The 123,258-nt window shown below is 41.3% G+C and overlaps 1 protein-coding gene across 2 annotated transcripts; it reads left to right on the top strand.

Annotated features, from left to right (window-relative positions):
- Positions 1 to 1,696: 1,696 nt before the first annotated feature.
- kiaa0930 lies at positions 1,697 to 104,828 on the top strand. 2 transcript variants are annotated; one of them, XM_063058094.1, is made up of 11 exons: positions 1,697 to 2,076; positions 53,621 to 53,769; positions 64,158 to 64,262; positions 66,070 to 66,147; positions 68,105 to 68,206; positions 72,612 to 72,752; positions 76,718 to 76,912; positions 78,737 to 78,769; positions 86,852 to 87,026; positions 95,065 to 95,220; positions 98,217 to 104,828. In XM_063058094.1, the coding sequence occupies exons 1-11, from the start codon at positions 1,944 to 1,946 to the stop codon at positions 98,255 to 98,257; spliced, it is 1,308 nt and encodes a 435-aa protein (XP_062914164.1). In that variant the 5' UTR covers positions 1,697 to 1,943; the 3' UTR covers positions 98,258 to 104,828. The 2 variants fall into 2 exon arrangements, with proteins under 2 accessions (XP_062914164.1, XP_062914165.1); XM_063058095.1 differs by lacking the exon at positions 78,737 to 78,769 and having other exon boundaries at positions 1,700 to 2,076; positions 98,217 to 104,827.
- Positions 104,829 to 123,258: the final 18,430 nt, after the last annotated feature.

Below are 123,258 nucleotides of genomic sequence, written 5' to 3' on the forward strand. Positions count from 1 at the left end.
GCTTTGCCTTACTTCTGTAGATTCTGTGTCCATCTCCTGAATTAAATACAAATGCAAAAAACTCACTTAAGATCTCCCCCATCTCTTTTGGCTCCACAAATAGATAACCATTCTGATTTTTCAGAGGAACAATTTTGTCCCTTGCAACCCTTTTGCTCTTAACATATCTGTAGAATACTTTAGGAGTATCCTTCACCTTGTCTGCTGGAGCAACCTCATGCCTTCTTCTATACCTTCTGATTTCTTTCTTAAATGTTCTCTTGCATTCCTTATACTCCATAAGTACCTCATTTATTCCTACCTACTCATACCTGCTATGCACCTCCTTTTTTTCTTAACCAGGGCCTCAATATCTCTTGGAAAACAAGACTGCCTAATCCTGTTTTATCTTTATCTTTTACTCTGACAGACACATACAAGCTTTGTATTCTTAAAATTTCTCTTTTGAAGTACTTCCACTTACCAAGTTCATCGTTGCCAGAAAACAGCCAGTCCCAATCCACACTTGCCAGCTCCTTTCTGATGCCATCAAAATAGGCCTTTCTCAAATTTAAAATTTCAACCTGCTGACAAGACCTATCCTTTTCCGTATTTACTTTGAAATGAATGGTATTATGATCACTAGATGCAAAGTGTTCTCCTACAATACACATACTTATGTCACCTGCCCTATCTTACTTACTAAAAAGCAGGTCAAACACACCCCCCCCCCCCCCGCTCTCTCGTTGGGATTTCTATGTGTCGATTAAGGACATTTTCCTAAACACATTTGACAAACTCTATCCCATCTAGTCCTTTTAAAGTATGGGAATCCCAGTCGATTTGTGGAAAGTTCAGATCACCTCCTATAACCACCTTATGTTTCTTGCAACAGTCTGCGATCTCTCCACAAATTTGTTCCTCTAAATCTTGCGACTGCGATAGCCCCATTAACGAGGTCATACTTTTCGTGTTCCTCAGTTCCATTCATAAAGCCTCACTAGACGAGTTACCTCGTCTGTCCTGATTGAGCACTGCCGGGACATTTTCCCCGACTAGTAACGCTATCCTCATGCCAAATCGATAGGGCTTTTCTTCATGCATGTAAAATGTAAGTAAATATGGAAATTAATCTGGTAAAGAGATTACTCAGATAATTGTAAACATCTCATATATATCAGCGGTCTGCGGTTAAATATAGCGCGTCGGAGTTGAACTTCACTTTGGAAAATCTAACTGACACAAACTAGCTCATTGCGAACCTGATATGAAAGACACACATGTGCATGGATATAATCATATCAGCTTATACACGAGTTGCAGCTACCGCCTGTCACGTTCAGTATTTTGACGAGCGGTTCGTGGAGAACTGGCGGTCGCTTGGCGCCTTCCTGATCTGCTGCGTTGGAGGGAGTCCCGTCCTCCACAGACCTCAGCAGCCTGTGGGCGATGTCCACAGGTGCACATTCGGGGGAACACTGAACCATACGCGGACAGTGCAAATGAAATAATCATTACTCCAATAGTATCATTTTTCGCAAGTTGGTGTTTAATATTTGTTTACCACCCACCATTAAAAAGGACACGCGGGCGTTAGAGTGACTACGCTGGGTCTCCTTCGGGTTTGTGAAGGCTACCGCTGATAGGGGTCATGTCTGGGGGAACTTAGGATGTCTGCTGCTTGCAATTGGCTGCGTGGAGCAGGAAGTAGAATTGTTACCACCTCCTTCCATGGTTCAGCTGATCTTGGAGACGGAAGTGAGTTGTGTTCGGCTGTCTCAGGGCTAAGCCGGTCAGTTGTACTTTGGATTTCGCCCTTTGCAAAAATGGGAATCATGTGCGAGTGAGGAAAGGTGTTACTTTCGTATCGCCTCAGCGGCGAGTGAGGGAAGAGCGGGCGTCAGGGAATAAGGCGGACAGGAGTAAGTGATTCCTGCAATGAGAAGAGTGTCAGAGGGTCAGGGATGGCATCCATTCAACCGACCCGAACGGGAGAAGAAGGAGACGACGGCGAGGACGGTTCTCTGCACAAAATGCTGACAGCGATAGAGGAGGAGAGGATCAGAGCGAGCCTCAGACAGGAGATGAGCGTGCTGGGTAAGTGAAAGCGACCACTCGTCTCGCCTTGAACTGTCAGTGCTGGATATTGCCAGGGATAACGATCTCCGCCATGGCTCCTTACTTTATTCATATAGGCTGAAGATCTGTCATTCTGGGAAAAAAAAATCACTAGGACTATTCGTATTGTTCCAGAGAAAAACGATCCACTTTGTCAAAGTTGGTCTTGTCGTATTCAGTACCCTGAACCCCAGCAGTTCACTCCACCTTCACTCAAACCACCTTAAAAATCTACTGTGTGATTGGCTGGAATCTGAATCTGAAACACCACATCTCTGTTCTTGATAGCCTGCTGAGGGGCACTATACTAAAACCCAATGGGGTTTGAATGGACTTTGTGATAATGGCAGGGCGTTTTGCAGGCTGTTGGAATGAATGCCATCACGATTGCTGCGTTGCCCCCGTTTTACTTGAACTAAATGTGTTTGAGCATGACACTTCGTTGTTAGTGGCTAACCATATGCCTCCGTTATCAGGCTGCATCGGTAGAGCATGCCGTCCAGAGATATAGCGGGCTTTAATGCAAATATGTGGGTGTGGGTTGTGTCAGTATGTATAATCTTGTCTGGGCAGCGCAGAGGCTTCAACTCGCTGTTGGTGTTCAAATGCAACTAAATGGTGAAGGTTAATCCATTGTTTCCAGACAGTGTACTGACCCCGGTAATCGTTGTACATTTTGCGTTAAAGGATTTCATTACTGATCTGACTTACTACTTAACTGTAGGATGAGTCTGCTGACAGCTGTATTATTTTTAAATTGGTACTTGGGATAAAGAGATTTTTGTAAGGTGGGTTATAAAGGTAAATTTTTGGAAATGAGAGTAATGAAGAATCATCTCCGTCTCCTCGTTTATTAATTCAATTACCTTGTCTTGTGTGTAATGCTCGGGGTGAGGTAACCTGCAATTTGAAAGCAAGCCGCAGGTGTCCAGTGAGCATGCGCCGAGTCGCAGCGGCTCCTGGGAGCTGCAGTCACGGGAACCGAGCTTGCAGCAAGTTTGACGGGAAATGGAACCACGAAGAACTACATGTCCCACCGTGCACGAGCGAGGGAGTGCGCTCATTGTCGGCCAGCCTCAGTGAAAAGGATGATGTCATTGTTATCAGAACCACCTTGACTCTCCCAATGGACAGATGGCAGGACTGCCCAATACAACCAGTAATCTCATGGGTACCTGTTGAAAATTCTTATGCTCTGCAGTCAGCGGCATTTAATCATAAATATCTTCATGAATTAACTTCTGGATGTTTTTTAAACAAAAATCAGTGCAACTTACAATAATAAAACCTCCAGTTTTTGTTGCTCCTTGAACGTAGCAAGAGTCAAGATGCTTCACAGATATATTACCAAATAATATGCCATTTACCCCCCCCCCCAATAAGCTATTGATATAAGGTGTAGAAGCTTGGTGGAGAGATATATTGAGATAGGAACATTTTAACAGTAATACAGGTGGAGAATTGAACACTGGAAAACCAGAGCAATAGAGCAAACCAGCTGAAGACACAATACTGAAGTGAGTAAAATTAGAGATGCTCAAACATATATTTAAAGTTATTGGTCTGGAAGAGCTTAGATGGGAGGTGCTTTTAAAAAAAAACAAGCTGAGAATTTTAAAATGGTGTGAACTAACTTGGAGCCAAAATATGTTAATACTTGGGAGATATGTTACAAAAACACAGTAAAGTTTTAGGTGTCCATTTTATGGAGAGAAGAGCGGGAGTACACTTAAAATGGCCTGGAAGTCACAATATTGTGTATGACAATAAATGAAAAAGCAAAGTAAAGCAACTCCGATGAGGTGGCATAGGAGAGTTTGACTGCAGCTCTGCTCATCTTGGGTGGAATGTTACAGTGAAGTTGTAAACATTCTGTTTTGGTTCAGGCAATTGGCAAAATGCAGAAGATACTTACTGGCCAGGAAATTGCCTTGTGGTGGGGGCTGAACACGATTGATATGATCTTCTCAATGGTTTAGTGCCCATTCAGTACTAGAAATAGGACAATTTGCAATTTGAGACAATGGAAAAGTCAAAATGGGTATTGTCAGCATGCAGGTGAGAAAGAATGCTATGCTTTTGATAAGTAGATAGGAAGTGGGAGCTGGGATGAATCTTTGACAGACCCAAGTACCTGAATTAGAAGAAGTGCCATTGAAATCTAATTCACAGACTGCCTTCAGTGAATAAGTAAAAATGGAACCAGTGTGGTATAGTCCCATCCAGCTGGCTATAGAGAGACATTTGAAGGGAATACTGTATTATAATCAATCATATGAAAAGCTGTGCAGTGACAAAGAAAGATGAAGAGGAATGGATTATATTTATCTCAATACCATTGAATGTCATTCGTGGATCAAAGGTGGTGATGAAATGGCTTATAGGAAGGAGATTGAACTTCTGATTGAATGGCACCGTAACAATGACCTCTCACTCAACCAAAGAGCTGATTGCTGATGACAGGAGGAAGAAGTTGGAGGTCCATGAGCCAGTCTTCATTAGGGGATCAGAAGTGGAGAGGGTCTGTAGCTTTAAATTCCCTAGTGTTAACATATCGGAGGATCCATCTTAGAACGAAGCACATAAGTCTCGTCATAAAGATTGTACAACTGTGCCTCTACTTTCCTAGAGGTTTGCGTGGATTTGGCATGTCACCAAAAACTTTGACAAACTACTATAGATGCATAGTGGAGAGTATCCTATCTAATTGCGTCACATGGAAAAAGCCCAGAAACAAAAAAATACTACAGAAAGTGGCGGAGACAGCCCAGTCCATTGCCTTCCCACCACTGGGTACATTTACATGGAATGCTGCCACAAGAAAGCAGCGTCAGTCATCATTCACCCCCACTATGATCTGCAGACTCACTTTCACGGGCTCGTATTCTCAGTGTTAATTTAATTGCAGTTTGCCTTCTTTTACACATTGACTGCTTGTCTGTCTTTATATAGTTTTTCACAAATTCTATCTTTTCCTGTAAATGCCTGCAAGCATATGGTATTGTATACATAGATTTACTTAGAATTTTGAGCTTTGGTGGGATGAAAACCTGTCTGGGAAATCCTTGAAGGCTGGCTATTAGAAGTATGTACATGTAGAGGTGCTTATCAAGTAAATTGACTATAATGTGACATAATATTCCAAAACCTTTGTTTTAATTTGCTCACTGCACATCAGTTATCTCCATTTACTGATTTGTTCACCACCTGTGAACAATCATTGCACTGGGAGATGTGTTGGGTGGTGGTGCCTTTGGTTATGTAGAAACTTCTCGTGTGCTCGGACACAGCAGCTTCTACAGGGTCAGCTAAAGGTGTTATTGCCTTTTTAAAGTTTTTTTTAACAATCGAAAGACCCTGCTGGATACTGTGAACTTAAAGTCCTTCAGGCCTACCCCAAAAGCGAGTTGGACTCAGCACGTAAAGGAGGTGTGCAGTATAACAGCAAGTGACTGCTTTAAGCAACACACATCAAAGTTGCTGGTGAATGCAGCAGGCCAAGCAGCATCTATAGGAAGAGGTGCAGTTGACGTTTCAGGCTGAGACCCTTCGTCAGGAATAGATGCTACTTTGATGTGTGTTGCTTGAATTTCCAGCATCTGCAGAATTCCTGTTGTTTGCGTTTAAAGTGACTGCTTTAGTCGCTTTTCTTGCGATTGCAAGACTCTGTTGGACATTGTTGGCGTGGGGTGCTGTAAGTCCACTTCATTGGTTTATTGGTGAAGGGTGGGGAGCTGTGCGGCCTCAGTTGTTGTGGGGACTAGGCCTCAAGCTGCAGTGTTGCCTGTTTTCAGCTGCCCGGAGGGGAGCATCAGAGTCACGTGCTGCACCGGAGTGCCAAAGGCAGTGGGACATAGCGTCCCGGTTGAAGTTGGTGCTGTCCCTCTAGTGTTTGCTTTACAGAAAGCCAGGTGTTTTGTGTTTGACTGCAGATTGTTGCAACATTTGTGGACTCGGGGACTTGGACTCTGTAGATTTTGTGTGATTTGCTATCTTATATGTGTTTGCTACCTTAAATAGCTATATGTGCCTTGTGCTGTGTATGTCTGGTGGCACTGCATTTTACACCGTGGTCCTGGGAATACTGCTGTTTCTTTGGCTGTATTCATGGGTATTCATTTATGGTTGAGTGACAATTAAACTTGAACTAGAATTTTTAAAGCTGTGCCAAAACCTGGCAGTACTACACTAGTATCAGTAAAAACAAGCATCATAGTAACTTAACAGGTTGATGTTAGCCTACAGTAAATGGTTAACTGTTGAGTGACTAAGCAAGCTACCTGCAGGTTGAGGGCTGGAAGGGGAATTTTTTAATGTAAAAATTTCTTTCCTAGGCAACATTTTTGTAACTTCCACCATGGCTCAGTTGAAAGGAATGTTCAAAGTCAGTTTTGGCTTACCAAACTTATTACAAGTGAAATTGTCAGTGGATGTTCTTCGCCCTTCAGCTTGCCTGCTGATTGGTCATCTATTTCTCACATACATCATCTGTTCACAGCTTAATGGTCACTGTTAACCAACAGCTTCAAGCATATGATTAGGAGCAGGAAGCCTCTTGCTTTTAAATGAAGAGTACCGTATCTGAAAATGTAACTGTCTCTCTGTCCACAGAAGCTGCCTGACCTTCTGAATGTTTCCAGCACTTTGTTTTTATTTCAAATATCTGGCATCTGCTATGTTTCAATTTTCACAATCTATAACTTTCAGTGCGTCACATAACCTATGAGTAATCTACCATCACCCATCTCATTATTTGTTGAGGTTGGTTAACCCTGGATAAAGAAAAATGTCGCAAAGAGTTCTTTCCTCAATTGTTTTCCACATTTATTCATTCAACTATTAGGGGAGGGTTTGCGCTGGCTGTCCTTTACTGCTTTGGTGTTAAAGATACCAAGAAACTAGAAAGATATGTACTCGTTATAATACAATGAAATGTGATGGTGTCATCAAATCATGTTATCATGAAAAATCAGTACTTTATCTAGAAATCGTCACTAAAAGGAACGTACCAGATGACATTGATGTGATAATCATCTGTTCCATTCAGCATCTAATCATTATTGTGAGTAATTGATCTCACTGGCATTCAAGTCTTCTGACCTATCTGTCTGTTTCAATGCATACTTGGAAACAAATAAGGCTGTTACGAACATTGAGCAACATTTTAAACTTTAAAAAAACTCTTTCCACTGCTTTACTCGCATCACTGTGTAGGTCGGCACAGCTCAAACGTCATCTATAAATTTCTGATGATACAACCATTGCTGGCGGAATCTCAAATGGTGATGAGAGGGCGTACAGGGGCGAGGTATACCAGCTAGATGAGTGGTGCCTCAGCAACAACCCTGCACTCAACATCACTAAGTCCGAAGAGCTGATCGTGGACTTTAGAAAGGGTAAGGTGAGGAATGCACACCAGTCCTCCTAGAGGGATCAGTAGTGAAGAGAGTGAGCAATATCATGTTCTTGGCTGTTAATATCTCTGAGGACCTAACATGGTCGCAGCATATTGCAGACATCCCACCCTGCAAAGACTCATTTCAGGGAGGTAGCACCCCCACCTCCCCCGCAACACCATATAACCCCCCACCCCGCCCATCGACCTCCAAGGGTGTATGTAATACTTTGTTTAGTGATTTTGTCTAATCTGTAAACCAAGTTGGGTATATGCAAAAAATGTGACATTAAAATATGTGCTTATATTATATCATCATGTTTATTCTACTACAACTTTAAGCAAGTCTACAGGGAGTTTGGCTTCATCACGTAGGACATCAATAGCGTAGCTCCTTAACAGCTAGCCAGCTAGTTTAAATAATGTTATCTATGCTGTAATGACACCTGTTAAACTCACCTCAACATGTCTTTTACATTTTAACCCACCATGGGCAATAGAAAAGTCACTGTTGCAAACAGTGCAGCGAGCAACACTGTCATTATTTTTGAGGTCGACTGTAAAGCCCGCCCACAGAGAAAACTGATAGGTCTACTTAGCAGGGGTCCCCAACATTTTTTGCACCGCAGACCGCTTTAATATTGACAATATTCTTGCGGACCAGCCGACCCGGGGCGGGGGGTGTGGTGTTAATCACGACTGGAATATAGGTGATAAGTCAATAGCATCATATCATTTTAAGTAATGTTTGGATATTAAACACACAGCCATATTTTCCCCGTATGAACATATAAAATCATTGCAACACACCAATATCGCTGTATCAGTGGGAGCCCTGGGCTTGTTTTCCTGCAACAAGACGGTCCTATCGAGGGGTGATGGGAGACAGCGATACTCGAAGGGGGTTCCTTATGTCCAGTCTATTCCGCAATTTAGTTTTCGTTGCATTCATTGCAGAAAACTCCGCTTTGCAGCGATATGATGTTGGAAATGGAAGCAACATTTTCAGTGCTTTCGTGGCTATCTCAGGATATTTAGCCTTGACTTTGATCCAGAATCCCAGCAGAGATGTTATGTCAAACAAACGTCTCAGCCCGTCGTCATTTACAAGCTCGAGGAGTTGATCTCCTTCCCGCGCTGACACGGATGACGCGCGGGTAATGACCTCGCATGCGTTCAAATTCAACAGTGCGTGACAGGGAATGAGGAAAGGTGCAGCTGACTCATATCGTTTCATATCGCCAAATCATATTGTTTCCTCACGGCCTGGTGGTTGGGGACCACTCTTAGCACGAAGAGAGACCAATCAGGATGCTCACATCCCTCTCCCTCTCAAAAAAATCTATTTCCGGGATATTGTATATAATTTCCGGGCATCAGGGAGCCACTATCGATATGCAGGAGACTCCTGGATCTTCCGGGAGAGGTGGGATGTCTGATATTGATGCAGCTCTAAAGAAGGCAAGGCAGACTCTATATTTCATTAGGAGTTTGTGGAGATTTGGTATCTCACCTAAAACACTCTCAAATTTCTACAGATTTACCCTAGAGAGCATTCTAACCTGCTGCATCACAGTCTAGTACGGGTGCTACTGAACAAGATCGATGTAAGCTGCAGAGCGTTGTGATATTGGTTAGCTCCATCCTGGGCAGTGGCCTCCATAGTGTCCAAGACATCAGCAAGGAGCAGTGCCTTAGAAAGGCAGCGTCCCCACCACCCAGGACACTATGCCCTCTTCTCATTGTTGATCAACAGGAAGGAGGTACAGAAGCCTGAAGGCACACACTCAGCGATTCAGGAACAGTTTCTTTCCCTTTGCTGTCCGATTTCTGAATGAACATGGACCCAGGAACACTACCTCAGTACTTTTTAATTTCTGCTTTTTTGCACCACTTATTTAACTATTTGATATATATACGGCAATTCACAGCTTTTTTTCTTTATGAACATGTACTGTATTTTGCTGTTGCTGCAAAGTTAACAAATTTCATGACGTATGCCAGTGATATTAAACCTAATTCTGATTCTTTCCATAATTTGGATTTTAAAATTATTTTACTCTCTGGTTTCTCTGTTGGTTTTTTAAAGAGTTGGTTAATGAATGAATCTCAATCAAATGTGGGAGATTTGATAAAATAACAAGTCCTGTTTAATAGTGGTTAAGCTACATTTTTAATACCAGTTAATCTACATTTTAATAGATCCAAGTCTCCAGATAAATTATGTTATTAATAGATTATGATGATCTCAGTGGAATCAAATCATTTTAATGTAGACAGTTCTGTTTTTGCTCTTCATAAAGTCCTTTAAAACAATTATGATATCTTTGTCTTGTGTGCTTAGTGAATAACTTGGGGGTGAAGTAGGACATGAGAATGATAAATGCCCTACTTTTGATGAGGTTAAAGAGTTTGTGAACAGGTGTCCTGAGCTCTCAATTCATAGGACCCTTGTTCTTTTCCACTGTCAAAGACTTCTATTTTTCATTCGCATGAATTTATATTTAAACAGTAATTCAGTCTACCCACCATTTCGATGTGCACTCCGAAATTAGGAAAACTATTGTGAATACTAGGTGAGATTTATTTGCCATAATATGGTCATTTTTAAGGTTTTGCAATTACCCGGTTGAGATATGAATTTTAAAGTTGCTTAATGAGTTTATTCTCAATCAAAGGAGAGATATTAGGTCAATTTCTATTTTGGTTTGTTCATTGATTAGGCTCTGTTTTACTGAGAGGGAAAGGATTAGAACATTGAGGCTTCATAGAAGTGAAGATTAAAAATGTGGCACTTCAGTAATAATAAAAACTGCCAAAGGAATTGTCTAGACCACTTACTCCCTCAACTTGTTCTACACTTCACATGGAGTAGCCTTAACATTGTTTAATCACCTTTGATACATATCCCTTGACGTCCCCTTTTAATAGCAAAATACTGTCACTTTGTCCTGTTAATTTTAATTGAACCAAGATGTGCTGAGTTTCTTGGGAGTAAGTTCTAGATTTCTTCTATCTTGTGCTTTTTACTTTTTGAAAGCTTGACTGTGATATTGGGAGACTGGAAATCTGTATGAAGGTTCCAGCTTGCTCCACATCTGGGGCATTAACTGTATGCATCTATGTATTTCTGTGTGTGTGTGTGTGTGTGTGTGTGTGTGTGTGTTGTTGGCAAGGCCAGCATTCATTGCTCATGGGATACGTGGTGGGAAGACAGCTGGTGAACCACTGCAACCCTTATGGTGAAGCTACTTTCACCGTGCTGTTTGGAAGCATTTTTAGGATTTCAGCATCTGTTAAAGAATAGTGATGCGTTCAGTCACAGGATAATGAAATAAATGAGACAATTTATTCAATTTATTGCTCTAAAGTTAACCTATGATTCAACTGATGTTTCTTGTTAACTGAGGTTTGCCTTAAAATATCCACAAATATTTATGTTATCCAAGCTGTTGTACCACCTGTCTTTTACCCCATTGTCTGCTTGTTTCATGCATATGATGCATTTTTCATTGGCAGCATTTTTGATTGGTCTGGATTATTTTTTGGCATTTGTTACAATAGGTAGTGTTTGAGGGAAGTATCCTAGAGGTTTATTGGGAGTAAGCCAAAGGAAAATGGCAACATGGCAAGACAAAAGGAAGATCTGTAAAGAATATGCCATACAAAGAAAGACACATCCTTGTGACTTACAAGGAACGAAATGGGGGCAAAAGGATGGAAGTCTCGAGAATGTACATTTAATCATCAAGAATGAACATTGATTCTTGGCCAAAATTATTAAATTCCTTGGAGGAATATAAAAGTTAGGGGTAATGTACTAGATACAATTTTTGTTGTAATTCCAAATACATTTGGCCAGTTGCCAGATAGCAGACTCTCAACTGTCAGAACATTTTGAGTCAGAAGGACAAGCATGAAGCGTAATCCTCTGTATCCTTTAGTTCATTCAAGAAATTGACTGAAAGGTACACATGGATCACCAAAGACAGAAGGTCAGTTAAAACATACCGTACATTTTTTTGATGGACAAGGCAAACCCAGCACAGGTCACAGGCTATTTGCTAGTGAGAGGGAAGTGATAAGTTACACTATAGTGTATAATGCCTTGGCTGGACCATCACTGCTACATTGTTTTGAAACAGGAGCATAAGACTGATACTAGAGCTATGAAATTATGCATTCCAGCATCTTTTCTGATGTTTTTTTTTGTATCGAGAAAGGTGATAGGATGTTGGCCTGACAATACACAAAAAATATTGGAGGAACTCAGCAGACCAGGCAGAATCTATGGAAAAGAGTAAACTGTCGACATTTTGGGCCCAGACCCTTCATCAGAATTGGGGGGAAAAAAGATGAGAGGTTAGAACAAGAAGGTGGGGGTGGGGGGAGGGGAGAAAGGTGATTGGCGAGACTGGGAGAGGAGGGGGTGAAGTAAAGAGCTGGGAAGTTGATAGGTGAAAGAGATAAGGGCTGGAGAAGGGGGAATCTGATAGGACTTGGGGACCTGGTAGTTGCTTTCTGGGGTATAAGTTTTGATAAGGATTCATAGAGTTGTTTTCACCTGCAGCTGAAAGCAAATGGGGGGAGGGGGCATAAAGTGACATTGTCTAGTAAATCATTTCGGGAATATTATACCCTGAGAGTGATAAGAACTTGAAACTGATTGCAAATAGCAAAGAATTATTCCAAGGAAAACTCACTATGCCCACAAGGGAGAAAAGAATGACTAGATGAAATGGAGACATGTAGGGAGTATAAGTCTGACATAGACCTGTTGGGATTAATTCCTATTACAAAATATACTTCATAGCATAATCAGTTTTTAATTTTAGTTCCTCTGTGTTTGGACAGTGAATTATTTCTTCATCTGCATGTGCTGATATTTTTGCCTACACTTTCCTCTTCAGCTTCCACTGCTGCACCAGGTATCCTCTCCAGACCATGGTAATAGTTGTAAGGTCACACTTGATCAACCATTTGGAATTTTGTATAATTTATTGCCGTTTAATACGTATGCAAAGCTGCTTGGGCAGAAGGTGCTCTTGCATCCAAGGCTGAAGTTGATACCTTGCCTCCTATGTTCTGGGGAAAAAAATTGCTTATGCAGTTTAAAACACTGCTCTGACTGATGCAACATCAGTTCTTTTAATAATGCAGAATTTCAGTGGCTTAATTCATTTTCAAATTTTTATAAATATGTTATAACATCATTTTGAAGTTAAGCTGATATTTACAAAAGAAATAAATAATTCTGAAAGTTGACACATCTATTTGAGATGTAATGCACAGAGACCCAAATTGGGTTTGTGCTCGAAAATGAATGCAAAAATTGTGGAGTTAGTCATATAGCACAAAACTGGGCCCTTTAACCCATCAAGCCTGTACCAACAGTTGAGCAGCACTTCATCCATTGCCTACTGTACCTTGGCAATTCAGAGTCAGAGTTATTGTCACTGACTTGTGACGTGAAATTCTTCGTGCAGTAGCAGTACAGTGCAAAGACAAGATTATTATAAATTACAAAAATTGTACAATAAAAAAACAAGGTCGTGTTCATGGACCATTCAGAAATCCAATGCTGGAGGGGACAAAGCTGTTTCTGAATCGTTGAATATATTCTTCAGAATCCTGTACCACTTTCCCAGTGGTAGTAACGAGAAGTGGGCATGTCCTGGATAGAGGGGGTCCTTAGTGATGGATGCTGCTTTCTTGAGGCTCTGCTTCTTGAAGATGTCCTCAGTCGTGGGGAAGGTTGTGCCTGTGATAGAGCTGGTTGAACTATCTGCATCCTCTTGTGATCCTGTGCATTGGAGCTGCCAGTTCAGGGTGTTTGTCCAGATACTACCTCGCTAGTTGCAGTCTTCGTGGATATTTTTTTATGTGCCTTGCTGAATTAAGGTGGTGCTGTGTTTAAATTTCCAGCAGTAATCTTTTCATCAAATTGTTTTTAAATTCTTTAGAAGCTGTCACTGCCAGGAGATCCAAAGATAACTGGCTTTGTAAAGCACATTCTTCACAACCTGGGAGCCCCTAAGGCACAGTGGTGAGACTTCCAGTGAGAAAGTGTGAATATTCACATCAAATAAAGTTGAGAAGGGAAGAAAGTAAAAGTGCAGAATTGCACCCACTGCAGATTTTTTAAAAATTATGCAGAATATTTAAAATAATTTAAAGGAAGAAAATTGGACTACAAGAACATGCTAGTCAAAAATATTAAAATGACTAAGAGAATTTTTTTTATTGACTATAACAAAGTGAGCATTATTTCCATAGGAAGTGAGCTTGGGAAATTAATAATAGAAGACAAGTAGATCGCAGATGAATTGGTCACATTTCAGGATTGTCTAATGTCATTTCCAGTACGCAAGTGTAAAGGAGAACAAAATAATTGTTACACTGGATCTGATGCAGCATATAAAAAGACACACTAAGATAAAGAGCACATAAATTTAAAAAAACACAATAAATATAAATAGATGAGATGGTTTATATTAGATTAGATTAGATTATGACACGCAGTCCGCTTTTATTGTCATTTAGTAATGCATGCATTAAGAAATGATACAATGTATACAGAGATTTATGGAGCTCCCTGTTGGAACTGGCTGAATCTACAACCCTCTGAAGCTTCTTGCGATCCTGTGTACTGGAGCTGCTAATTCAGGTGCTTCTCCAGATACTACGTTACTGTTTACAGATTTGCCGTCTTTGTGGAAATTTCTTTGAGTGTTTTGCTGTATTAATGTGGTGTTGAGTTTAAAGCTCCAGCAGTAACTTTTTCATTAAATTGTTCTTAAGTTCTTTAGAAGCTGGTTCAGTACATGAAGTGAGGCAAGATGCAGGAGTGCCTCTGCATAAGGTGACTCTGACAGGAAGTGGTAAAGTAGTGGTGGTGGGGTGGGTTAGTGGGTGGAGGTGTTGATCAGCCTTCTTGAGGAAAGTAACTGTGTTTGAGTCTGGTGGTCCTGGTGTGGATGCTACGTAGCCTCCTCCCTGATAGGAGTGGGAGAAACAGTCCATGAGCAGGGTGGGTGGGATCCTTCATGATATTGCTGGCCTTTCTCCAGTACCTGTCTGCATATATGCCCTTGATGGTGGGTAGGCGGGTGCTGGTGATGTGTTGGGCAGTTTTAACCACCTGTTCTAAAGCCTTCCTGTCCACCGCAGTGCAATTTCTGTGCCATGCAGTGACGCAACATGTAGGATGCTCCCTACTGTGCATCTGTAGATGGTTGTGAGTAATGATGTGCATAGTCCAGCTCTCTTCAGCCTCCTCAGAAAGTGGAGGCATTGCCGAGCTTTCCTGATAGAGTTCTGGAACCATGAGAGGTTGTGCGAGATGTGCACTCCCAGAAGTTTGAAACTGCTCGTAGCTTCCACTGCTGTGCTGCTGATGTAAAGAAGGGTGTGAGTGGTATGAGTTCTCCTGAAGTTGATAACTATCTCCTTTGTCTTGTTGACATGAGGAAGAGGTAATTTACCTTGCACCAAGCCTTGAGCTCTTCCTTGTCCTCTCTGTAGACCATCTCATCATTGTTGGTGATGAGCCCCACACTGCTGTGTCAGTGGCAAACTCGACAATGTGACTACTCAGACTCCAGTCGCGCGGTTCGTACTGGTCTTCTCAGTAGAAGATAATAGTCATGGGTCAGAAATAGCTGTAAATCAGGAATTCTAATGGAAGGGGAAACATGGGGAAACGTACAATCACCAGGGTGATGGCAGTGAGCAAATAGGCTGACAAGAAATTGAGTTGTACTGGATCATAACCTCTTAAAAGAAGCAGCTACTGAGGTGATTCTTTGGTTTTAATTCTTGCATCCCAAATTCTCTTGATTTGGGAAGATTCTTCGAGATTGGAAAATAAAATATATTATTTTCCTCAAAAAGGAAGAAATGGAAAGCAAGAAAGTAGAGACCTATTAGCTGAGCTTTAATCATAGAGAAAACGTTGGAAGCTCTTGTGAAAGATCTTGTAGCAGGACACAGTAATCAAATAGGGTCAAGGTGGTTTTGTGAAAGGGATTTCGTTACTCATTTTACCGGAGTTCTTTGAAGAAGTAGTATGTATCATTTATAAAGGAGAATGGATTTGATGAGGTAGCTTGCCAAAGGTTATTTGGAAAATAAAAGTTCACAGTTTAGGGAATAATATTGACTGCCTATGAGGCAACAATAGGCACAAAATCCTTTTTTCAATTATCAAGATGTAATAAGTGTGTGGCACAGGGATTAATGCTGGGGTCAGCTTTTTACAACTTAAATAAATGACTTGACACTAACTGAAGGTTTGGTTACTAAATCTGCTTATGACACAAATGAAAACACGAGGAATTCTGCAGATGCTGGAAATTCAAGCAACACACATCAAAGTTGCTGGTGAACGCAGCAGGCCAGGCAGCATCTCTAGGAAGAGGTACAGTCGACGGTTCTGGCCGAGACGCCCGAAACATCGACTGTACCTCTTCCTAGAGATGCTGCCTGGCCTGCTGCGTTCACCAGCAACTTTGATGTGTGATGACACAAATGAATAGGTATTTGTGAAGAATAAAGAAGGAGGTTACAAAGGAAGATTAAGCAAGTAGGCAAAAGTCTGGCAAATGAAATGTAATGTGGCACAATCTAAATTTGTTCATCCTTTCAGAGAAATTGATTATTTTTTTAAAAAAAGCTTCTCTGAATGGTGCAAGTTTGCAGAGCACTGGAGGGCAATGGCCTGCATGTCCTAGTGCATGATTCAACAAAGGCTGGCAAGTAGACATTGCAAGTAATGGTGAGACTGACAATGTTGTTGCTATTGCTCTGTGAATTTAAAGGAAACATGGCATAAGACTATTATGTACCCTGAGCATTTATCAACAACTAGAGACCAAAGAACTTGTTTATGTGCTGTATCTCTCTGCCTCCAATGTTGGTCAACTTAAATTAATTTCCCCTCCATTCCCAGCATATTGATGTCTACCTAAAAGCCTCTTAAACATCATTACTGTATCTGGTCCAGTGCCACCCTGTGCAGCTCATACCAGGCACCTCCCACCCTGTGTATTTTAATAAAGCTTGCCTCATACATCTCCTTTAAATTATTTGCCCCTCAACTATGTGTATATGCATGGTATCTAGCACTTGAGTTAAGAATTGAATTGACTTTATTCCTTACATCCTTCACATACATGAGGAGTAAAAATCTTTACGTTACATCTCTGTCTAAATGTGCAATGTACAAATTATAGTAATTTGTAATAAATAGTATATACATTAAGATATACAACAGAGCAGTCGATATAGCTTAGAAATACAATTGTGTCAGCGTAAATTAATCAGTCTGATGGCCTGGTGGAAGAAGCTGTCCCGGAGCCTGTTGGTCCTGGCTTTTCTACCCTCGGAGAAGGAATTTGACTGTCTTTGACTGTCTCATAATTTTAAAAACTTCTCTCAGGTCTCCCCTCAACCTCCAACACTCTAGAATAGAACACGGACCGGGATTGAACTGGGTCAGTAGAGCTGTGAGACAGCAACTCTGCTTGCTGTACTATTGTGCCATCCCATAAGAATTGGAGGTCTAATTGAAATAACTTGGGCATTGATAACATAAATAATGAGAGGCTGTTTCTTCGGATACAGTTGTAGAAGAACTGAGATAAAACAATTCCTTCACAGAGGTATTTTGAATTTTTAGGTGTCACTGCGATATTAATTGCTGATCCATTAATTGGATCAAAACCCTGAACAAAGGTTTCCGTTTCCAATAAACTTCTAATTGAGAACAGTCACAAGCAGAATTCTCACGCAAGCAGACAGTGTGTGATCGGTTCATCCTCGGCTCCATCATCTGGTTTCCTATCGTTTTTAATCTGAAGACTTCTCATCCAAGTGCTAAAGCATCCATCTGTACTGTCTTGGCCTCTCCAGGCTTGGACGGCCACACTCCCTGAGGTAGTGTTACTGGTACTATTATTCTGCCCCTGCACTTCAGCTGGAGATTTGCACTATTTATCTTTTTGAATTTACCCATCCAATTAAAGAGACAGAAGCTTAGTTAACTTCCACCACACAGACGTGGACATGTCATTCTTTAAATATTCATGTACCTCAGTAAGTTGGTTGACGGGGCTGATACCATGTACCAGTGCAGGCTGGCCAGTAAATAAATGTTCAACTCAAGGTATTGATGCTATACTTCCCAAGAGGTGGTTCTACTATCCCAGAGCCATAGAAACAAAATCTAGGAGTGACCAAACTGATCAATAATTTCCCTCCAGGAAGATGAGAAGGAGCTTCAGAAACAGCTTCAGCAAAAGCACACGATCTTTTTCATATCTTGCTAAAATTAGATTTTGATGTTGAGAATATTTTATCAACATCAATATCATACTGATGTTCCAAAAGTGAATACATCTTCAAAGGTTCCAAAAGTGGTGTGAATTAAAGTGTATTTGAAAGGCCAAGTGTGAAGCAGATAAAGAATGCAACATACAGAAGGACCAGGCTTCACATATAATCCACCATGCAGACATAAATCCCTCCAATCCTTTCTAATTTTATCTACAGTACTGCGCAAAAGTCTCAGGCACATATATATAGCTAGGGTGCCTGATTCTGATATGGGCCTCTGTTGTGGACTGAGAGTGGGAAGGGGCAGGGAGAGGGGAATTGTGGTTGGGGAAAGGGGAAGGGAGCGGGAAGCACCAGAGAGGCATTCTGTAATGATCAATAATCCAATTGTTTGTAATCAGGTTACCTTCCCTGGTGTCTCAAGGGTGCGTTTGTACCTGTGCCACCCCACTCTGGCATTCCTTCTCTGCCTCCTGTTCCGCAGCCCACTCGTGGCACCCCACCCTCACTACTCCCAACATTCTTTGCTGCCATCGGATTTACAAACTCGTTCTCCGCTTCACATTGATAAATACAACACTGTTAAAAGGTATTAGGCACCCTACCTATATACAGTATATGTGCCTAAGACTTTTGTCATGTATAATTATTACTAGGTGCCAGTTCTTAACCCTCAAATGTCAGATTAAGTTCTGTGACTCCTTCTGTTTCAGTGCTGCAATCCGTAGTCTGGATCAGGGCTTCCCACAGACCGCTTGCTTAATGATACCAGTCTATGTCATAAAAAAGGTTGGGAGCTCCTGGATTAGGTGGTATGCCTTTGGACATGTCACTGACTCCTCCAAGTCACTTTAACCATTTCATATAATGCTGCTTGTCCTAAGCCTGATCTTTAGGGCAGAATCAAAATCAGGTTTAATATCACTGGCATATGTCTTGAAATTTATTAACTTTGCAGCAGCAGTACAATAAAATATATGATAAGCATAGGAAAGAAGTTGAATTACAGTAAGTATGTATATGTATATTAAATAGGTAAAATACCTAGGACAAAAACAGAAATTTAAAAAAGTAGTGAGGTAGTGTTCATGGGTTCAATGTCCATTTAGGAATCGGATGGCAGAGGGGCAGAAGCTGTCCTTGAATCACTGAGTGTGTGGCTTCAGGCTTCTGTACCTCCTGCCTGATGGTAACAGTGAGAAGGGGGCATGTCCTGCATAGTGGGGGTCCTTAACAATGAACGCTGCCTTTCCGAGGCACCATTCCTTGTAGATATCCTGGATACTACAGAGGATTCATTATTAACACATGCTAATGAGCGATAAAATTGGTCACATTACCTAATACATAACACCTTTCAGTTTCCAGTCGATCTTGCCAAAAGGCTAGTGTCCAGAATTTTACTTATGTGTACAGTTCTCCATTTAAAAATATCTGCTTGTTTAAGGACACATTTCCAAGAGAAAGCAGTCAATAATTTATTCCAAATCCTTGCGTGGTCTTTAATATGATTTTATTTGCACCTAATTATTAAATGCCTAACAATTAACTGGATGAGTCTGTTTGGTAATGAGATTTTATGTTTTCTTTAAAATCTGAATTGCTATGAATGCTTCCCTAGGCTCCCTGAACAAGGGTTTGCTATCCAATGTAGTGTTTTTACTAGTCCATGCACTGAACAATGAACAGGGATTTCCTTAATCACCTCAGAGTGACCTACAAATATCTGCAGGCTGTTTCCCTTGACTCTGTGCAAGTTGTTCGAGCAATTTGTGTTTCCAAGCCGCTGATTCAAACTTGTATTTCCAGAGCCAGCTGACATTAAACTTCTGGTTAAGTCTGCACATGAACCTCCTTGCTCACACTCTCTCCTGTGTTATCCGTGGAGTCACTGAGTGTATTTAATGCCGATATTGATCGAATATTTTTTAGGGAAACTAAGGGTCAAAGTTCTTGTTGCATTTTTGTTTTTTTCTGTGCGCTTAGAGGGGGATTTGGGGGCCATTGTTCTTGTTGCATTTCATGCAGGGTAGAGGTTTTGGGGCTTGATGATTGTGTCACCATTCCTTCTTGTGCGGTTGGGGGGGAGGGTTGCTGTTTCTCTCTGAACTAACTTTAATGGTTTTTCTTTGTTTCGTGGCTAGCTGGAGAAGGAAGATCTCAGAGTTGTATCCTGCATATATACTTCGATAATAAATGAGCCTTTTAAATCATGGGATGTGGGAATTAGGCAGAGGACTGGATCCAAATCAAAGGATTAGCCATGATCTTGTTGAATGTTAGAACAATCCAGAGAGCTGTATACCCTTCTCCTATTTCTTGTATTCGTAAGATAATGAATGAGTCTGGTCTTTGAGTGGAATATGATTTGGTTTTTCAAAGAAGGTTTACATTCTCAGTTCCAGGATAGATAAACTCACAGATACTACAGAATTCAGAAAGGGTTTAAGAATGGAGGTAGGTAGGAGTTTAAGACAGAGCTGATTCCAGTAATAAAAACACTTAGCCCCTCTTCAGGCAATTAACCTGAGGCTGCCAGGGATTTTATGAAGAAATGAAGTCCAACAATATTGTTACACAAGTGGAATTTCAGTTCTCTCAGCATGCAGTAGATTCTCAAGCAGAAGTTTTTGTTCTCTGATATCCTTTGGGATTATGGGGAAAAGAAATGTGATGCATCTCAAGGTAAATTTTATCTAAATATTACAAATGTTTGTACTTCTATTGAAATAGCAACATTAACTAGAAACTGGAAGGCCTGCCACATCAGGTTTTGTTGGAATACATTAGCAAACCCCAATAGGACGTCACTCCAGAAACCACAGAACATCTGCTATTTCTCTCTGCCAACCTTGGAATTCACCCACAGAACTTAAATCCCATATCAGAGTAAGATTTCAGGATGCATTGTATTTCTTCCCATCTGCTGTTTTCTTTGAGTATCCAATTACCATTACAGAAGTGAAAATTAGGGAGGAAAAACATCAAAAGCATTGAGAAAAGGAAGGAGAAATTTGTATTTGACTAGTTTTGAAAATTAGAAAATTTCAGCTTCTGAACAAGTCTTAGGGAAGCCAAGAAAAGTTGATATTTTGCACTAATTGACACTTTATAATACTTACAGCAGCTTGGCATTTCATGCAGACAAATGGCAATGGACCAATGTGAACTACATCACTAAGCCTATTCCATTGGCAGCTTCCTTAATGTAATGCTAATAAACATCGGAAGAATTATGAGTTAGTTTTTATTACCTCCCTCAACTACCCATCATTCCCTTTAATGTATTTTGCAGATTTAAGGCTTTTCTTTTAGCAAATATGAGTCAATCTGTGTATGACGACAACAAACGATTTTAGTAAATTTACTTGTGCATAGTTTCATTGTATCACAGAATTGTAATGGCACAGAAGAACCTAGTTAGTCCTTCGATCATATGCTGGCTCCAATGAAGATATTTGCAACCATTGCAAATTTCAGCACCTTAAATATATATAGGTCCCTATTGTCCAACATTGACGGTCAGCTATATCAGATGCGTTGGGAATCCAGTTTGTGATAAACCATGTCTGTGTGGTTGGTAAAAATCCAAGCATAGACTCTCATGTTACAGGGCATGTGATCTTTGTACTCAAGTTCAAGTTCAGTCACCTGACTGTAAATATATACAACCAAATGAAATGATGTTCCTCTGGACCATGGTGCACCTACTAAACTTGTATCATGCAGCACAAATAAGTTAACAAAATCTAGTTCAAAGTAGATGTAATGAACACCACAGGTAAACAGTAAACAGCTCATTGTTCTCATGACAAGACCTCAGTGGTGGCAAGGTGTACATTAATCTCACAGCCTGAGGTAAAAAGCTGTTACCCAGACTGGCAGTCCTAGTCCTAATGCTCCTGTACCTCCTTCCTGATGGTAGTGGGTCAAAGAGACTGTGGAATGGGTGGTAGGGATCCTCAACAACTCTTATTTGTATGGTGAATGCTTGTATATATTTGTATGGTTTGTTGATAAAAAATTGAAAACAGAATCTGTGCATGTGTGTTTCCATTATGTTTCTTTCAGAATATTATTGAGTTTTTAAAATCATGACTCATGTGGTTAGTATATGTTTTATATAAATAAAGCTTACCCTCCTATTTGTATTAAATTTCCTAAACAATAACATCCTGTTAACTTTCATAATTTGCTACTATATTTTTGTGAATCATGCACTAATATGCTCAGATCCTTTTGTATCTAAGTTCTGCAGTCTCTTGCCATTTTTCCTGCCAAAATGGATGTTATCCCACCTTTGCCAGATATTTGCCCATTCACTTAATCTATGGATATCCCTTTCGTAGCCTACCTATGTTTTGTACCACTCATGGTTCATCTGGATTTAATTACTAGTTTCTACAGCCAGTCAGGCAATGCCTGTGAAGGGAAAAATAGCCACTTATTTGAAAGTCAAAGTAAATTTATTATGAAAGTACATATTCGTTACCGTATATGACCCTGAGATTCATTTTCTTGCAGCATTTACAGGAAAATGAAGAAATAAACCAGAATTCATGAAAACTATACATGAAAAAACTGACGATCAATGTGTGAAAGAAGACAAATCAGGACTTCTGGAAGGGGAAGTTGAAGGAACACACACTAATCCTCGTCGAGGGATCAGCAGTGGAAAGGGGGAGCAGTTTCAAGTTCCTGGGTGTCAGCATCTCTAACGATCTATCCCAGGCCCAACATATTGATGCATTTATAAACAACGCATGACAGTGGCTATATTTCATTAGGAGTTTAAAGAGATTTTGTATATCGCCAAATTGCAATTTTCTACAGATGTACCATGAGAGCATTCTGACTGTTTACAGCACCATCTGGTATGGAGAAGCTCTGCACAGGATCAGTAAAAGCTGCAGAAAGTTGCAAACTCAGCCAGCTCCATCATGGGCACTAGCCTCCCCAACATTGAGGACATCTTCAAAATACAAAATAAAGGTCCAGCTTCGATCTCTGAAAAGCCACCTCACATGCAGAGTGGCAATTCTGGAGCAAATGTGAACCATTGAAGGATGCTCAACAACTGTGGCAGAACTTGAATGCAATTACTTCCTACAAAGTGAAACCAAATGACGTAGGTGCAAACAGGGTTTCGTTCCCAGATGAGCTCAATGCCTCATGTGCTCACTTTGACCATCAAAACACGGAGGCACCTTTACAAGCTGTCATCCGGTGACCCTGTGATTTCAGTCTCTGAGCTCGACGTGAGAGCATCCTTCAGGAGGTGAACCCACAGAAAGCATCTAGCTCAGAAGGGGTAACTAAAGACCTGTGCTGATCAACTGGCTGGAGTGTTCACCAAAAACCTTAACCTCTTGCTTCAGCAGTCTGGGGTGCCCACTTGCTTAAGCAGGCATTAATTATACCGGTGCCTATGAAGAACGTGGTAACCTGAAGATTTAGCATGTCATCTAAAACATTGATGAACTTCTATAGTTGTGCAGTGGAGAGTAAACTGACTGGTTGCATCACAGCCTGGTATGGAAACACCAATGCCCTTGAATGGAAATGTCTACAAGAAGTCGTGGATACAGCCTAGTCCATCATGGGTAAAGCCCTCCCCACCATTGAGTACATCTACACTGCTGTTGCAGGAAAGAAGCATCCATTATCAAAGGCCCTCACCATCCAAGTCGTGCTCTTTTCTCACTGCTGCCATCAGGAAGAAGGTAAAGGAGCCTCAGGACCCACACCACCAGGTTCAGGAACAGTTATCATCCCAGAGTCATGAGGCTCTTGAACTAGAGGTGATAACTCAGTCAACTTCACTTGCCCCATCACCGAACTGTTCCCACAACCTGTCTTCTCTATCATTTTGGATCTCCCCCTCCCCCTCCTACTTTCAAATCTCTTACTAGCTCTTCCTTCAGTTAGTCCTGACGAAGAGTCTCGGCCTGAAACGTCGACTGTACCTCTTCCTAGAGATGCTGCCTGGCCTGCTGCGTTCACCAACAACTTTGATGTGTGTCGTTCCCACAACCTATGGACTCAATTTCAAGGACTCCACAATTCACTTTCTCAATGCTTATTTATTATTATTTTTTTTCTAGTTTTGTATTTGTAGTTTGTTGTCCACCCAATTGAGTGTGGTCTTTCATTGATTCTGTCATGTTACTGTGAATGCCCACAAGAAAATGAATCTCAGGGTAGTATATAGTGACATATGTGTGCTGTACTTTGATAATAAATTTACTTTGAACTTCGACACTTATGTGCTGGTCCCAGGACAGATACTGATCTACTCCATCCCCATTCCCATAATGAGGACTGGCTCATGAACCTCCAGCTTCCTTTCCTGTAGTCAATAATCAGCTCTTTAGCTTTACTGTCTTGAATCTTCCTCCTATGTGCCGATGTGTCACTACCTTTCATTGGCCAACTACAGTGCTGTCATCAACAAAATTAAACATGGCATTGAAGCTGGACATAGCCACACAGTCATGGCTACAAAATGAGTAGCTGGGGATAAGCACACAACCTGTGCTGATGGTGATTGTGGAGGAGATGTTGTTGCCAATCCAATCTGACTGGGGTCTTGAGGAGACGAAGTGAAAACTGGGGCGGGGGGGGGTGCATGGTGAATAAAGCTTAAGAGTAACAGTAATCTATAAATGAAAATGAAACAGCATTTCAATGAAATATCTTCTGTGGGTTCCTGTATATTCATCCTACAAAAAGGTGCAAGAGTATGGGTCAGAGACCCTGAATGCCACTTAACGATGTGCTCTGATACTGAGCAGCAACACAACTATCAGCTGTGATTGATGATAATTTTACACTTAATTGTTTGTATTAATGTATTTTTTTCAAACTGCAGTATTACAATGGCTGTACTATCAAACCAATCCTTCTTGATCACGTTTACTGTAAAATGCTGATTGCAAAGCAGAATGGACAGCTTGGTTAAACTAGTCAAGGGGTAAGAAAGTATACACTTGTTATTTCTGTTAAACGCAATAAGGATGTTTTGTTCATATAACTGAGTGCATAAATACCTCTTTTGGTTAATGTAGTCTTTCAGTGCAGCAGTCTTTGATGTAATTAGTTGCTTGTTCATTTAACATTTAAATTAACTGAACTATTGTGGTCTGATGAAGGCAAGAGTGGGGGGATGAGCAATTGATCTGCAGGAAGAGGAAAATGAAATAAGTGTGAATGTGGCAGAAACAATTTAACAGCTTGTGGTTTACAGAGGAAAATAATTCTCCCTTCCATAGTTGCTGTCTGACCTGTTGAGTTCCTCCAACATGTTGTGTGTGTTGCCCTGGATTTCAACATCTGCAGAATCTCTTGTGTTTAAGTAATTTGGAGTTGCCATGTGTTTCACACAAGGACTGGAGATTGGTGACCAAGAAGGACTAAAATTCAGTGGAATTAGAAGATTTTCAGACATCTCAGAATAGACACTACAGTGTAAAGAACTTTGGTGGAGCAGGCAGGAGTTTAGTCCTAAAGGAAATCGAGAGCACTAATACCCTTGTGCCATTGTGAAACATTTTCTTTGTATGCATTTAGATCAACTTGAAAAAATTAGTTTAAGATAATTCTATGTCTAAGCTGTCAGGAACATGTGTGCTTTATGTGAGGAATGCTTTATTGCACAGTCTTTACCACTATTATTGTGCTTGTATAAAAATCGTATGAGCAATTAAGCAAGAACAGATAGTCCCTGACCCACACACGGTTTCTGTTTCTCAGAAGTGACCATAAGCTGATTTCTCTATGTCAGGAATATTTTCTATAGTTATCCATATTGTATCAATCTATAATTTAATTTAATCAAATAGTTTTATCATCTCATCAGACGATGCAGTCTGTAGTGAGACTGTGAGGACGGACAGGCAGATGATAAGGCAAAATTGCAGTGAGTGGATTGAGGTGAAGTGTAACATGGGGTCAAAATCAAGAAGGGTGATGAATACAGGACTGAGGGCATTACATTTGAATACACGCGCTATATGAAATAAGATAGGTGATATTGTAGCACAGTTATGGATTTGTAGGTATGACGTTGTGGGCATTACTAAGACATACCTGTTAGAAGATCACAGGTGATCTTCCAAGGAAACACCATACATTGAGAGGACAGACAGGTAGGCAGAGGGCTGGGGTGGCTCTATCAGTAAAAAATTAAATTAAATCCTTAGAAGGAGAAGACATAGGATTGGAAGATGTAGAATCCTTGTGGCTAGAGTTAAGAAACTGCAAGGGGAAAAGAACCTGATGCAAGTTATGTACAGGCTCCCAAACAGTAGCCGCAATGTGGGATATAAATTTCAACGAGAAGCAGAAAAGGCATGCAATAAAAGTAATGATAAAATCATCATGGGGAATTTCAATATGCAGGTGGATTGCGAAAATCGAGTTGGTACTGGATCCCAAGAGAGGGAATTTGTAGAATGCTTATGAGATGGCTTGTTAGAGAAGATTGTGGTTGAGCCCACTAGGGGAAAGACAATAAAGTGTTGTGTAATGAATCAGATTTGATTAGGGATTTAAGGTCAAGGAACCCTTGCGAGACAGTGATCATAATTCACACTACAGTTTGAGAAGGAGAAGCTAAAATCATATGTATCAATGTTACGGTGGAGTAAAGGGGAATATAGACACATAAGAGAGGAACACACATCAAAGTTGCTGGTGAACGCAGCAGGCCAGGCAGCATCTCTAGGAAGCGGTACAGTCGACGTTTCAGGCCGAGACCCTTCGTCAGGACTAACTGAAGGAAGAGTTAGTAAGGGATTTGAAAGATCTTACTAACTCTTCCTTCAGTTAGTCCTGACGAAGGGTCTTGGCCTGAAACGTCGACTGTACCTCTTCCTAGAGATGCTGCCTGGCCTGTTGCGTTCACCAGCAACTTTGATGTGTGTTGCTTGAATTTCCAGCATCTGCAGAATTCCTGTTGTTTGCATTTAAGAGTGGAGCTGGTCAATGTTATTTGGAAGAGGACATTAGCAGGGATGATGGCAGAACTACAATTGCTTGAGTTTCTGGGGGCAGTACAGAAGGCACAGGGTAGATACATCCCAAAGAAGAAGTATTCTGAAGAGAGGTGACATACAAGGGAAGTCAACAACAGCATAAACACAAAAAAGAAGGCACATAATATAGCAAAAATTTGTGGGAAGTTAGAGGATTGGGAAGCTTTTAAAATCCAGCAATAGGAAACTAAAAAAGCCATAAGGAGAGAAAAGGTGAAATATGAAGGAAAGCTAGCTAATAAAATAAGAGGATACCAAAATGTTTTTCTGATATATAAAGAACAAAAGAAAGATTACATCTGAGAGGTAGTAATGTCAGACAAAGAAATGCAGGTGAGCTTAATAAGTATTTTGCATTAGTCTTCACTGTGGAAGACCCAAGCAGTATGCGAGAAATTTGAGAATGTCAGAGGGCAGAAAAGCTATTACTGAGGAGAAGGTGCTTGGGAGCTGGTCTGAAGGTAAATTAGTGACCTAGACCAGATGCACAACACCCCAGGGTTCTGAAGGAGGTGGCTGAAGAGATTGTAGAGGTATCAGTAGTGATCTTTCGACAATCGCTAGATTCTGGAATGGTTCCAGAGGACTGGAAAATTACAAATATCACTCTCCTTTTTAAGAAGGAAGGCAGGTGGAAGAAAGGATATTACAGAAAGGTAAGTTATCCTGACCTCAGTGGTTCGGAAGATTTTGCAGTCCATTAGTCAGGATGAGGTCTTGGGTTACTCTGAGGTGCATGATAAAGTAGGCCAAAGTCAGCACGGTTTCCTTCAGGGGAAATTTTGCCTGGCAGATCTGTTGGAATTCTTTGAAGAAATAACAGGCAGGATGGACAAAGGAGAGTCAGTGGATGTTGTTTACTTGGATTTTAGGAAGGCCTTTGACAAAGTGTTGCACATGAGGCTGCTTAACAAGATAAGATCCCATAGTATTATTGGGAAGATACTAGCATTGATTTTTTTTTAACTGGCTAATTGGCAGGAGGCAATGAGTTGAAATAAAAGGGGCCTGTTCTGGTTGGCTGCCAGTGTCAAGTGGTGTTCTGTAAGGATTGGTTCTTTTCATGTTATATGTAAACGATTAGGATGACAGAATTCATGTCTTTGTGGCCAAGTTTGCACATGATACAAAGATAGGTGGAGGGGCAGGTAGTGTTGAAGAAGCAGGCGTCTGCAGAAGGACTTGGACAGATGGGGAGAATGGGCAAAGAAGTGGCAGATGGAATGTAGGGAATTGGATAGTCATGCACTTTGGTGGACTGTTTTCTAAATGGAGAAAACTGAAAAATCAGAGGTGCAAAGGGACAGAAAGCCTTGTACAGGAAATGAAAGGCTTAATGTAGGAGGAGTGTTTGATGGCTCTAGGCCTGTACTCGCTGGAGTTTAGAAGAATGTGGGGGGATCTCATAGAAACCTATCGAATATTAAAAGGCCCAGATAGAGTGGATGTGGAGAGGATGTATAGTGGGTGAGTCTAGGAGCAGAGGGCACAGCCTCAGAGTAGAGGGATGTTCATCTAGAACAGAGATGAGAAAGAATTTCATCAGAGGGTGGTGAATCTGTGGAATTCATTGCCAAGTCATTGAGTATATTTAAAGTGTAGGTTGATAAGTTGTTGGTTAGTCAGGGTGTCAAAGTTACAGGAAAGAGGCAGGAGAATGGGATTGAGAGGGTAATAAATCAGCCATGATGAAATTGCAGAGCAGACTCGAGCCGAGTGGCCTAATTCTGCTCCTATATCTTATGATCTTATTATTCAGTCTAATACTCACCACAGTTAAACTAATGGAAAATATACCACGTCCAATCACAAACACCATGAAACATTATTACAATTTTGAAAAATGCTTTAAAATGTCTGGGAGAACTTGCATAAAGTTTTAAGTCAGGTTATCCATAATTTGGGGAACCCTTGTTGAAGGGGAGGTGGCAATAATACAGTGGGCATGCTAGGACAGGGCTTGTGGATTGTAGAAGTGGGCATTTTGTATGAATTAGTTTTTTTGGCCCCTAGAGCATAAATAATACAAATGGATAGGGCAAAGGGGCAGGTTTTGATTTTGACACATGATTAACTTGAATTGTTTCTTTGTATATCATTTGTTAAGTGCAAGATGGTTTAATCTACATTTTATTCAAAGAGAAGGAGTAAACCTCTTCTAGTCTGTAGATGCTACTCGGTGGGCTCTGTGCTGGATGTACTGGAGGAGATAACATGATACTGGCTGACTTTGGACTTGATTTGTCTCATTTAAGTTGTACAGGTTCAATGTGGGTGTTTTGGAAGGAATTTTGATTAGTGTGAAAGCATTGTCAGTTTAGTTAAAATTTGATGCTTGAATCTGATGTTTTCCTTACACATCTGAGTGCAGCCCCCCTTCAAGGGAGGCAACATTTACTTTCAAGCATCCTCATTGGGAGGTGAAAATGTTGGAAGCAGTAATGTGAGGGCAGTCAGCAGCATCTGGAATTTACATCTTTTGTGGTATATTTTGGATCTAAATAAGATTACAGTAGCAGGAATAAAATGTCATTCATCCCTTTTGGTGTTACTGTCATTCAACAAAATTTTAGTTGATATTTTTCTGTCTCAACTCTGGCTCACTGCATTATCCACAAATCCTTGAAACCATATTTATTTAAAAACATCAGTCTTGGTCCTGTATATAACACCGTAAGATAACGGAGCAGAATTAGGCCATTTGGCCCGTCAAGTCTGCCCTGCCATTTTATCATGGTTGATCTATTTCCCTTTCAGCCCCAAATTCCTGCCTTCTTCCTGTATCACTTCATGCCTGACCAACCAAGAATCTATCAACCTCTGCCTTAAATATACATAAACTTGGCCTCCACAGCTGCTTATGGGAAAGAATTCCACAGATTCACAACTCTCTGGCGAAAGAAATTCTTCCTCATCTCCTTTCTAAAAGGATGCTCCTCTATTCTGAAACTGTATCCTCTGGTCTTAGACTCTCACACCATAAGAAACACCCTCTCCACATGCACTCTATCAAAGCTTTTCACCATTCAATAGGTTTCAATAAGGTCACCCCTTATTCTTCTGAATTCTACTGAATACAGGCCCAAGGCCATCAAACACTATGACAAATATGACAAACCATTCAATCTCGGAATTATTTTTGTGAGCCTCCTTTGATCCCGCTCCAGTTTCAGCACATATTTTCAAAGATAAGGGGCCTAAAACTGCTCATAATACTCCAAATGAGGCCTCACCAGTACTTTATAAAGTCCCAACACTACATCCTTGTTTTTATATTCTAGTCCTCTGGAAATAAATGCTAACATCACATTTGCCTTCATTACCACTGACTCAACCTGCAAATTAACTTTTAGGGAGTCCTGCCTTGTGCCTCAGTTTTTTGTATTTTTTCTCCATATAGAAAAGTCAACCCTTTCATTTCATCTGCCAAAGTGAATGACCAGAGACTTTCCAACACTGTATTCCATCTGCCACTTCTTTGCCCATTCTCCTAATCTGTCTAAGTCCTTCTGTAGCCTCTCTATTTCCCCAAAACTACCTGCCCCTCCACCAATCTTCATATCGTCTGCAAACTTGGCCATGAAGCCATCAATTCTATCATCCAAATTATTGACATATAACATCAAAAGAGTTGGTCCCAACACAGATCCCTGTGGAACAACCGGCAGCCAACCAGGAAAGGCTCCCTTTATTCCCACTCTTTGCCTCCTGCCAATCAACCACTGCTTTATCCATGTTAAAATCTTTCCTGTAATACCATGAGCTCACAGCTTGTTAAATGGACTCATGTGACACTTTGTCAACGGCCATCTGAAAATCCAAGTGCACAGCATCAACTAATTCTCTTTTGTCTGTCCTCCATGTTGTTTCTTCAAAGAATTCCAACAGGTTTGTCATACAAGATTGAGGAAATCATGCTGACTACGGCCTATTTTATCATGTGCCACCAAGTACCTTGAAACCACATCCTTAATAATTGACTCCAACAACTTCCAACACTGAGATCAGACTATATTTTCCTTTCTTCTGCCTCTCTCCCTTTTTGGAAAGTGGAGTGACATTTGCAATTTTCCAGTCTTCCGGAACCATTCCAGAATCTAGTGATTCTTGAAAGATCATTCCTAATGCCTCCACGTTCTCTTCAGCCACCTCTTTCAGAACCCTGGAGTACACACCATCTGGTCCAGGTAACTTATCTACCTTCAGACCTTTCAGTTTCTCAAGAACCTTCTCTCTGGTAGTGGTAACTTCATGCACTTCAAGACCCCGTGACACCTGGAACTTCCACCATACTGCTAGTGTCTTCCACAGTGAACACTGATGCAAAGTACTTGTTGGTCCGCCATTTCCTTGTCCCCCATTACTACCTCTCCAGCATCATTTTCCAGCGGTCCCATATCCACTTTCACCTCGCTTTTACACTTTAATGTACCAGAAGAAACTTTTGCTCTCTACTCTGCATCTGTAGAATGACCTGAGTACAGATGTGCATGGTCCAGCTCTCTTCAGCCTCCCCAGAAGTAGAGGTGCTGGTGAGTTTCCTGCAGAATATATCCTGGCACCATGAGAGGTTGTGCAACATGTGCACTCCCAAGACTTTGAAATTGCTTGCACTTCCACTGTTGTGCATTTTTTCAAACGCGTTTTTCAAACATCGAAAATCTAATGCATTAAACCAAATCCAGTCAACACCCCAGTTCTGTCTCTCCATTAATCCCTCATTTAGCCACATCAATACTTGCACAAGTTTTGTTCAACCATAGAAACCATAGAAAAACTACAGCACAGAATCAGGCCTTTTGGCCCTCCTTGGCTGTGCTGAACCATTTTCTGCCTAGTCCCACTGACCTGCACACGGACCATATCCCTCCAGACACCTCCCATCCATGTATCTGTCCAATTTATTCTTAAATGTTAAAAAAGAACCCACATTTACCACCTCGTCTGGCAGCTCATTCCACACTCCCACCACTCTCTGTGTGAAGAAGCCCCCGCTAATGTTCCCTTTAAACCTTTCCCCCCTCACCCTTAACCCACGTCCTCTGGTTTTTTTTCTCCCCTTCCTCAGTGGAAAAAGCCTGCTTGCATTCACTCTATCTATACCCATCATAATTTTATATACCTCTATCAAATCTCCCCTCATTCTTCTACACTCCAGGGAATAAAGTCCTAACCTATTCAACCTTTCTCTGTAACTGAGTTTCTCAAATCCCGGCAACATTCTTGTAAACCTTCTTTGCACTCTTTCAACCTTATTTATATCCTTCCTGTAATTTGGTGACCAAAACTGAACACAATACTCGAGATTCAGCTTCACTAATGCCTTATACAACCTCATCATAACATTCCAACTCTTATACGCAATACTTTGATTAATAAAGGCCAATGTACCAAAAGCTCTCTTTACGACCCTATCTACCTGTGACGCCACTTTTAGGGAATTTTGTATCTGTATTCCCAGATCCCTCTGTTCTACTGCACTCCTCAGTGCCTTACCATTTACCCTGTATGTTCTACCTTGGTTTGTCCTTCCAAAGTGCAATACCTAACACTTGTCTATATCAAACTCCATCTGCCATTTTTCAGGCCATTTTTCCAGCTGGTCCAAATCCCTCTGCAAGCTTTGAAAACCTTCCTCACTGTCCAGTACATCTCCAATCTTTGTATCATCAGCAAATTTGCTGATCCAATTTACCACATTATCATCCAGATCATTGATACAGATGACAAATAACAATGGACCCAGCACTGATCCCTGTGGCACACCACTAGTCACAGGCCTCCACTCGGAGAAGCAATTCTCTACCACCACTCTTTGGCTTCTTCCATTCAGCCAATGTCTAATCCAGTTTACCACCTCTCCATATATACCTAGCGACTGAATTTTCCTAACTAACCTCCCATGCGGGACATTGTCAAAGGCTTTACTGAAGTCCATGTAGACAACATCCACTGCCTTCCCTTCATCCACTTTCCTGGTAACCTCCTCAAAAAACTCCAATAGATTGGTCAAGCATGACCTACCACGCACAAAGCCATGTTGACTCTCCCTAATAAGTCCCTGTCTATCCAAATGCTTGTAGATTCTGTCTCTTAGTACTCCCTCCAATAACTTACCCACTACCGACGTCACACTTACTGGCCTATAATTTCCTGGAATACTTTTTGATCCTTTTTTAAACAACGGAACAACATGAGCCATTCTCCAATCCTCCGGCACCTCACCCGTAGACACTGACATTTTAAATATATCTGCCAGGGCCCCCGCAATTTCAACACTAGTCTCCTTCAAGGTCTAAGGGAATACCCTGTCAGGTCCTGGGGATTTATCCACTTTAATTAGCCTCAAGATAGTAAGCACCCCCTCCTTTTCAATCTGTACAGCTTCCATGATCTCACTACTTGTTTCCCTTAATTCCACAGACTTCATGCCAATTTTCCTAGTAAATACAGATGCAAAAAACCCATTTAAGATCTCCCCCATTTCTTTTGGTTCCACATATAGCCGACCACTCTGATCTTCAAGAGGACCAATTTTTATCCCTTACAATCCTTTTACTCTTAATATACCTGTAACCCTAGGCCTTCAGCTGTTTAAGACATAAACTTCACTTCTAAAACCCCAGACTAGGCATTCCAACCTTTTTTATACTATGGACCAACACCATTAAGTAGGGTTCTGTTGGGAATTCCCTGCCCTAGACTGGGGTCCCCAAACTTTTTTGCACTGCTGACCGGTTTAATATTGACAATATTGAATATTAATATTGACAATATTCTTGCAGACCGGCCGACCCGGTGGGGGGGGGGGTAGGGTTGCCAACGGACAAGAGTAGCAGTCAAATATGTTGTGTTTACCCAGAGAAAGACTACAATGACCATGAAACCTCGTGCGGGCACCAGTGTGCATGCGTGTACCAGCCGATTTTTTTTTTCTGCAAATCGTTTTTGGCGATTCTGTTTGGGGGGAGAGGTTAATCATGACCAGAATATAGGTGATAAGTGGTTAATACACTCAATTTTGTTTCTAAAATGATTTATCTAACAAATTTAATATTAAACACACAGCGCATATTTTCCTCGCATGAATATAGTGATAAATCAATTATCAGGGGAGGACAGGGGAGCTTGAAGTAAGTGTTGAACGAACTTCTAGTAGAAGTGGTAGAGGCAGGTTCGATATTATCATTTAAAGAAAAATTGGACAGGTATATGGACAGGAAAGGAATGGAGGGTTATGGGCTGAGTGCAGGTCGGTGGGGCTAGGTGAGAGTAGAAGGGGCGAGATTGCCTGTTTCCGTGCTGTAATTGTTATATGGTTATATAAGTAACTCAATAGCATCATAACATTTTAAGTAACGTTTGGATATTAAACACACAGCGCATATTTTCCCCATATGAACATATAAAATCATTGCAACACACCAATATTGCTGAATCAGTGGGAGCCCTGGGCTTCTTTTCCTGCAACAAGACGGTCCTATCGAGGGGTGATGGGAGACAGCGATACTCGAAGGGGATTCCTTATGTCCAGTCTATTACGCAATTTGGTTTTCATTGCATTCATTGCAGAAAACTCTGCTTCGCAGAAAAATGTTGGAAATGAAAGCAACGTTTCGGTGCTTTGTTGTCTATCTCAGGATACTTAGCCTTGACTTTGATCCAGAATGCCGGCAGAGATGTCTTATCAAACATACTTTTCAGCCCGCCGTCACTTACAAGCTCGAGGAATTGATCTCCTCCCGCGCTGACATGGATGACACATGCGTAATGACCTCGCGTAAATTCAAGCTCAACAGTGGGCGTGTCAGGGAATGAGGAAAGGTGCAGCTGACTCCTATCGCCAAATCATATCGTTTCCTCGCAGCCCGGTAGCGCATGCTTTATGGCCCAGTACCGGTCCGCGGCCCGGTGGTTGGGGACCGCTGCCCTAGACTGCCATTCTTTAAACTCAAACTAAAAATCCAGAGTGCTATTTCCAGGAAAATGTAGACATTGTATCAAATAATGCATCTATATTGCTAGCTCACAGTTCTAACAAAGTTAACACTAATCACATGTGCAACTAGACTAGAACCACCTTTAATTAGCAGTATAATTCAAATTCAGAAGTTCAGTGTCAAAGCACTTTAACAGCTGGATACATGCTTGAACATTCTGTCCAAGTTAAACCACCTGACACTTAGTAATTAATAGCCCAAAATGCATTAAACTTTTTAATCATTCCGAGGTATATTACAAACTAGATTGCGCTTCTCAGTTGGTTCAATAAAAACAATGTGGCCCAAACCTAATTTGAGTTTCTCCAAACCTGAGAAAGGAATAGCATTAAGCTGGTGCACTGCAAACCCCGATCATCATGGTCAGTGCCAGACTGACTGGGTACAGCATGTACATCAGGCTGTCCGCAGACCACCAAGCAACTCTATGTAAATAGAGGTGGCCAGTGCACTATACTGGGGTGAGTTCTCTCCGTACCCCATCGGCAGGCCCGACACCCTCCACCATCACATCTAGCACAAAATAAAGCTACATCCCCTTCCACAGTGGACACCGGGGCTCCTCATCGCCCACTCAATCTCCCTGCAGGGGCCATGCAGCCCAACAGACCCCCCCCCACCACCAGCTCCCAGGATGGTGCCAGATTAAGACTCACCTCGACACAGGCAACTGGAGAAAGAGCTGCGCTGAATCATTGAATATAGTCTTCTGTGGTGGAGAATTCTAGTGAGTCATGGACTGTCTGGTAATGTTTCTCCTCATCTGAGTCTTTAATCCTTTTTGTGATCAACCTCCTCCACCCAGTTTTAAAGCCCCCAAGAAAGAAACACCTTCCTAGCATCAGCCCTATCAATCTTAACCATTTCATGCATGATACAATCTGAACTCTAGGTAATATCAGGCTCGTCTGATCACCATCTGCTTGATGGACAATTTCTTTTTGGCCCCCCACGATCTTCTGTCCACACAAATCTGGTTGCTTTTGGACAACAAAGCACACTTGGGTAAGGAAGCCAATATCACACTCGGCATTTGGGCAAGGTCCCACAAAGCCCCTTGGGGTGACACAGTAACATAGGGGTTAGTGTCATATTATTACAGTGCCAGTAACCCGGATTCAGTACTGTTGTAAAAAATTTGTGCCTTCTCCCAGTAACTGTGTGGGTTTTCTCCAGTTTTCCCTCGGAGGTTGTTGAGCCTGAGAGGCCTGTTACCATGATTCATCTCTAAATAAATAAATATAGTCTGCTGTTTGCTCTCTGAATCCTTAGTTTTAAAGAAAGATTTTAAAATTAAATTCTAATTACCATTCAACCTGCCCATCAGCGTTCAACAACACATGCACATGAACATTCATATACTGTGCATTCAAGGCATGACTCAGTTAGTGCACTTTGGAATGTCAGGGGTTCAAGTCTCACTCCAGAGACATAAACACAGGAATCTCGGGTGAAGTTTCTCCAACAATTTTGATAAGTGTTTCATGTTGGAGCTGAAGCATCTCAGGATGAGTCAATGTCTGTGTTCCCGGATGAATTGTGCCTCCACAGCGATAGTAGTTTTTTTCAGTGTGGGAGAAAAAACAGGGTCACGACGCCTTGTAATACTTCAATCAATAATATAAAATCAGACTGTCAAGTCCTTATCTCATGCTGTTCTTGGGATCCTGCTGCGTGAAAGTGAATTGCCATTTTCCTATATTGCTACAGTTACTGCAGCTCAGGAACCTTTGTAGGTTGAGTGGAAGTACTTACATCTAAAGGCAATGAATGCAAACAGAAGGGTAATTACTCAGTATTCACTGCATTATCACAAGACTATATTTAGAACTTCACACCTTTCTTTTACCAGTTTGCAACTCTTGTTTGCCTGGAGCCATTGATGGTTAAATCTTGCTTGCTGAACTGAGTTTGCAGCACCATATGTCGAGATTTGACAACTCTGCTCCTTGATTAAAGCCTCATTCAGTTTCCAAGTCTTTCCGTATTCCTAACAGTCGCCGTGGTTGCTATTAATGAACAATTGAAACTGTTAGCACAATCAGTGTCAACAGGTTTGCTGATGTCGTCAGTGGATCTGTGCCGCTGCATGGAAGCTGCGGGAGGGGTTCGGCAAGTAGGGTAGCATCTACGGAGGGAAGGGGACTGGCCGTGTTTTGGGTTGTGCATCCTTCATTTGGACTCCAGCGTCTTACATCTTCCTCCAGATTCCCGCATCTGCAGTCTCCTTTGTCTGTAGTGGAATACTGCAGCCTGCAAATAAATGGCCATTGAGTGTATGTTTGTGGTCTTCTGCTCCCATGACTTCAAGAATCAGAGGTGCTTTTCTGCACACCGCTGTTGTAACACATTTATTTAAGTTACTGTCGCCTTCCTGTCAGCTTGGACAAGTCTGGACATTCTCCTCTGGACTCTCTTATTAGCAAGGCAATTGGCCCTCAGAACTGCCACTTTAATTAGATGTTTTTTCGTTTCTCGCGCCATTCCCTGTAAACTCTACAGGCTGTTGTAGGTGAAAATCCCAGGACATGCGCAGGTTCTGAGATACTGCGGCTGGCTGTGACGCTCAGCAGGAAAGGGTAAAGTCAGGAAGAGTTAAAATCATAGGAGGCTTTATAGTTAGTGGGATAGATAGGAGGTTCTGTGGATGATGTATTGCAACCCAGGTGCTGGGTTTCAGGATGTCCCGGAGAAGCTGCAGAAGATCCTCAAGGGGCAGGGGGTGCAACCAGAGGTTGTAGTGCACATTGGCACCAATGACATAGGTGGAAAGAGGGAAGAGGTCATGCGCAGCTAGTATTGGGAGTTAGGAAAGAGGCTGAAGAGCCGGACTTCCAAGGTAATACTCTCTGGATTACTCCCAGTGCCTTGTGCTAGTCAGGGCAGGAATAGGATGATACTGTAGTGTTGATGAATGAGTGGCTGAGGAACTGGTGCAGGGGTCAGGGTTTCAGGTTCTTGGATAATTGGAACCTCTTTTGGGGCAGCAATAACCTGTGCGAGAAGGCCGGGTTGCATCTAAACTGGAAGGGAACCAATATCCTGGCCAGGAGGTTCGGTAGTTCTACTTGGGAATATTTAAACTAGTTTGGCAGGGAGATGGGACCCAGAGCATCAGGTCAGAAAGCAGAGGGATAAAGAAGAAGGAAGATGTCAGGGCCAGTACAAACAGACAGGAGCAAAGTTATAGATATGATGGACAGATAGTTTGAATAGAGCGTATTTTAATGCTAGGAGTATTATGGGTAAAGGTGATGAACATAGAGGATAGAAACATAGAAAATAGGTGCAGGAGTAGGCCATTCAGCCCTTCGAGCCTGCACCGCCATTCAGTATGATCATGGCTGATCATCCAATTCAGAAACCTGTACCTGCCTTCTCTCCATACCCGCTGATCCCTTTAGCCACAAGGGCCATATTTAACTCCCTCTTAAATATAGCCAATGAACTGGCCTCAACTGTTTACTGTGGCAGAGAATTCCACAGATCCATCACTCTCTGTGTGAAGAAGTTTTTCCTCATCTCGTTCCTAAAAGGCTTCCCGTTTATCCTTAAACTGTGACTCCTCGTTCTCAACTTCCCCAACTTTGGGAACAATCTTCCTGCATCTAGCCTGTCTAATCCCTTTAGAATTTTATATGTTTCAATAAGATCCCCCCTCAATCTTCTAAATTCCAGTGAGTATAAGCCTAGTCGATCCAGTCTTTCTTCATATGAAAGTCCTGTCATCCCAGGAATCAATCTGGTGAACCTTCTTTGTACTCCCTCTATGGCAAGAATGTCTTTGCTCAGATTAGGGGACCAAAACTGCACACAATACTCCAGGTATGGTCTCACCAAGGCCTTGTACAACTGCAGTAGAACCTCCCTGCTCCTGTACTCGAATCCTCTTGCTATGAATGCCAGCATACCATTCGCCTTTTTCACTGCCTGCTGTACCTGCATGCCCACTTTCAATGACTGGTGTACAATGACGCCCATGTCTCGTTGCACCTCCCCTTTTCCTAAATGGCCACCATTCAGATAATAATCTGTTTTCCTGTTTTTGCCACCAAAGTGGATAACCTCACATTTATCCACATTAAATTGCATCTGCCATGAATTTGCCCACTCACCTAACCTATCCAAGTCACCCTGCATCCTCATAGCCTCCTCTTCACAGCTAACACTGCCGCCCAGCTTCGTGTCATCTGCAAACTTGGAGATGCTGCATTTAATTCCCTCGTCTAATTTATTAATATATATTGTAAACAACTGGGGTCCCAGCACTGAGCCTTGCAGTACCACACTAGTCACTGCCTGCCATTCTGAAAAGGTCCTGTTTATTCCCACTCTTTGCTTCCTGTCTGCCAACCAATTCTCTATCCACATCAATACCATACCCCCAATACTGTGTGCTTTAAGTTTGCACACTAATCTCCTGTGTGGGACCTTGTCAAAAGCCTTTTGAAAATCCAAATATACCTCATCTACTGGTTCTCCCCTATCCACTCTACTAGTTACATCCTCAAAAAATTCTATCAGATTCGTCAGACATGATTTTCCTTTCACAAATCCATGCTGACTTTGTCCGATGATTTCACCGCTTTCCAAATGTGCTGTTACCACATCTTTGATAACTGACTCTAGCATTTTCCCCACCACTGATGTCAGGCTAACCAGTCTATAATTCCCCAGTTTCTCTCTCCCTCCTTTTTTAAAAAGCAGGGTTACATTAGCCACCCTCTAATCCTCAGGAACTAATCCAGAATCTAAAGAGTTTTGAAAAATTATCACTAATGCATGCACTATTTCTTGAGCTACTTCCTTAAGCACTCTGGGATGCAGACCATCTGGCCCTGGGTATTTATCTGCCTTTAATCCGTTCAATTTACCTAACACCACTTCCCTACTAACATGTATTTCCCTCAGTTCCTCCATCTCACTAGACCCTCGGTCCCCTACTATTTCCGGAAGATTATTTATGTCCTCCTTAGTGAAGACAGAACCAAAGTAGTTATTCAATTGGTCTGCCATGTCCTTGTTCCCCATGATCAATTCACCTGTTTCTGACTGTAAGGGACCTACATTTGTCTTAACCAATCTTTTTCTTTTCACATATCTATAAAAGCTTTTACAGTCAGTTTTTATGTTCCCTGCCAGCTCTCTCTCATAATCTTTTTTCCCTTTCCTAATTAAGCCCTTTGTCCTCCTCTGCTGGACTCTGAATTTCTCCCAGTCCTCAGGTGTGCTGCTTTTTCTAGCTAATTTGTATGTTTCTTCTTTGGAATTGATACTATCCCTAATTTCCCTTGTCAGTCACGGGTGCACTACCTTCCCCGGTTTATTCTTTTGCCAAACTGGGATGAACAATTGTTGTAGTTCATCCATGCAATCTTTAAATGCTTGCCATTGCATATCCACCGTCAACACTTTTAAGTATCATTTGCCAGTCGATCTTAGCTAATTCACGTCTCATACCTTCAAAGTTACCCTTCTTTAAGTTCAGAACCTTTGTTTCTTGATTAACTATGTCGCGCTCCATCTTAATGAAGAATTCCGCCATATTATGGTCACTCTTACCCAAAGGGCCTCGCATGACAAGATTGCTAACTAACCCTTCCTCATTGCTCAATACCCAGTCTAGAATGGCCTGCTCTCTAATCGGTTCCTCGACATGTTGGTTCAGAAAACTATCCCGCATACATTCCAAGAAATCCTCTTCCTCAGCACCCTTACCAATTTGGTTCACCCAATCTATATGTAGATTGAAGTCACCCATTATAACTGCTGTTCCTTTATTGCACGCATTTCTAATTTCCTGTTTAATGCCATCCCCAACCTCACTACTACTGTTAGGTGGCCTGAACACAACTCCCACCAGCGTTTTCTGCCCCTTAGTGTTATCCAGCTCTACCCATATCGATTCCACATCCTCCTGGCTAATGTCCTTCCTTTCTACTGCGTTAATCTCCTCTCTAACCAGCAACACTACCCCACCTCCTTTTCGTTTATGTCTATCCCTCCTGAATATTGAATATCCCTGAATGTTGAGCTCCCATCCTTGGTCACCTTGGAGCCATGTCTCTGTGATTCCAACTATATCATATTCATTAATAACTATCTGCACATTCAATTCATCCACCTTGTTACGAATGCTCCTTGCATTGACACACAAAGCCTTCAGGCTTGTTTTTACAACACTCTTAGCCCTAATACAATTATGTTGAAAAGTGACCCTTTCTGATTTTTGCCCTGGATTTGCCTGCCTGCCACTTTTACTTTTCACCTTACTACTTTTTACTTCTACCCTCATTTTACACCCCTCTGTCTCTCTGCACTTGTTCCCATCCCCCTGCCACATTAGTTTAAACCCTCCTGAACAACTGTAGCAAACGCTCCTGTTTGGATCAGTACGTGGAACTGTAATGTTGTGGCCATTATAGAGTCTTTGTTGAGCGAGGGACAGGAATGGGTGATTAATGTCCCAGGGTTTCAATGTTTTATAAAAGATAAGGAGGGAGATAAGAGATAGGGTAGTTGCACTACTAATCAGGGACATTACCACAGCTGCACACAGAGGGGCCATAATGGAGGGCTCATTTACTGAGTCTATATGGGTAGAACTCAAAATAGGAAGGGTGCACTCACTCTGATAGGATTGTAATATGGACTACCCAATAGCCACCGGAAGATTGAGGAATCAGATATGCAGGCATATTAAGGAAAGATGTAAAAGCAATAGGGTTATTGTCATGGGGGACTTCAACTTTCCGAATATAAACTGGGGCCTTCTGAGTGCAAATTTTAGGTGGGGCAGAATTTGTTAGGTGCAGCCAGGAGAGTTTCTTAAATCAATATGTAAATAGTGCACAGGAGGAGGGGCTGTACTCAACCTGGTGTGGGGTAATGAGCCTGGCCAGGTGAGTGACCTTTCAGTGGGTGAACAGTTTAGGAACAGTGACCACAACTCCTTAAGTTTTAGGACAGCTATAGAAAAGGATAAGTATGGTCCTTGCAGGAGATTATTAAATTGGAGCAGGGCAAATTACGAGGGTATTAGGCAGGAACTAGGGAAAGTCCACATCTGACATGTGGGAGGTGTTGAAAGTCCAACAGAACAGAGTACAGGGCAGTTATGTTCCAGTAAGAAGGAAGGACAAGGATGGCAAAATTTGAGAACCATGGATGTCAAGAGAGTTAATGAATTTAGTCACTAAGAAAGAGGATAAGTATGTAAAGCTTAGGAAGCTAGAAACAAACAGAGCCTTTGAGGGTTATAAAGAAGCCATAAAAGAACTAAAGAAGGGAATTGGGAAAGCCAGGAGGGGTCATGACAAGCCCTTGGCAAGTAGGATTAAAGAGAATCCCAAGGCATGCTATACGTGCATCAAGAGCAAGAGGATAACTAGGGAAAGGGTAGAACCACTCAAAGATAAAGGAGGGAACAGTTACTTGGATGTGGAGGATATGAGTGAGGTCCATAATGACTATTTTACATCAGTATTTAGGAAGGAGAAGGTCGTGGAGGATAGGGAGATCAGTGCTGAGCGTATTGATATGCTAGGGCACTTCGAGGTAAAGGAGGAGGTCATGTTGGGTCTCATAAAGCACACTAGGTTGGACAAGTCCCCAGGAACCAATGGGGCTAGCACAGGTTATTGAGAGAGGCAAGAGAAGAGATTGCTCCCAGTGCCACGTGCTAGTCAGGGCAGGAATAGGATGATAGTGTTGATGAATAAATGGCTGAGGAACCGGTGGAGGGGGCAGGGTTTCAGGTTCAGGTTCTTGGATAATTGGAACCTTTTCTGGGGCAGCAATAATCTGTATGAGAGGGACAAATTGCACCTAAACTGGAAGGGAACCAATATCCTGGCCAGAGCTGGGGTCTTGACCAATATATTTGTGTTCTCTTTAACCACAGGTGAGATCCTAGAGGACTGGCAAGTAGCTAATGTTTTTCCATTATTCAACAAATGCACCAGGAATAATTCTGGAAATTATAGACGGCGAGTCTCGTGTCAATGGTAGGGAAGCTACTGGAGAGAATACTTATTTATGAGCATTTGGAAAATCATGGCATAATTAGGGAGAATCAACATGGCTTTGGGCAGGGCAGTGTTGTGTCTTACTAACTTGATTGAGTATTTGATGAGGTGATGAGCATAATTGATGAAGGTAGAGCTGTGGATGTTGTTTATAGTAATTTTAATAAGGCATTTAACAAGGTTCCTCATGGGAGGCTCATTCAGAAGATTAGGATGCATGGGCTCCATGGTGAATTGGTTGTTTGGATTCAGAACTGTCTTGCCCAAAGGATGGTGGTCTAAGGGATTTACTCTAGTTAGTGATTAGTGGTGTTCCACAGGGACCCATCCTGGGACCTCTGCTGTTTGTGATGTATATGAGTGATCTGGATGAAACTGTAGATAGGTGGAGTTGTGGATGGTGTAGAAGACTGACAAAGAATACAGCAGGATATAGATCAGTTGTTGATATAGGTGGAGAAATGGCAGGTGGAGTTTAACCTGGCCAAGTGTGAAGTGTTGCACCTTGTTGTGCCAAATGCAAAGAGACCGTACACTGTTATGGATAAAATCCTCAATGGTGTGGATAAGTAGAGGGATCTTGGGGTCCAAGTTCATACATCCCTGAAAGTGGCTACCCAGCTTGATAGGGTGGTTAAGAAGGCATATGGCATGCTTGCCTTTATTAGTTAAGTACTGAGTTCAAACGTTGGGAAGTTGTTGCAGCTTTATAAAGCTCTAGTTAGGCTACATCTGGAGTGTTGTGTATATTTCTGGTCAGCCATTAGAGGAATGATGGCAAGGCTTTGGAGAAGGTGCAGAAGTGCTTTACCAGGATGCTGCTTGGATTAGACGTCATGTGCTGTCGTGAGAGGTTGGACAAACTTGGCTTGTTTTCTCTGGAATGGTGGAGGCTGAGGAGAGATCTGGTGGAGGTTTATAAGATTCTGAAAGGCATAGACTGAATAGATAGACAATACCTTTTCCAAGGGTTGAAATGTCTAATACCACGGGGAATACACATAAATGTGAGGAAAATGGAAGGATATGGGCATTGTACAGGCAGAAGGGAATAGTTTAGTCAGCCATTTGATTACTAATTTAATTGGTTTGTCACAAAATTGTGGACCGAAAGACTTGTTCCTGTGCTGTAGTGTCTATGTTCTATGTACTCAAACCACTCTGTCTAGCACCAACAATCATTCCAAGGTTAAAGTCACTTAGATCACATTTCTTTCCCCATTCACTTAAGTATTAAAACATAAATTATTTACTTGCATAGTAAAGTAATTCAATTTTTTCATTTGCTATACAGCCAGATAATACGACAAATCTCTGACACTTCAGTAATAGTATTACTTACATGTAGGTATCAATTTCAAATGTCAAAAGTAACAAAACTACAATTTAAAAATTAGATTTTCTAGATTTAGCATGAGCAAATTTGTTGATGATACCGGAAGTGTCTATTTCACACAGAAGTTCACGTTCAACGCTCATTGGAGTGAAATTGTTCAATCTGTTTTGACCCATGGTGCTCCCTAGTTCATTTTTAATCCTTTTCAGTTTTGAAAATGAGCGTTCTCCACTGCAGTTGGTAACCATGAGTGACAAATAGATGCACAAGGCATTTTCTACATTTGGAAAACTTGACTCCAAAGAATTGTCAGTTATCAGACGGTACAATTGTAACTCTACAAGGTCTTGTTTGGTCCCAATATGAGAAGCATTAGGACCACGACACAGTAAGGAGCCAACACACGCCTGCACACACATACTGTACCATGCAGCATGCAGCTCCCCCGACATGAAAACAACAGCGTTGCTAGCTTGTCGTCGTTGTGGCGTGGATGAAATCAGAGTGTTACATTACTGGTAGGTACAAGGCAGTTTCTTTATTCCACAAAACAAGGTTACTGCAGGCAGACACCCCTGGCAGAACAGGTCTAACCGCCTTGTGATTGAGGCTCGATATTTATTTGCTAAACACAAAAGACGATTCATAGTTACAAGTATAGACAGTTCTTTGAAGTTTTCACATCTTTTGATAAAATTCATTCTACTGGCACCAGTATTCCTAAACTGGCATTCATGGCCTTTAGGAATGCAAGTTAAAATCCATAATACATTATTTGGTATGTTACGTGCTAACATAGAGGACAATTCATATTCAAAAAGCATAGATATGGTGTCTTCGCAACTACCTGTAAACTTAGCGTTCTTGTCTCAGAGGCGCCAGAGATGCATTGAGAGGAGGGAGCAGAAGCACCAGAGAGACATTCTGTCATGATCAGTAAACCAACAGGAATCAAATCACCTTGCCTGATGTTTCAGAGCTGGGTGTGTCAGCACCTGCACCAGCACCCACCCCTGGCACTCCTTTTCTGCCACGTGTCCCGCCCCGCTTCCACGGCACTCCACCCTTGTCATTCCCAGAATCCTCTGCTCCCACTCCATGTTGACAAATACAGTACTATGCAAAAGTCTTCGGCATCCCAGCTATATACATACATGAGCCTAAGATCTTTGCAAAGTACTGTATATCTAAGCCTTGCCTGGGTTACAAACACTACTTGTGGACACATCCTGTACTTAAGTATTTAGGAGACGGGCGGGATGGATTTGCCAGCTGCTGCAAGGCTGCAGGTATCTTCTGTCAGATGGAAAAGGAGCACTTCCTTGTGCCATTCCCCTCCATACCCCCTGCTGGGGCTGCAAAAATGGGGGCGGGGTTGGGGGAAGAGTTATGGCTGGGTAGAACAGGGAGCATAGGGCAGACTTACTCAGTCACTGAAATTGGCTGGTGACCACTTTTCTGCGCCCACTTGCTCTCCTGACAAGCAGGAGATCCTCTCACACACTTGTTGTTCAGTTCTGAGGAAGTGAACCCTGTTATAAACTGGGTCATGCCTGCCAAACTTTATTAGGTCACAAGAGACTATCAGTGTATCACACAGCTCTAAGAACAATTTCTTTTGCCAAAATCCTGCAAGTTTCCACTTTGCTTCCCATTGAATTTCACTCCAACCATTGCACTTCTTACTGCAGAAAATTTCCCCTATCTCACAGTCTCTAGCACAGGGGTTCCACTGACCCCTCAGTAAATGGTAAGGTTCCATGTCATAAAAAGGTTTGGGACTCCCTGCTCTAGCATTTTTTCTAAACTCTGCATCCTCTAATTGCTGGCTCCTGACAATGGAAACTACTTTTCCCTTATTCATAGGAACATAAGAATTAGGAGCAGGTGTTGGCCGCTGGCCCATCGAGCCTGTTCCACCATTCAATAAGATCAAGGCTGATCTTGTTTGGCTGTTGTTCTCTTATTGCTTGTTGTTTTCTGTTTGGTTATATCCTGTGTGGTTCTGCTGACCATTACAGGCATACTATGTTGGCGCGGAAATGCGCGGCGACACTTGCGGGCTGCCCCCACCTATTTCAGGTCGTGCTGGTTGTTAATGCAAATTACTCATTTCACTGTATACTTCAATGTAACCTGATAACAAAATGAAACAAATCTGAATTAATTTGATCAGGCTGTGGACTCTGCTTCACCCACTTCCTTTCCCCCAAAGCCCTTAATTCCCCTGCTATGTAAAAATCAATCTATGTCATAGATAGATTTATATTTAATGAGGTACCCTTTACTGTTTCCCTGGATAGAGAATCCCAGAGATTCATTACTTTCTGGGAAAAGCAACCTAAAAATTCCCTAACCCCTCTGTGATCTCAGGTGAAGCCTGAATTCATTAGTTGCAATTACTTCAGAGAGATCTTAGATACATACTAAACTCTTGAGTGTATACCTCCTTTACACTAATCTTCCTGAAGGAAAGAAGTTAATGATCTTCAGACACCCTGTAACAATGAGTAGCAGAAACAAAACACTCCAGAAAGAGTTTCAAAGGTTCCAGCCATCCCACTCGCTAGGACTTGGAGTAAAAACTGGTCTCCCAGAGGGTACTATTTCGACTGCGTAGACAGTGCTTGTATCCGCGTCTCTGGTGGCCACTTTAATATGTACACCTGGCAGGGCCGGATTAACCTACTAGCAAAAGTAGCATATGCTACGGGCCCTGCATATTCCTCTCCCCCCTTGTCCTTTACCCAACCATGATTTCCCTCTCCCTGCCCCCTTCACACTCTCAGTCCACAACAGAGGCCCATATCAGAATAAGGTTTATCATCACTCACCTATGTCATGAAAGTTGTTTTTTTTGTGACAGCAGTACAGTGCAATACATAGAAGTACTGTGCAAGGGTCTTAAACACCCTAGTTATATATACGTGCCTAAGACTTTTGCACAGTATTGTAAACCATTTTAGAGTCAAGTTTATTATCACTGACTAAGTCATGAAATTTAATTTCTGGCAGCTGTACAGTGCATATTTTAATTAGGTCAGTTCTAAATGTTTTATTATGTATCAAAATAAAGTGGGCTCCCATTGGTAACATTGCCTCCCCCTTTTTCCAGTGGAATTTTCTAGATTATTGTACTGTTTCTAGGTGTATATTAAACAAAATTCTGTCAACAGCAGGATTTTCAATCCCCCTGATTTGCAAAATAGCAAACTGTTTGCTTGCAGAACTTTTGGTGTTTACTCGTTAAGATTTGGAAGCAATATTATTTGAACGGCCAATAACACACAACCTGCATTCATAGCCATACTGAAGACCAAAAGACATAGGAGGAATAGAATTAGGCCATTCGGCCCATTGAGTCTTTTCTACTATTCCATTATGGCAGGTTTATTTTTCCTCTCACCCCCATTCTCCTGCCTTCTCCCTGTAACCCCTGATGTCCTTACTAATCAAAAGCCTATCAATCTCCACTTTAAATATACCCGACGACTTGGCCTCCATAGCTGTCTGTGGCAATGAATTTCCCCTAGTTCTATACTTCTCAGTTATTGGGGATAATTAAGAGGACACCACGTTTATGTTGTAAACAATAAATCATCTTGCAGTGAGGGAAACTGACAATAGCTGGCTCCATCCAGCTGGATTGTTTGTTCCCTAATGTAAGTAGTCCAAGTATCAAAACTTAGTCTCATAATATGAACCACAGACTGACCAAATCAGCTTGGGTTACTCTCTTGCTCAATTAAAAATCCCGTTAAGCTTATCCAAGGAACGGGCCAACAGCACAGGAAAGGGTCTTTACACTCTTGCAGCACATGAAGGCCTGGAGCAAGCTGCATCCACTGACAGCAGGATTCACCTCGTACTTTTGAGCTTCACAAACACTCCAACTCAGTCACTATAGTTCAGGAAGGTAAAAACTGAGGGATGGAACGCTTGAGAGGAATCTATAGTCAGTTAAATTAAACATTTTTACTCTGCAGGAGTTGCATATATAAATCAGCAATTACTTAAATAAAAAAAACCCAGTCGTGGTTTAAACGTGAGTAAATTTTGATTCACAATTTTAAAGGACACAGGTGAGGACGGTGTCCAAGAAGTCACAGGTGCAGTCTTGGTGGGGGTTGTGGGAATCTTTGTCCCCAGGTCCCCAGATTTGCCCGGGCCCCTATCTGGAACTGTAAGAAATGAAACTGGAATCAGAAATGGGCAGACCACAGTGGAGTGACAAAATGGCCATGGGCCACTGCTGTCTGCTTCCTGACTGTGAAACGGAATTCTCACTGTGCTCCAACCTGCTAGTTCAGACGTAGTAGGACCTGGGAAACTGGGACCGAGCTCGACAGAAGCAGAAGCCTGCTTCTTCAGCCATTTTGTTCCCTTGGCACTGCATTGCTGACCCAGAGAAGACAATCAGTTCTGAAGTGGCAGTACAGGTTCCTGAGGGAATATGATCATAGAATCCACATTACTACTCATCTTCTGAATATAGTTTGACTGTTGCTTACCCAAAATATAATTTAGGAAAAGATCTCTGGATCATCCCTCTTGACCAATCACGGTGAGTCAGCACTGTTGTCTGAAACTGACCTCTGTGGACCTGAAACAGTAACTCCCTTTCTGCTATCCGACCATAGCTCACTAGTGCCTAGTGTCTATTAACATGGAGGCCACTCCCCTTACCTATGTACATGAACTGGTGTTTTATTGGTGCAATACAAGCTCCTCTTCCAAAAGACATGGTGCCTGCACCATTCCTTTCCTTACAGATACAGGGTTTTCAGGTGGTAAGACAGGGTATGTTGCCCACAGGCCATCTCTGTGGAGTAAGTTTCTCCTGATGGTAGCACCATGGGACATGCAGTGTTACTGTCGATTGTCTCTCCAAGCTCCTTGGACTAAACCTCTGGAAGAATCGATGTTGTTATCTCTCAGTACACTCTAGTAACTGGGGAGATTGCAGTGTGTTTCTGTGTATAATTTGCATTGTCGCACTGGTTTTGGAGCTTTTGAAAACATGCTAAGCAGACTTACCACATTTTTAATACAGATTACAGCACTGAGGAATTTTTAGTCTTTATTTTTATACTTTAAGCACTAATTCTTCTTGCAATGTTTTTCAATTTTCACCTCCTTACAAGGCCAACAAATGTGCGAGCAACAGCCTACATTAACTAGCAAAAAGTGAAACTGCAGATGCCAGAAATCTGAAAGAACAACATAAAATGGTGGGAATACTCTGCATATCCAAAGGTGCATGCCAGTGCCGAAGTTAGTCTGATGAGATGATAATTTCTCTTTGAAATGGAAGATGCAGGAAGGGCCAAAATTGAGACTCTGGCTGGGTGTGATGTGGGCTGCAGGCAGCTGAAGAACCAAGAATTTATAAGACAAGGGGCAGCAAAGGGCCCTTCCAACAAGATGATCTTCTGGATCACAGCAGGATTACAACTGTTAAAGATTTTTTTCATGGATTTACTTACAGACAGCTCTGAATAAGTGTCCATTAATGCTCTGTGGAGGAGTTATTTTGAAAAATTTAACTGGGAAAAGCTAAGCAGTGGCAAAGCAGACTAAAGCAGTTTCATTGATCCAACATTTAATTGATTGCTGACTGTCTATTTTTAAGCTTTTTCCTTGACTTGACGGATGATACATATTGTGCCTTGGCTTGCTGTCCAAAAGCTGCAATAAAGATCTAAAGTTCAATATTTCATAAAATTATAGAACTGAGTGTTGGATAATTTGAAGCACATTAACTTTTTTTTCTTGACAGTATTAATTCTTGTATAAAATTATGGAACCTTCTACAGATTTGTTATACACTAGAATTCCCATTGATCTGTTATCAATTGCAGTCTTTTCTCATGGAGCTGGTCGGGATGGACAGGCTGGAACTTCTCTAGTCGAAAAGAAATACATTATTCATCCTTTTGCATTCTTGGCTTTATTGGAAGTCTTAACCACTGACAGAATTGCTCTTTGGTGGAAATCTGATAATTTGGTATTTTCAGATGGCATGGTGTGTGAGGAAACAGTTTTTTTACAAAACTAAATTTATTACAAATTCAAACCACTACAATGCTAATATAATGTACAATCACATTACAAACACAAACCAGACAAATCATTGCTAACACAGACTAAACTAACACATTCCAATCGTCTTCAAGGATGGCATTTATTCTCCAATGGTCTCAAAGTACCTTGATGTTACCATGGACACTGTGTGTTCTTTTTCCACCGCTAGCCAGACATGGACATACCTCCTACATGTTGCCAGGCAGTCACGCCAGGTAGAACCCTCTGCTGCCTGTCTCTAGGACCAATGGACTAGCCAGCTACAGAAGTCGCTTTACTAAGACATCCTCCTCCCTCCTTGCCCCTCCCCCCCCCACCATACTGGATGACTAAAGATTGGGCTGAAGAAGCTCCCCCCACCCCTGTACTGGATGACTAAAGATGAAGAGGATCAGTCTGGAGCAGCTCCCTGTGCCCCCCACCATACTGGATGACAAAAGGTGAAGAGCAAGGGGCTACAGAAGCCCCTTCAGATATGTGAATATATTTGCATGTACATATGTTCCCATATTGGGAAAAAATAGCAATCTGTGGGAACTCGGACAAGTATAGGGTTGTACTCTGTAACTTCCATGGTACATCCTAACTCTCTAGTAATTCCAAAACACAATTCACACGTCTGCTCATTGTATAAAATAGACGGAATTTTGATTCCTTTTCTTAATTGACAGGTTTACAATCCTGCTTACCATCTAAAATCAGCGTGACACTGTGGCATTGTGCTTCCCCACTGCTGACTTCAACATGCTTAGGATTCTGCTTGGGGGAAATTATCATCAAGTGGATCACTTGGTACATTTCTTACAAGTCATTTCCGCCCATTGTGCCATTTTCAGTGTAGGTTTGGAATACTTGAGCTGAGACAACCATGGCAACAGTCGAATTTATGTGATCTGTTGTTTACTAATTTATTGCATTCAATGAGTGACTTTATTTCACAAGTAAATTAGCTTCAATAGAGTTGATGTTTTTGTATTTTCAATGAGATCAAGGATCAGATTTATTTGATATATATATATATCAAATAAATATGTGTAAATATGTATACTGTATATATATATATACAGTATACATATTTACACATATTAGAATTTGCTATGGTGTGTTGGTGCAGCATGTAACAAAAGCATTCAACAATTATACAGAATAAAGAATTAAAATTCAAAGTAAATTTATTGTCAAAGTACATATATATCACCATATATGATTATGAAGACACGTAGTCCTCTTTTATTGTCATTTACTAATGCATGCATTAAGAAATGATATAATATTTCCTCCGGTGTGATATCACAAAACACAGGACAAATCAAGACTGAAAAAACTGATAAAACCACATAGTTATAACATATAGTTACAAACAGTGTAACAATACCATAACTTGATGAAGAAGCCCGTGAGCACAGTAAAGTTCAAAGTTTCTCAAATGTCCCACATCTCACGCAGACGGGAGAAGGAAGAAAAACTCTCCCTGCCATGCCAACCACAATCCGACTCTGAGTCATCCGAAAACTTCGAGCTCTGATCAGCTCTCCGACACCGAGTACTGAGCGCCATCTCCGTCTGAATGATTCGACCTCCTTCTCGGTGGCCAACAGCAGGCAAGGCCGGGGATTTTGAGGCCTACCCTCCGAAAGATTCACGACCACACAGTAACGACAGCAGCAAACGGGCATTTCAGAAATTTCTTCAGATGTTCCTCTGTGCTTTCACATCCATTCTCCATCAAATCAGAATTGTCCACGGCCCCTATTTAACAGAGACGATATCGTTTTCACCGGAAAGCTGCGCACGTGTGGTGAAATATATAATGCTGAGATTAATTTTCTTGTGGGCATACTCAATAAATCCACATTAGAAGTGTGCATGAATTATAAATACCAGCATGCACTTACAATGTAAAGAGCTTTATAAAAAGTGGTCTAAAGAGCTTATGGTGCAGTGAGTGAGGTTATAGAGGAGAGTGGTGGAGTCTAGCTAGGATGGTTGATCAGATTAACTGCCTGTGAAGATTTGGTTTTAACAGCTCTATAGCACTTTCAAGAAAGGAACTTTTGGAGAAGGCAGTTTGTTGTGGTGTCCTCAATGATTCTTCCTGTCTGTTTCTTTGTCCCGGACAAATACAAGTCCTGCAGTGATAGACTGCATCCGATGGCCTTTTCTCTTGTCCTGACTGTTTGCTGTAGTTTTTGCATTTTGTGAGAAGATGCTGCACCAAACCAGCCAGTAATGGCTGATGTGAGGTTGCTCTCTATGGTAGCAATGTAGAGTTGCACAGTATGTTTTACAGAAGATGGAATTTTACCACCTGCTGCAAGGAGTAGAACGTCTGCTGAAATGCTGAAGGATCCCCACCAATGTCCTCCCTATCAACAGGCAAATCTACAAAAGCAGAACCCATTAATACCACATGCCATGCTTTTCACTTTGCATTTTTTTCTGTAATATTTTAAAACTTACTGGAAGTATAGAGCCCAGAAGATAGCATTGAACTCTTCCTGAATAATGTTTTTCAAATGGAATATACACAAAAATCACCAACACAATAGTTGCAAATTATCTGTGTACATCTACCTGCCAAGCACTCAAAAAGGGACTTTGGCTCGTTGATTGGCATGGATACTTCCTGTAAAGGTGATCTGCAGGAAATGGTATATCTTCTTACTATCTGAAAACTTACAATAAATCATCAGTGTAAACCTAGTAGCCTTTTAATACCTTTTTGTGGATCCAAGTTTGACTTACTAATGTACTGATTCACAGAGTCAAATGCTTGGCCTTGATTTCAAACACTATATATCTGTAAAATTGGTTTGCCAGACAACAGTCATTGAAATCGATTAAAATGATACCAGTGCTGTTCAGTAAATACACTATGAAACTATAGTCTAGCAGTGCTTCAACAGTGGAGAAATTTTATGTTTAAATTAAGAATTAAGGATGTGGTGGTAAACTAATAATGCTTGCTAAATTGGCAAGATCTCAATGCAGTGCTCAGAGCTATTCAAATCTATTTATTTAGTATTTCAAATGGTGAAATACAGTGAAACAGTTAATATCAAAATTTATGACCATATTTTCTACCTATTTTTGCTCAGCAACCCTGTTGACTTTGTTTCTTTCACTTATTTTGAGTTAATATTGCAAGACTTGTATCATGGGTCCAGAACAGTGAACTGTAATTTGCAAACAGTATTTCAAGGGGGTAAGAAAACAGTTAGATGATTCCGTTGGCAGAGATTGATTACACAAGATCTACAAGAAAATGTTTATTTAAGCTTCAGTTTAAGAAACTGTTTGTTTGCTGATAGGCTGCTTCAAAGATGATCGGATTGTCTTTTGGACTTGGATGTTTTCAACGTACTTCATGGAGAAGTGGGCACCAAGACAGGACGACATGTTGTTCTATGTTCGTCGGAAGTTGACCTTTGCTGGTCCAGACAGCGGTGATGGGAAGCAGGTATGCACAGCAGATTCAGAATCAATTTAGAAAAAAAAAGTCGTATTAATTAGTTTGTGCTTTGTTTTTTTTTCTAAACTGCTCAAGCAGCTAATTTGCTGTGGACTTTTCATTTTTTGGACTTGACACTTGAGATTTTGAAAAGGTGGACAGCTATATTTTTGTGGCATGTCCTTGTCAAAGCATTCCAATGCAGCTTATAGCCAACGCTGCACTTCTGAATGTAGTCACTTATGGAGTACATGAAATGTAGGAGCCAAGCGTAGCAAGCTCCCAATGACTGTAACGTGATGACTAAGAAACTTTTTTTTAGATACGAGAAAGAATGTTGGTCATTTTTATATGGGATCTTTTGCATCCACATGAGGGAACAGATGTGATTGCTATTGAACATAGTGTTGGAAAAATTGTATCCCCGGACTTCCCAGAGATAGGTGTTAGAGGTCATGTTTCTGCTCGTATGAGGTTGGGTGAACCCACAATCAGCTGATCTAGAGATAAGTGTGTAATCAACTGAGTCACACCTCATACTTCGACTAATGTATCCAATAATTTTCTGTGCACAAAACTGAAGAAGGAAAGACCACTTGCTGAACTGTCAAAGCCTGCTCTTTCAAGTAGTTTATCTATAATTGATTGGATATGTCCATTTAAAATAATTTACCAGTCAAGTTAAGAGACCACTAGATATCTACTGACTCCTATAGGTTCAGTTAAGTAATCTGTACGCATGCTGTCATATTAACTAAAAACTTTCTTTCTCATTTGTGAAGGAATGTGTAGGAATGTATCACTGCAGAATGAGTATCAGAATCCAAGCTCCAGCATGGGAGCCAGTTCCATGAAGCTATTGTCATGTCGGCAGATCAATACATTCCCTTCTTAAAGGCTGCTCATGTATAGAACAACATATTGATGCATCAAAGCAGCATCAATAAAGGATAGTTACCTACATTTATTTCTTTAAGAATATATACTGTATAGAGAGAAAAAAAATTAAGCCTTTGACTTTACTTTATTGGTAAATCCTGACAATACAAATGTATTTAATTTGCTGTTCACTTAAGTCACCTCCTCTTAACTGTTGGTTTTCCTGTATAAGATGCATAAATATTTATTGAGGGAATTGTGTCTGGCTAGCCAGCTGGTTTGCTTTCATGTTCTGGAGACCTGAGCAGAATGACTGAGTAGCACTTCTAAAATCGGGTTTAATTTCCAGTCCACAGGAGACTTTCTGATGCTGAAGTTCAAAGACAGCCACTTAATTGATCTTAGATGGAACCAAATCCTTATCCATCTCCAAGAAGGCAATTCCATTGCTCTATATTTTGCAAAACTGCAGTATGTTAAGATTCCCTGGAGGCCCTTTGTGGGACTTTACAGCCGTCTGAAAATTAATCATCATGTATTCTACTACAAACATTTACTCTTCGAGGCACAAGAAGCTCTTCCATGCCGTTTCCTTTTTTTCGAGAAGCCCACTATAAGCCCTTGAAGCCTACCTTCTGAATAGGGTTTTGTTTACTTGTGCTATTGTCACTTTGAGGGTTTTACAAGAAGCTGCATCCTCGTACAATTGTCAGGTTTGCTGCTGTTGATGTAAAAACATGGGTCTTGAAGGCACATTGTCGACCAACATTTATGTAAATCCATAATCGTTTCATGTGGATAAAGGAACTTGCTCTCTCCTGTGAGTCAAACCTTAGAAGTGTGAAATATAAAGGTATAACTTCTATGCTATTCATGATAGAGAACTCGTATCCCCTTCAAAAAGAATGGTCTCAGTGAGCAAACTGTCCTTGGTGCTTATGCTCTTCACAAAAGAGAACCCAGTATTGCTGTCAGGGTCCCTAATGATGTTATGCAGTGTTTGGGTGCTATACACAAAACAGCATTCTAGGATGGCGACCCGAAATATTGTACCCAAGCTTGCTACCAAACATGATCTCATTTCCAACTTCATGCTGTGTGACCCTAAAATATAATGCACTGCTTGTAATTTCTTTTTCCACTGTGTAGACCAGTGGTGTATCTCTGCAACTTTCCTGTTTGATATGCCAAATACAATTAAAGAAAAGACACTTCCACTAAACCTTGTGAATCATAAACCATTGCCTCCCCGCCCCCCCATGCTCATTCCCTAGGCCTCTGAGTTTACACCAATACTTCCAGGTTTTTTGAGCAAGGTTAATTTCAGAGCCTGATCCTGCCCCAAAGCAGTTCCCTGACTCTGCCCCCATCCATTAAAAGCAGCGAATAATTCAGCACTGCAGAAATTCTAAGTCAGCAGTAATTGCCCAGGGAGTGAGTGTACAATAATAATTATTCATGAGCTGAGCAATGGGCCACAGTAGAATTCTCTGCCATAGATGTTAATTAGTTCCATTATGAAGTACAGTTATTTTGTATTGGACAATATGTACGTTACCCAGGAAATGCACTCCATGGAATTTGAGCTCTAAATACAAGTGCTGCGGCGAGACATTTTTTCTGTCTTTCTCTAGTCGTTCTTTGCTACCCATTTATTTTCAGGTCAAAGATATCTACTTGTTCGTAATATAACATTTCCATAGCCAGATCACATTCTCACCAAAGAAGTTGTGAAGTTTGTTTCCATGGTTCATGATCTTGATAATTAATTGAAGCAATGTGGATAAAGATCAGCTTAGTTCACCAGGTACAGTACATTTACATGTGTTAGGAATTTACTGAGGTCTGCTGGCGTGACGTGCAACAGAAAAAAGACAAAAACTCTGGTGTAGCTTCCTTCTTGCTTTCACCACCCCTGGTCGTTGCAAATGGAGAGGGTTTAGGGCAGGGTGATCTGACTCTGTAGGCTTGTCGTTAGTTAGTTTCTATGGGGGAAGTTACTTCACTCTGGCATGGATCTGAGCCTATGGTGAAATGTGATTTGCCAGTCACTGGACAGTAACACTGACCCATGATTTCCTCCACAATCGTGCCCTGAGTCAGGTGCCTAATTGTGTCCCAGTTACCCAAAAGGGTCTAGTAATTTGAACCTTGGGAGGCATTCATGCACCAATTCTCTTCACAACAAATAAACTGCTGGAAATCTTGGTGGCTGAGTGAGTGAGGGAGGGAGGGAGGGAGGGAGGGAGGGGGGTTAGTAGTTGAGGAGCATTTGTGGAAGCAGGAGGCTAATGTTTTGGGTTGCGAGGCTGCATCAGAACTGAGTGCAGAGGGAAGGCGCAGTATGCAGAACTGAGTGTGATGGGTGGAACCAGATGAGTGGGAGTGATGAGCAGGTGAAGCCAGGTGGGGCAGTGGGAGGGAGTGTTGAGACAGAGGCTGGTAAAGGATAATGAGCAGATGGAACAAGATGGCTGAGGGTTATGGGGAAAGGTGACCGAAAGGAGTAGAAACCCAGGTAGGTGGATATCTGGGTAATGGGCAGATGGATCCAGGTGAGTGAGGGTGGTAGACCTAGTTATTCAGGTGGAAGGAGAGATGAAAATGGTGTACCAAAGGAGAGAAACTGTAGGTGGACTTGTAGAACTGTGAAAGGAAACAACTGGAGGGAGATTCCATGAAATTTTGCATATTATGTTTTCCTTCTAAATTGAGGAGGTACAAGGTTCTGCGAGTGAATTAAATTTTCTGATTCCCTAAATTTAACTTCTGGCTTCAATAAACTTTATGACATAATTTATAGCAGGGTTCATATGAACCGATGGTAGAAGCATGAAGGAATAGAGTTGAGGCCTCTGTCTGTCAGGGTCGACCATGGATATTGTCTCCTAGTTGTCTAGATACACAGGCCTGGGCAGTACAATATGGAGAGCAAGCTGTTGCTCATGCAGCAAGCTCCCCTTCTCCACACATCTGACGAACCTAAAGGAACGACAGAGGCCGATACCGTTTGGCACCAGCAACGTCGCAAGAGTTGCCAGTCAGTATTGAACTCAAAGTAGGACTGCCTGAGGGTCTCCAGTTCCAGATTTTTCCCTCAGGGTTAACTCCCAAAGCCTTCCCCGTGTGTGGGTATAGCCACAAGGCAGCGGAGGTATGAGATCAGAATTTTCCTTCTAGATGAGCTGCCAACCACAGTAGAGAACCCCATCTGCCCAAAACAACTGGTTTTAAGGTACCAACTACCCACCTTTGCCCCTTCTCCTGTCTGTAGAGATGGTTCGGCCGGGCTTAGTAACTAAGCCACACGTGAGCTTGGTTGTCAGAGGCTATTTAAGACGCACACCATTGGGAGCATTTTATAGGTAGTGGGAACTGATCCCCACTATCACCCCCGGCTATGACAATATTAAGGAACCAAAAAATGGAAGGTTCATGTCAAATTAGTGAGTTATTTTGGACAACGCAAGATCAGCAGGTTTTGTGTTCACTAAACCACACCATGGCCACAGGAAGTGAAAGCTGAGTTATTGTAAAAGTTTTTGATGTGGAATACAGGAACTAAGTTAATGAAGCTGCACTGGAAAATTAATCCTGCATCTGACCTCAGCCTGTATACATTCTATTAAGATTTCTCACTTTCTGCAGTTTAGAACAATTTTGATCCTGAATTAAACCAATTCCAGGACACTAAGATGAAGGCTAATTCATCCAGATTCGGAACAAGTTGCTGACAGCATGACCTTCAGTTTCTTTCTGTGACTTGTCATGGGTTGTTACTTTAGGGTTTAACTAGGTTGGATCTTTGTTTATAATTCAGTGCTGCTGATGATCATCTGTAAATATAGAAAGGAACTGCAGATGTTGGAAATCTACAATGAAGCAGAAAATGCTGGAAATATGATAATACTGGAGTCTGTGGGAAGAGAAACAGTGAATTTTACAGATCAAAAACCCTTCACCAATTCCTTTAGGATAAATCTAAACACCTCCACTGCCAGTCTCTACATATTTATTGGCACTTTGTTCACAAAGAACAGAAACGTGTTCTTTCCGTTTGCGTGAAGCATGATTACTATGTGAAAAGGCTTTGCAAAAATCTCTGGGTCCAGCTGGCCAGCCTCCTGTGCATAGCTGAAGGGGTATCAGAGGTAAGGGAAGATGACAGGCTGAGAAATGCACTCATTTCATCTTTGTGCTCCCATCAATTGCATGTGCATTGCAATTCTCAAATCAGAAGTTTTGTAGCGCAAAGATTGTCAAATTACAGTTGAACTGCCTTCTCTAAATGATGAACTAATGTACACCACAAATTTCAACCTTTTGAACCAAAGCCCTTGCTGCGTGGCTGAATTTTGTTCTTTCCAGGAAATTGGAGATGATGGTTTTATTTCCATGGCAACCAAAATTGACCTCCATAAGCTCCTGATTCAGCATGTTGGAGCCTCAGCTGTCAATTGTGAATTATTGAAGACTACATCTCAAGCAATAGGTAGCAACAAAATCAGAAATGTCACCTAATCATCAGCAAATAGGAGCGGAGCAACTCAATAATTGCTAAATGCAGTTTTATTTTTATTTTCTAGCTAGTAAGAAAATACCCAAACATTTGAATGTGTTTAATGAGGCCCCTGGTGTGACAGTCTGTTCAGTGATTTTTTTTAACTTTAAAAAGGATCACACTCTTGCTGCCTGCTAGAGTAGCATCTTGGTTCTTTGAACCCAGCTGTGGAACGGTGCAGTTCAGGCTGTTGACCGGAAAGGTGCATCACCTGACTGCTTAATGACGATAATCTCTTCACATGCATAAAATGCTCAAGCCCCAAGCGTGACACGTTGGAGTGGGTACACATAGGTACTGGTCAGGCCTCCGGTGAATGGTGATGAAAGATCATTTGAGAGTGTGATATTGCTGCTGGTTCATACTTCCCCAGGTCTATCGGCAGGAAAGGACTGTAAAGCAAATAATTGCAAACTACGTCACATAAGAAGCTTTGCTGCTGAGCAGCTTCACCAGGAAAGTGCAAAAGAATCAGCAGAGATTATAAGTGAAACAATGTTGAAGGATTCCCCAATCCTTATTTAAGGGGTTTAAACTGCGGGGCACAATCGTTCAACTGCATATCAGCTCAGCTTACATTCTTATTAATTATTATTCTTTTTAAATATTCACCCACCACTTGCCCTTTACTCCTCCCCTATTAATTCATGAACCACTTGAACCATCAGAGGTCTTTCTTAGTGCGTCCTGTTTGGACTAAATGGATCTGTTAAAGAAGTCATGGGTTTAACATTCTGGCTGTTGCTATCATATCTGACAACTTCCTGCTTCATGACAGAGTCCCTCTAGAGAGCAAACATCAGCGATATGGTGTTGGATGGGCTCGGGCTCTTTAATTTCACTTCCACTTATATTTGTGAATGTTAAGTTCTAGCTGGGAACCAATCTAATACTAATTTTGAGTCTGAAGCCAACTTTTAGCTGGAGGAGGCGGGTGGGAGTTGCTAGTAAGTTGGAAACTGGATTTTAAATTTCATTGTGGAAAGACGGGTAGGGTGGGGATAAGCATGCTGATGTCTTGAGGAGGAGTCATGTTTGATGGGGTCAGTTGTTGAAGCATAGGTTAAAGTGGCTCTGAGCCCTGTAGACTAGGAGAGTTGGCTACCATTGTCAGCCTAAGGTAATGGGTGTCTTAGCAATCAGAGATTCCTACTGCATGTTTGAACATTGGATGGAGGAGACTTCAGCTTGTCTGTGATGCCTTGGTAGGCAATCTGCATATAAGTGAAAAATGACTACTCTGACCAGGCGATGATCTTAATCATAATTATTTAATTAGTATTGAAATGAACTCAATCACCACCACTCCCACTACTACTCATCTCACCACAAAAAATCACCTCTGTTATTATCGGAATTGCATTTCCATTGATTGGTGAAATACAAGCTGGGTAATGAGGGAGGAAGGATATTGTTTGGTGTTGAATGGAGGGAAGCGAGTGGCGGTGTCACTCATTGGATTGTGACACCCTTATCAATATAAATTCTTTCGAAGAGAAGGTGGGTGGGTGGGAGTTGGAACAGTGTGTGAAATCAAGCCCTTTTAGCACTGATATTCTTGATTTTGTTATCCAGGTATATGGAATTAAAAAGTTGCTGCAGAGTAACACCATACGTAGCTTGGCCTCATGGTTGTAGTAGCAGAGTGGTTAAGGTACTGCACTGGTAGCCAGAGTTGTGAGTTTGAAACCCACTCAGGCAGCTAAAGTTTAAAATCAAATAGCTACAAAATTCTGGAATAGATATCAGCATCTGCAATCAAGCCATGAATCTACCAACTTGTCCCTAAAAATCCATCTGGTTTACTGGAGAGGAAAGGACAGAGAGAGGAAGCTTGGATCTCTCTCCAGATCCAACAACATGGTTGGTTCTTAACTGTTCTGTGAACTGCGCCAGTAAGCCAGTGGGATTATAGTTTAGCATTAAATGATGGTCTTACTTCCGACAGAATGAAACAGATTCATCACTAGGGTAGAGGTAATTTCTAGCCAGGAGTCTGCTCCTTCAGAAAATTGGATTACAAAACTACTCAGAGAAGAGTTGTAAGAAGCTAACAGAAGAATACCTGGTGCTAGTTATTCTGTGGATAATAAATCAAAACAATGGTTCTAAGGATAAAGCAGAATGCACCACAGTTAAATTTCCAGATGTCTTTTAGGTTACCTGGGAGATGTAAAGAACTCGACAAGACATTGGGTGTGCAGTTTAACAAAGCTTGTGCGTCCAACAAAGCTAATGTAAGGAACCTTCTAGAATTGGAATGAATGATCATCAGACTGGAGCCTATCCACTCAGTTTCTTTCACTTTCAGTAAAGCCGCTTGCTGAGATGAGGCTGCTGGCCTGCTAGGGTGCTTTCTGAAATTCTTCTAGACTGAACCTTATTGTGGTCACTTTTTGGGATTTGGATGCAGGCAACAAAGAGTCAGTGTGGGAGTAAGCCTTTCAGCTCACCACCTCCATTCTGACCAAGCACACTAATTTCATTCCCAAACTATATCTGAAACATTAAGTAAATCCTGCTTCCTCACAAACCTTCCAACCCATTGAGTCAGTGGAAATGTATTTTCTAAATCGGTCTCGGCAAAGGAAGTTCTAGTTGGTGTGTTGGGTAGGCTAAAAATGGATAGAACAGAGGTCCTGGGATGGATGCTTGTACTGTGTGAGGAACATCACCCAGTCCAAAGGTTGCTGAGGGAACACATGGAGGCGGTGCGTGAGGATGGGAGAATTACAAGAGTTATGGAATTGTGATAAAGCACAGTAACCTGCAGGCCTGTCAGTCGTGGTGGAAACTATAAAGATGGACAGAATTAACAGTTACTTGGGCAGGAATGGATTGATTATGGAAAAACAGGATGGATTTATTAAAATGGTTAGTTGTTTTTAATGAGAAATGTGATTATGTGGTGAACGAGCACAATCAAAAAAGAGTTTGATAAAGTAACACAAAAGCACGACATCATTCTACCTTTTTTGCACTATTAATTTGTTATAGCAGTTTTTATGTTTTTGCGCTGTGCAGCTTGCTGCAAAACAAATTTCACTGCATACAAGTCAGTGATAATAAACCTGATTCAGTGTATTATCGAAATTGAAGGCCATGGACTAAAGTGTACTGAAGTAATAATGGATGGAAAATGGAAAACATAGAGAATGGTTTATTTGAACTGTTGGTGGGTTTACCGAGGCTTATCTCTAGACTTGCTATTAAGACCCCTGCTTTTCCCGTTACAAATTAATGGCCTGAACTCAGGTGTTCAGGGCACGGTTTCCAAAATTTGAAGGTGGCAAAATACTTCAAGAGAACAAAAGAGCGAGAGGGGTTCCGGTGATCTGCTCCATGATTCATCAAGACTGTGGCCAGTCTTCTACATCTGTGCCATTTTCCAGCTATCCCAGTAAGCACTGATTTGAGCAATGACCCGAAATCTGTCAATCTCTGTTTTGAATGAACACAGTGACTGAATTCCCACAACAAGGCAGCCCTCTGCAGGGTGATACAAGGGATAGTGGAAAAGAACCTGTGAGGAATGAAAGTGATTTACAAGGTAGCGTAAGGTGTGCGATTAGGAACTGGAGTGATGGAGGCAGATTGAATATTGTATTCACATACTTATCCAGTTCCCCTCTGAAAGGGAAGAATTTGCAGTGCCTTGGGGAAAGGCAGGATGGTAGGACTAAGTGGGTTGCCCTTACATAGTCATAGTCATACTTTATTGATCCTGAGGGAAATTGGTTTTCGTTACAGTTCACCATAGATAATTAAACAGTAATAAACCATAAATAATTAAATAGTAATATGTAAATTATGCCAGGAATTAAGTCCAGGACCAGCCTATTGGCTCAGGGTGTCTGACCCTCCAAGGGAGGAGTTGTAAAGTTTGATGGCCACAGGCAGGAATGACTTCCTGTGACGCTCTGTGTTGCATCTCGGTGGAATGAGTCTCTGGCTGAATGTACTCCTGTGCCCAATCAGTCCATTATTTAGTGGATGGGAGACATTGTCCAAGATGGCATGCAACTTGGACAGCATCCTCAAAGAGCCTGCATAGATTTAATACACAGAAAAGTCTGCAACAATGCTTTTTGTGAGTCAGCAGTGTAACCCCACTATCTCTGATCAATAATTCCAGTCAAGTTTTTAATACCGCCATTTCAAGCTTACGTTCCAAACAGATTTAATTTACAGGCTGTGCATCAACAGCGGCTATTAGAGAAATCCTGCATTCATCCAACTAAAGGATTTATCTAGTCTCCCATTGTCATTCCCTTCATGCTCTCTAGGTACCAGCTTGCCAAAAAGTGATTGTTTTGGTATAAATCTTTATGAGCTTGAGTCCGTGTGTCAGGCAGAGAGGATGGTGGAAGGAATGAATCTTGGTTGCTCAGCACCACCCCGGCAACGTCTTGCAGAGTCTCTGCTGCCCTGGGTCCAATGCTTTTATATTTCCGATGGTGGGAACCTTACATTGCTCTTACTTATGAACTAAGGCTTAGTGCAAATTCAGTATTCTCTCTTTGTTCTACTCTTTATCAGTTAAATAAAGCCATGAACTTTGTGCAGCCACCTTCAGTGATCTATATCCTGCGGAGTAACACTCTTCTGTTTGTCCAAGTCATTTTATTGCCTTAAGATGCACTTCCTTATGTTATTCTAATATAACATTAGTATACACTTTCAACATTGAGCTTTGATGTTTTCTATTCTAAGGAATTCCGATCATGATTTAGTGAGAATTCTGATGTGTTCCTGGTTTATAAAATAGATGTCCAACAATATGACCGAAATCTAATTACTGAAATTCAGTAGAGGGCTAAATACCTTGTAAAGCAAAGCTGATCTTGTTTCCCTCTATTATTATGAAACATGATTTAATGCTGATCTGATATTCTATCTATTCTGCAAGTAAGAACATGTGAATTATTTGTTTTCCTCCCTCCTGGTGAACTGCTAGGTTGAAGTTGAAGTTTACCGCAGAGATTCCAAGAAGTTGCCTGGTCTCGGTGACCCAGACATTGATTGGGAGGAGAGTGTCTACCTGAACCTCGTTTTGCAGAAGGTATATTCTGACTGGATCGTTTCTTAATGTCAGGGATTGTCCTCAATTTGCATTGCTAGAAATTGTTCTAAACAGTTTCTACTAAGCTATTGCTGTGTTGTTAGATTTTTGTGTTAAAAGACCTTACACTTCCTGGTCTATTTATTTTTGCTGAAGTTGAGGTATTTCAGTCCACTGAAGAGGAATATTCTCCCTGCTCTGAAACCAGCTGAGTTGATCGCATTCAAGTTTATAGTGGGACTACCACAATTTAGTCTGAGTCTCTAGGCTAGCTCTCTCTCCAGCTCAACCATCCATCATCTCTGACACTCTCTAAATGGTTCATCTGTTTATTCAGCAGAGTGCTGGTTGAGGGAAAAAACCTCCAAGTAAAGCCCAGAGAGTTTGCTTCCCTCATCGCCAGCTCACCATGAATCAGCAGGAATTGACTCAGACTGTTCACAATCATGGTCTGTCACCTGACCTGGAGATTAGCCGTCTAGCACTGTGATAACCTAACTTGAGCATGGCCTCAGCTCAATTGCTGCTGAAATCTGCAACATCCTTCAATGTCTTTATTGCATCAGGACATTTTCATTACAAAGACCTCCAATAACCTGGTCTCTGTAAACCTCAGGTCACCTTGAAATCAGCAGTCCCTGTCCTAATTCCCAAAATAATTGATTTCCCATTATTGCTTTTGGTTAGGCAATACCTCTGCTTTCTATTCCTCATTCTTCTTTCACATCCTCTATGATCTTGTCTACTTCAAGTTAAGATCCTAGTGTTTATGCATTAGCAATGTCATTTTTTACTAGATTTTATTGCATCTTTTCTTTATAGTAAGGCTTATAATATTTTACTGCTATTGATGTTTACCTGGCTGGTATGTAAGTATTCTAACTTACGACTTGAATTGAGTTAAAATGGTAACGAGCCATCAATGTTCTGCCACTCTACCTTATTCGATTTATAAATGTGAGTAATGAGCCCCCACTATTTCTCTTATGCAATCTGTCTGTACCAGTATTATCTGATCTGTTGAGTTTGATGTAAAATTTCCCCTTTATTTTAAATATTGTATCATGCCCGATAGATGAAAAATACTGAAGCAAACCTATTTAATATTCCTGCTATTTCACTGTTGGTGCCTGTGATTTTTGCTGTCTGTTGTTTAATGGCCCTATTGCCATTCTGTGTTTACTGTGTTGCCAGTTGAATACTTCAGATTGATTGGTTTAACAAAATGCTGATATGTTTGGATTGTTTCTTCAATTTATCTATGCATCGTTTTAGCTGATCTGATCTACACTCCCAAAATTCTCTTGGCATCCAGCGAGGCAAAGCTAAATCAGATAATTCCTGGTATTTTTGTGTTTTATCGCAACATCCACACTTTGGTTGGCTGCAGAGCCCCCTCTAGTGGCAGGTTTTGTTTGCGAGCAGGGCCCACAACTTGCAGTGGGAGTGAAAGAGTGAATTGAAACAACTAGGGCCTGACCGGACAGGGTAAGACTAAACAATACATCTTAGCCTAGATAAAATTAACATTCAAGAAAACTGCAGGCTTTGTGGTATGGTGGGCTGTAGAATGTAGGGAGAAAAGTATTGCCTGATTCAAGGTGGCTCTGGTAACTGCAGATACTGGAAATACTGCAGGTTCCAGCTGACCTGATCAATATTCCACCATTTTGTTTTGGTGCACGGTGCACCGTATAGTCAAATAAACTTCCATCAGTGTCTGGATTAGTGTGCCGCAGACTGTCACTTGGACAAGAAACACGGAGGCTGAGAGCTGTTCCTCAAACCTGTATTTCTCTCTCTACAGCTGGAATACGTAGTGACGTGTGCTGTGTGCACACGCTCAGACGGAGGAGATATTCACATTCATAAGAAGAAATCCCAGGTTAGAGACTGTCTTTTGCACAGAGTCCCCGGTGAATATGGGGAGCCTCAACTTGATGGTTCGGATGATTTTTTTTATAACGTCTTGCTTGTGTAAATTCTAAACCTCCTGAAACACTGAAAATGTAAATTTAATTCTTTGCCAATCTAACAGACACATTTTAGGAGGAATGCTCTTATTCTCAAAATATCACCTCATTCTAAACTGCCTTTTTTTTTCTCATTGCTACCCAAGGGAATACATCAAAATCTGATTGTCCTCAACAGTTTCTTCCAAGCCTGGCTTTGACCAGGAGTAAAACATTGAATGTTTGACTCTGACTGAACCTCAGTCCAGGCTAAAACTGACATTTGCGTAATTTTGAAACACATAAAAACAGCCCTGTTTCTGTAATTAACATTCATGAAAGGACACAATGCTTTGAAGCAAATGATACATATTATACATCAACATACATCAAAGTTGCTGGTGAACGCAGCAGGCCAAGCAGCATCTATAGGAAGAGGCGCAGTCGACGTTTCAGGCCGAGACCCTTCGTCAGGATTAACTGAAGGAAGCGTGGGTAAGGGATTTGAAAGTTGGAGGGGGAGGGGGAGATCCAAAATGATAGGAGAAGACAGGAGGGGGAGGGATGGAGCCAAGAGCTGGACAGGTGATAGGCAAAAGGGGATACGAGAGGATCATGGGACAGGAGGTCCGGGAAGAAAGACAAGGGGGGGGTGACCCAGAGGATGGGCAAGGGGTATATTCAGAAGGACAGAGGGAGAAAAAGGAGAGTGAGAGAAAGAATGTGTGCATAAAAATGAGTAACAGATGGGGTACGAGGGGGAGGTGGGGCCTTAGCGGAAGTTAGGGAAGTCAATGTTCATGCCATCAGGTTGGAGGCTACCCAGACGGAATATAAGGTGTTGTTCCTCCAACCTGAGTGTGGCTTCATCTTTACAGTAGAGGAGGCCGTGGATAGACATGTCAGAATGGGAATGGGATGTGGAATTAAAATGTGTGGCCACTGGGAGATCCTGCTTTCTCTGGCGGACAGAGCGTAGATGTTCAGCAAAGCGGTCTCCCAGTCTGCGTCGGGTCTCGCCAATATATAAAAGGCCACATCGGGAGCACCGGACGCAGTATATCACCCCAGTCGACTCACAGGTGAAGTGATGCCTCACCTGGAAGGACTGTTTGGGGCCCTGAATGGTGGTAAGGGAGGAAGTGTAAGGGCATGTGTAGCACTTGTTCCGCTTACACGGATAAGTGCCAGGAGGGAGATCAGTGGGGAGGGATGGGGGGGACGAATGGACAAGGGAATTGTGTAGGGAGCGATCCCTGCGGAATGCAGAGAGAGGGGGGGAGGGAAAGATGTGCTTAGTGGTGGGATCCCGTTGGAGGTGGCGGAAGTTACGGAGAATAATATGTTGGACCTGGAGGCTGGTGGGGTGGTAGGTGAGGACCAGGGGAACCCTATTCCTAGTGGGGTGGTGGGAGGATGGAGTATTATACATCTCTATTTTACTGCTTCTTTCCACTTTGGCCTAAATCCGATTTCTTTCTCCCAACTCTTTTTCCTCAATGTAAATCAGTGAATAACCCAACCTGTAAACAGAAGTCAACATTTTCCCAACCCAATAGCTACATTGGGTTGGTAGCCTCAGGAGGTTCAGTGGGCAAGTTACCAGTAGATGCACAAAAGGTATTTTGCCTGGTTAATAAGTAGCTGTCGTATAACCTGTTTGTGAATGGTGTACAATGTCAACACAAATTTCCTTGTAATTGGAAGATAATGAATAGTGACGTGTGGATCTCACAACACTGGTTTACATAGGCCTGCACAGTTTCATATGTTTTATTAATTTTTTCTGCATAGGTTAGACCTTTATAAAATTCAATATCTCATGCATTATGCTCATGCTACATTTTCTACGTTGGAAATTGTTTCTCCTTGCTTTTTTTCTGTAAACAGCAAGTATTTGCTTCCCCAAGCAAGCATCCAATGGATAGTAAAGGAGAAGAGTCCAAGATCAGTTATCCGAACATCTTCTTCATGATTGACAGTTTTGAAGAGGTAATGTCTCTTTTAAGTTTACTGGAAGACTTTGTGAGGAATGCTACCCAATGTGAATTAGTGCAGCTGTGACATTCAGTAGTTGATTTGTTTGGAGTCTCTCAAGTCATTACTTAAATTCTGCCTGTGGGATGACAACCCAGTTGCAACTCCTTGTGAATTTCAGGCTGCGGATGGGTCTGGTTTCTTCAACTAATTTCCACCTGCAACGAAGTGAGGTGCTTTAAAGTTTAATCGTTCTCTGCGTCTGTACTTGGGCACACCATATGGGGAAGGTGGTAATGTGAAAGGAATAAAGATTCCAGTGTAAAGTAGATATACCAAGACACATCAGGAAGAAAGGATAAAGTCAATCACAATGGCCCAAAGTCACAAAGTTTGTCTCTTATTAGAGCATTGATGTAAACCCTTTTAGCAGAGAGAGCCAAACTGTCATACAGATTTCTTCTGGGTGTTGCTTGTTCAAATGTGGCATCCTGAAGTTGCTGTGAGAGGTTCTGGCTGCTGGCTTTCCAATGTTAATACTGTGTTGGTGTCCTGGTGGTGCTCAGCAGCAGAGGTGTCAGTTTCCTGCAGATTCTCAGCAGTGATTCTGTGAAATGTTCTTGCCAAACCTGCCCCAAATTAGACCTAATGTGGCTTCCATCATTTCAGTGCAGAGAGTGCAATAGAACCTGCGATAGACCATAAAACCATAAAACATAGGAGCAGAATTAGAGCATTCAGCTCATCGAGTCTGCTTCGCCATTCCAGTGTGGCTGATTTCTTAGCCCTCTCAGCCCCTCTCTCCTGCATTCTCCCCAGAATCTTCGACACCCTGACTATCAAGAACCTATGAACCTTTGTACATAGTGTTGTCACAGGAAATCAGTATTCATCATTAGGAACGCCCATCACCCAGGTCATGCTGTCTTCACACTGTCGCCATCAGGAAGGAGGTACAGGAGCCTCAGGACTCACACTACCAGGTTCACGAACCGTTATTACCCCTCAACCATCAGGCTCTTGAACCTGAGGGAATATCTTCACTTGCCCCATCACTGAACTGTTCCCACAACCTATAGACTCATGTTCTTGATATTTCTTGTTTGTTTATTTATTTATTTTCTTTCTTTTTATATTTGCACAGTTTGTTGTCTTTTGCACACTGGTTATCCAGCCTGTTGGTGTGGTCTTTCATTGATTCTATTATGGCTATTGCATTTATTGAGTATAACCACAAGAAAATGAATCTCAGGAATGTACATGTATGTGCACTTTGATAATCAATTTACTTTGAACTTTAAAAATACCCAATGACTTGCTGCCACAGATGTCTGTGGCAATGAATTCCACAAATTTACCACCCTCTGGCTAAATAAATTCCTCCTAATCTCCGTTCTAAACGGATATCACTCTATTCTGAGGTACTTTCCAGTCCTCGTCCCCCCACGACAGGAAACATCCTCTCCATATCCACTGTATCTATCCCTTTCATATTCAATAGGTTTCAATGAGGTCTCCTCCCCCACATTCTTCTAAACTCCAGTGAATACAGGCCCAGAGCCATCAGTGCTCCTTATATGTTAACCCTTTCATTTGTGGAATAATTCTCATGAACCTCCCCTGGACTCTTTCCAATGCCAGCTCATCTTTTGTTAGATAAAGTTGCCCTAAAGTTGCTACTTAGTTTACAGAATGTGGTCAAACCTTGCTTCAAGAGTGGTGAGTGTAGGTATTGGTTAATGATGCTGTGAGTTCAACAAACACAGGATCAAAGAGTTTTCTGGGGAGAGGGAGAGGGAGAACTACTAATTATCATGTCCTGGTGTCTCTTCACTGTATCTACTGCACTTGCAGTGTGGATATACAAAGCTATGCAGTGAGTTAAACTCCTTCTCAAATATCACCTGAGACAGAAGCTTCCTTCAAGGTTTTTAAAGAGATCTTAATGTGCAACTGCAGAAAGATAAGTAAAATAAATATTAAATTCAGTACAGAATCATTGGGCAGCTGGATATACCAATATGTCAATTATTCTCACAATTGGTGTTAACCAGTGTAATACACACACACACACACACACACACAGCACTCCTTATTTATGAAGTGTAAGCTTGTGGTGCAACAATATCTTAATAATGACAAGCAATAAACATAATATTTCCTTCAAAATATATCTACTAAATGTTTACCAATATTAACAAAGCTTAAGACTCAGAGATATTGCTGTTTCAAGGGCAAATAAAGAGAGAATGGAGATAGATTCTTTCTATCATGTGCTTCCAGTTGAATCCCAATTAACCCACGCAGGAAATGATATAAAAAAACAGCTTACATACAGAAAGTGATGTTTATACAAAACGAACTGTAGCTCTAGAGGCCAGTACTCTCCCCACCTGGTATCCACAGGATGTCGGATTTACAGTATCTATTGAAACTAAAAGTCATATGACCATTTCATTAAGTCTTTGGTAAAAGAAGAATACTGTAGTGTCAGAGACTGGTCTTGAGAACGGTCTTGCTATTCAACCAATGGTCTTCAATCATTATAAGCACTGGTGACATACTTGCTCGTAGTAATGCCTAATGAGCAGAGAAGTGACATGGTACTAACTCAGAATTACGATTGGGTGAGTTACTGTACTTCTGAAGTGAATTTTGCCGTACCCACGATGAATCCAACCTTGCTATATCTAGCAGTGCCTGTGACCTTCAGGTCTGTAACAGCAGCAATAGCTTTAGTTGACGGGGCATAAAAGACGCATACCTCTTTCTCTTGAGTTGTAGTTAGTGGAATTGTTGTGTAGGTTCCTGGAATCTTCAAACCTTTAAGATGTTGAAGAGAAGAACAGCACTGCTGCCACTGCTCCTGTTTCTCTTTAGGGAGTGGGACATCCCATCTGCAAGTGTCGGAGGTCAACCCTCTTAACATGAAGTGTGCCTTGATACTGACTGGAGCATCAAGTCCAAGATGGTCAATAGCTTGCCACGACTTTTAAAGGGCCTTTTGGTATTAGTAGCCTGGAATGTAAGGTGTCAGTGATAAGGCCCCATCCAAGGTCCAAGACCAAGATTCTGTAGAACTTTAGCCGTATCTTCAGGTGGGAAATGTTGCGTGAGCTCAGCACTGTTGGAAGCCATTTTATGCAGTCTGAGATTAGCGTGCGTAAACATGTCTTGCATTGCTTTCAGTACACTGACTGCTTCTTCTGCACTGGAAAATGATTTAAGAGCATTATCCACATAGAAATGCCTTTATATGTATCTCGGTGCTTCAGTCCCGAATTCCTTCTCTCCCTCGATAGCTGTCCTCAAAAGGCCATAGATTGCCATAGCTTACCAAATACATGAACTGTCATATGGTACTCCAGAAACTTGAGAACACTGCATATGATTGAACTACTGGAATGGGAACATAACAAAAAACCTCCTGTTTCTTCTTGTAAGTCAAGTATTTTCATGACGTTTTCTTCTTCTCCAACTCAAAGCTTACTGTAGTTGGACAGAGTGCTTACCTTTACCCCAGTCAGTATTACTCTTCTGTTTGTCCAATCGGAAGCAATTCTACTCCAGTCTCTCCCTGTGATGTTAAATATGTTGAGTAGCTCAGCGAGTCAGTCACATGGTTTACGGCCTTGATCCCATCCGCTGCATCACGTTTTTGTGGAGGAAGGCCTGTCAGTTTGCAGATATATTTTGTGATTATTTCAGCAACCTGTGTTTATATTGTGTCTGTAATTTGGAAAGCAGAAAAAAAGACCCTTGGAAATCTCACCAAACAAAATCTGACAAAAGGAGACTTTGGGGCAGATGACCAAAATAAAAAAAGAAATTAATTTTAGGATAGTGATTCATTATATTTTCCTTTCTACAAAGAATATTGCTCCCTGCCCCAGTCTTAACTGAAATATTAAAGATTTCATAACATGACAGAATTAAATGTATCTGTGAAGCTTCTAATCATTTGAGGGAAGGCAAGTGATCTTTCACCTCCCTTAATGTTACAATATATTTTTGTAACATCAAAGTGATCTACAAAGGGCAATTTTGGTGCATTTCTAATTAAAATGCTCAACACTTTGGCTGAAAGTCACACTAATGATTTTGCTATTTTTTTATTACTGCTGTTTACTTTATATGCAGCTGAACTTCAATGCCATAGAACAGTGAAAATTCTGATGTACCCCAAGTTAACAATATTTTGAGTAGCTGTATGATTTCAATTCAGAAGGAAGTGTCCATAGCTGAGCCTATCAAAAGAAGGTTTTAAAAAAAGTTTTGGATGTGAGTGTCCTGTGTAATCCAGTTAACAGAACCAGATCAGGATTTTAACTTCTATTTTGTCACTCACTGTGTGTGAACCAGTTATCCTGTTACCTCTGTGATGGTTGCATAAACTTTTCTTCTCCTACGTTCGTTACAGGTGTTCAGTGACATGTCTGTGGGAGAAGGAGAAATGGTCTGTGTGGAGTTGGTGGCTAGCGATAAACACAACTCATTTCAAGGTGTGATCTTCCAGGGGTCAATCAGATATGAAGCTCTGAAAAAGGTGTATGATAACCGGGTGAGAGAGCTCTTTTTTAACTTAGTGTGCTAGCCCTTAGCTAGCTTGTAATCTTGCAGGGATTGTGTGTGAGTTTAGATATTACAAGTGTGGAGTGGGGTAAAGAGTTGTTATTGTGGAAGAGAATTGGCTACATTGATCTACAAAGAATTAGCATTGACTCTATCTATGACCTGAATGTAGGAACTGAATAATTGTGTGTACGGAAATGCAAGTACCTTTAAGTGCCGGTGCCTCTCTGTTTCACCCACATGTACTTGGTACCATAACCCTATCAAAATGTAAAATTTTGTTTTGGTATGTCCTTAATCTCTCTCTGGTGTTGTGCATTTCCACAATGGTAACAATACTCTTTTCCCACATGCTTTTACCAGTTGCCTCTGAGAATTTGCTCGATCAATAATGTACTAAAGTGAGTTGTTTGGCTCAGAAATAGGGTGAACAAAAATGAGGGAGAGAGCTGACTTCTTGTTTAATGACAAACCAGTGTTGCCTGCTGGTGGACCTGGTGCTTTTTGGCAATCCAACGAGAAGCTTGTTGCCAAGTTAATGTTACAGCAACTCCAGTGTTGTTGTTTTTGCTCAGGGATTTTTGGAAAATTGCAGTTCAGTAATGAGACATTTACATACTTAACCTTTTACCACATACTTTTGATTTAAATACTAATATAATTTCATGATCTCTTTTGTTAGGTATTATTTAAAATTTCAGTCACCAGCTTGTGTACTTTTTGTTTGTTCCTGCCTATGTTTCTTTGATTTTTACCACTACCCTCTGTGCAAGAAGTAAATACCTTTATTTTTGAATACCAATCTGTGACGCTGTGCTGACAAATGAGAAAGCTTCTAATATCTCTATGGGTTATGTGAAACCCCGGCCTCCTTTTGACTGCAACTCATTAAAGGATCAAGGCACAGGAGTGGCCAGGTGGGATGGGGTAGTAGGAGTTAGTAATGGCTTTAAGTTTTAAATACCTGACAATTGCAGGAAGCAGGGGGAGAAAAACAAAGTTCTTCTGTAATGTTGCACTCTTTGGAAAATGGAAGACCTTAATTTCATCACAGCAGGAGTGTAGCAAAGCAATAGATCATGACATTATAACTATATCAAACAATTTGCCTACCATTTGCAGAGCAGAGATGGCAATCCTTTAGGTAGAAAAGGACATGTGGAAAGAGAGACTGAAGATCACTGAAAACATTTTATTTAGATGAGCTTTCCTTGTATTCTGTCCTAAGTGTCTTGGAACCACGGTCAAAACTGATTCTAGAATATTGCATCTGTTTGGTCACTGAAGTTCAGGGTAAGGATGTGTCTCCCGGATAACCCCAGAGTTTAAAGCTTCACTTGAGAACAGTATATATAAACATCCCTTATTTTTGACAGTAATCTAATCAAGATATTTTATAAGGTTTTCATTGCCAACTGAAAGGTAGCCCCAAAGAACCTTAAAGTGGCTCAACATTTCATTGGCTACTGTGAATGTGTGTTGCAAGTTAATGGATGTTAAACACAACGATCAGCAAGAATGGACAAGTGGTGAATGATGACTAGAGACTATCTTTTATGTGGGAAAGAGTGTGAGGGGAACACGTCTGTAAGATAATCAGTTAACTGCACATCAAATAAATGGAAGCACGATTGGCATAACTCTGAATAAATGTGCACTTTGATAATAAATTTGCTTTGAACTTTGAAAATGCTGAAAATGCAGAGCAGAATTATCTCTATCAGACCAATAATTTTCTTCCAGAAGTGGGCTAACTTCAGGAATTGAACACTGGACCTGTGGCGCTCTGAAGTAGGGCCTAGTTTACTAATGAAGAGGGAGTTTGTTAAGTGCATGGAATTCTTTCTTTAAAGGAGGAAGCAGAAAGAGAATGACTGTCCTTTGGGTAGGGTGCAGCACTCAGAGCAGCTCTGCTAACGTGAGATGAGCAAATCATCTCCCTGATGTACTTTGTGCACAGTCTTGTTGCTAACACTGTTGCTCTATATTTAAATGTGTGTAAACTAGCAATTACACCATTTATCTCTTTGAATAATTTTAATTAGATAAGAGAAAACATTTTTTCTTGTTCCACTATTAGTAAATATTGTTCACACTGCTTTGAAGGCATCCAGTAGGGACTGACACAATGTCTCTTGAACTGATAGCTGTTTGTTCTGTCTTTCTCTGCCCCGTCTGAGCACTGACAAACTCGGTCAGGTTCAGATAGACTACCACTCCTGAAAAGATTTCTCTTTCATTTTCTCAGTCACCACACCAGCTTCTTCAATAGTTCAATCCTCTGCTTTGACTCATCAATTGCATGAGGTTAGTCATAGTCCTAAAATTGGATACTTTGTGTCTGTTGCCTTGACTCAACACATCTCTGCCAAAGCACCAGTGCAGTTCCACAGATGATCTCCATTTCCAGGCTAGAGAGGGGCAGATGAGTTCCGGTTCTTGGGTGCAGCCTCGTCATCTAGATTAGATTAGATTCAACTTTATTGTCATTGTATAGATACAAAGCCAATGAAATGCATTTAGCATCTGACTAGAAATTCTTGTCTCCCTTTCTCTTCACCACTTACACCTCGGACTTCAACTACTGCACAGAGTCTTGTCATCTTCAGAAGTTTTCAGATGACTCTGCCATAGTTGGATGCATCAGCAAGGGAGATGAGGCTGAGTACAGGGCTACGGTAGGAAACTTTGTCACATGGTGTGAGCAGAATTATCTGCAGCTTAATGTGAAAAAGACTAAACAGCTATTGGTAGACCTGAGGAGAGCTAAGGTACCGGTGACCCCTGTTTCCATCCAGGGGGTCAGTGTGAACATGGTGGAGGATTACAAATACCTGGGGATACGAATTGACAATAAACTGGACTGGTCAAAGAACACTGAGGCTGTCTACAAGAAGTGTCAGAGTCGTCTCTATTTCCTGAGGAGACTGAGGTCCTTTAACATCTGCTGGACGATGCTGAGGATGTTCTACGAGTCTGTGGTGGCCAATACTATCATGTTTGCTGTTGTGTGCTGGGGCAGCAGGCTGAGGGTAGAAGACACCAACAGAATCAACAAACTCATTCGTAAGGCCAGTGATGTTGTGGGGATGGAACTGGACTCTCTGACGGTGGTGTCTGAAAAGAGGATGCTGTCTAAGTTGCATGCCATCTTGGTCAATGTCTCCCATCCACTACATAATGTACTGGGTGGGCACAGGAGTACATTCAGCCAGAGACTCATTCCTCCGAGATGCAGCACAGAGCGTCATAGGAAGTCATTCCTGCCTGTGGCCATCAAACTTTACAACTCCTCCCTTGGAGGGTCAGACACCCTGAGCCAATAGGCTGGTCCTGGACTTACTTCATAATTTACTGGCATAATTTACATTTTACTATTTAACTATTTATAGTTCTATTACTATTTATTATTTATGGTGCAACTGTAACAAAAACTAAGTTCCCCCGGGATCAATAAAGTATGACTATGACTATGAAATGCAAAGAATAGTGTTATTTACAAAATAACTGCAAATAAAAAAAGTGCTACAGCACACAAATATACAAGTACTGAGACAGTACAATACCGATGCAATACTGCTTAGCACTGTGATGAGAGGTTCAGCAGTGTCACAGCCTCAGGGAAGAAGCTCTTCCTGTGTCTGCTGGTGTGGGAGCGGAGGCTCCTGTAGCATGTACCGGATGGGAGGAGAGTAAAAAGTCTATGGTTAGGGTGAGATGCATCCTTGATAATGCTTTTTGCCCTGCCCAGGCAGCGTTTATGGTAGATGTTCTCAATGGTGGGCAATTGGGTGGGCAATTAGATAATGTCAAGGAAACTTTGGATGAACCACACTGCAGAGTAACCTGCAGTGACCAATTGTTTAGGGGCACATTGGAGAAGTAGCAAATCTGCTGAATCTGAGAGGGGTTCAGGGAACGCTGACTAAAGCAGTATTGTGTTCTTTCTTTCAGGTAAGTGTAGCTGCTAAGATGGCCCAGAAGATGTCGTTTGGGTTTTATAAATACAACAATATGGAATTTGTCCGGATGAAAGGGCCCCAGGGAAAGGGGCATGCTGAAATGGCAGTGAGCCGTGTAGCAACTGGGGACACTTCACCCTATGGCACTGAGGAAGGCTCTGAGCCAGGATCACCCTTGAATGAACAAGTAAGTACAGAAAACCTTTAGAGCAGAGCAAAGCTCTCAGAGTCACCTGTTCCCCGTGACTTCTCCATGATGCCGTGGTTGGTTTAATCTTCTCAAAGGCTGTTATTTGGAGCTGTTCACCATTTGGCAATAAAGAACCTCAACAAACTTGCGGTTTGGAAGATAGTCACGGGCTCAGACCCCTTGCTGTCCATGACTTTTGTTCCAACTCCTTGCTACACAGAAATTGGGAATGCACTGGTGACGGAATGCTAGTGAATCCCCACCCCCACCACTGGACTCTGAGTAGAGGGGCTGGATACACTTGGCATTTGACCGTCTCAGCTTTGTAGAAGGTATGGTTAGCACGTGTGGCACAAACAGGGTCACCAACCCAGATGGAAACAGTAAAGCTGTTTATTTCTCTTGGTTCCGATTCCAGAAAAGGTGGAAGATTATTAAATATGTTTTTAAATATTCTTTTAGTCATTCCAATAATTTTAAGAAACGTTTAATGACCGGAGACATTCTGAAACACTTGAAAGATCTTTTGCAGCAAAAGATGTCAAAGGCCCATTAGTTGTCCTAGGGTGGAGTGGACTCTGCCACCTGAGGCTCACTCACCACTCATAGAATACTCTGCCTCCCAGCAGTGAGGCCTGGAGTTCAGTTACACCTCAAAGGAAAGGGAGCTCAAAAGGCAAGTGAAGCAATGGGAATTTAAGTTCATATGTCAGATGTGGACCAAGTCAAGCACAGTCAGACCCAAATTGAACCCTATTTTTAGCCACATGACAGCCCTTCTGAAGATTTCCATGCAGTTGATCATGGCAATGTGATGCAAAAGTGTCTTTAAATACAATCCTCCTTATTCACATTGTTGTTAAAATGATGAAGCGTGAAGATCAGATGGTTTCTTTTACCAGTTTTATGCCGAGGTTGGGGTTTGGGTAGGGTGGAGGTGCAGATTCAAAAACCAACCCTTTTATGGCTTGTGGTGTTGTTACCATCCTGGTTCATGGTCTTGGTCAGAGAGGTGATGTTGAATGGTGGGAGGACAATGTCCAAAAGAAGCACCAGACTTAAATAAGGATTATCCTCCAATGTTCTTAAGTTCTTCAAATGAATGATCAAATATATGTGGAACAGGATAAGATAATTTATGCCTTTTCATTCCTGCCCCACTAGAACTCTTTAATATATACTTATCCATGACTTTCCCTGTTCACACAGTAGTCTGAACAAAATATATTCACCAGATTTGGTTTATATGTGGATCCCTGTGTTTCAATTACATCACTCTGTGTGAATAAGCAAAATGGATAAACTACGTATCTGTGATTTTGACTGATGTACACTGTAAGTGTTGTTCTGTCATTATTGTTTCCAAGACAACAGTTGGAATGCTACAGTTCACTTTATCCCCAGGATAGTGATAAGTCAATTGAAAATCCTGCTCCAGCATGTTATTTGGTTACCTGTTGAGGTTTCTGCTAGAAGATGGAAGTATTCCATTCTGTCACTTACTTCCCCAAGCTCACAGTTAAGGATCACAAATCTAGATCCATCTTGGGTCAGGCGGAGAGCTGATGCTGATCTGGTTGTACTAACTAGCATATGTAAGGGAGGAATAGAGAAGTGTGAGAGATCTTGGGAGAATGATGGACCTTTTAAAATAAATCATAAAAGAATTGCCAATGGTTTCCTAAGGGCAGCGCCTTTTATTTCCACCAGAAAATGTTCTCTCAAAAATTAATATTAATAGCTTACAAAGGAGTTCAATGATCGTTTTCCCCATGCTTGTGACATTATCCAACTTACAAGATTGCAATTTCTCATCACCAGGGGGATGCTTCTCCTTCCTGCAGTGCATTTTGGGTAGGTGGACTGCACCCACTAGTCTGTGTTGTGTTTGCTGTGTGTGCCTTTTCTTTTTAAAAAGCAAATTGAAACACTAAAACAGGGGTTCTCAACCAGGGGCACACGGACCTTTAATGGTATTGGCCCATGGCATGAGAAAAGGTTGGGAACCCCTACTCTAAAACCTGCCTGATGACTGGGTTATTCATGTAACCTTGTGGCAAGATCCAGTGTTGCATGCATAGATGCTTGTGATGGTAACATCATTCACAGAAGTGTAAAATCTACTACACCAGGCTGCTAGTTATATTTGACCCTTGATTTGCAACTGGTAAATACCATTCTGTTTTATTCATTTAGGACAGGGCTTCCCAACCTGAGGTTCATGGACCCCTGGACAAATGGTTGAGGTCCATGCCATAAAAAAGGTTAGGAACCCCTGATCTTAGGAGGTACCTGCATGTCTACCTGCCCCTGACAAAATGACTGTCTGTATGCCATTGCTGGTTTTCTTTCTTTGCCTGTTTAGCTTCTCGTGTTATTAGTATAACATTTCAATCAGTACAAAGCCAGTGAATGAAATAGCAGGGATTCTCAAGTATAAACAGGATTTGTTTTAATAAACCAAGAGGAAAGACTTCTGATTTTATTCCTCGTAAATTCACTCTATCTGAGAGTAAACTCTGTCAGTCAGTGCAACGTCAGCAAGAAGACTCGCATCAAGCACTTTTAAATTTGAACACCTCTCATCCATTTTAATTATAGAACGGTTATAACTCTGTTAAAATTATCCAATTGTTCATTCTCCTGATAAATTTCAGACCCTAGTGACTGCTGTGATTTTGTTCAAAAAGATTATCATATCAATTTTATTTTGTTTTTTGCCAGTTGTCTTTAGTTCATCCCTTAACCTTGATCCTTTCACCAATGGAAGCTTTTTCTCTATCTGCTCTGTGTATACCCTTTAGGATTTGAAATACCATTATTAGATCTTAAATCAATCTCCTCTGTTCCAAGATTAACCCCAGGTTCTTCAGAGTATCCATATAACTAAAGTTGCTTATCATTGGAATCTCTTCTGCATCCTTTCCAACACCTTCACATTTTTCCTGGAGTTGGTACCCTGGACTGCAATGGCCAAACCACTCTAACTCTTCTTGTCTCTCTGCCTCTGACTAAATTGTTGGATCCTATATGCTCTGTTAACAACCTTCTCACTATGCCCTGCCTTTGTTAATTAACCACATGCATGTACCTGAGATACTTCTGTTCTTGAGCTCCTTTTAGAATTACTTCTTTGATTTGATATTTCTTCTTCCTATTCTTCCTACCAAAATGGAATACTTCACATTTCAGCATTAAATTTTATCTTCCACCCACCCATCGATTCCACTAGGGTGACTGAATGCCTTATAATCTACTACTGGCATCCAACAGTTCTCTACATCAGAGTTTTGTGTCAAATGTATTTGGAAATTAATCCTGTCTCTCATGCCCAATTCATTCAGAATATATTGGGGAAGGCAGTGGTCCCAGTGCCGGGCCCTGAAGAACCCCACTACACATTTCCTTCCTGTTAGGAAAACAACCTTTACCTAATACTCCAGATTTTCTGTTGTCGATATAGCTGCTCTTATTTCACGGCCTTCAACTTTGATGACAAGGTGACTTATGTGGCACCAATTCAAGTGCCTTTTAGAACATAGAACAGTACAGCACAGTACAGGCCCTTCGGCCCACAATATTCTGCCAGCCCTTAAACCCTGCCTCCCATATAACCCCCACCTTGTCTCTTAAATTTCACTAGTGTATCTGCCTCCACCACTGACTCAGGCAGTGCATTCCACGCACCAACCACTCTCTGATATCCCCCTTGAACTTCCCAGCCCTTACCTTAAAGCCATGTCCTCTTGTACTGAGCAGTGGTGCCCTGGGGAAGAGGCACATGCTGCCCACTCTATCTATTCCTCTTAATATCTTGTATACCTCTATCATGTCTCCTCTCATCCTCCTTCTCTCCAAAGAGTAAAGCGCTAGCTCCCTTAATCTCTGATTATAATGCATACTCTCTAAACCAGGCAGCATCCTGGTAAATCTCCTCTGTACCCTTTCCAATGCTTCCACATCCTTCCTATAGTGAGGTGGCCAGAACTGGACACAGTACTCCAAGTGTGGACTAACCAGAGTTTTATAGAGCTGCATCATTACCCCGCAACTCTTAAACTCTATCCCTCGACTTATGAAAGCTAACACTCCATAAGCTTTCTTAACTACCCTATCTACCTGTGAGGCAACTTTCAGGGATCTGTGGACATGTACCCCAGATTCCTCTGCTCCTCCACACTACCAAGTACCCTGCCATTTTGGAATCCATGTAATCACGTTAACTACAAGTCACCCATCAACCCTGTCTGCTACTTCATCAGGCTAGTTGGACACAACTTGCCTTTAACTGATCCGTGCTGGTTTCCTCAATTCTACATCTATAATCTATCCTCAATCTATATCTGTCCAAATGGCTGCTAACTCTTATCCTCCTTGTGGTTCTGAGAGCTTTCTCCACACTATAGTGTGAGAATCATGCACACTTGGCCTTCTGGGAAGCTTGGAATCAAATTCAGACTTCAGTTGATCAAACAAAACATTTAAATTTGATGAAATGCTTTTAAATTTGATGAAATGCTTTTAAATTCAGTGTTATGTCGAAGTCTCGCAATTTGGTTAATCAGTTATTGTAGCTGCTTGATTCCCTGGGAGAGTAATTCATTTGGCTCTTATTATTTGTGTGGATTAATAAACATTTTATGGATTCATAATAAATCGTTCGGCGCCAATTATTATGAAGTAATGGCAGGCTTTATGATCTTGACAGTGATTCTTTAGGCCCTATGTTAAGGTCTGTCAAACAAATTTCTTGTAGCTCTCTTCACGTACACTTTGACATGGAAAATGGGCATTCATCCTGTTAACTGAATCAGAATTTAATATGCTTTATTTCAACTTGATCTGTGCAAAGCAAAGCTGCTGATAATGGGGACAGGATGTTTAAGGTGTTTCCATCTTTCCTCTCCCACCCTGATTTCCCCTCCTTTGCTTAATCTTCCATCCCTGAAATACCAAGATTTGTAAACGGCATTATTTGTGCTGCAAGACTGGGGTTATGTGCTGCATTGTAATGAACTCTGCCTTGTGACGCTGTGATTAAGACTGCAGCATAACTGAGCTGTGTGCAGAGATCTGACTAGAACCTCTGTCAGTTAATTAAAGAGTTAGCATTGCTCTGGTCCGTTTGCAGTTGGCATAGGACGAAGGCAGCGGGTGCTTGGGTTTGTCAACTTGAGTAAGGCCAGAAGAGTTTCTTTAATGATTTCCTCTGATTTCTATCAAATCCATTGTATGGATTGTGTAGTGCAACCCCAAAGTTTTATATTTGTCAGATCTCTTCCACATACTGATCCATGCAATGAATATTAACTCTCAGACTGCTCAAGGCTTTGTTTACTGAACCCTGATTGATTTAATTAGCAAATTCATTTTATTTGTAAGGAGAATATGCTTCTGATTTAATAGATAGCAACTTGTAGGAAGGGGTGTCGGCAACCAAACTGCCTTAACTGTAGTTCCGTAGGGATTTTTGTGGTTTGTCAGATAGGGGAGGGGAGGGGAGGGAACGTCGACTCAGACCATGAGAGGCCCGTGTCGGGCATTTTCATGCCTTACAAGGTGCAGATTGGAAGTCTGTGTGGGGCGCCACTAGGACAATGTGTGGTTAAGTGCCTTGCTCAAGGACACAAACATACTGCCACAGCTGAGGCTCGAACTAGCGATCTTCAGATCACTAGACGAATGCCTTAACCACTTGGCCACGTGCCCAACACAAGATAAGTGTGGTGTTACTCACTATTTTTGGGCCCAGTGGAATGGAATGAGAGGGAACACAAGTGTTCCTTTGCTGCTGTTGTTAACCAATCTGACTACGAATGCATTAGGAATACAGATTTTGAAAAGCTCTTTTCTTTAACTAAAGATCGCAGTGAAGACTAAACACCCCATTCAGTTCCTGAAGTAATTACACTCTTTGCTGACCTGGGATGTGAGGCCATCTTAGTCTGCAGAGTGCAGATGGGCTCCTGTCTCTGATTGGGAATTCACTCTGGGAGGGAAGAAAGGAAAAGACTACGAGGATTAGGAATCTACAATGGGAGAGAGAAGATTGATGAGGCAAAACTCAGTTTGGAGGATCAACACCTCATATTCCAGCTAGAGCTATCAAACTAATGGCATTTAACTTTTGGTAACCTCTCAGCCTCCCCCCCCCCCACCTTCTCTCTTTCTCCATTCCCCATTCTGGCTCCTCTCCTACACCTTCTCCTCATCACCTCCCTCTAGTGCCCCTCCTTCTCTTTATTCCATGGTCCACAGTCTTTTCCTATTAAATTCCTCCTCCTCCTTCACCTATCACCTACCATCTTCTTAGTTCACCCACGGTCTTCCTCACCTGGTCTCATTTATCACCTACCTACGTACTCCTCCGCCTCCATTCTTTATTCCGGACTCTGCCCCCTTCCATTCTAGTCCTGATGACGAGTCTCAGCCCATAGCATCGACTGTTTATTCCCCTCCATTGATGCTGCCAGACCTGCCGAGTTCCTCCAGTATTTAGTGTGCGTTGCTCTATGATTCAGATGTCTGTGGCAGTTTCTCCTTTCGAGTGCCAGCCCAGTAATCTATACTTTGACAGCTTCAGGCAGGTCTGCAGCTGACGCCTCACTCTGCAGGCTCTAAGGTCCACACCATCAACCTGAGGCTTTCAAAACTCAGTGGGTGGTAGGATGACCCTGAAGGCAAAGCAATGCCATATGCTTTAAAGCTGCTGGCCACGAATGATCTGGACTTTCAGTGAAAGGAGCCAGCTGATGAATGAAAGCAACATGCGGATAAATAACTTCCAGTGTTCAGGGAAATCCAGCAAAACCAAGACTGATTATTGTTCTTGGGAACCTTGCCCGGGTGAAACAAAAATGCTTTTTACAAGACATGCCACTGCTCCCAATACTGAACACATTGAGGAGGGCGGCCTTTAGAGTGGCTGTTCACCTTTTGGCTACGATACCAGTGGGCTGTGTGTTAGACTGGTGGCTTCCTTGAGGAAAGCCTGCTCCGGGAGATACCTCTCCTGTCTAGCTGGAGGCCAGGGTACCAAGACCAGTTACAGGAGTGTGAGAACAGTGGGCAGTGCCAGTTGCCTTCTGTGATGCCTAGGAAATGCACTCTCCAATTCCCCTGACACTTGCGGATGTACAGTGCTGTGAAAAAGTCTTAGGCACCTATATATAGCTTGGGTGCCTAAGACTTTTTCACAGTAGTGTATGTGTCAATGTTGAGCAGAGAGTGAGTTTGTAAATCTGGCAGGAGCATAGGATGTTGGGCATGGCGAGGAAAGAGTCCCAGGGTTGGAGGGTGGCATAGATGCAGACTCACCCAGCCCTGAGATACCAGGCAAGGTCCTTTGATTCCAAGCAATTGGTTTATTGGTCATTACAGAATGTCTCTCTGATGTTTCCCACTTCCTCCCCTCCCCCTTTCCCTTTTCCCAACCATGATTCCCCACCTGCTGGTCCCTTCCCATTTTCAGTCCACAATAGAGACCCATATCAGAATCAGCTTTATCATCACGCATATTTGTCATGAAATGCAAGACTCTCAGAAGGTTAATTTACAGGTTGAGTCTGTGGTAAGGAAGAAAAATGCAGTGTTGGCATTTATTTCAAGGGGAATAGAATATAAAAGCAAAGAGATAATGCTGAGCCTTTATAAGACACTAGTCAGGCCGCACTGGACTATTGTCAACAGTTTTGGACCCCATATCTCAGAAAAGATGTCTTGTCATTGGAGAGAGTCCAGAGGAGGTTCACAAGGACGATTCTGGGAATAAAGGGGTTAACACATGAGGTGCATTTGGCAGCTTTGGGCCAGTACTCACTGGAATTTAGAAGAATGTGGGGGTGGGGGAGGGATCTCATTGAACGTACCGAATGTTGAAAGGACTAGATAGGGTGGATGTAGAGAGGATGTTCCTTATGGTGGGGGTATCCAGAACTAGAGAGCACAGCCTCAAAATTGAGGGGTGATCTTTTAGAACAGAGGTAAAGAGGAATATTTTTAGCCAGAGAGCCATGAATCTGTGGAATGCTCTGCCATAGACTGCGGTGGAGGCCAAGTGCATGGATATATTTAAGGCGGTAGTTGATCGTTTCCTGATCTGTCAGGGCATTAAAGGATATGGCAAGAAGGCAGGTATATGGGACTGAGTGGGATCTGGGATCAGCCATGATGGAATGACAGAGAAACTCGATGGGCGGAATGGCCTAATTCTGTTCCTATTTTATAGTGTTATGGTTTTTAAATTTTTTTTTGCAGCAGCAGTACAGTGCAATACATAAACTTACAGTCCAGTGCAAAAGTCTCAGGCATCCTAGCTACTGTGTATATATGTGCCTAGGTTTGTGCACAGTACTGCATGTATGTTCCTTAAGGGAATTCTGTAGTGGCCTATTAGAAATGGAACAACTCAGGGGAAAGAGAAGGTGGTGTAAGGGCTTGGGTTGCTTATGATTCAGCAGTGCAAGCAATGTTAGGTAGCAATTCTAATTTTAGATATGTCTTGATTTACTGTTGCTTTTTACTTTTGTTTTGACATCTTTATATCCCTTTGCTTTGTTTAATGCTTAATTGTCCAGTGTTATTGAGAGGCAAGGAGGAAAAATTTGGAACTTGGTCTATTACCCTAGTCACTGGACTGCACGGTAAACACTTTAAAAACCTGTTTATTATGCTCAAACACGAGAAAATTTGCAGATGCTGGTAATTCAAAGCTACACACACAAAATGCTGAAGGAACTCAGCAGGTCAGGCAGCAACTATGGAAAGGAGTACACAGTCGGGCTGAGACTCTTCTTCGGGACCGAGAAGGAAGGGCGGAGATGTCCGAATAAAAGTTGGGGGGGATGGAGGCTAGCTAGAAGGTGAAAAATGAAGCCAAGTGAGTGGGAAAGGTCAAGGACTGGAGAAGAAAGAATCTGATAGGAGAAGAGAGAGGACAATAGGAGAAAGGGAAGGAGGAGGGACCCAGTTGGAAATAACAGGCAGGCAAGAAGAAGTGAAAGGTCAGAAATGGAAATAAAGGGCGGGGGAGGGGGGACAAGTAATCAATATTCATTCAATATTCATACCAGCAGTTTGGAGGGTCTCCAGGTGGAATATAATGTGTCGATCCTTCACCCTGAGGGTGGCCTCATCTTGGAACAAGAGGAGGCCATGGATCAACACGTCAGAATGGGAATAGGAATGAACATGTTTGGCCACTGGGAGGTCGTGCTTGTGGCGGATATTGCAGAGGTGCTCATTGAAGCAGTCCCCCATCTTGCAATGTGTCTCAGCAATGTTAAGGAGCCTGCATCAGGCGCACCAGACACAGTAGATGCTGTTTACATTTTAAATACTTGCTGGTATTTATGTATATACTGCCTTTATGCATATTTACTCCATAAGCTTTTATTCCAAGTTTAACCTCTAAACTTTATTTTTATGGAATTTTTTATTTTTCATTACTGTTGAAAGATGTTTTTGTTGCAATCACGTAGCAAATTCTTAATACATGTAAATGTATAAGGAGAATAATGTTGAATTCTGATATTTGTTTCATCATTGTCTCAGTGACTGCATAATTCATAATGAGACCTGTTGCACAGCTCTCTCTGTGTATCTCTGAAATTTTCCTGCATCAACTGTATATCCATCTTTACACTAAAAGGTGCAACATCTTCGTTTCAACCAATCCCTTTAACAAGGCAAACCCATTTTCAGCAACCCTCTGCATAAATGTTACCTTACACTAGTCACAATTCCTCCAGAGGCCACTTTATGAAGAATACCAGTTGGGACTAAATGCCAACAGAGTAAATTGTGTTCTGTTAAATCTCCTTGGCTTTCTGTTTCACTGGAAATTATCCATTGCTCATTGTACAATTTCCTGTTTCCATACATCTGTTATCAGTGTTATTTGGGTGGAAAGTCAAATTTTTTGGGATTCATTTTCAGGTGACTTCCTTCAGCACACCTCCAACCCCTGAACGCAACAACAGACCATCATTTTTCTCGCCTTCATTACGCAGAAAAGCACCTAAAAATAGAATGGCAGAGATGAAGAAGTCCCATTCAGCCAATGACAGTGAGGAGTTCTTCAGACATGGCTCAGACAACGGAGATTCAGGAGGTGTGTCTTGCACTTTTCGTGTAGTTTCTAAGGAGTTACTTGTATCTGCTGTAGACAATGAATTGAATTGATCTTTAGTTGTAAGCTGCTGTGTGTTTTTCTGTGTCAATCGATGTTATACTGATGACTGTCCACATGTTTCCAATGGTTAGCTAGGCAAATAAAATCCAGCCTCTCCTTTGCTCTGGCAGGCTGTTGAAACAAGATTTCAACCAACAGCAAAATATGAGAGTAAACTTGCAACACACATGCTTCCTAAGAGCAGGTTCTATTTTGTCTTGTAGCATCATAAGTAAACCTGAACCATTCCGAGGAGAGTAGAGTTCATTATTTTAATCTAATTGCTACTCTGAGAAAGAAACTGAAAATGTGCTTTCGTGATTCACGTTAATTTTTCTTAATTGGAGAATGAAGTGACAGGAATTAAGAGTTAAATTCAGTAAGTTTACCAAGGGGAGCAACGTGAAATTCTGTTGATTGGTAATCAGTTTAACTATCCTTTCCTTGCAGATTTAAACAATTTGTACTGCTGTTTTCTGCTGGAGAATTACTGCATTAACTGACTGTGGGGTTGTCTGTTTCAGAAAGATATTGTGTGTGTGTGTGTGTGTCCACAGCATGTATTTACTGTCTGCAACACTGGAGGCTATTCTGGCCATCCAGGTCATGCCAGCTCTCAACAGAATAATGCCATGGGTGCCATTTCCCCCTTCTTATTTTACAGTTGCCTGTAATTTGTTCTCTTTCATTTCCAATCCTCTTCAATTCCTTTGACTTCTTATCTGCACTAAGGGATAATTTTACAAGAGCCAATTAACCTACCAGCACATCTTTTGAGTCTGAAAGGAACTCCGAAAACCTGGGTTAAAAATAAAACTCGCATGGTCACGGGGCTGTTAGGGATTGTTGGGACATCTTTCAGGTATGTGATGAATATAGGAGCCAGTTAGTACAGGCTACAAATAGTCTTCGATCTAGGCTGAGGAAAGCTGCTCGACTATACAGCCTATTGCCTGCAGAGAGCTCTCTCTGTCCAGTGGGAAAAGAAGTCTGTTTTGGATGTCTGGATTTCCAGCAAAGGTACTTGAATAGGTAGAAGTGTTCACGTTAGTTGAGATGTGCTCTCATTGTAAGTATTTTAGGGAGCCATATGCCTACACCTGGAACATTGAAGTAAACAGCCGTTGTGTCCATTGACACTGACTGTTATCTTTGAGCTTAAAAAGTATAAAACCTGACTGTACTTCTAAGTTCAGAGAGTGTCACCAGAGATTTTCATGTCTGCATGTGGCTCATTCAGAATGATGTCCCAGTAGATCAGGGAGGTTGAGATTTGATCTGGCTCCCTGGATCTGAGAAGCAGCAACTACATCACCGTTCTCCCCCTGGGTGTGGAAAAAAAGTTTGTTTAAAAACTAATCCGGTCACTTTGTATCAAGGCAACCATCTTCTTCCTGCATCTGCCTCCCTGACCCTGAGATACAGTTTGCGCACACTTTTGCCATGGGCCCTGAGAAATAAGTTCTAAAACACATGTAGGAATGGAATTAAGGACAGAGTGGAAACACGTACATTCCTAAGCACAGGTAAGTAACCAAGATCTGTTGGTGTGGGATTTTCTGTCCTTGTATACGACAATGGAATTAAAAGCAGCAATTTAGCTTTATGCTGAGTGAATTGCCTGCTTCTGACTGATTAATATGGTAATTTGGGAACCAGCAGCCCAGGAAATTAGAGCACACGTGAGAGAGACGTGCAGAAGGGACTGCAGATGCCGGAATCTGGAGCAACAACAAAGTGCTGGAGGAACTCAGCGAGTCAGGCAGCATCAATGGAGGGAAACAGACAGTTGATATTCTCAGATTGAGACACTTCAAAACATCAGGACTGGAATTAGAAGAGAGCGAGGGAGTGGAGAGGGAGGAGGGGTGGAGTAAGAGTTAGAAGATACAGGCAAGCGGGTGATAGGCAGGTGGGGAACTGGGAGAGTGGAAATGATGCAAGAAGCTGGCAGCTGATAAGTGGAAGCTGATGAAGATAGAGTGTAATAGAAGAGAATTGGACCATGGAATAAATGGAAGAAGGTGGGGAGAAGAACTGGTAAGTCTGCATGGGTGATGGGCAGATTGAGAGAGCAAAGGGGGACAAAGAGAAGATGTAATGGGGCTGGTGGGATAGGAAAAATAGGGAGGGGGAACAGAGGGAAGTGGTAAACCAGAAATTGCTGTTCATTCTGTCGGGCTGGAGCCTCCCAAGGCAGATTATGAGATGCTGTTCCTCTAATCTGTGTCTAGTCTCAAGACGGCAGTGTAGGAGAAAAGTGGAATTAAAATTGGTGGCCACCCGGAGATATTGGACAGAGTGAAGTTGCTTGACAGAATGATCCTCCAACCTGCATTGTGTCTTACGGATGTAGAGGAGGCTGCATCAGGAGCACCGGATGCAATCAGTAACACTTGTGAAGGACTGCCTCATCTAGAAGGAGAACCTAGGCCCCTGAAGGGTGGTGAGGTGGAGGTGAAGGGGCAGTTTACAGGGATAGGTGCCTGGAAAAGGATCGGTGAGATGGACAAACAGACAAGAGAGTTTGGAGAGAGCTGTCCCAGTAGAGAAAGGAGGAGAGGGGAAGATATGCCTGTTGGTGAGATCCCATTGGTAATGTTGGAATTTGTGGAAAGTGATATGATGAATGCATGGGCTGATGGGTTGGTAGGTGAGGACCAGGGGAACTCTAAACCTGTTATGTCTTGAGGATTCAGGAATAGGGCAAGGACAGATGGACAAGAAATAGAAGAGGTGCAGGTGAGGGCTTCATCAATAGCAGAGGGGAGGGAGACACTGTTTTCTGAAAGAGGAGAACATCTCTGATGGTCTGAGGTGGAAAGCCTCATCACTAGATCAGAAGCAATGTTGGTTTGCATATTCTTGTCCCAGCTCTGTCTTTTACTGTCTGACTCCATCCACAGTGCTGAATTGGCCTTAATGAGGCCATGCACAACAAAATAGTATGTCGACTATGAATTCTCATCACTCCTTGGAGCTGTTTGTCCAACTGTGGCCAGAGGATCACTGGCAATGCCTTCTTTTCCCATTATCAGTTCATTTAGGAATTCTCCAAGGATCCGCGCTTTGTCCCTTCTATTTCCTCGTCTAAAGGTTGCCCCTTGAAGGAGTCACCCAAAGGGGTTTATTTGCTTCCATATAAATGCTTGCACCACCTAGTTCAATGAACAGGTCATTGAAGGAATTATTGATGTTCTGTCTCACATCCTGAAATTTCAACAATTCCCTTCCCCGCCCCCTACAGATGCTGCTCGACCCTTCAAGTTCCACCAGCAGATAGTTTGTTGCTCCAGATTACAGCATCTGTGGTTTTGTATCTCCATCCGACACCTAGTTCAACTTCCCTTGCATTCCTGTTGAACTCTCCACAGGCTCTGTTGGGTTGATCAGTTTTTCTGGCATTTACAGGATTTCCCACACCCCGCCCCCCCCACTCAGCTGAGCATTAGGAAATAGAGAGTTACAGCTTTCAACCCTTGCCTCAGACATAATCTCAGAACCAATTCCCTTTGTCGCCACTGTCTTGAGGCGAAACAGGCTTTACAACCATTTGAGCCCTGTCCAACTAGTACTGAGATTACAGGTTGGACAGTTAATAGTCTCTGAATTAATATCCTCCCCATCACGGAGACTGCTACTCGTGGAATGTGTCTCTACTCTGATGCTTCAGGCCATCTGCCACTGACACTTTTGTTCACGTCTCTGCCACCATTTTAATTAATCAGGTGCTTTCTTGGCTGAAATCCCTTCACTAGTTCTTCCTCCATCTTCCATATAAACAAATAGATGACCGTGTACAACTCTGTAAAGTTGGTATCCTGTTCTGCACTGATAAAGAAAGGCCAGTAAAAGTTTCAGGTTATAGTTAGAGAAAAAGAAGTTCTAAAATGCAGCAAAAGCAAAGGGATGGAACGAACGAACAGAATGTTTATGATAGGGTGCTAAGGAAGGAATAAATGACAAAAGGCATGAAAGGGAAAGGCAAGAGAAGAAGATGAGCAATTTTAATTGTTTGCTCCCAATATGTGGCCATTGTCACATTATTTGTATTCTTCATAAAAATAAGAGTTGACCACGTTGCCATGGGTTTGGAGCGGCCCCTAAGAAGATGCAAACCAGCTAAGGACAGGAAGGGCAGTCTCCAACCGTTAATGGCAGTAGCCTTTTACTGCAATCGTGTCAGTTTCACTGCTACTAGTTTTCTGTTCCACTTTTAATTACTTGGCTTTAAGCTCACTAGCTGCTGTGTTGGAGTTCAAGCCGTTTTCTTTGACTTCTGGATAGCTGCTCAGTAACTCAGTCACTGTGCTACCATACTTAGAGAAAGGTTGGGTTTAGAGGAGGGTAAATGTATTGGTAAATCTCTCTTCACATTGCAGCTCAGCTCAGTATTTACAGCATTGTTAGCACCTTCAGTATATTGTCAGTTTAGAACATGTATTATTATGCTTGCCTAAACATTTCTACACTGCCCTAATTTCGCTTCCAGAATTAGAGTGTCCCTAATTTAAGATTCCTGTCCTAGTATTTGAATCCGTTTCTCTGCACTCCCCCCACCCAACTCTGTTTCTTCTTCAAGCTCCACATACACGCTTTTCCGTCTCCCACTTCCACAGACTATTGCTGTCCAATTCCTGCACTTGCAGATTTTGAAATCTCTTCTCTCTCTGTCTGTCTGTCTATCTCCCTCTGAAGACCCTTTTAAAATGAGTTATGGACCCCTCTGTATCACTCCTCTTTTGGCTTGCTTCTTGCTGATGTATTTGTGGAGAAGGGCTCTTTACCAATAACTTATAATGATGAAGTATCTCCAACATTGGTAATGTTGGTTGCCAAGGTAGGATAAATGCCTTCAATCCATTGCAAAACATCTGTTAATGATTTTAAAAACCCACTCCTTAAACTGCTAGTTGAAGATTCGGGTACAACCTTGTTATCAGCTTTCTGATCCTAACTTACTGGCCCAGCAGAATAATTCATTACACAGGGGTACTGAAAACTGTAGTTCCGGTTACCATTTGAGTAGTATACATACGAGGGGTGATTGACAAGTTCGTGGCCTAAGGTAGCACATTTATTTTTCAACATAGTCCCCTCCTACATTTACACACTTAGTCCAGCAGTCATGGAACAAAGGTTCTGAACTTAAAGAGGGGTAACTTTGAAGGTATGAGACGTGAATTAGCTAAGATAGACTGGCAAATGACACTTAAAGGATTGACGGTGGATATGCAATGGCAAGCATTTAAAGGTTGCATGGATGAACTACAACAATTGTTCATCCCAGTTTGGCAAAAGAATAAATCAAGGAAGGTAGTGCACCCGTGGCTGACAAGAGAAATTAGGGATAGTATCAATTCCAAAGAAGTAGCATACAAATTAGCCAGAGAAAGTGGCTCACCACTGGGAGAAATTCAGAGTTCAGCAGAGGAGGACAAAGGGCTTAATTAGGAAGGGGAAAAAAGATTATGAGAGAAAACTGGCGGGGAACATAAAAACGGACTGTAAAAGCTTTTATAGATATGTAAAAAGGAAAAGACTGGTAAAGACAAATGTAGGTCCCCTGCAGACAGAAACAGGTGAATTGATTATGGGGAGCAAGGACATGGCAGACCAATTGAATAATTACTTTGGTTCTGTCTTCACTAAGGAGGACATAAATAATCTTCCAGAAATAGTAAGGGACAGAGGATCCAGTGAGATGGAGGAACTGAGTGAAATACATGTTAGTAGGGAAGTGGTGTTAGGTAAATTGAAGGGATTGAAGGCAGATAAATCCCCAGGGCCAGATGGTCTGCATCCCAGAGTGCTTAAGGAAGTAGCCCAAGAAATAGTGGATGCATTAGTGATAATTTTTCAAAACTCGTTAGATTCTGGACTAGTTCCTGAGGATTGGAGGGTGGCTAATGTAACCCCACTTTTTAAAAAAGGAGGGAGAGAGAAACCGGGGAATTATAGACCGGTTAGCCTAACGTCGGTGGTGGGGAAACTGCTGGAGTCAGTTATCAAGGATGTGATAACAGCACATTTGGAAAGCGGTGAAATGATCAGACAAAGTCAGCATGGATTTGTGAAAGGAAAATCATGTCTGACAAATCTCATAGAATTTTTTGAGGATGTAACTAGTAGAGTGGATAGGGGAGAACCAGTGGATGTGGTATATTTGGATTTTCAAAAGGCTTTTGACAAGGTCCCACACAGGAGATTAGTGTGCAAACTTAAAGCACACGGTATTGGGGGTAAGGTATTGGTGTGGGTGGAGAATTGGTTAGCAGACAGGAAGCAAAGAGTGGGAATAAACGGGACCTTTTCAGAATGGCAGGCGGTGACTAGTGGGGTACCGCAAGGCTCAGTGCTGGGACCCCAGTTGTTTACAATATATATTAATGACTTGGATGAGGGAATTAAATGCAGCATCTCCAAGTTTGCGGATGACACGAAGCTGGGTGGCAGTGTTAGCAGTGAGGAGGATGCTAACAGGATGCAGGGTGACTTGGATAGGTTGGGTGAGTGGGCAAACTCATGGCAGATGCAATTTAATGTGGATAAATGTGAAGTTATCCACTTTGGTGGCAAAAATAGGAAAACAGATTATTATCTGAATGGTGGCCGATTAGGAAAAGGGGAGGTGCAACGAGACCTGGGTGTCATTATACACCAGTCATTGAAAGTGGGCATGCAGGTACAGCAGGCGGTGAAAAAGGCGAATGGTATGCTGGCATTTATAGCGAGAGGATTCGAGTACAGGAGCAGGGAGGTACTACTGCAGTTGTACAAGGCCTTGGTGAGACCACACCTGGAGTATTGTGTGCAGTTTTGGTCCCCTAACCTGAGGAAAGACATCTTTGCCATAGAGGGAGTACAAAGAAGGTTCACCAGATTGATTCCTGGGATGGCAGGACTTTCATATGAAGAAAGACTGGATGAACTGGGCTTGTACTCGTTGGAATTTAGAAGATTGAGGGGGGATCTGATTGAAACGTATAAGATCCTAAAGGGATTGGACAGGCTAGATGCAGGAAGATTGTTCCCGATGTTGGGGAAGTCCAGAACGAGGGGCCACCGTTTGAGGATAGAGGGGAAGCCTTTTAGGACCGAGATTAGGAAAAACTTCTTCACACAGAGAGTGGTGAATCTGTGGAATTCTCTGCCACGGGAAACTGTTGAGGCCAGTTCATTGGCATATTTAAGAGGGAGTTAGATATGGCCCTTGTGGCTACAGGGGTCAGGGGGTATGGAGGGAAGGCTGGGGCGGGGTTCTGAGTTGGATGATCAGCCATGATCATAATAAATGGCGGTGCAGGCTCGAAGGGCCGAATGGCCTACTCCTGCACCTATTTTCTATGTTTCTATGTTTCTATACGGATCTTGGACCTCCAGAAAGTGTCCACAGCAGGGGTGATTGATAAGTTTGTGGCCTAATGTAGAAGGAGATGAGTTATACAGCTCTCGTTACATGCACATGCAGGTCAACTCTTTGGGTGATTATGCAGAAAGTTTGAAGTTAATAACTCATTTCCTTCTACCTTAGGCCATGAACTTATCAATCACCGTTGATGAGTTATTAACTTCAAACTTTCTGCATAACCACTCAAAGAGTTGACCTGCATGTGCGTGTAATGAGAGCTGTATAACTCATCTCCTTCCACCTTAGGCCACGAAGTTATCAATCACCCCTGCTGTGGACATTTCCTGGAGGTCCAAGATCCATATGCTCCACGACCACTGAACTAAGAGTGTAGATGTAGGAGGGGACTATGGTGAAAAATAAATGTGCTAGGTTTTCTAAAATTGACTCCTTCTACTTTAGGCCACAAATTTATCAATCACCCTTTGTACGTTGCCTAGTTTCGTCATTCCTGTGTTTCCTCCAACCACCCCTGCTCCAGCTATTTTGAAATGATGATTGATACAATATCTGTCTACATTTCAAAAGCACTATCCCTTACCTGATCTGTGTTGTTTTTTTTTGCAGACATGCATGGTGTATCCAACCTACGATCGCGCTCTTTGTCAGGGACTGGAAGGTCCTTGGTTGGGTCCTGGCTAAAGCTGAATAGAACAGAAGAAAATTTTCTACTCTATGCACACCTCACCTATGTCACATTACCAATGCATCGCATTACAACAGGTAAATTCCATCATCAGCTTCACTGCTAACAAGAGAAAATCTGCAGATGCTGGAAATCCGAGCAACACACACAAAATGCTGGAGGAACTCAGCAGGCCAGGCAGCATCTATGGAGAAAAGTACAGGCGATGTTTCGGGAAGGGTTTCGGCCTGAAATGTCGACTGTACTTTTTTGCATAGATGCTGCCTGGCCTGCTGAGTTCCTCCAACATTTTGTGTGTGCTGCTCAGCTTCATTTCTGTTTGATAGACATCCAAAAATGATATGTAAGCAAAAGGAAATGTATTGCTCATTCGTTATTAGTGGACAGTTGATCAAGAGACGCCAAGGGAGAAAAATGGAGAGTAATGCTGCATTTGACTTTTCAAATAAAGGAAAATATTTTAATGTGAACTAAATTAACACATAGCTACCTATTTGCCCTGTGAAAGGCAGAGTTTCTTATTTCCTTTTAAAGATTTTTCCTGTTAAAGATGGCACTGGCAAGACTCGGCGACACTTTACAGGCAGCAAGCAAAACCACTAACTACTCAATTAATTACATTATTTTCTGGATTACAATCACTGCAATCTGCAGCCTGTAATTTCCCTTTGGGAGCTGTGCTTTTGAACTGTCTGTACGACCTGGCGTTTTTGTGGTATCACGAAGGACTCTGCGAAATGCACTCTTGAGAATGCAGGTATAGCCGCAGCGGCCATTGCTGCAGTAGACTTGGGGACAGGTTGAAGTGCAGGGCCTGGGCCTGGGAGTGAGAAACAAACTGATGTTTGGCCATTGCTGGAGCAGACCTGAGGCCAGATCAAAGCGGTGGGGCCTGGGCCCACAAGTGTAAAACAAGCCAATGTTTGGCCAATTAAAAATATCAGGGTGTCAAGGCCGAGGGTGAAGGACGAACTGATATTCAGCTGACTGCTCCATGAGGCCTACTTGCCTTAACGCTGAACTGCCTGTGTGGCTATGGCCTGTAGCCATCAGGCTCTTGGACTCCCCTCAGCACTGAACTGGCTGTGTGGCTGTGGCCTGCAGCCGTCAGGCTCCTGGACTCCCCTCAGCGCTGAACTGGCTGTGTGGCTGTGGACTAACCTTTGGAGACTCTGCGGTTCATGTTCTGTATGTTATTTGTTTACTATTTTATTGTTTGCATGATTTGTTCTTGTTTTCTCACTCGTTGGGTGTTTGATGGTGTTTGTTGTGTGGGGCTTTCTAATAGGCACTATTGTGTTTTTGTTTTGAGGCTGCCTGTAAGAAGACTAATCTCAAGGTTGTACGTAGTATACATACTTTGATAATAAATGTGGTTGGAACCTTGAACTTTAAAGACCAAGATGCTGAGAATGGGTGTGTAATGTGGGAACACGTGGATTCATGGATTTGAGCTAGGAACTATTGAGAGTTTGCTGCATCAGAGAAAAGAATGTAGAATGAAATACTTTTCACTGGTCTTAAAAGTGATGCCATCTGTTAAATTAATCTAATTCAAATTCCGTTAGATTCAATCTGGCGAGTTCACTTATTTAATTTACCTCTTTGTAAACCTTTCCTTGAAGGCACAGATGTCTGGAAGTATGTGAAGTCCTTTAAATATCAAATTATTCCAGTTTGATTTATTAAGTCATCCCTTTTGATTTTCTTTTCAATTGTAAATGGATTATTACATAGCTACAACACAACAGTTCATAAATAATTCATTATTAATTAATGAATCTTGGTAAATCAGATTTCTTTTCTTTAAAACATTCAGTCTTGCCCAGACTTGAGTTGTTGATTCAGCAACAGGAAATACACTAGACAGCATCTGTGAGCAGATGGATCAAAGATTTGGGAAGGGCCTCATGAACATATCAATCCTTCTGTTTACCTTGCAGTTGCCGAGTAATCTGTAGGGTATTCTAGGCGGATTCATTTCCAGCTTTTCCATATGTCTACCACTGTTTTGAGTTTCTAAACATGTTTTGCCAGCCACTAACATCTAGCCATGTACCAGGCTACTGTGCAATAGAATGGGCGGCAGAGCTTGCAAAGTGTTGGAAGTGCTTGTGAATGAATTTCAGCAGAATTCCTTCCCTCCTATCACACCCCAATTAATACAAAAATAATGTGTAAATTAATAATTAAAGAAAGGAATGTTTTGTACTGATCTCAGATTACTTAAATGTGATGAAAGTATTTTACTTTAGTAACCTTGATGATACTATTCAGAACACGTGGGAAAACCTGCCTACTTATAAAATCTTCCACATTCATCAAAAGGAGCAGCTGGAGTCTCTGCTAACATGACCACCATAAGAAGCTATAAGGTGAAGCCTCTGAACATGGCCACCATAAGATGTTATAAGGTGCCATGGGATAACACCTCTTGATGCTACAGCAATTCCTTCGCACATTCAGAAGTGTTAGACTAAACATTGTGCTCAATGTTCTAAAAATGGGTCTTGAAGGCTTCACTCTATCTCACAAGTAACAGTACTCCCACTGAAATCTGGAATGCTCCAAACACAACTCTCCTTATTTTCACCTTCAGAGCAGAATGGTTAGAGTTGTACAGAAATGGGACCCTTGCGCACCACATCTACGCTGACCTTTTTGCTAATCCATATTAATCCAGTTTTTTTTTTAAATTTCAGGTTTTCTAGGAAACAGCAACATCCTGTTGTGCCATCAGATTCTCAGGTGGCAGTAATTCCATAATCTTTTTCCAAACCTATTATGTAAAGTGAATTACAGCAAATTAACTGAATTAAAACAGGATTATTCTTCAGACGCCAGTAATTACAAATGCTCATTAAGTGCTCTGGAATAATTCCATGTACAAACCCATCAATCCCATGTTCCCTCTATCAGATATTTTGGTTCCAAATAAAGAGAAAATTGGAATGGGGATCATTGACTTGGCCACTGTTCCCACAGCCCCAGAGCTCAGTTGAACCTTAGTGTTAAGATTTAATCGTGACCTTTCAAATTACATTCATGGTCTCTCTCTCTTTCTCTCTTGTAGATATTTTAGAAGTCCGTCAGAAACCGATCCTGATGACGTAGCAGGGAGAAGGCACTGCCTTACAAACTCGCAGCCAAGTGCCTAAATGCAACTGGATTCTTGACGACGCTACCACCTAGTGTTGGGATGGAAGGGAAGTTTATTAGAATACCAGCCAATCAAAGTGCCTCCTTCACCTGCCCACAGGACGTTGCCAGTGTTCATTTAGTAATCACACTGCGTTTGTTTTCTGATCAGAGTCCAGTTAGGAGCTGCTGCTTAATTAATAAACAACACAGAATGCTTCGTGAATAGTCTCCGAAGGTAACTGCATTTGTGCCCAAGAACACCAGGAAAGGAGAACAAAGACAGAGGGAATTATCTGCTGAAATTTATATTAAAGAAAAAAACATTACGTTAAATTTTAAAGGAACTGTGTTCAATAAGTAGAGGACAATTTTCTTCCCATACTCTATCCTTTGTCAAATCACCATTTGGATAGTGTGATTATACCAGTAATGTTGTAGGGTAACACTTGATTTTTTTTTACAAATGGGGCAGAGGTAACAAAAGACATGGAACCACTGTGACCGTGCAGTGTTATTAATTTTTGTGGAGACTATGAATCAATGGGGTTTGTTAAGGAAGAAGGAGAATTGGCTGCCCTTATTTTAAAAGAAAAGGCAGCTTTGTTGATCTTGTCAAAGGCAATCATATTCAAAGGGAAACACATGCTTGGAAAATCTAGGCTGTTGCTCATGAGCCCCAGGGAGGTGGACTGTTGGTTGTTAATTGGACCCTTACATTTGGGTGTGAACTTGTTTTGTGGAAATTGTATATATTTAAAGTTATTGCAAAATCCCTTTTCTAGGAATATTTGTACATGCAAGGGTAAAGATTTGTCTCTGTTACTAATTCATAACTGTTTAAGATAGGATTTTGCTGGCACTTTCTCAAATATGACATGACCTAAATTCAGTCTTGAGGTGTTTTGTGTGGGAGCTCAGCATAGCTTGCCCCGGCAGCAATCCTTGCAGTGCATCTGGAGAATGGTTAAGTAATTGATGTTGAAACTCTGAACACAAACTGGCCCAACACAAAAGTGAGTTTTAGTGAGGGGAAAAGGGAATTTTGCTTTCCTTCAGCTGATGCCATTTTACGTACAGTACATACTTGGGGATTAAAGATTTTAACAATTTCTTTAAGTTGTCCTTTGCTTGATGCAGCCAAAGTGGAATAAGGAAGCTGCAGCTATTTAATGAATTACTGGGTCCATCTGTACCAGGCCTCAATGTAGAGCTTCACTTACCATCCAGGAAGGCTAATGGCAGGTTCTGCTCTGACCTCTTCCTCTTCTTTATGGAAGACAAGTCATTTCTACTTGTTGATAAATTTAAAATGCTTGTATAGCACCATTCTGCAGTTCCTACATTCTGCTGCTTGCGATTCAGAACAATGTCTTCATGGTGATTTTCTTGAAAAGTTCAATTGAAAAGTGCAATAGCATTACTAACCATTGCTTCCATGTCATAAAACATTGACGTCATTAGAGGAACATAGAAATTAAGTTTTGTTGGCAAATGGATATTAACTTGCGGCTTTCATTTTTGATGCCTCCTGAAGTTGAATAGGTGTACGTTCTGTCTGGCATAAAGTGGAAGGAGAATGAACACTGTGGCTAAAACTGAATCTGTTCCATTATGACCCTCTGGTAGAAAACTTTGCACATAGGCAAACTCTACAAGTGTGTGAGAAATAAAGTTTTGTAACAGAGTACTCCATGTACATATAAATAAGATCATATGTTGCCCTATCCCAAAACAGCTAATTGAATTGCTGATATTGTTATGTTTCTCTTTTAAAAAGAGTATTTGTTGTATTATTTTCATTTAGTTAGCTTAAAAATTTATTCTTTTCTGCTACTAGGCACTGCAGTAACAGTGACTGGACACCTGCCACTTGTGTATTTTTTAAGTGGTAGCAGGATTAGAATAATATGGAAGGAACAAAAGCTTCAAGTACTTGCTTTCCTTTAGGGGAGGGAAGAGGAAGGGAGCTACCATTATGGAATGGCTGAATGCCAAATTCATTGGTTCATTGTCGTTGTTGTTGAGAGAGCTCGGTGGAAGTAATTTATTTTTTAATTTTAGACAAAAATGGTAGGCTAAATAGATTTAGCACTGAGCAGGAATCCGAACCCATTAAGTGCAACTAAAATTTCTTTTATTGATTGTTCTGGTGGTTGGTGATTTATTCACCACTGTGAATCTGGTGGTCAGAAACTGTAGTTTTTCTGCTTCACCTTGGAACAGTGAAAAGGCATGCTTGCTGTCCATTGTTGTGTACAGATGTTCCTGCATGCTTTGTTGAATGAGTCACCAATAAGTTTTGCAGCACAGCTCTTTATTGGGGTTGTTACGCTGACAAAACCAGCCACTTTCCCCCCAATATTGCTTGTTTTTACAACATTAGGTTGCACCAGGAACAGTCTTCCAACCATATTCCACATCCTCAGCTTGCTTTAGTGTGCTGCTCTATGTCATGGTTACAATTGATGAAAGCTCACAGTAGGGAACAGAGGTGAAAGGACAGATATGATTAATCCAGAATATATTCAACAAACATCATATTCTGAATAAGGAAATATGGCCAGTAAAAAATATCTGTGGCTCAAACAACTTTGGATTGTTGACACAATGCCTAAGTATGACTATATTAAAAATATAAAGACTAGCATATTTGTTAAAGTCTTCCAAAACATTTGGTCCACTATTTCAGCATCTTTCTGTTTTGTACAGTGCAAAATTATAGCAACTGAAGCACACGACCACCAATAAGAGTGCTCCAACTATTTGCTTGGAAAACCTTCATATTCTATACAATGCTCCTATCTCCCCTTCCATATTTAATGGTTGTCATTAAAGATTAATTCTCATAAAAATCCATTTTTCCCCAAAGAGGGCTGACATTTCTAGTTTAGTAGGAGTTTTCTGAAAGGCACTACCAACCAACGTTAACACAAGTTATCCGTGTAATTTGTATTTGAGCATGTGCCATCTTATTTTACTCTTTTGTATTTACCTCAACACTCTCAAACCAAATTGATTTTTTAAAAGAGGTGTTTTCAACTGTTCACTGACAGTTCTCCTTTAATAAATAAGTTGCTATAAGTGCGCTCTTGCAGGAAATTGACAAGCTGTCTCATTGCACAAGATTAATATTCAGTATTTTGTCAAATGCTGAAATGATTCAGAGTGAAAGCTAGAAGGCAGGAAGGAGATTCATGGGTCCTTTCAAAAAGGAACTTGTTTTGCAAATTAAGGCTAAGTTCATTCTGAAACGAGGGTGTTTATTCCTTCTGATGGAGAAAAAATGCTGATTCATTTAATCTGTCTTGTTTTGCAACAGTTGTTTAGTTACTCATATCTATTTGTATAGATGATTTCGGCAATGGCGTAGGTCAAGATCAAAACCATCCATGTGTCTTCCAAGAGATGAAATGCTACCTACTCCTTGATGCTCTAGGCAGTGTGTATCAGAATATTTATCTTTGCATCCTTATCACTTAAGCTTTGAGTGAAGGCAGAACAAAATGTAACACTGTTTCTAGGGACGAGGACTAATGTATAGATGCTGGCCTTGGCATGGCTTTTGTTTTACCTAAACATTGGAGTCCATCGATAAGACATTGAGTTTTGAATTATTTTAGATGCAATTCTATTGAGGTTCTATTAATATTTGAAGTTGGCTAAACATTAATCATGAATATTAATTAATACATTCAATGAAATACCCTTGTAAACCCAAAATTTAAGTATTGATTTATGGCAATATAATTGGCTCAAGTTACTCCTAAACAATGCCATGGAAAAACTACACATTTTTTTTCACTCTTGATTGTTCCTCTAATTCTTATTGTTTAGGAGTAGCTCTATGACAGGAGGCTGTCTTAGTGATTTGACAAACTTTTGGAAGAATGTACTCCATTTTTTTTTTGCATGAATCGAGAGTAATTGTATCATGAAAATGACTGAACCAGTCAAACCATTTGTTAGAGTGTTCCTCTTCAGAGAATCCTGAAAAAAATGTGCATGCTACAATTCTTTCAGATTAAACTATAGGCTCGGCTACAACTTAGTGTGTATTGATCATCCAGTGATGCACTAAATTATTTCATATGCTCTGATTTTTTTCATAACATAGAACTTTGGGCATTTGGAGTAAAATAGCATTTTAATACCTCACTCTTTCAAAAGCTAATTTCTACTGTTCAATGTGAGTAATACAAAGTCATGTATTACCTATGTGCTAACATTATCTGCTAGTACTTTAACTCTAATGTGCCAATAACAGCAGGAAACTGCAGCTTCTAGAAGCAACTTTTCCAGTCTGTTTCTGGCAGTGATCACAAGACTACTTGGCACAGTCTGTAGAGGAATATAATCTATATCTAAGCACAGTGAAAAGTCATGTGAGATTTTTGAGCTGCTGAACAAAGTACTTTTGGAAAAAAAGTCTTACCTTCACCTTAACTCCACTCCCTATCCCACAGAGGAACCAGTAGTTTTCAAATTTTCTGTCTACTTTTCTCCATATTTCTACTGATCGGATCTTTTATTGAAGGAGAATTTAGTCTATTGAAATATAGTCTCTTTTGGGTTTGTTATTTTTATAACTTCCTATGAATTGTAAAAAGTCATGAAATTGTATCAGATTTCTCCAACAACTGCTGGGATAGCCATGTGTAAACCTGTACACTTACTTGTAGCGTCTTTTTGCAGGTGCAGATTTCTAGTGTCAGATGTGAAATAATTATAGGAATTTCCCACTGTAAAACCAGCTACTTGTTTTGTACTTGCTACAGAACCTACATTCTTTCAGCAACACTGTTGTTCTAATATTGTTCTAGTCTGCATGATTGTTCCAGATTTTTATTCTTCATCAGAAATAGTTTGACAAGTTTCTTGATTTAGATAAAGAATGTGCCTGATGGTCTGCTTTCTCCCTTGATCTCATTTACCATGCTTACTATGATACCAAAGTGCAACGTATCAAAAGAGATTCTACAAGATCCTGGACCATATTCACACAGTTGGAGTATGACTTTGCCAGCTTTATAAAATAAAGAATCCTTTTAATACAAAATTTAATTGTCAATGAATATAGTTGTAACCCTGTCCTACAGGCAGTGAATCAGGTGAAACACTATCCTAACTTGGAATTCCAAACAGATCATCCCCACTTCTCAACAAGTAAACACTTCTTCTATACTACCGCAACTAAAATTGTAGATACTTCTAAATGTATTTGATTTCCCCCATCTCTCCACTTTAATAATGTGGTGGTGGGGGGGGGGAAGGGGGTTCCTATGCCTAGGAACAGTTTCCAGGATGGATTTACTGGCATCTACGCCAAGGCAAACCAAAGCAGGAAAATTGTACACAAAATATTTTGCCGATCCTTTACTTGAGGGATTTTGTCTACAAAGGTATAGCTGCCTTATTTAATTCCAATCCCGGGAATTAAAATTTCTAAGAAATAACCCAGTGGGAAGTGAGGCAGTGCTTAAATGCTTCAATGATAAACTTGTGGGTTTTTTTTTGCAATTTGAGCTGCCAGATATAACAGCACTGAACTTGCTTCATTGAAGATGGGATTTCAAGATTATGATAGAACTTGAACAATTTTTCTAACCTACCTTCTGTATGATTCAACTCAAATATTGGTGAGCAATGCCTTTGTTCTGATTGACATTTAGTAGGGGATAACCTTATTACAGAAAATGCTGCTGTACTTTGGGTTGCAATCTGCATTGGAATCTGTTGACATTTTACTGTGGCGGAACACAGCTGATTTCAATACCAAAATGTTTTGTCAAACTGACGATAGTCTAGTCCAGTCTCAGTTATTTGGTTTTGTCTTTGCTTTAAGACCTCCTTTAAATAATTTAAATTTTATCTGAAATATGTATTTTCCCTTTTATAGATAGATCAACAGAAATATCTGATTTGAGGGGCTGATACTACCCTCGATACACAGCAAAGAATATGTCCCAGTGAATGATTTAATAGCCAGGCTGAGCACGGTATTATTGTGGTTCATTCTCTCATGGGAGCCTCAAATCCCATGTATCTTTCACTTTGATTCTTATGTATGCATAATTTACAGCTCACCAATCTTTTGTCTCCTAGTTTTTCTAATGCTTTTTTATAATTCATAAGAAAAAAAAGTTATTTAAACTTCCTTCCAGCCCTCCTAATTGTCTTTATAATTCACTTTTTCCTTGTGTTTTGTTGTGTAAAATGAAATGAACTTGAGGCACAGCTGTGCTACTGTTGAACCTAAATAATGTTGAGGCCAAAAGCATTGTTTAACACAGTCCAATTATAGGTGTCAAGTTGTGAAAAAAGTAGGCTTCAGTTTGTATGTAAATATACTATTAAAGTTCCTGATGCTTCAAAATAATTTAATAAACAGTCAATAAATCTATTACAAGTCTGTCGTATGATTTCAAGAAAACAGTAAAAATAAAGCACTTCATTCAAAGAGTGCATTTTAAGAATACACAAGGCCCAGCTGACCTCCCCTTCTGTGCTTCCTTGTACCTCAGATTGACAAGACTCTGCTGAATAACTATTAAAGGACAGTATCAGCTGAACTGTTCAGCACTGAATCGTAAATTTTAAGCTGGTTCTTCAATTAGAATGCACAAAACCTCTAAGTAACTTCTATTGAATTATTTGTTCAGATTTAATTTGGGGGCGGGGGAGGTTGCTTACCAAGATTTATTGTTACTCAAAACCATTCAACTAAAGCTTTTAGGCTCCGATGTGAGGTGTCTAGGAGGCAAAATACAAGGAATGAAGGTGGTTATTCGGCGCCAATAGACTATCCTTCTGTTAAACATAAGTAGACAACCTTATTATAATGTATTCATGTGTATTTTGACCCTTGTGGGCTGCTGTCCAGCTGTGTGTTATGTACTGAATGTAATGTGAGAGGGCGTTCTGGGTAGACGGCTTACAAGCAAAATAAACAGCTACACGGTTGTTCCTGACCTCTGACCTCTCCACCTCTCGTGTGCGCGTTATTCACGGCCACCCAGCTTTCCAGGACCACAAACCTAACAACCGGCGGCGAGGTGACGAGTCCTCACATGATACTTACCGTTCTGTTCCCTTCAGCAAGAAAAGAATGTGTGTAATGCCAGCGGTGCACCGTTGTGTAATGTGCATGGGTGAAAAGACGATGGCCGCAGGAAGCGCGGTGAGGAGAGAACGAGAACAGGATAGTTAAGTAAAACAAATAAGAAAGGGAGCGAGATGGATAAGACTAGTTAATATTTCTGGAACATGATCACGATCTGGAAAATGGCAACAATGTTTGGAAGTATGGGGCCATATGATGAAATGACAGAACAATGGAGTTTACATACTGAATTCTGTATATTGCATTGGCAGATCAAATTTCAGATGATATTCACTTTCCAACTTTTCAGTGGGAACTTGGGTGCTAAAAATGTTAAATTTATTATGCAGTCTAGAGCAACCTGCTAAGCCTGGCGCTAACCCTTATAAGGACATAATTAAAGTCTTACAGGACCACTATTCACCTGAACATTTGATTAATGCTGAGAGCTTCAGACTTCATAGAAGGAATCAAAATTAGGGTGAGTCTATTTCACAGTATGTGGCAGTGCTGAAGCAATTATCTGAACACTGATTTTTGGCAGTCGCTGAATGACACGTTACATGATAGACTTGTATGTGGTCTGCTCTGAGGCAATTCAGAAACATTTGCTTACAGAAGACATAATAGCATTACTGAAGGCAATTGAGATGAGTACATCTATGGAGATGGCATCTGAAGAAGCACAGCTATTAAGTGCATCTTCCCATGTTCATAAAGTCTCTACTGAGTTTAATAATAAGACGCCTATTGGCAATGTTACCAAACTGGGCATTCAGCAAAAGAATGTTGGTATAAGGATTTAGACTGCCACAGCTGTGGCAAAAAGGGACATATTAAATGCACCTGTAAAAGTAAAAGGACAGTCAACCAAAAACACAGTAACACAAAAAACTGACTTTAGGGAAAACAAAAACAAAAAGAAACTCGTGAACAAGATGGAGTATTCTGAGGACAGACTGGGTGAATCCCACTCTGTGGTTAAAGAAGCTTGGCATGTTTTATGTATTTCAGGACACAAAGACTACTATTGGCTAACTGAGTGGTTGAATGGGGCCCCAGTGGGAATGCAAGTGGATATGGGTGCTGCAGTATTGCTGATGTCAGAGACAGTTTACAAGGAAGAATTACAGCATCTCACCCCAGAAGGGACAAGGTCAACTTTGAATATTTACACTGGCTAGGTTGTTCCAGTGAAGGGACTGGTGCATGTTACAGTGGAGATTAATGAACTCACACTGTACATTGTTAAAGGTCGTTATCCAGTGCTTCTGGGCTGCTCATGATTAGAGCAGCTCAAGTTCAATTGGCATGAAGTGTACTTGATTAGTGGGAGCACCGGTCTGCATGATTGAGTTCAACTTGAAATTTGATAGGGAGAAAGGAAAGTCGGATGGTGGTATGAGAGAGGAGCTGGCCAAAGTAAATTGCAAGGAGCTGCTGGCAGGGATGTCAGCAGAGGAGCAATGGTGTGCGTTTCTGGGCAAAATGAGGAAGGTGCAGGACATATGTATTCCAAAAAAGAAGAAATACTCAAATGGTAAAATAGTACAAGGGAAGTCAAAGCTATTGTAAAGGCAAAAGAGAGGGCATCCAACAAAGCAAAAATTAGTAGGAAGATAGAGGTTTGGGAAGTGTTTAAAAACCTACAGAGAACAACTGAAAAATATCATTAGAACGGAAAAGATGAAATATCAAAGCCAGTTAGCAAATAATATCAAATTGGATAGTAAAAGGTTTTTCAAGTATGTTAAAAATAAAAGAGAAATGAGAGTGGACATAGGACCGCTAGAAAATGAGGCAGGAGAAGTAATAACGAGGGACAAGGAGATGGCTGATGAACTAAATGAGTATTTTGCAAAAGTCTTCACTGTGGGAGACACTAGTAGTATGCCTGATGTTGTAGTGTGTGAAGGAAGAGAAGAGGGTGCAGTTACTATTACAAATGAGAAGGTGCTCAAAAAGCTGAAAGACATAAAGGTGCACAAGTCACCCAGACCAGATCAGCTGCACCCTAGGGTTCTGAAAGAGGAAGATGGTGGTGGCATTAGAAATGATATTTCAAAAATCATTGGACTCTGGCATGGTGCCAGAGGACTGGAAAATTGCAAATGTTACTCCAGTCTTTAAGAAAGGAGGAAGGCAACAGAAAGGAAATTATAGACCAGTTAGCCCGACCTCAGTGGTTGGGAAGGTGAGTCAATTGTTAAGGATGAGGTGATGGAGTACTTGGTGACACAGGACAGGATAGTACGAAGTCAGCATGGTCTCCTTCAGGGAAAATCCTGCCTGACAAATCTGTTGGAATTCTTTGAGGAGATTACATAGGATAGATAAAGGGGATGTAGTGGATGTTGTATATTTGGACTTTCAGAAGGCCTTTCACAAAGTGCCACACATGAGGCTGCTTACAAAGTTAAGGGCGTACGGTATTACAGGTAAGTTACTAACATAGTTAGAGCATTGGCTGATTGGTAGGAGGCAGCGAATGGGAATAAAAGGATCCTTTTCCGGTTGACTGACAGTTACTAGTGGTGTTCCACATGGGTTGGTGTTGGGACCAATTCTTTTTATGCTGTGTATAAATGATGTAGATGATGGAATAGATGGTTTTGTTGCCAAGTTTGCAGATGAGATGAAGATTGGTGGAGGGGCAGATAGTGTTGAGGAAACAGGTAGGATGCATAGGGACATAGACAGATTAGGAGAATGGGTAGGAAATTGGCAAATGAAATACAATGTTGGAAAATGCATGGTCATGCACTTTAGTAGTAGGAATAAATATGCGGACTATTTTCTAAACGGGGGGGGGTGGAATCAAAAATCTGTGATGCGAAGGGATTTGGGAGTCCTTGTGCAGAACATCCTAAAGGTTAACTTGCAGGTCGAGTGGATGGTGGGGAAGGCAAATGCCATGTTAGCATTCAATTCAAGAGGTCTCGAATGCAAAAGTAAGGATGTGATGCTGAGGATTTGTATGGCGCTGGTGAGGTCTCACCTTGAGTATTGTGAACAGTTTTGGGCCGCTCATCTTAGAAAAGATGTACAATATTAGCATTGGAGAGGGTCCAGAGGAGGTTCACAAGGATGATTCCAGGAATGAAAGGATTATCATACGAGGAACATTTGATGGCTCTGTGTCCGTAATCACTGGAATTCAGAAAGATGAGGGGGGATCTCATTTAAACTTTCTGAATGTTGAAAGGCCTAGACAGTAGATGGGGAAAGGATGTTTCCCATGGTGGGAGAATCTAGGACAAGAGGGCACAGCCTCAGGATAGAGGGGCCCCCTTTCAAAACAAAGATGTGGAGAAATTTCTTTAGCCAAAGTGTGGCAAATTGTGGAATTTGTTGCCACATGCAGCTGTGGAGGGCAGGTCGTTGGATGTATTTAAAGTGGAAGTTGATAGGTTTCTGATTGGACATGGCATCAAAGGTTACGGGGAGAAGGCCGGGAACTGGGTTGAGGAGGAGTAAAAAAAGGATCAGCTATGATTGAATGGTGGAGCAGACTCAATGGGCCAGATGGCCTAATTCTGATCTGGTTGAAGAAACATACAGAAGCACTCAGTGGAGAACTGGGCAGTATGAAAGGAATCACTGTTAAACCCAACACAACACCCAAATGCCTGAAGGCAAGGCCTGTTCCATATGCCCTCAAACCAAAGATAGAGGTTGAATTGGAAAGACTGGTCCAGGGTAAGGAATCAGAACCAGTATGTGTAAGTAAATAGGCAACTCCAGTGGTTCCTGTTCTTAAAAAGGGACGGGTCTTTAAGGCTTTGTGGAGATTTTAAGGTAACCATTAACCCAGTTCTTACAGCTGAACAATACTGTACCCACTTCCCCTCATTGATGACCTTTTTGCAGGATTGGCCAGAGGACAGACATTTAGCAAGATTGACTTGTGTCAAGCGTACTTGCAGTTGCTTGTGGAGCCAGAGTCCCAGGAACTGTTGGCCATAGTGACTCACAAAGGAAAGTCCAGGTACGGATGTCCATGTGGCATCACCTCAGCTCCCACACCTTTTCAGTGAGCAATGGACTAGATCCTGAGCCTGTTGTCAGGGATGCAACGCTATTTAGATGACTTACTCATCACTGGGAAAAATAAGCTTGTGCACCCACAAAACTTGGTTGCTACACTACACAGATTCAATGGATATGGTTTAACGATCCAGAAGAACAAGTGAGTTCTTTCAACTTTTGAATATTCGGGCCATATGATTGACAACTCAGGGCACCAGAGGTGAAGGAATTCGTGGAGGCTCCATCACCACAGAATGCAAGTTAACTAAAATCTTTCTTAGGATTACTAACATACCAATCAAAGTCTGTTCCTAACCCAGCTAGCTTGCTGAAACCACTTGATGTGTTTTTAAATAAATCAACACACTGGCAGTGGACAGATTGCTGTGAAGAGGCTTCGAAAGAGCCTAAACAGCTTTGTCACGATCAGAAGCACCCAGACATGTCAACCTGTCATTGCTCGTACAGTTGGCCTGCAATACATTGCCCCATGATGTGGAAGCAGTCATCTCACACATCATGCCATTGGGCAAAGAGCATCCAATCGCTTTCACATCAAAGACATTAAACAAGGCAGAAAGCCACTATACCCAGATTGAGTGGGAAGCATTTGCAATTGTCTTTAGAGTTAAGAAATGTCAACAATTCTTCTTCGGTTGACAGTTGACACTGACAGATCATCACCCTTTGACGTTGATTATTGGTCCACATGTGGACATTCCTTCCCGGCTGCCAATGTTACTATCTGTATATCAGTACGATGTAAAGTACTGGAGGTCACTGCACTATTTGAATGCTGATGGGCTGTCCAGACTTTCCTTAACTGTTACAGCTCCAGAGCCATCCCAGAAAATAATCTTTTACTTCTAGGAAGTACCTACAGCTCCAATAACTGTGGCGCAAGTCCGAAAGCACACACATACTGACCCCGTTCTATATAAAGTGATGGACATGGTAACTCATGAATAGAAAGAAGAGCCAACCACAGAAATGAAACCTTACCAGGCTTGATGGAAGAAGCTCTCAGTCCAAGCAAGGTGTTTACAATGGGGCCACCATGTTGTGGTTCCTCCACTATTAAGAAAGCAACTGCTTGATGAACTACATCCAGGACAGTGTGGCATCGTGAGCATGAAAGAAATCGCACACAACTACCTCTGGTGGCCTGGACTGGATGTAACCATTAAAGAGAAGGCCAAAGCGTGCCCACATGGTCAGTGATTGAGAAATGTTCCTCAACTTCCTCCTTTGTGTCCATGGGAGTGGTCTGAAGGACTTTGGCAGAGGATTCACATAGATTTTGCAAAACCTGTAGAAGACTGCATGTTCTTAGTCGTAGTGGATGCACACAGCAAATGGCCCGATGGTTGCCATCATGAAGAGCATTGCATCTGAAAAATGCATCGTGGAGCCACATATCATCTTTAGCTTTTTTGAGCTTCTGTAACAGCTAGTAAGTGACCATGGGCCACAGTTCGTCTGAAGAGTTCAAGGCATTTATGGAAGCAAACAGTATTCAAGTCAGCACCATATCATCCAGCCCTTTAATGGCCTTGCTGAATAAATAATTCATACAAATAATGAAATAAGCCATCAAGACTTCAGTGGATCCCTCAACCAGTATCTTAGCACTTTCTTGCTAACATACCATAACACGTGTCACGTTACTACCAAAATGGCTCCAGCTACTGCACTAATGAAAGGACTACTTCACAGCCAGCTTGACTGCTTAGACCCCCAAACACAAAACAGATTGTGCTAAATGAGCAGAAAACCCTAGCAGAGAGATAGGCGAAGTACAGTACAGAAGTTTCGCAGCAGGAGAGAGAGTACTTGTCCAGAACTACATCTCTGGAACAAAGTGGATACCTGCAATGATGGAGGCATAAACTGGTCCTGTGTTGTATAGTGGAAACTAGTAACCACATCTAGAGATAGCATGTTGATCTAGTGAAAACCAACATAACAACATTCACAACACGCTGGAGGAACTCAGCAGGTTGGGCAGCATCAGTGGAAACGATCAGTCAACGTTTCGGGCCGGAACATTGACTGATCATTTCCACGGATACTGCCTGACCTGCTGAGTTCCTCCAGTGTGTTGTGAGTGTTGCTTTGACCCCAGGATCTGCAGATTATTTTGTGAAAACCAACATAAACTGTCCAATCCAGGTCCAGTTGTAGAAGAGGGTCAGGATTCTAAGACAATGACCGCAGAACCTCTGTTAAGATCAAATGACACAGCCAGTGCTCCCCCATCACCTGTCCTTTCTGAGGTGCCCCCAACTGACAATACAGTACCTAAGCCAAGATCTATACATACACCAAGAGATAAAATTATTTTGGCATCATTCCCAGGTCGTCAGTATTCTCTCAGGGACAGGCTGTCTCCAGACAGATTGAATTTCTAGATTAGTGTCTAACCCTCAGCACATGGGGCAGAATAATCCCCAGGGTTATGTCTGGGAATGGAGGAAGTCTACCTCCTTTCCCTAGTTCAGAAAAAAAAAATTTTATTGTTGGTTGAGTTTGATGATTACTCCATTGAATGTTAATAGTTCAGCAGCTGTTATGTGTATGGGATGGGGGAGAAACCTTTAAAGTAAGGGGGGAGCGATATGTAATGTATTCATGTGTATTTTGACCCTTGCGGATTGCTGTCAAGCTTCCCTGTGTGTTACGTACTGAACGTAATGTGAGAGGGCATTCTGGATAGATTACTTATAAGCAAAATTAACAGCTGCACATTTGATCATCTTGTCTCTCATGTGTGTTATTCACAGCCACCCGCCTTCTCAGTACCACAAACATAACGCTCATCATAGTTCCTATTCAACTTTATGTGGGATTGTAGTGCGCATAGTCTACTCCCAAACTAATAATGTAAACCCATATCAATGATAATGTGCACAATTCATTTTAGACGGCTATGCACCACACACAACAGCACAGAAAATATAGTCTTCAGTAAAATTCATTCTCCATCTGTAATTATCCTTTTATAATCTCCAATCTTTTTAAGTGTAGTACTATCCCACTCTAGCAAGATTTATCAATGCAATAGTATTATCAGTTCAAAGAGGTTTTACTTCAGCAGATTGATTAAAGCCTGGAGCACCAACAGCTGAAGGAAAAGGGAAATATTTAGAGATATTTCAAGAATGAAACAAGCCTGTGATTTGTGGTTGCAAGGGTGATGAAACTGTCAGCATTTACTGTCATTAATCTGTGAAATTACTGGCAACATCTGGCATCCTCACGTACACAGTTAAACATGGAAATCCATAAGTGTGCTCCACAGGGTGTACTGTTGGAGTCTTTGCCATGCATTCAGCACAGACTCACTAATTTGACATGACCTTAAACGTTTTGTACTGCATTCAAGTTGTAAAGAACTATTCAGAGTATTACACCTTGTCAAATGAGAATTAACTGTGATTTTAATGACATATTAAAGTGTAATTGCTACTAACAACCTCTCTAGCTCTGAAAATATTGCTTCAATAATTATTTTAAAATGCCACGCTTTAAAAAATATTTTTTCAGTTTCATATTTTTCTAGTATTTTGTGTGCATATCCACACTTACTGTCTGGGAGTAACGTAGTACTATTCAATTAGGTGTTTATCAGAATTTTTCACACTTTTTAAAGTGTGGTCACTACTGTGAAATATTTTTCTTTGGCTGAGAAGTTTAGGTTGACCCGAGTTTGTGAAAGCTACCAGAATTATACTTTTGCTCCAATTTTTCATGAGTCATTGCATAGAGGTTAAGAGTGAGGTCCTTTTGGGAAATATATGCAAGTGCATTGATGAGAAAATTGTCATGCGAGGATTCCACTAACAACTGGAAAATATCTATTAGGACAAAGTACTAAAGGATTACTGGTACCAACAATATCATGGAACTGGGGAAGAGGGTAGTAATCAATTTTGAATAATTGCATAAATGGTTGAAGAAAAAGAAGTGTATAACATCCCTTTCAGATAAGACAACTGAAATTTAAAGAGCTATTTATAAGGTTTAGGTGCATAATTTCATTTTTCACACCTATAAAATTTTACACTTGATGAAAGGTAAATTTGTTGAAAAATAGTATATAAAATGTGAGCATCACAATAACACAAGCTGACTATGCCCAACAATTCCAAAGGGAGCATTTATTATTTCCAAAAGGTATGTCTGGGACTTATGCAGAACCAGTGTAAATTCAGGACCAACTGAGTGACAGATGGTGTTGCATCTTTCACCATGAACTGCCACTGAATGCCATGCAGAGCCCAGGCTTATTAAGATCGCCTCTCCAGTCTTGCACACTTTCAGATCCTTCATGAGATCACCCGTCCCAATCATTTCCGAGGCTATTCTTAGGATGGGAATAAGAACAAGGGTAAGTTTGTAATTATTTTGCTTTAATTTCGATTAACTTTAATTACTATAAATGTTAAAAATAATGTCTGCAATTATTTTAATGACATCATATGAATTAGGAGCAGGCATAGGCCATTAAGCCCTTGGAGATTTTTCTGGACTCACAAAAATCAAAAGTCATACAACAGAGAAATGGGCCAATCACATTGTCTAGATTTACTAAATTAGCATATGGAATGGTCTGACCAGTGTCTTATAAAGTTGTAACATAACATCCCAACTCTTACATTCTACATGCTTTGAGTAATGAAGACCAGCATTCCATATGCCTTCTTTACCACAGTGTTGCCACTTTAAGGGAATGATGGGCTTGAAACTCCATGTGCCTCTCAAACATGAGAAAATCCAAGCAACACACACGAAATGTTGGAAGAACTCAGCAGACCAGGCAGCATCTGTGGAAAAGAGTAAACAGTCAATGTTTCAGGCCAAGACCCTTCATCAGGACTGATGTCCACAACTGCCTCATTAATATTCCTTGGTAGTCTACCACTTAAGTGTATGTCCTGACATTCATATGACTTACAAAAATGCACTACCCTCTACCTGCCGAAGCTCCACCTAACTTTCCATCTGATCTACAACCTTCCTTATTGTTCACAAACCTATTACTCATACCACCTACATTCACATCCAAATCTTTAATATTTATTACAAACACATCCCAGCACTGATTGCTGTGGCACACCACTTGTCAGAGACTTCCAAATAATAAACATCCTTCCACCAATATTCTCTGCCTCCTACCATGCATCCAATTAGCTAGTTTCCCTGGAGCTCATCCGCTGGATTAGCCTACCACATAGGACCTTGTCAAGTACCTTACTGAAGTCAATATAGTTAACATTTACCATCCTGTCTTCATCGGTCACCTTAGTTACCTCTTCCAAAAACTCCATCAAAATAATGAGGCAAGATGTTCCCCTGCACAATATTGCTCTGATTGTTCCCTGTTCAGCCACTGACTTTCCAAATGTACATAAATCCTATCCTTTAGAAGTAAGACTCGCTGGCCCGTAGTTACCTGGCTTAGACTGCTTCTATCAATTAATGATCAATGCTAATCTATAATCTGAATTTTGAATTCAGCTGTACAGCAGTAACCTCCCACACCCTTTGTGTTTGTAACACAACCAAGTCCACCTCGTGTATTGAAGCGTTAACATTCAATGCAAAAAACACCAATTCTTCCATATGCCACTGATCTCCTACAACCAATTCTGATACGAACAGTGAAAGGAACATGAGAAATTGTTGAATTCAATATAGTATTGCGATGTTCCAACAGGTCCAGATGGAAGACAGAGTGCTGATCCTCAAGCTGACATTGAGCCTAATTAGAACAATCAGGAGGTCCCTGATAAGGACAGGATAAGAGTGTGTTGCAAAATAAAATTGACAGACAACTGGAACCTCAGAGACACCTCACCGCTGAACACAAGTGCTCTCCAAGGTGGTTATTCAATCTGTACTTTCCGCTGTAGAGCCTACATTATGAGCTCCCTAAGTGGAAGTGACTACATGTGGTATACAAGACAATTGGTGTCCCTGTTGCACGAGAATCCTTAAAATGTTGCTGTAAGATCTAAAGTAAAAGATAATTGGAGGTTGATTTTACTATCAACCTCAGATTCCTCAACAGAGATTATCTCCAAAGACGTTCTAGTTTTTAGTTTTGTTTTCAATATTAAGGAGAAGGTAAAACATAATTGAATTTTAATCTTCCCTCAATGAGTCTGTGGCTCCCCTTTGCTATTCCTCACAAAATCCTAGACATGGTCATAAAGCCATTCAAGGCTTCTTTTCCACTTAATAAATGCTCTATAATCTTAACTTTAGTATCCCATTGAACCCTTGCACCTTTTGATTCTCTTTGTGCCTCAGTTATACTTTATATCCGAACATTCATCATCTCAAGATAGAGAATTCCCAATATATACCACCCTTGTTCGAGACTCTCTAGCTCAAGAAAACCTTTCATCATTTTTTTGTTTTGTACATTTCAATGAAAAGTCACCTCTTATTCTTCCAAACTCTAGTGTGTATAGGCCAACCTTAAAAATGGAAAATGCTGGAAAGGGCCTTGGAGCTGAAACATACCTCTGTTCCTTTTTCAATGGATGCTGCCTGATGAGTGTTTTCAAAATGTAATTTCCTATTTCCAGCACCTACAGTTTTATTTGATTTTCAAAGGCCAAACCTAAGCTCCCTTCTGATGAAAGTCAAGCAGTGGAAGAAATTTGACATTTCACAGGCTGAAGATTATTTCTCCTTTTGCTTTTCCACTGCAACAATCCAAGACAAAAACCAGCAATTTGGAATTTCTTGCATTTGAATGGAAAGTGAGGTCTCATCCTCTCCTAAACTATAGATCAGAGTGATGTGCAGACATCCAGTAACTGGTCAGCTGTACCATTTCATTTTGCAATTAATGGTCAAATATCAAGTTACAGGATTGTCAACATGGCAAAATATTCTGTGATTCACTTTTCTGATAAGGCAGTGTTTAGTTCCTCTCCAAGAGTGTCTGCTCTAATTAGAATTAATATAATTATCTTGGAGCAGAATCGTTTTCCAGCTGCTTATTCTGAATCATAATTAAAACCTGAGATAGTAAGTTCTGTTATGATTGAATTACAAGGAAACAAATCTTGCAAATCATTGGTAATTTGGTATTCAGATGCAATCAGACCATAAAACAACTGTTTAACTACTTTAAGAATATTTTGTTTCTTAAGCCTGTTTGGATTTCTTGAAAATTTCATCAGATCATCTTGTATCTTGTGGACAATTTATGTTTGTGTTTTTATAGCATATAGTAATGAAAATGATTGCATTTTTCAAAAGAATTCAACTACAAGGCTCATTTAAAGATTTCTGTAATAAATATGACACAATGTGACAGAATTAATAATGTATCTTTAAGAAAATAAAATGGCCTGAAGCATGTTACATTTGTTTAATTTGCATATATCAATAAATTATGCATGAAATGAAATGGAATTTGTAATCTTAATCCAAGAAATGTCAAGGAAAATAAATTGTTTTAACAGTTACTGCCTATTTCATACACATGCGTCTGTTGTAATTTGACAAATATCTATTGCTCTTCTACTTTGTAAACTGGAAAGTACATTTTGTTTCTGATTAGTGTTTATGTAACGGAGATCAAATCATCACAGATAAATGCTTTTTACCTGATAAATTCTGGTTTTGTCCCCTGTAGAACAAGAATACCTATAAATACATTTGTTGATTTACAATTATAATTTCTGACTCCACCCACCCCCCCCCCCACAAATAAGTCTTTTATCTTTTGGTATTTCTTTAGTGCAGCAAAGATGAAGGTGAGCCAGAGAATATTTAGCAATTTTTTTTTTTTAAATGTGATGCTCGAAACTGAGAACTAAGTTCTACAAATACTTAGCAATTCAGGCATATGTGGAGAGGGAAACAAGTAACATAGCTGTTACTGAACCTTTAACTGCCTCTCAGATGAAAGGTTATCGATTATGAAACTAAGTTTCTTTCCCCAGAATACTTAAGCTGTTTGTTGAGAGGGGTAGGTGGCCTCTAGTTAGTTTTGATGAGCAAAAAAAAAAAAATCAGACATTTATTATGAAGCTCAGCAAAATCTTTAGGTTATTAAGAAATATTACCCTCTCATTTGTCACTTTTTATTATTTAACCTCTTCAAAACTGCTTTTGCCAGAAAAGACCACATTAAAGCTTGACAGTGTAAGATTTCAAGTGCAGTATATGAAGTCCAGTGGCAGGAGTTACAGAGCAATAGAGACAGCGCAGTTAAAACAGAAAGCAACAAATACTGGACTGAGTGTGTTGTATTTGAATGTACGTAGCATAAGAAATAAGATGGACAATCTTGAAATTCATCTACAGATTGTCAAGTATGACATTGTGGCCATCTCTGAAACTTCAAGGATGGCTGCCATTGGGAGCTGAACGTCCAAGGATATATGGTGTATTGGAAAGATAGGTTAGTTGGCAGAGGGGGTGGTGTGGCTCTGTGTTTAAGAAATAATATTAAATCATTGGAAAGAGATGACATAGAATTAGAGGTGTAGAGTCTCTATGGGTTGAGTTAAGAAATGGCAAGGGTAAAAGGACCCTAATGCGGTTGTATACAGGCCTCCAAACAGCAGCCAGGATGTGGATTACAAATTACAGCAGGAGACAGAAAAACCATATCAGAAAGGCAAAGTCATGATAATCATTGGCGATTTTAACATGAAAGTGGATTGGGAAAACCAGGCCAGTCCTGGACCTCAAGAGAGAGAATTTGTAGAATGTCTAAGGGATGGCTTTTTGGAACAGCTTGTTGTTGAGCCCACTAGGGGATTGGCTGTGCTGGATTGGGTGTTGTGCAATGATCCGGAGGTGATAAGAGAGCTTAAGGTTAAGGAACCCTAAGGGAACAACGATCACAATATGATAGAGTTCACTTTGAAATTTAAGAGTGAAAAAATAAAATCTAATGTGTCTGTATTTCAGTGGAATAAAGGAAAATACAATGGCATGAGAGGGAAATTGGCTGAAATTGACTGGAAAGGGTCATTTGCAGGAAGGACAGCAGAGCAGCAATGGCTGGAGTATCTGCAAAAAATGAGGGAAGTGCAAGACAGATATATTCCAAATAAGAAGAAATTTTCAAAGGGAAGAAAGACACTACCGTGGCTGACAAGTGACATCAGAGCCAAAGTAAAAACAAAAGAGAGTGCATACAAGGAAGCCAGAGGTAGTGAGAAGATAGAGGATTTGGGGAGCTTTTAAAAACTTGCAGAAGGAAACTAAGGTGGTCATTTGGAAGGAAAAGATGAATTATGAGAGGAAGCTGGCGACTAATATTAAAGAAGATACTAAAAGCTTTTTTAAGTATATAAAGGGTAAAAGAGAGTCGAAGGTACATATAGAACCAATACAAAATAACGCTGGAGATATTGTAATGAGAGATGCAGAGGTGGCAGAGAAACTTCTTATCGTGTCCATGGAAAGTCTATACACAGCCCAGCCAGAACTAGACACATTTTTGCGCCTTGTTGTTGAATTCTGCAAGATCTGCAACAGTACAGGGTTCCTCTAGCGATGGGCATTGCGGGAGATTTTGCATAGTTTGTGGCTCAGTTCCACATTCACAAGTTGTCGGGCTGGTTGTATATCCCCATTTGCTTGGTGACACCTTTGAGCGATCTACACCAGTCCTAAGTCTGTTAAGGCACTTCCAGGTTGGGAGGCAGCAGAAAGGAAACTATAGACCTGACATCAGTGGTTGGGAAGTTGTTGGAATCGATTGTTAGGGATGAGATTATGGCGTACCTGAAGGCACATGACAACATAGGCCAAAACCAGAATGGTTTCCTGAAAGGAAGATCCTGCCTGACAAACCTACTGCAATTCTTTAAGGAAATTACAAGCAGGGTAGACAAAGGAGATGCAGTAGACGTGGTGTACTGTACTTACATTTCCAGAGGGCCTTCGACAAGGTGCCGAACATGAGTCTGCTTAGCAAGATAAGAGCTCATGGAATTACAGGGAAGTTACTAGCATGGATGGAGCATTGGCTGGGCGGCAGAAAAGAGAGAGTGGGAATAAAGGGATCCTATTCTGGCTGGCTGCCGGTTACCAGTGGAGTTCCATAGGGGTTGGTGTTGGGACTGTTACTTTTTACGATGTATGTCAATGATTTGCACTATGGTATTAAGGGATTTGTGGCTAAATTTGCCAATGATACAAAGATACGTGGAGGAGTGGGTAGTGTTGAGGAAACAGAGCCTGCAGAGAGACTCAGATAGTTTAGGAGAATGGGCAAATAAGTGGCAAATGAAATACAATGTTGGAAAGTCATGCACTTTGGTGGAAGAAATAAATGGGCAGACTATTATTTAAGATGGGGAGAGAATTCAAAATGCAGAGATGCAAAGAGACTTGGCAGTCCTTGTGCAAGATACCCTAAAGGTTAACCTGCAGGTTGAGTCGGTTGTGAAGAAGCCCAATGCAATGTTGGCATTCATTTCTAGAGGTATAGAATATAACAGCCAGGACGTGATGTTGAAGCTCTATAAGGCACTCACGAGACCACACTTGGGAGTATTGTGTGCAGTTTTGGGCTCCTTATTTTAGAAAGGATATACTGACATTGGAGAGGGTTCAGAGAAGATTCACGAGGATGATTCCAGGAATGAGATGTTTACCATATGAGGAACGTCTGGCAGCTCTTGGACTGTATGTCCTGGAGTTCAGGAGAATTGGGGTGGGGGGGAGGGGGGAGAGAAAGAATCTCATAGAAACATTACAAATGTTAAAAGGCCTGAACAGATTAGATATGGCAGAGTTATTTCCCATGGTAGGGGATTCTAGGACAAGAGGGCACAACTTCAGGATTGAAGGACGTCCTTTTAGAACTGAGATGCGGAGAAATTACTTTAGTCAGAGGTGGTAAATCTGTGGAATTTGTTGCCACGAGTGGCTGTGGAGGCCAAGTCATTGGGTGTATTTAAGGTAGAAATAGATAGCTTCTTGATTAGCCAGGGCATGAAAGAGTATGGAGTGAAAGCAGGGGAGCGAGGATGACTGGATGAAGTGGATCAGCTGATGATTGAATGGCCTACTTCCACTCCTAAATCTTATGGTCAAAGTCAGATACCACTTTATATCACCAACAAGAGAAAATCTGCAGATGCTGGAAATCCAAGCAACACACACAAAATGCTGAAGGAACTGACAGTGACAGTGTTAGGTGCAGCATTGATGCTGCATATAAGTATTTGGTTTTGGGTAAAAGAACAGAAGCACTAAGTAGAAAAAGAGTAGGACAGAGCTGGCTTCTTTAAAGTTGCAGAAAAATACCATTTATTGAGTTTTGGACTGAGCTTTGGTGTTTTCTGTCCAATTGCAAATTTCAAAAGATCAAAGTAAATTTATTATCCAAGTACATATATCACTATATACAACTTTCAGGCATTCATAGTAAGTACAAGAAAGACAATAGAATCGATGAAAGACCACCCCCAACAAAACAGACAAGATGTGCAAAAGGCAGCAAACTGTAAATACAAAAAAAGGAATAATAAAAATTAAACAATAAATATGGAGAATGAGATGAAGAGTCCTTGAAAGTGAATCCATAGTTTATGGGAACAGTTCAGTGATGGGGCGAGTGAAGTTAAGTTATCCCCTCTGGTTCAAGAACCTCGTGGTTGAGGGGCATTTGCTCCTCAACTTGGTGATCTCAGTCCTGACATTCCTGTATCTTCTTCCTGATGGCAACAGCTAGAAGAGAGCATAGTCTGGATCTTGATGACAGGTACTACTTTCTTATGGCAGCACTCCTTGTAGATGTGCTCAGTGGTGGGGAGGGCTTTAGCCATGATGGACTGGGCTGCATCCACTACTTTTTGTAGGCTGTTCCACTCAAGGGCATTGTGTTTTCATTCCAGGCCATGATGCAACATGTCAATATACACCCCACAGTACATCTATAGAGGTTTGTCAAGTTTTAATTGACACACTGAATCTTTGCAATTTTCAAAAAAGTAGAGGTGCTACCATACTTTCTTCGTAATGGCACTTGCATGCTGGGCCCAGGACAGATCCTCTGAAATATTAACACTGAGGAATTTAGAGTTGCTGACCCCCTCTGCCTCTGATTCCCCCAGTGAGAAGTGGCTCATGGATCCCTGGTTTCCTCCTCCTGTAGTCAATAATCAACTCCTTGGTGTTACTGACATTGAGTGAGAGGTTGTTGTTATGACACTATTAGCCAGATTTTCCATCTCCCTCCTATATGCTGATACATCACTGCCTTTGATTTGGCCAACCCAATGTCATCAACAAACTTAAGTATGGCACTGGAGCTCTGGTTAGCCTCTCAGTCACATTGGGACACAGACGATGGGGACATTCCCAGCAGACTATACTATACTAGGAGAAACAGAAAAACTAACCCAAAAGATCATGACTAGTGGAAATGGCCAGTTCTGGAACAGACATATTGTAATGGAAGAGCAAGTTACTTGAAGTTGCAGAATTCACAAGTCCAGGAAGTTGCAACGTCCCCAGACTAATGATGTGCTATTCCTCAAGCTTGTGTAACAATATAGGAGCTTAGTGAAAGTCCTAGAGAGATTGACATGGGGAATTAACGAGGCAGGCAGATGGAAGTTCAATTACTCCTGCATACTGAATGGACCTAAATTAATAAATACGGTACTTTGATAACTTAATAAATAAAACCTATGGTATTAATAACATATACTTATAAATCACTTTTTTGTGGTTCAAACATAATAGAATACAACATAACTGAGTAGCCATTAATTAAGGTGAAATTCACTCTATTTTACAATTGAACTGTACAGCACAGCACAGGAATGGGCCCTTCAGTCCACAGTGATATTATAATATTGGTTGTTATACTAGCTTATTTCACTTGAGACGTGTAGACTATCTTCCGGCAAAGTAATTCAGTGGCCAGTTGTAGCCTGAGTTGATTGCTTCATTCATTCGGAATAGTTTGTACATTAAAACAAGACAGAACCCTGAGGTATTAGGAACAAAAAGTTTCCAAATTTGATCTTGTGTTTCAGTAAAATGATTTACATTTGGGCAGGTTTGTCATTAGGACAGTACAAAAAGGATGAACGCACTTGGGCTAATGCTGGGGGGGGGCGGGGAAGGGGGAACAACACTAGTTTCTGCTCAGCTGGAACAGTAAAAGCTGAAGCTGAAAAGGAGGCAAGATTCCTTGACACAATGAGGAAAACAGTTCAAAGGGGATTAAATATAGGATAAAGCATTACTGAACTATGCCTTTGAGTTATTTCTTTTACTGGAAATCTAAGTGTACGAGGGGTGATTGATAAGTTTGTGGCCTAAGGTAGAGTGAGTCAATTTTAGAAAACCTAGCACATTTATTTTTCAACATAGTCCCCTCCTACATTTACACACTTAGCCCAGCGGTTGTGGAGCATACGGATCCCTTCTTTCTAGAAGCTGGCGTCTTGGACCTCCAGAAAGTGGTCCACAGCAGGGGTGATTGATAAATTCATGGCCTACAGTAGAAGGGGATGACTTATACAGCTCTCGTTACATGCATGTGTTCAATTCTTTCAGTGATTATACAGAAAATTTGAAGTTAATAACTCATCTCCTTCTCCCTAATGGGTGAAAATCCCCCAAACAAGAATTGAAAGACTCTTAGCTGGCTACAGAAAGCGTTTGCAAGCTGTGATACTTGCCAAAGGGGGTGTTACTAAGTACTGACCATGCAGGGTGACCAAACTTTTGCTTTGGGTCTTTTTCCTTTTTTGTTATTTTGAAACTGTAAAAGATGGAAATAAAAAAGTAACCTTGTTTAAAATATTAAAGAAATGTGTCATTTTTAACTTTATGCCTTTTG

Source organism: Mobula hypostoma, chromosome 9, assembly GCF_963921235.1.
Source record: "Mobula hypostoma chromosome 9, sMobHyp1.1, whole genome shotgun sequence".
Classification (NCBI taxonomy): domain Eukaryota; kingdom Metazoa; phylum Chordata; class Chondrichthyes; order Myliobatiformes; family Myliobatidae; genus Mobula; species Mobula hypostoma.

Excerpts from the sequence above, each read along its gene's own strand:
- kiaa0930 (XM_063058094.1), top strand. The coding sequence starts at position 1,944 with ATGGCATCCATTCAACCGACCCGAACGGGAGAAGAAGGAGACGACGGC. Across the intron at positions 66,148-68,104 it reads TTCATAAGAAGAAATCCCAG|CAAGTATTTGCTTCCCCAAG; the intron begins GTTAGAGACTGT and ends TTCTGTAAACAG. Across the intron at positions 87,027-95,064 it reads AGACAACGGAGATTCAGGAG|ACATGCATGGTGTATCCAAC; the intron begins GTGTGTCTTGCA and ends TTTTTTTTGCAG.